This window comes from Megascapheus bottae, chromosome 10 (genome assembly GCF_031878675.1).
Source record: "Megascapheus bottae isolate mThoBot1 chromosome 10, mThoBot2.hap1, whole genome shotgun sequence".
Taxonomy (NCBI): Eukaryota; Metazoa; Chordata; class Mammalia; order Rodentia; family Geomyidae; genus Megascapheus; species Megascapheus bottae.
Genome location: NC_143518.1, coordinates 36690633 through 36833633, shown reverse-complemented (window position 1 = coordinate 36833633; position 143001 = coordinate 36690633). Strand labels below are relative to the sequence as shown.

At 47.6% G+C, this 143001-nt stretch overlaps 1 protein-coding gene across 2 annotated transcripts; it reads left to right on the top strand.

The window, feature by feature from the left end:
- Positions 1–34708: 34708 nt before the first annotated feature.
- On the top strand, positions 34709–132850 carry Kirrel1 (kirre like nephrin family adhesion molecule 1). 2 transcript variants are annotated; one of them, XM_090340689.1, is made up of 15 exons: positions 34709–34881; positions 115364–115513; positions 117541–117690; positions 122803–122960; positions 125087–125237; positions 126123–126228; positions 126400–126548; positions 126750–126877; positions 127789–127915; positions 127997–128097; positions 129770–129968; positions 130455–130562; positions 130728–130867; positions 131423–131500; positions 131664–132850. In XM_090340689.1, exons 1-15 carry the CDS (start codon positions 34830–34832, stop codon positions 132138–132140), a joined length of 2274 nt encoding a protein of 757 aa, XP_090196815.1. In that variant the 5' UTR covers positions 34709–34829; the 3' UTR covers positions 132141–132850. The 2 variants fall into 2 exon arrangements, with proteins under 2 accessions (XP_090196815.1, XP_090196814.1); XM_090340688.1 differs by having other exon boundaries at positions 127741–127915.
- Positions 132851–143001: the final 10151 nt, after the last annotated feature.

Sequence of the window (143001 nt, the reverse complement as noted above, 5' to 3'; positions counted from 1 at the left end):
ATCCCAGTGCTGGGAGGGCTGAGGCTGGAGGAGGAGGAAGAGTTCCAGATCAGCCTGGAATACACGATGAAATCCTGTCTCAAAACAAAAGCAAGCTGGGGGAGGAGGATGGAAGGCATGACTTTGATCAAGATGAAAGTGCCCTCATGACCTGACTTCTAGAACTGAAACTCCATTGTACAACTACTTAATTTAAAAAAAAAAAAAAAGGAGCTGGGTGCTGGTGGCCCACGCCTGTAATCCTAGCTACTCAGGAGACTGAGATTTGAGGATCACAGTTCAAAGCCAACCTGGCTGTGAACGTCTGTGAGACTCTTCTCTCCCATTAACCACCAAAAAGCCGGATGTGGCTCTGTGGCTGGATGAGGTAGAGCACTAACCTTGCGCTGAAGAGCTCAGGGGTAGCACCTAGGCCTAGAGTTCAAGCCTCACAGCCAGGAGGGGGAGAGGGGGGAAAGATGCGTTGTACTCATAAACTGACATATTGAATTAAAAACCCCTTTGTACAACTATTTAAACTAAGGCTGACGGAATGGCTCCATGATAGCCCAATGAGAACAATTCTAAGGTCAAATGCCAGGACTGCCAAAAAGGGATACATCAAAAAATAAAAACTTTTTTTAAAAAGCAAAAAAAAAAAACCCAAACCCACAAAATGCCACAACCTTGAGAACTGGAAGGAAGACGCTAAGACATGTTCCCACGCGTCCCCAAAGTCCCAGTCCCAATTCCAGACTCCAGGATGCTCCAAATCGTTGCGTTGGATGTGCTTCTAACTCATTTACAGCAGGATTTGGAGGAAGGGTCCTATGAGAGTGTCTGCCAGATGGGCTGAGAAAGCTGGGAGATGAGGATGTGTGACAGCCGGGGACAAGTTGCCTTTACTAATTATACTCGATTGTGTAAAGCAATGAAAAATGTTATTGTTTGGAATTCCCAAACATGCAGATGGTTGTAACAAAATGGCTATAGTGTTTGTGATGAGGGAGGATGCACTACCACTGCCAAGGGAACAGAGCACAACAAAGAAAAACAGAGCACTGGTTTGGTGGTGGTGGTGTGTGTGTGTGTTGATGATCAGCAAGAAGAAATCCCACAAGATGACAGGATAGAGATATCAGGGGTCAAGAAAGCTGAGTAGATGGGGAAGGGGGAATATGGTTGGGTTTGGTTTGACTTGTGCCCACACTGGAGATTGAATTCAGAGCTTCATGATCTTGCTTCACTTTCTTTTTTTCCTCAAGGCTACTGCTCTACCACCTGAACTATATCTCCAAGTTTGGCTTTTTGCCACTTAATGAAAGGTAAGAAACTCATGGGATTTTCTGTCCAGGCTGGCTTTCACACTGTGATCCTCAGATCTGAGCTTACAGGTTTGAGCCACTAGCGCTCGGCTAGGGAAGGAGAATTTGTGAAAAACAGAGAGAAAGGGAGGCAAAGGCTTGATCAAGGTCCTTTTCCTGGTAGAGGAGAGGCTAAAATCTCTTTAAATGTGACTCCTGGTAGGAATTGGCTTTAAAAAGCCCTGTCCTGGTCATGTTTTGTGTGGCTATTGTGTACCTTGTGCCCTGAGGCCAGGCCTGGACTGGCCAGGTGTGCTGAACTGTGAAGATCTAGCTCAGTGAACAGGAGGATGTTGAAAGCAAGCCCAATTTACAAGTTACAACTAAGTCATTCTGACTGAGCTGTAATTATGTGTACAACTATTCCTGGGTGGCTGCCATTTAAAAGGGTGGTTAACATGCTTCAGGCTAAACAAACATTTATTGAGTACCTGCTGAATGCCAGATCCTGGGTGCTTAATTCCATATGTCTTGTTCAGACCCCAGATCAATGGCCCTGGTCTAAACTGAGAGGCTACCATATGCTACTCTAGAGGAATTCCTGCTGAAAAGGAAGGTTAGCAGGGGTGCCAGAAAACAAAAGTCCTTTCCAGAACCTCTCTAGTTCTATGATTTCTCTCTCTCTCTCTCTCTCTCTCTCTCTCTCTCTCTCTCTCTCTCTCTCTCTCTCTCTCTCTCTCTCTCTCTCTCTCTCTGCCTTCTGACAATATAGTCAAAAATAAAAAAGCATTCTAGGGGAAAAGGATCTGCTTTTTTTTTCCTTATGTAAACACCAACAGGTAAGGGCATGGGAGACTCACACCTGTAATCCTAGCTACTCAGGAAGTTAAGGGCTGAGGATCCTGATTTGAAGCAAGCCAAGGCAGGAAAATCTATGAGAATCTTATTTCCAATTTAGTTAACCAGCAAAACATTGGAAGTGGAGATGTTGTTCAAGTGGTAAAGCACTAGCCTTAAGCACAAAATAAAACATCAAGTGACAGCATGAGACTCTGATTTCAAGTCCTGGAACTGCCACCAAAAAAAAATTGTCAGTTGGGCTCCGTGGCTCATGCCTGAAATCCTAGCTATTCAGGAGGCTGAGATCTGAGGATCAAGGTTCAAAGCCAGCTGGACAACAAAAGGACCTGAGACTCATTTCCAATTAACCTCTAGAAAACTGAAAGTGGGGCTTAGCTCAAGGATAGGGAGGTAGCCTTGAGCTGAAGAGCTCAGGGACAGCACCCAGGCTGAGTTCAAGCTCCATGACCAATAAATAAATAAATATTGTTTTTCAGCCAGGCACAGCGGTTCATGCTGCTCAGGAGGCTGAGAGCTGAGGATTGCAGATTAAAGCCAGCCCAGGCACTAAAACCCATGAGATTCTTACCTCCAATTAATCACCAGAAAACTGGAAGTGGCACTGTGGTTCAAGGGGTAAGGTGGTACCCTTGAGCTAAAGAGCTCAGGGACAATGCCCAGACCCTGAGTCAAGCCCCAGGACCAACCAAAAAAAAAAGTGTCCTTGGACACTTTTTGCTCAAGGCTAGCCCTGTGCCATTTGAGCCATAGTGCCACTTCCAGCCTTTCTGTTAGTACCAAGGAATCAAACCCAGAGCTTTGTGCATGCGGGGCAAGCTCTCTGCCACTAAGCTATGCTCTCCTCCCCTCCCCGCCCAATTTTATTTTGAGTTAAAAAGAAAAAAGTTATTTTTTTTTTGCCAGGAGCCAGTGGCTCATACTGGTAATCAGCTACTCAGGAAGCTGAGATCTGAGGATAACAGTTGGATGGCACCCTGGGCAGGAAAGTCCGTGAGACCCTTACCTTCAATAAACCACCAGAAAACCAGAAGTAGTGCTGTGGCTCAAAGTAGAGTGTTAGCCTTAAGTCAAAATGCTCAGCAATGGCACCCATGCCCTGAGTTTAAGCTCCATGACCAACCAAAAAAAGAAAGAAAAAGAAAGAAAGATAGAAATAAAGAAAGAAAGAAAGAAAGAAAGAAAGAAAGAAGGAAAGAAAGATGTACTGCTGCCATTAGATATGCCAAGAAGGTTCTAATTCCCTGAGAGCCCAGTGTGTGCTAAGGAAGACGAGCACCCTTGAGTCATTTTGGAAAGATTTGTATTAAAGAAGGCTGCCTGCTTGGGGGATGGGACTTCACCACCAACTATCAGTAGATTGCACCTGTGGAAAAAGGACTTGAATGAGGGTCACAAGCTACCAGCCATCAGGAAACAGCCGTAAGGAGACCATCCATGCCAGACCTCCCAGTGGCTCACTGATGTACTAGAAGGGGCACAGGTCAACTACCTGAGCCAAGAGAGAGCTACAAAGAACAGCCACTAAATTAAAAGGACTTGATCCATCTCCCTCCCTCCGCCCCTGGGGAAGGAGAGGGAAGGAGAATGAGTGATCTCTTTCTCACTACAGGTTTCTGAGACACAGGTCAGACCTAAGATTGGGGGATGAGAGGAGCTTTGAACTAGATGTAAGATTTAAGTTTTAAATTGAAGTAGACTGAACTATTTTTTTTTCAATGCCTAGAAGTGACCAGAAAGCTATTGTACCTGCGCAAGGCAGTCTTCAGAGGGATTCTATATAACAGAATGAATCGCAGTAACAGAAGTAAGAGGAAAATGAAGCTGTTTCTTGTTTCAAGTTCAGCCCATTCAATAATGTGTTATATATATATATATGCTATTTTTCTCTATCCACAAAGACTTCTGCAGGGACACAAAAGAAAATAAGAGCAGATATCTCTAAGCCAGATGTTGGTAGCTCATGCCTATAATTCTAGCTACTCAAGAGGCTGAAAGATCTGCAGATCAACGTTCAAAGCCAGCCTGGGAGTGGGGGAGGTATCCGTGTGTGACTCTTATCTTCAATCAACCAACAAAACACAGAAGTGGAGCTGTGGTTCAAGTGAAGAACATCAGCCTTGAGTGGAAAAGCCAAGTGAGGATGCAAATCCTAAGTTCAAAGCCTCAGTACCAACACACACACACACACACACACACACACACACTGGAATAAACAGTGGCTATCTCTGCAGCCGGAAAGAATAAATGAAGAAAGACTATTTTTTAGTACCCCATTTTTATCTATTTCCTAACAAGCTGGTATTACTCATAATTGAAATAATTCATTCTCTAAATACGTGCCTGCTAACCACATGTCAGGCTGGTCTTAGCTAGTGAGTCTGAAGAGAAGAATTTGCCTAGTAATGTCTTGGATGCTGGGTAAAAACAAAGCCCTAACTTGTCATATTTGCTGATGCCTATACTATAAACAGTCCTACCACATCTAGTTTAAAGCGACTGAAAGACAGTTTGCTCACCACATTCCTGGATACTTAACAGTTTACCAACTACCTGGTCAAATTCCTAGCCATTTCCCCAGCTGCTTAATCTGTGTCCATCACCATAGAAAAGCACCATTTGGGAGGAGTGGCCAGCAGCCCTCGGCTGGCATCTAGGGACCATCCCGGCCTCACTGGGGAGAAATGGAGGGGCTCTGGGCTCAAGAGAAGAATGTCAAGCAAGCATTTTGCTGGCCCTAAGAAACAGTTCATCTGGGTCTAGTAGGAAGGCCTGGGACAGAAACAGGCGGAAATGTCTCAGAATGAAGCAGAGGAATGAAGCAAAACCAAACCGTGGGCCTCAGTGAGCTTCTGCAGCAAAAATAAGAATGCAGAGAGTCACCAAGTAGAATATAGTATGCCACCACTTTCCAATAATCATAGTTGCAATTGCAAGGTAGCAATTCATTGATTGTCCCACAGTGGGAGGGCCTTTTATTTCCTCCTCACAGCAATCATAACAGGCAAGCACTTTTATTATTTCTAGGTCTTAGCAGAAACTGAGTAGACAGGTGAAATGACAAGATCCTCAGGCTAGATGCTGGCCAAACCAGGATTCAACCTAGTACGTGTGTGTGTGTGTGTGTGTGTGTGTGTGTGTGCGCGCGCACACACACACGCCATTACTGGGAGGTTGAACTCAGGGCCTCACACTCTTGCTTGGCATTTTCCTCAAGGCTGGGGCTCTACTCTTTGAGCTACACCTCCATTCCACTTCTGGCTTTGTGGTAGTTAATTGGAGAAAAGAGTTAGTGTCTGTACTGGCTTTGAATGACGATCCTCATCTTTCAGCCTCCCGAGTAGCTAGGATTACAGATATGAGCTACCAGTTTCTGGCTTCAACTTGATATTTATTCCAAAATAAAACTAGATCTCATCATGATTTTACTTAATCCCACCTGAGAATGAGACAAAGCTCCTAACGGTAGATCAAGATTCTGCCGCTGGGTGTTGCAAACAGACCTGGATGTCAAGTTGATGCCTTCCTGTCTCCTCATGAAGGGACTATATGACTTGTCTACCTCTGATACCTAGGGCAGAGTGGAGTAGAGGCTCATTCTGTCTTAGCAATAAGCTTTGGACATATCATTCGATCTCTCCTGGTCTTGGCTCTCACTTGCAAAGACAGGAAATTACATCAAATAATCCTTAAGAAAGACATGCCAGGTACTGTAGAGGTAGATCTGTTTTCTCTATCAGTGCACATATCTACCCAGCCAGGGGAATGAGAATCATCTTCATCATCCCAGAAATGTGAAATACGAGGTGCCAGACACTAGTCCAAAAGCTGCAGGAGTTGTTTATGCATTCCATAGAAAATGCTGAGTTCTGTCGTGCAAGTGGCTCACACCTGTAGTCCTTGCTACTTGGGAGGCTGAGATCTGAGGATTTGCCATACATGCTGGCCTGATTTAAAAACAAAAAAATAAGGTAAAGCCAGTGGCTCATGCCTGTAATCCTAGCTACTTAGGAAGCTGAGATCTGAGGATCCAGGTTCAAAGCCAGCCTGGGCACTAAAGTCCATGAGACTTATCTCCAGTTAACCACCAGAAAACTGGAAGTGGTGCTGTGGCTCAGGTGTAGGGTGTAGCCTTGAGATGAAGAGCTCAGGGACAGAGCCCACCCCCAGAGTTCAAGTCCCACAATTGACAAAATAAAAAATGAAATAAATAAAAGTAAGGTAAGAAACGTATCTCCAATTAACTAGAAAAAAGCTGGAAGTAGAGATGTACCTCAAAGTAGAGTGCTAGCCTTGAGCAAAAAAGAAAAACAAAAACAAGAGAAGAGTCCCCAAAGCATCAGTTCCAATACCAGCACAAAACAAAAACAAAAAGCACTAATACTAAAGGGAAGAAGAGGCTTGCCCATGATAACACAGGTAGTAACCAAAGCAAACCTGGATCAGAGAGTCCAGACTCCTAATTTTAATAATTCTAGGCTCTTTAAGCCATATTTGCACATCCATGAGAATGTATGGTCCTTCCCAGGAAACAAAATTATCAAAATTACTGCCTTCCAGTTGAACCACTGACCCCCTGCCTTTCCTAATTACTACCTGTTTCTTTCTGGTGCATGTAAATTTTTGCTTCTGCCATGCTGAAGCACTGAGAACAAAGAGCCAAGGCATCTGCAGAGAGCAAAGCTGGAGAGAGTAAGCCCACCTCTGGACTTCCACAATGAATGACAAGGCCAGCGCAGTAGCTCCCAGTCTGTAGTGTTGTGGGGCTTGGTAATAAGCAGTTCCTAGGCAAAGAAAATGCAGGACATGAGGGTACTTACCCATCAACCTTCTGCTTTTCTTGGTTTCAATGAACCCTTATTGGAAGCTGACTGTTATGGAGGCCCATGGAAATAGTCCCATGAGATCCCACAGTTACATCGTGTCCATTTCCTGGATTGAAATGCCTTCCTGAGAGACACAGCGCTTGATGATGGTAGACTCAGTGCTCTGTCTTCTGGCTCTCATTTCCATGTTTCTTCCTTTCCGGGTGACCTCGTCTTTCTTCCTTTCCGGGTGACCTCGTCTTTTATGCTCCCTCTCCCCGGCCATTCCTCCTCTCTGGACCCTCCTTCTAGCTCCAGTTTTGCCATCTGCTTTCCTCCCCGCCCCATGAGTGTTGGGTGAGCACAGAAAGCAGCTGCTATCTGTGGCTATTCTGTGGTGTATGCCTCTTAGCTGAATAAAGCCAACTCTGGGTCACTTTGTGGAGGGGCAAGAGTCAGGGGTTGGTGTGGAGAGAAGACAGTGAGACCTTTCAAAGCACTGACTTGAATGCTTCACACCCTCCCTTGGATGTGTTGGCCTATTTAATACCACTGAGGCATATTTCAGGCTCAGAAGCCATTTCCCTGAAGTACTAAAGCATGTACCCCCATGACAGGGTGATTGCTCACCCTTTCTATGCCTCAATTTCCTTATCTGTCAAAGGGGGGGCCACTATGGGAGAATGCCTAGCCAACTCCAGCCATGATATCCTCCTGCTTCCCAGAAGGCCTGCCCACCTCCATAGGACACATCAGGAGGCTTCAGTTCTCTTATTTGGGATCAGGGAAGTCTCAGACATACCCAAAAGTCTGGCCTAGTCTTACGCTTCACCATTTGAAAATCCATCACCTACTCCTGTTTTGGAATCCTTTTCCTCCTTGAACTACTCTGTAATCTGCTTTCTTTAATTCTGGTTTGTTGTTGTTTCTGTTTATTTTTTTCCATGGACCTATCATATTGTGATACAACTGAAGGACAGAGTAGAGAGAATTGGAAGTGGGACAGTGAGGTGGTTGGTGTATGAGGGTGAAACAACCCAGTATATAAAGCCTCACCCTGTCTTGGTAGCTGGAGCAATGGTTGGATGTAGCCAGCAGATGGCAGCACTGCACCACAGTGGATATGCACTTGGGTGGAGGGGCGCCACCCAGGGAAGATGGGTTGGGGCCAAGAACTGTGTTAGGAGCACAGAGGAAGAGGTCAGTGGGCATATCTTTAAGATATGCAAGGAATACATTCTAGGATCCCATTCCCAGGATGGTATCTGCAGCATCTGGTACATCCAGTGGGATCCAGTTCTAATTTCAAGCTCCATCACCTAACATTGGGTGTCTTTCCACAGAGCTTTTCACACCTGTGAAGCTTTATGTCCTCACCTGTCCAGTCAGCTTGGGCTGCCTTAATAACACAATAGGCCAGGTGGCTTAAACAGCATATATTTGTTTCTCACAGCTCTGGAAGCTGGGAGTCTGAGATCAGGATTCCATCATGGCTGGTCTCTGGAAAGGCCTCTCTTCCTGCTTTGCAAGACACCTTTTTTTGTGTGCCCTTATATGACTTCTTTTGTGTGCATGAAAAAGAAGATGGAGAATGGGAAGAGAGATGTAGACAAGAGATATCTGGTATAACTTTCTCTTTGCATAAAGCCACCAATCCTATAGGGTTAAAACCCCATTCTATGACCTTCTATATAATGGTCAGCTGTCTTTTACTATAACAAGCACTTGAGACAACTTATAAAGGGAAAGATCTGTTTTGGCTCACAGATGTCAGGTGTCAGTCCATGGTCAATTGGTCCATAGCCTTGAGTCTCTGCTATGGCATCAGGCCCTGCAAAAAACCATCCACTTTGTGGCCTGGAAGAGCAACAGAAAAAGGAGTCCAGAGGCCCACAGGCCACTTCAAGTTCATTGAAGACTTCCCTCTAGGCCCTACTCTTAAAGATCCCATCACCTCCCAGTAGTAACATGAGCTGGGGAACCAAGGCTTTATCACATGGACCTTTAAGGAATTGTCCTGGTCCAAGCTGCAGGATTGTGTAAAGTCAATTACCTCCATAATGGCACAGTCTCCAAATATGAGGATTCTGCATCCCAGACATTAGTTTTCAGTCTAACCAGCAACGGATGGGAAACATAATGATATTGCTGGCATTCCAAACATGTATAGACCTTTTTCTTTCATTATTTCCTGAGCAACCCAGCATAACCACTACTTCCTCATATAGCATTGGCATTCTGTTAAGGTGTTTAAGTCATGAGATGACTCAAATTATAATGGAGCATGCCTGTAGATCACATGCAAACACTGCACCATTTTCTATAAAGTACTTAGGTATCTACAAAGAATCCTGGAACAACTTCTCCAGGATAGAGATGGGTGACTACATAGTCACACTAGGAGTTAGGCTTCAGCATATGAATTTGAGCAGATAATTATGATCATAATAGAAGTTTACTAAAAATACCTACTCAATACACTTGTTATAAAGAACACACAAAGGACTCTGGACACTCAGGGAGGTCCTTACAGGAGCCAGTCATGGTGGTATATGTCTGTAATCTTAGCTACTCAGGAGGCTGAAATTAATCTGCAAAATTCTGGCTTGGAGGTATGGCTCAAGTGGTAGAGTACCAGCCATGAAGAAGCAAATTGTGTGAGAGTGTAAGGCACTGAGTTCAGGCCTGAGCATTGGAAAAACAAATTTTAAAAACTCCCTTAAGGAGCTTGGCATGGCAGTGTACACCTGTAATCCTCAAGAGGCTGAAGCAGGGAGGCTGAGAGTTTTTTATTTGCCTGGGCTGCATAGCAGGACCCTGTCTCCAAGCCTTAGTTAGGATTACAGGTATGTGCCACCAATGCCTCACTTTCCAATTTCTTTTTTACCAACACAGCATGAGTGTTTGATATTATACTTTAGGAAGGACTGGATGGTAGGCAAGAGGCATCAGATGGAAAGTGGGAGGTGATAAATGATCTCCTTGCTTAGTTAAGTCTTTCTACTATCCAGGCTGCAATTGGTATTGGTATGAAGGCAGGTGACCTTATATGACTGGTCTTAAGTTCAGGAAGGAGCACATCTCAATGCCAGGGCTCTAAGGAATCATGTATACATGTTGCTTACAGGTCTTCCTGGATGGTTGTGGATGGAGTAAATATGGCTTGGGAAAGGTCTTCAGGGAGACTATTTGAACTGGCTCTTGCACTTATATTCCCCAGCTTCCCTCAAACCCCTCTACTTGATTCATCCTTAAGGAATCTGCTCTCTTCCTCCATTCCAACATGAGCTTCTCTGTCCACCTACAGGGTCATCTAGATTCTCCAAAAACATAATCCTAGCTACTCAGAAGGCTAAGATGTGAAGATTACAGTTTGAAACCAGCTTATGTAGGAAAGTGTTCCTGAGACTCTTATCTCTAATTAACCAGCAATTTGCTGGAAGTGGAGCTATGACTCAAGTTGTAGAGTCTTGACTTAGTCAAAAAAGCTAAGGGACAGCACCAGATAGTGCATTTAAGCTGCACTATGGCAGACACACACATACACACCCAAACACACACACACACACACACACACACACACACACACACTTATACATATACACAGAATCTCAGAAACCTTTAAAAATGCCACCAATGTGACTACATGGAAAGATATAGAATTGAGAGGAAAAGCCATGGTGGGATGTGAGAAGTCAATCTGGCATTATCATCATCATAAATTATCATCATCACTACCAATGGCAGTTTATTTAACTACTATGAGCCAGGGTCTGGGTTGGCTACAGTGGGAACAATATTCAATAAGGTTTTAATCCTGAGAGGTCATCTGGTCTACCTGAGGAGACAGGAATTAATGGCATGTATGATATGCTAATTGTGTGCCTGGCATTTTTTTTTTTTTGCCAGTCCTGAGGCTTGAACTCAGGGCACTGTTCCTGAGTTTTCTCAAAGCTAGTGCTCTAGCCTTGAGCCACAGCACCACTTCCAGCTTTTTCTGTGTATGTGGTAACAAGGAATCAAAGCAGGGATTTGTGCATATTAGGTAAGCGCTCTTTTACTAGGCCACGCTCCTGACCCATTCCCAGCATATTTTATGTTTTCCAAAACTTTATAGATAGACAGTATGGGAGGGTACTGTGCAGGAGGTGAAAATTGAATATTAAGTAGCAGGTAGACAAGAAAAGAGAAAGACAATGCAGACAGGAGGAAAGCAGGAAGCAACTGACTGGGGAGAGAGAGCGATATATGCAATGCCCAGAGCTCTAGATGCCTGGTACTGAGATTAGTAATGTGCAGTAAGAGTAGCCAGGCAGCAGAGGCTCACATCTGTAATCCTAGCTACTTAAAAGGCTGAGATATGAGTATCCTAGTTCAAATCCAACCCTGGCAGAAAAATGCCTAAGACCCTTAGTTTGAGCCTCAGTTCTGGCACAAAATAATAATCATAATCATAATAGTAATAGCAGCTTAGGACAATCCTTGGAGGGTCTTGAAGGACAAGCTGACATGAATATTTCCTCATTAGGCCCTGGGGAGCTCTTGAATATGGGGTTTTTCTTCCCTCTCTGCCTGGTCCTACAACTTAACAATTTTAGAGTAGTGTCCAAGCACTCACTCCATCTCCTCACCATGTAACCAAAAATTAGACCAGGGATTAAATCCTCCCAGTATAGCATCAGTCTGATGTGGCACAGAGGACTCTTTTCTCAGTGCCCAGACACCTGCCTCGGGCACATACAAGCCCTGTGCTCCCCCTTCCTTCCCTGGCCTTCACATTCCAGTTCCCTAGCTACGTCCTCATGTGAGATCATAAGTCATAGTACCATAAACCACTCCAGAGTGTGTAATAAGTGAATTATTTACCAATGACCCTGGCTAAATGTTCACAGGGATAAATGATTAAACCGCAGATCTGTCAAAAAGTTCCCATAAATAAGTAATTCTGTGCTGCCTTAATGGGCTTTGTAAATTACTCATTCATGCCATTGCCAGATCACTCTCTGGGGCAAATTCTCAGACCTGCTGATTTACTGCTGAGACCTGCACTGGGTGAGACAAATTCTGCTGGCCAGCTGGGCAGACTCCCCAGGTGCCAGGCTATCTGGCAGAACCCCGAGGGGTGAGGTTACTGGAAACCAATTACTCTGCTATGTCATCCCATAAGAACATGGGGTCAGACATGAGCTAACCCCCTGGGCCCCTGTAGTCTGCTCTGCAAGATAACCCTGCAGTGTCCAGAGCTCTAAGTATGAGCACAGTACCCCAGGTCCCAGGCTTTGTCATCCCTATGGCCTAGAGAAGAAGACAAAAACAGAAATGCAACAAGGCCAATGTCACACTAGAGTGTATGCTATTTTCTCTGTGTGTGTGTGTGTGTGTGTGTGTTGAAGTTTGAACTCAGGTTCCCATATTGGTCAAAGCTATTGCTCTACAACTTGAGCCACATCTCCATTTCCAGCCTTTTCCTGGTTAATTGGAGATAGGAACCTCACAGACGTTTCTGCCTGAGCTGGCTTCATGAAAACCTTGATCCTCAGATCTCAGCCTCCTGAGTAGGAAGGATTCCAGGCCTGAGCCACCAGCGCCCACCAGGCTCAGAGTGCTATCCTAGTCCATTAGGGGCATATCTAACTCAGCAAAGCACCCCTGACTCCTAGAATTTCTGGCTTCATTTCTTATACCAGCCACAGCAGGCCCCCTAGTGAGAAAGAGAGAGGGGGGGGAGGGAGAGAGAAAGAGAGAGAACAAGAGTTTGAGTTCATAGAAGGCAGAAAATTCTAACCTAGGGGCCAGGGAAGAAATATATGTGAGCAGGGCTAATGGTGACTCGACATGCAAATTCTAGGACTCTGAACTTTCCAACCACTAATGGACTGAAAATCTTTGTGCCCCCAAATTCATAGGTTGCCTTTATCCCCAATGAGATGGTATGGATGGTATTGGAAGCTTTAGAGATGATTGGGTCAAGAAGGTGGAGTCCTAGTGCATCAGATTAATGTCTAGGAAAACACACGAAACAGATCATCTTAGCTCATCCATGAGAAGACAGATACAGACCAAGGGCGGCCAAGAAGAACCAAATCTGCTTGATCTATGTTGCCCACTACGGCAGCTCCCACTCACCAAGACACTAGCTATGTGTCTGTCCTCAGATTCCCAACTGTTTTCCCGTTCTTTGATTTGACAGGGAGGTAATAACCGTCATGACTATTTTCAGAGGATGAAATGAGACGATCTGTAGAATAACCCTATGCACAGTGCCTGGCACATGGGAACTGCTCAGTGGCTTTGTCAACCTTTGCTTTTTGGATATTAACCCTTATCAGTCCTGTTAGTGGTGCAGCGGAAGTGGAAATTGGAGGTGGTCACACCCACAAGCATTCACACACACACACACACACACACACACACACACTCACGCCCTCTCATGGGCCAGCATGGCCTAAATTAACCTCATCCCCAGCATTCTCTTGGCATGGACATTCCAACACCTTCAGCCAAGAAGCAGGTTATGGTGTCAGGTAAGCCAGCCCCAGACTCAACCATTTTCTGCCACCTCTGCACACACGGAGGGAATCACTCACCCACCATGGCTTCAATTACCAATTTCACTGCAAACACAAGAACGATACCCAATACAAAGGCTAAAATGCAAATCCAGGGAATCCTTTAAATTTTCCATTGTCTTTGATTTTCCTTCCAACCTGCCCTCCCTTCCAGTTTGCAGCTCTCCTGGCCCATCTAGAACTGGTCTTTCGTGACCAGTGGTCCGGGATCCAAGGAAGGAGGGAAAAGCCTCATCAGATGGGGCCTGGAGATCCTCTGCCTTGCCAGTGCCCAGAGACATCTCTGTGTTCCTGTCACATCAGCACAAAATACTGGTCAAGGGAACCGCTGACGTGACCCCTTTGCAGGGTGGAGACGGTTGAAACTGCTTGAGCCCAGAGGCTCTCTGCCTCCTACATTACTTTGCATGGGGGAGCAGTGAGACCTAATGAGCTAATTGTCAAGGGCACAATTGTGGGCCCACAGGTTAGAGGCCTGCCTGCTCTGCCTGAGCCAGCCTGAGGCTGCTGGGAGCCTTTATGTGTGTTCCACTGTGAAAAAAAAAAAAGAGAAGATATGATTTCCCATCTTTCATAATCGAACCAACTCACACTTATTCACAGCTTGGCAGGCTTTCAGCACTGCATGAGCATTCGTCAACTCTTCATTCAGTTCATTCTATAGCGAGCCTCTGCCGTGAGCAAGGCTTGTGGCAGGTACTCAGGCATATTTACTGTGCAGTTTGTGCCTTCTGGAAATGCGCAGATGATTAGAGGAGATAAGACAGAGGTGCTGCAAAACCGTAATGTGAAGCAAGAGGCTCTCACCCTGGCAAGAGTAACCAAGGAAAACAGCCTTCTGATGCGAAGCAGCCAGGAAAAGAAAGTCTTGTGATGTGACAGGCTTTTCTATCCACTCTCCACCCCATTTTAGAAGGTCTTCAATATGGGTGAACTGCAGCATGGAGGTCAGAAAGAGCAGGGGAGGAGACAGTAAGAACAGACCCTTCCCCCAACCTGTCTGTTCCTAGCATGTAAGGGAGAGCTGGCCTGGTGGGACAGGTCACAAAAATGAAGAAAATGGAAAGGATTTTTCCTCATCTTATGTCAGACTTCCGGCCTCAAAATCTATACATATATTCATATATGTGTGTGTATGTATGTATGTATGTATGTATGAATGTATGTATGCATGCATGCATTTTGGCCCTATCATGTGTCTTACAATGCATTAAGGGACTTTCGTTCCCTCCTGGTCATGTGTTGTGCAATTCCGACTTCTCAAATGAGCAGAGGCTTGAAGAAGGAACTGACTCACGCACTGATACATGTTCAGCTAGAATACATGACCCACCCCCTCCTCTGAAATCTCCACTTCCTCCTCTAATCATCTTCCCTCAGGGTGCCATAGCAAAACTCTAAATGACCCATGTTTTCAGCTCATTCTTGACTATAACAAGGGCTCCCAAAATACAGTCCGATTCTCAGTTTGACATGCAAGCCCCTCCACGTCTGGTTAATTGTGTCTTCAATCTCCTGTTCCACTAACCCCTTTCTCTATTGTCTATACCCAGTAATTAGACCAGTTAGCGTTTATTGAGCATCTACTATTTCCAGACACTGTTTGCTTGCTGGTTGAGGAAACTGACTCATGGACTGGTTTAGTAATTAGCCTAAGGTCACATATGTTGCAGAGTCTGCGAGTCACACTCAGGCAGTCAGGCTCTGAAAGAGTTCTTTGTGATGCCCCCACACAGCAAGCTGTTACCAGCTTCTATGGGTTGATTCATGGTCTTCCTTCTACCTGAAATACCATTTCTTTCTTGCTTTCCTGGATAAAAACCACTTCGCTCTCAACACTTGGTAGAAGACATGTTTATTCCAAGGATTTTTACCCTTCTAAATTAGTGGAGGGTTTAAATCTTACTGTCTGTGCCTATCTCTGTGTTGTCACTTCTGTGTATGTGTCCCACTTCCTCATAGACTTCAAGTGACTTGAGGGCAGATGATATCACCCAAGTCTGCATTTTCCCAGGCCTGACCTCAGAATAAGGTTGACCCACTTGTCACTGCCTCTGCCACCCTTGTGGTCCTTCCTTCTTTATATAACTTTGCAAATGGGGCCAGGAGTTTGGCCTGGTGGTAGAGTGCTTGCCTAGCATGCATGAAGACTCGGGTTCAATTCCTTGGTACCAAATACATAGAGGAAAAAAAAGCCAGAAGTGGTGCTGAGGCTCAAGTGGTAGAGCTCTAGCCTTGAGAAAGTCAAGGACAGTGCTCAGATCTGAGCTCAGCCCAGGACTGGCAAAAAAAAAGAAAAAAGTAACTTTGCAAATGTTTGTGGTCAATACTCACCAGTCCTTATCCTCACTTTTTTTTTTTTTTTTTGGTGAGTCACATGGCTTGAACTCAGGGCCTGGGCACTGTCCCCAAGCTCATTTGCACAAAGCTAGCATTCCACCACTTTGACCCACAGTACCACTTTTGGTTTTCTGGTAGTTAATTGGAGATAAGAGTCTCATGGATTTCCCTACCCAGGCTGGCTTAGAACTGCAATCCTCAGATCTTAGGCCTTCTGAATAGCTAGGATTATGGTGTGAGCCCTGATGACCAGCTCTCACGTTCTTTGTTAAGTCCACTTAGCCAATGCTTCACCCTCTCTGCTTCACCAGGGAGTTTACGTCCAGGTCACCCCATGACCTCTACTTTGGTTTTCAAGATGCCATTTTCCCTGGCTTTTTCTTTACTCTCCTTCAAAGTCTCCTCTTCCCCATTCCCTGACCTCGGAACAGAAGAATGCCTTCCAACTCCAGTCCACAGGCCTCCTATCATTTCTTATCTACATTCAGGCCTTAGGTGATCTCATCCAGGCTCTGGCTTGAAACACCATCTATATGTTAATGGCTCCCAGTTTTAAGTCTTTTGCTCAGGACATTCTTTTTTAAATTCTAGATTCTGTGATGCAAACAACTTGCTGTCTTCATCCACTTGAATGTCTAAGACCTTACACTTAATATGTCCCAAACCAAGTTCCTTATAGCTTGAACACTCACTCCCCAGAGCTGCTCCTGTGTGCTTTCCTGTCCTGCTAGAGCCTCCAACTCCCTGCTGCTCAGGCCACGATCTCGGGAGCAATCCTTGATGCTACTCTTTTTCTCACATCAATCCATCAACAAATCATGCTCTTGCTAGCTTTTAAGCAAGTCCAGAATCCATCTTCTTTTTTTTTAATTGTTAGTCCTGGAGCTTAAACTTAGGGCCTGAGTGCTGTCCTTAGGCTTACTCAAGGCTAGAGCTCTAACACTTGAGCCACAGCACCACTTCCAGCTTTTTCTATGTATGTGATACTGAGGAATTGAACCCTGGTCTTCATGCATGCTAGGTAGGCACTCTACCACTAGGCCAAACTCCCAGCGCCAGAATCCATCTTTTTACCTCCCTCCAAGTTCTCACCTTGATCAAGTCCCTCTTAACTTATGATTAGCAGTCTCCTTGAAGCAAGCAAGACAGATGAGGAGATAGGAAATTAAAATGAAAAATGAGGAGTTGAGAGTGTGGCTTAGGGGTAAAGTGCTTAGCTAGCATGCATGAAGCCCCAGGTTTGATTCCCTCAGTGGCTCAAGTGGTATAATACTCGTCTTGATTAAACAAAGCGCAAGGACAGTGCCCTGAGTTCAAACCCCACAAAAAAAAAAAGAGTTAGACTCAGATATTAAAACCAGAACTAAAATCCAGCTCCCTTCCCACCACACCTACTTTTAGAAGTTAGGAAGACAGGAGATTTTTTTTTTTTTTTTAAAAAGGAGTTCTCTAACACCTGCCTTCTCCTTTGCAAAATTAAAAAACTGTAAAGTCTTTGTAACTGGTGAAAAGACAGAAAACTGGATGGAATGGAGTACTAGCATCCCCTATTGTCTCTGTGTGCTGGGTGGCTTCTATTCTGGTTTCAATATAGCAAAAGCACCCATCTCTCCCACACAGCAAGGCGTATCCTACAAAATTAAGAAAATCGAGGGTAAAGGAAGGGGCAGGATCAATGAGGGTGGCGTATTCATAAACTGCTTTGTTGAAAGGCAACTCATTTTTTACAACTAATTAGAAGATAACTAAATATGTATTTAAAAAGTAATAAAATAACAAAGATTAGGAAGTATTTCCCCAGCTCAGAAGGTATAAAGGCCATAGATAAAAAGCACCATTTTGAGTCTTGGCTCCCATTTCCTCTTTGGGGAGCCAAAAGTGTTTCTCTCTGTCTCTTTTTTTCTTTCATTTCTTATTTTATCCTGTTATACTAAAAAAAAAAGTAAGTCCTTGCTAAAACTTCTGCCTTGTGATCATCTCCTTATTGTGAAATACCTGGAAATTCTTCTCACATGTGGATCTCAAGTACCTGTGATTTCTTTGCATGGGAACTGGGAAGCTGAGGGAATCCCTTCCCCTCTAATCTGGAAATAGCCTCATTGGCCTCTCTGCTTCTGCCTCCCTCCCTTCTCTTAACTTGGCAGAACATTGCTGCCATTTAAAACCTTTCACTGGGGGCTGGGAATGTGGCTAAGTGGAAGAGTGTTTGACTAGCATGCTTGAAGCCCTGGGTTCAATTCATCAGTACCACATAAACAGAAAAGGCCAAAAGTGGTACTGTGGCTCAAGTGATAGAGTACTAGACGAGAAAAAAGAAGCTCAAGGGCAGTGCCCAGGCCCTGAGTTCAAGCCCCAGGACTGGCAAAAAGAAAAAGAAAAAAGCCTTCCACTAATAACACAATTAATGATCGTCAAAGACCAAAATCAGATGGGCGCCCTTAGCTCACACTTGTAATCCTAGCTGCTTGGCAGGCTGTGATCTGAAGGTCATGGTTCAAAGCTCCTAGTTAGTCAGAAGGCTGAGATCTGAGGATCATGGTTCAAAGCCAGCCCAAGTAGAAACAGAAGTGGAGGTTTGGCTCAAATGATACAGCGTTAACCTTAGGAGAAAAAGCCTGTAAGGCTTTGAGATTCCACCTCACTCCAGTTAGAATGGCCATTATTAAGAAATCTAATTACAACAGATGCTGGTGGGATGTGGCCAGGAGGGATCACTACTACACTGTTGTGGGGAGTGTAAACTCATTCAACCACTATGGAAAGCAGTATGGTGATTCTTCAAAAGATTAAACATAGAGCTCCCCTGTGATCCAGCATTTCCACTCCTTGGCATTTACTCAAATGTCTAGAAACAAGGACATACTAAAGCCACTAGCACAATGATGTTCATTGCAGCACTATTTACCATAGCAAAGATATGGAATCAACCCAGATGCCCCTCAGTAGATGATTGGATCAAAAAGATGTGGTACTTATACACAATGGAATTCTATGCTGCCATCAGAAAGAATGATATGATGTCATAATTAATACACATCTAGGACTCTCCTAGTAGAGGATTACAATAGCACAAAACCTAGGTACATAAGCTACATAACCTAGGATGAGACTAACTGAAAGAATCTCTAGGATATGGAAACAAGAGCTTTATCTTGTGTGATTGTTGTTCTTAAGATACTATGTTATTTCTCTTCTCTTTTTTTTTTTGCCCTTTGGTTAATCTCATATTGTATCTGACTTTGTTACCTGGTATCTTTTATTTAGGTTTATTTGTTTATTTTAAATAGGAAAGGGAAGGAGGGAAAACAAGATGATTGGAAGGGGGTGAGGTAGGGAAATGGGGACAAAAACATGAGAAGGGGTATCAATGTGTGAGAAGTAATGCACCTACTACTTGCCGAATATAACTATAACCCCTGTATACATTTCCCCAATAATAAAAAGAAAAAGAAAAAGCCTGTAAGGCCTTGAGTTCAAGTCCCAGTACCAAAAACAAAAACAATAGCAATCACTCCAAGTCTATAATGACCTTGGAAGGCCCAAAGTTCCCTTTCTGGAACTTTTTCACTCCTGTTTGCTGTTCTTTATTGCACTAAGTACATTAAGCGTGGATTTACCTCACAATTTTTTTTTTGTTTTTTTGAGGAGGAGGGGTGCTGGTCCTGGCTCTTGAATTCAAGCCCTGAGTGTTGCCCCTGAGCCTTTTTGCTCAAAGCTAGAACTCTGCCTCTTAAGCCAGTTGAAAATTAAGAGAACTGTGGACTTTCCTCCTTGCTGAACTGTGATTCTCAGATTTCAACCTCCCGAATAGCTAGGATTATAGGCATGAGCTATCCATGCCTGGCCACCAACTCACAGCTTTTACACTGTAGTACCCACTCTAGAAAAGCTTCTCCCACATTACTGCATATCCAACTTCTTCATATCCTTCAGGGATTTTTTAAGCATCCTGTTTTTATTGAGTCTATCTCTGCAAACCCATCCTTCCTACCAACGTCTTCCATCCTCCTTTTTTCTATTTTATGTCCTTCAGACTTATAATCCGATACATTATATGCATTTATTTCTTCTTCATTATATCAATTATCTATCTCTTTTTACAAAGTGAGGGATTTTCTTTTTGGTATCTGTTCCAATACCTAGGCTTGAACTCAGAACCTTAGGCTCCTACTTGCCTTTTTTTTTTTTCCACTCCAGTCTTAGTGCTTTGCCACTTGAGATATACTACTGGCTTTTTGTGGGTTCACTGGCCTTTTCTGTACCTCTCTGACTTTTCTGCCCAGCTGGTTTTCCATCTCAATCCTCAGATCTCAGCTTCCTAAGTAGCTAGGATTATGGTCATGAGCCACCAGTGCCTGGCTATGATGTTACTTTTTTCTTACAGTCATTTATCCCTGCTATTTCTCCAACGTCTTGCTCCCTACTGACACACAGTAGGCATTCAGTGAACGCTGGCTAAAGAAATGAATGAAGGAATGAATAGAGTTCTAGCACTTCCACAGTGGGTAAGTATTTGTTGGAACTGAGTTAGTGCTGTCCAGGTCCACTGCAGGGTGGAATTTCCTCATTGGCAACAAACCCTGCAAATTTCCAAAGCATCAGATGCTACTCCATTCACATGTAAATACAGAAACAGCCCTGAGCCAAAGAGAAATTACTTTTGTGTTCTCCCTTATATGTGGATTGATTGTCTAGGCCTCTGCTCTTCTCTCAGAAAGTGGGGGACAGACAGGCCCATTGTGTGGCAATGTAGTTCACTTACAAATAGAAGAAATGACTTGCAAACCAGCTACTTTATGAGCGAAGTTCTGGAAAATGCTCTCTTCAGAAGCAAAGAGGCAGTTTCTTGCTCACCTGGGAGGAAATTTCTGGTTTATTGTGTTTCTCTCCAAAGTTATGGCTTTCCAATCCTGCCAGAAGCCACCCAGGGAGCACTGCCTTTCAGAGTGGGGCTTCCAATTCTGAAAAATTAATTTTAAATAGAGACACATTACACCTCCCCACAGAGTACTTAGCAAGAAAGTGCTACTTAGACTCAGCGAGGCTGCCAGGTCTGCTCAAGCTTGGGTACTGATGGTGGAGGGTTCTTCATCCCCAGTGCATTCTCACTGGCCTAGTGGGATTCCTAACTCTTTCTTCAGACTCCAGACATGGTCCTGCCTTCTCTTCTGCTCTTCATCAGCCATTGAAACCCCACACATATTTATTGGATGTCTGCTTTGCGGAGTTGGCATGGTGCTAGGTATAAGGGGAGGGTATGGAGACAGAATGAACATTTCTACATGCCATTCATTAGAATTGGGGAGGATATATTATAGGATTCTTCAAGGAACATAATCTTCATGTAACTCACGTTTGTGGAATACAGGCACCGAACCAAACACGGTGACAGGTAAGTAGACAAAATGTATAGACACACACATGCTCACGCATGCGCGCGCGCACGCGCGCGCGCACACACACACACACACACACACACACACACAGAATACCAAAAGCGGGCTTCAGATACAGAATGAGGTGAGGCACTATCCTCAATGACAACCCCATGTCACTGGGATTCTGACAAGCTAGCTTCAAGGCCCACGGTGGTGTGGAGGCTGAGTGTGCCAGGCTGAGGATGCTGTTCCAGACCCTGTTGGAGATGGGTGCAACAAGGTCTTAACAAACAGAGATGGGTCTGAGTGCCTGACCTGAGTGGAGAAAGGGTTCTGGACAAGAGGTTTGGCTAGTATGGGGTGGGAGTTGATAAGACAGTGATGAAGGTTAGATACAAACTTGGCAAAGATACCATGCAAATGTGAAGAAAGTTGATTTTGATTGAGTTCCATCAAAAGGAAAGTCACAACCAGATACCAGTAGCTGATGCCTATAATTCTAGCTCCTCAAAAGCCTGAGATCTGAGGATCACAGCTCAAAGCCCAGCCAGGCAGACAAATCCAAGAGACTCATCTCCAAGAATCTCAGAGCTGGAAGTGAAAGTGTGGCTCAAGTGGTGGAGTACCAGCCTTGAGCACAAACAGCTAAGCATAAAGTTCTGAGTTCAAGCCTCAGTACTGGAACCCAATACAGAAATAAATACTTTTGAATCTATCTAAAATAAATTATTTAAAGGCACTGAAATATCTGAGGAAGGAAGCGAAGCGATTCCTCTAGGAGCAGAGGAACTGAAGAGCAATGATGCCCTGATAGGCAGCCTGAAAAACATACAGAGAAGCCAGAAGCCAACTTGGCCCTGGGGACTCCATCATTGATTTTCTTATGTGCTAGGTTCTATTTGCCTCAAGTGACATGAACATGGGGTGGCCAGGCACTTCTGAGAGGTCCTGAATGTGTGAGAGGAAAGCAAGAGATGTGTTCTTAGGCTGTTTGTGGGCGATACAGCGACCAGTCCAATATTATCCTCCTACCTGCAGGACCTTGTAGCAGGCCAGTCTGAACATTGAATGTGTGCCCCCTTCTCCCCTCCCCCATCTGTATATGAAAATCCTAACCCTAACCTCAGATTAGGCTGTGTTTAGAGGTAGGGTCTTTGAAGAGAGATGTAAGTAAGGTTATTACAATGGTTCTTAAGTAAGATTATTACACCCTAAGTAGTATAAAAAAGAGGAAATGGGAATGCAGAAACCTACAGAGGGATGACCAAGGGACCCACAAGCCAAGGAGTGGGATTTAGAACAAGCCAACCTTGTCCATGCCTACATGTGGGGCTCCAGCCTCTGGGTGGGTGTGCCCACTGTTCAGACCACCAAGTCTGGGCATTTTCTGGTAGACTCCAGAAGAAGTCTGGAATGCAGAGGAAGGCTTCTGGGGAAGGGGTGCACTGGGGCAGGGCATGTTAAAATAACCATGCTACCCAGGCTCACATATCACTCTGATTTGCCTAGGAGCACAGGTTTGACTGAGAAATGCCTCTGCTCCTCCCACCATCTGACTACCCACTGTGCCCGCAGGGCTAGGTGTGTGTGTGTTGGGGGGGGGGGAATTCTCTCCTCCCAGAGAAGTTCTGTTGTGCAAAAGGAGGGGGTCTCCCAGAATAGGGAGGCTGGGAAGCCAGAACTGGCTGTGGGGGACAGGAGAGTCCCTCCCTCCTTCCTTCCCTCCCTCCTTCTCCCTCTTTCTTGGGGCAGCTGGGCTCCCAGCCCTCCCCTTCCCAACCCTTTGTGGCTCCAGTTTATTTTCTAGTTAATGGAATGAGAGAGGCCAAGTCACAGCCGCTGCCCCTGGAGACGGAGTTCTAAAGGCATAAAGGCATCTCTTGCCCGAGCTACCAGCCATTGCCTCCTTCTCTTCCTTTGCCCTGGCCCCAGGCTGTTGTGGGGTGACACCTGCCTAGCATTCTCTCTGTCTGCCCCGCCTGGGAATGACTGCCAAGGGGTCTGGGTCCAGGCCAGTGCGGGGTGGTGTGTGAGGGGAAACCCTGAGGCCTGCCAGTCTAATCCTGCCTCAGCCATCTGCCAGCTGTGCCTATTCCAGCACCTCACTGGTCTGTCTGAGTCTGTAGTACACCCTCTGTAAGACAAGCCCTGGGAAGTCTGGGGATTTTGCCCTTGGCTCTGGATCCAGGGACTGTGCAGGAAACAGAGCCAGAAACAGGCTTCTGTGAGCCAGGCCCTGCAGGCCCCCACCTGACCCCATTGGAGCTTCAGATATTTGAGGCAGAGGAAAGAACCCAGCATGGGTAGCTCACGTAATCCTAGCTACTCAGGGGCTGAGACCTGAGGATCCTGTTCAAAGCCAGCTAGGGCAGAGAAGTCTTTAAGATTTTTACCTCCAATTAGCCACCAAAATGCCAAAAGCAGAGCTGTGGCTCAAGTGGTAGAGTGCTACTCCTGAGTACAGAAGCACAGGGGACAGCGCCAGGCCCTGCATTCAAGCCCCAGAACTGGCAAAAAAAAAAAAAAAAAAAAAAAAAAAGGAAGGTATTTCACATGAAAGAGAAAGCAGAGACAAAGGCATAAGGGGCAGAAACCTGGGCAAACATTTCAGGGAGTAGTGACCAAGACCATGTAGTGTGAAGCCAGTGACAGAGCTGTTTATGCAGCTAGCAGGTAAATAGAATCCAGAGGCTTTACATGCCATGATTATCTAGAGTGCCTAGAATTCAGCAGGAACTAAAACAATGACAGGGTTTTTGAATGTGCGGTTTTGGGGCGAAGTAGGCAAATAGCCCAGAGCAGGGATGTAGCTATCCAGCTCTCTCAGAAAAGCAAGGAGTACAACCACCCCTGAGCAGCAAGGGCGGTGTGTGTGTGTGTGTGTGTGTGTGTGTGTGTGTGTGTGTGGTAGGCATGCACAGAGACCTACTAGTGAGTTACACCGTTATAAATACGCTTTAGGGTCCTGTGACGTGGCCATAAATTGCTGCACTGGGCTCAGGTGATGTCACCCGACTCTCGGTTGTATTTATAGCTTTGTTCACTGATCCTTGCATATTTTTTACACAGTGGGTAATATGTATCTTCTATACACACACACACACATACACAGAGTGAACAATATAAGATAAGCTTCTTACAGGTTTTGCTTTTCTTGCTTTAGTTTGTTGGAAGGATGATTTTCCTGGAATTTACCAAATGTCTACTTAGTCTTGCAGTCTAATTACTAGTTCTTTGGTTTTATACTTCCATATAATGGACCCCAGCTCCTTCAGTACTCCAAGAAAATCCATTATAGAACTCAGACTGGAAAGCATCTCTTGTTTTTTTTGTTTCTTTGGTTGTTTTGTTTTGTTTTGGGGGGAGGGGTCATGGGGCTTGAACTCGGGGGCTGGGCGCTGTCCCTGAGCTCTTCAGCTCAAGGCTACCACCCTACCCTGTTTCTACCTACCCCACTTCCTGTTTCTAGAGATGAAATGGAGATAAGAGTCTCATGACTTTGTAGTGCTGGGGCTGGCTTTGAACCTCGATCCTCAGATCTCAGCCTCCTGAGTAGCTAGGATTATAGGTGTGAGCCACTGGCCCTGCTGTTTCTTTGATAGTCATGGAGGTTGAACTCAGAGCCTGGGCTCTGTCCCTGAGCTTTTCGGCTCTACCACTTTGAGCCACAGCACTGCTTCCAGTTTTCTGGTGTTTAATTGGAAGTTAAGAGTCTCACAGATTTTCCTGCCTGGGCTGGATTTGAACCATGTTACTCCTCAGTAGCTAGGATGGCAGGTGTGAGCAGCTGCATCTCTTGCTTTTATCACATCCTATAAGGCTACTAGATGCCAGGCTCTGGTGTCAGCTTGGTCTCAGGCTGACCTGCTCCCCACCTTTTGAGAATCAGCAGAGGAAACAGACATAGCACACCTGCTCACAAGTGTACTACCGGGTCTAGTGAACACAGAGGGCATATGAAGGCAGAAGCAAAGTGATCTAACCTGTCTGGAGAAACTCGAGAGGCTTCTCCCAACAAGTGTGAGGTCTGAGGGATGACAGGACTCAGCTCAGGCAGAGGTGGATGAAGGGCTACTGTGATAAGCTGATGGTAACTGGGAAGAAGGGGAGTGATACCAAATCTGACCTTGACAAAGACCTGCAGGGAGTAGAGAGCCAGTGAGGAAGAGGCGTGAGCAGACATGAGAGGCTTTTGCTAGTGGTCAAGGCAGGAGACTGAGCATGGACCAGGTGGAAGGAAGTGGATCATTATCTGGGATAAAACTATCAGCAGATGTATATAGCCTTCGTTCTGGATATTAAGTCCTTGAGGGCTAGAACTTCCTTGCAAATATATCCTTGCCTATAAGTACCCAATATACATTCAAATAAATTAATAAATGACTACAATTAAAAAAAAAACTATCAGCAGAGCCTGGTGCTGGTGGCTCCTATGTAATCCTAGCTACTCAGGAGGCTGAGAGCTGAAGTTCATGGTTCAAAACTAGCCCAGGCAATCAGATCTGAGAGACTCCAGTTAACCAGTAGAAAGATGGAAGTGGAGCTGTGGCTCAAGTGGTAGAGCACCAACCTTGAATGAAGAAAAAGCCAGATGAGAGCACAAGGCCCTGAGTTCAAGCCCCAGTCAGGCACAAGCAATCAATTATCAATCAATATAAACTACAAGCAAAAATCAGAGACTAGATATGAGAAGTAGGGAGAAGAGTCCAGGACAAATTAGACAATAGGGTACTGGATGGGGTTGTCCTTGAGAAAGACAGCTGATAGAGCAGCCAGGTTTTCTGCTATTGGTTTGGTTTGATCTGGTTTGGGTAGAATGGCATTGTCTTCCTCTGGATTTGCTTTCCCTAGGATCTAGGGCTGGGCATGGGGAGGGTGGAGGGATGGGAGCTGGAAGAAAGTTGAAGCCCGTGGCTAAAGGTGGGTGGTAAAAGGATAACTGCCATGGCCTGGAAGCTGAGGCCTTGGTGCCAAGGCCTTTATTGCTGGCTGTGTCTTGGAGGCTGGAAGAGAAGCATTGGAGAGACATTAAACCAACATTCTCCATCTGTCCATTTAGGAAGCTCCACCTGAGCCAGCAGCCAGACCCTGCCTGGCAAGGCACTGCTGGGCCTGTTCCCTGGCGTGGAAGCAAGGAAGCCAGCAGAAGACAGGAGAGTAGCACTGGCTGCATGGGGCTGCTGGATGGATGCTCACCGAGTCACATTCAGGGAGCAGGAGGGAGGAACTAGGTCCCGGATCACACCTGGCTGAAAGACCCGGGGAAGAAATGGGCTCCAGGAATTTCACTGAACAGTTCTCACACTGGGAGCACTTGCAGAATTTTCCATGGCCATCGTAGAATCCCTCATTGGGCATCTCCAGAAAATGGTCTCTCACTCCATATTGCAGGTAGATTACAGCACTATCACAGTACCACAGGAACATGTGAGGTGCAGAGAGGGGCCTAATTCTTAGCTCTCAACTCTAGAGCTCTTTTTTGATGACTCTAAGGTGGTCTCAATAATTCCTGATCTGTACTCTTACAAAAAAATACCTATATCATTTTTTCATCTCTGTGCTTCTCAGCTCTGTGGTCTTATACATTCATTTTTCCATGGACTGTGAGTTCCTGGAGAATGAGTGGTTGATCTGGAGGAAGCTTGTTAATACATTTCTTGAGGATAAATAAGTGGCTGGATGGGTGAACAAACTGATTAAATCACTGCTCACACCTTTAACAAGTTTCTTTGGGGTGGGGGGGATTATGAGGACTGGAGTGACTTTGTTAAAGTTGTTTAAGTCAGTGTCCTCTCATAACTAGGTTTAAGTAAACCTAACCCCTATGTTTCCACAAACCTTATTCAACTCATCCTTCAGTCTACCATGGTGTTCAGTGTCTTTAATACAAGTTTAGGTCATAAATAACCCTAACTGCTTAATCTCATCTCTAGCTCAGATGGATACAAACATAAACCACAATCTTGTAGTCTTTTCCTGATATTAAATGAATCTAACAATGTGTGGTTTTAGATTTTTCAAGGTAAGAGCTAGAAAGTGCTGCATGTCAAAACTGTGGTCTTGAGGCAGGAATCAAAGAAATGAAAACCAAGGGCCAAAGAATATGCTAGATCTCCTGAATGACACCCCCGCCCCGTTCCTGTTCATTTCATCCTCTGATTTTCAGAGACCTTCAGGAGACCAGAGCTATATAATACTGGTCAGAATGTTTTGGATATAAAGACAAGTTTACTTGTAAGAGAATTTGAAATACTGGGCGCTGGTGGCTCAAGCCTGTAATCCTACTTATTCAGGAAGCTGAGATCTGAAGATCCAAAACTGGGTAGAAAAGTCTGTGAGACCCTTAGCCGGGGCGTGGTGGCACACACCTGTAATCTTAGCTATTCAGGAGGCTGAGATCTGAGGTTCATTGTTCAGAGCCAGCCTGGACACTAAAGACTGTGAAACTCTTATTCCAATTAACCACCAGAAAAGTGGAAGTAGTACTGTGGCTCAAGGGATAGGGCAGTAGCCTTGAGCTGAAGAGCTCAGGGACAGTGTCCAGGCCCAGAGTTCAAGTCCCACAACTGACAAAAAGAAAAAGAAAAAGTCTGAGACTCTTATCTTCAATTAACCAGCATAAAGATTGAGCTGTGGCTCAAGTGATGTCCTTGAGCAATCAAAGCTAAGGGACAATACCCAGGCCCTGAGTTCAAAAAACAAGTGTTGGCATGCATGTGTGTATTCGCACATATGTGTATACACACACACACTCACATATGCACACAACATATTTGAGGTGAGTCTGGAATACAGGACTGGGTCACATGGAAGACAGGAAGTTTGGGTTCTGATCCTGGCTGTTCTAGAACTTGCTTTGTAACCTCTGGCCAGGATCGTCTCACCCTTTCAAAGGGGAAAGGACTTCATGGTGTCTGAAATCTTGGTGTTTGAATCATTAACCCATTTTATTTTCTCCATGTTTCCCCCCTAATTAAGTCTATTTCCTCCTGCCACCTCAGTACCTCTGTCTAGGATCCTTGAATACTAACCCTTTTTATCTCCCCTATGAACCACTCATTGGATATGAGAGCTTCCAATCCCTGTGAGCACAGACAATGAAATCCTCATTAAACCTAATAAGAGATAACTGGTTCATTTAGCACAAATTGTCTCCCCAGGTTGGAGCTGGAATGTGAAGCGCTGAGAATGGGTGGAAAGCAATGGATGGCAGTTGCTCACTGGTATTGCTGGTGCCTGGTAAAGACACGTGGGGTATATGTCTTTGCCAAGCACATCCTCTCTAAGCCCTTGCCCAACAGCAGCTTCAACTTTATCAAACAATTTCTTCCTAAACATTTGGGACGGCTCTTCCCAGCAGTCTGTGAGGGGATTTGGCCATCAGCGGAATAGCAGGACTGCTTCCTAACACAGGCTCCAGCACCCAAGCCCCAGCCATGGCGCCTGACCTCCCCTGGTGTACCTTCAACTGCTTCAGGAGGCCAAGAATGCCCATCTAATACCCCTTGGCTGCCAAGGACACCAGAGAGCTGCGTTTCCTAAGAATATGTTCTTTACACTATCCACAGGTGCCAGGCGGTGGGGAGGAGAGGAAGGAGATGATACCGTCTCAATTACTAAAGCCATTGATCCTTGGTAGATATTAAGCATAGTTGGCAAATAGGAGGACCCACCAGCTTTCAGGCCCAGAATTATTCTTCTGATTTATTTCAGAGACAAGTTCTCTCTCTCTCTCTCTCTCTCTCTCTCTCTCTCTCTCTCTCTCTCTCTCTCTCTCTCTCTCTCTCTCTGTCTGTCTCTCTGTACGTGTGCATAATGATATTGGGCTTGAACTCAAGCCTGGTGCTGTCCTTTAGCTTTTTTTTTTTTTTGGTCTCTCATGGGACATGGACTCTGGCCTGTCCCTGAGCTCTTCTGCTCAAGGCTACCCCTCTATCCCTTGAGCCACAGCGCCACTTCCAGTGGCTAATTGGAGATGAGTCTCACGTCCTTTAGTGCCTGGGCTGGCTTTGAACCACAGTCCTCAGCTCTTAGCCTCCTGAGTAGCTAGGATTACAGGAGTGAGTCACCATTCCTGGATGCCCTTTAGCTATTTTGCTAAAGGTGAGTGCTCTATTATTTGAGTCACAGCTCCACTTCCGACCTTGTGAAGAATACTTGATGGTAAGCCTCACAGATTGCACTGGCTAGGCTGACTATGAACTTGAATCCTCCGATCTCAGTCTCCTGAGTACTTACAATTACAGGCATGAGCCACAGGGCCTGGCAACATTTTTGGTTTTGTGATGGTTAATTGGATAAAAGAGTCTCATAGACTTTCTTGCCTGGGTTTGTTTCCAAACTGTAATTCTCAGATCTCAGCCTCCTGAGTAGCTAAGATTTCGTATGAGCCATCAGCACTCTGATATGGGTCAGATAGTATACTCTTTACACAGAGACCAGGCCTAGTATGGACCCAGGCTGAGGGCCAACTGGTTACTAAGGAATGATCTATATGCTTCATGGATGTCTCTTCTTTCTCCTGCCTTCCAGCTTCATCCCAGTGCAGGCTGGAGTATCTCCTCAGAACCATTTAGGCCACTCCTTGCCCCCAATCCTATTGCACTATGATCTCAGACACTGCATTCTTAAGGAAAAGGAAAATATGGGGGAAGGCGGGCAGAAGCTCAAGTCTTGATAGATAGAAGGGCTTACACATAGTCTTGTACTATGCAGAATTGGAGAAGAAATGGGAGTCTTCCCTATCCCCCACCTCCAACCTCCCGGGAGGAATATAGAGGAGTAATCTGCCAGGTTTCAGGCTACCGCCTTCGCAGCAGGGAAGAGAGGCCAGGACCCCTCCCTCCCCCCATGAGAGACTTGAGGTTTTCTTTAGGGTCAAGATTATTTTCCAGACTGAAAAATCAAGATCTTGGCCTTTCTCTCCTTGGTCTCTTGGAAGTAGCAGGGACACAATCCCCCACCTCCTCTGGGGGAAGGGGGGCAGAGGACAATTTATAGAATTGGTTTGCTGTTCTCAGTCCTCATTGAGCCAAAGAATTCATTTCAGTCTTTCAAGGTGGCTTCTCCTGCTGATGGTCATAAATGGCCTTCCTACTCACTCCCTGACCTCTTGATCCCTTTGCCTTTGTGCTCAAGAAATTATTAATATTTCTCTTAACTCCATGTATAATCTTCGACTGCTTCTTTCCTTTTTTTTTCCGGGTGAAGTGGCATCCTTGGGGATGACTATCTCTGTTCCCACTCCTGAATGCTTTCTGTCTGGGCAGGGCTCGGTGTGTGCAATAGAGATTGAGACTGATCCACCCAACAAGCATCCAAGAGGTCCTGGTCAGGGGACTCTAAAATCAGAAACAATAACAGCTAGCATTTATTGGCTGCTTGCTCTGTGCCTAGCACTGTTCTGAGTCCTGTGTGGACAGTGACTTAGCCCTCCCAAATCCCCCCATGGATTATTAACCTTGGGTTTGGACTCTGGTGAGAGTGGCTGATGGTGTTGTGTCATGGTAAGAGTGTATTTGGGGACCAAAGATCACACAAAGAGAGCTGGGTATGGCCAAGTCTCACTCCTTTTGTAACAACCTTCTGATAAGAACCAAGGGAAAATAGTGAGGTGCTGGTGGCTTGTGCTTGGAATTCTAGCTACTCAAGAAGCTGAGGTTTGAGGATCAGTTTGAAGCCAGCAGAGGCAAGAAAGTCTCTCTCATCTCCAGTTAACTACTGAAATGCCAGAAGTACAAGTGTGACTCAAGTGGTAGAGTGCCAGTCTTGAGTGCAAAAGCTAAGGGTCAATGGTCAGGCATTGAGTTCAAGCCCTAATACTGGCGCGCACACACACACACACACACACACACACACACACTGAGAGTCAAGAGAACTAAGCAAGGTCTCACAAGTTCTAATTTCTTCCATTAGGGTCTACCTTTTAAAGTTCCCAGGCATGACACTGTCACCCTGGGAACCAAGCTCATCTCATCTGCCCTCAGCAAGGCATCCATAGCTCCCCACAAAGTCAGTTCGGGTGTCATCTCTGTGTTCAGATGAAGAAACGAAGAAACCAAGGATCAGAGAACTTAAATAAATATACCAACTGTCCAAGGTCACATAGCAAGTGTAGAGCAGAACCTGGACTCACTTTCCTTCTCTCTGGTTTCGGGCTCTGTGTTTCTTACTTTTAACCACTGTTTCCTGGCTGATGAGGAAAGGGTGACCCACCCTCTTCTTTACCTCCAGGAAGCTCTAGACTAGAGAACAGAAACAGTTCTGACCTCCTGGGAACCCCACGTTTACAGGAGGAATCCTAGGGAGGTATGTCTGGCCTGATGGCAAAGACAGAAGCTTTGTCTTTAGCAGCACTGTCCTCAGCCCCAGGATGGCCCCCTCCCATCCAGGGAGAGATTAGACTCCAGAAAACTGTTAATCAATTGACCTAGAATTGTGAATGTTAGTGCTGAAGAGATGAGAATGGAGAGATGTTGGGGGAGCATCATGGAGGTTATCTCAGATGGAGGGAGGTGGCACAGGATTGGACACTGGCAGAAGAATACTATCGAAGAGGTGTGGGTGGGTGCCCTGGTCACAACTAGACCCCAGTCAACTCCTCTACCCTGGCTACTCACTGGAATTTCATGGGGGCATGTTTATAATGACTTCAGAACAATTCACTTTTCAGGATAAGTCCAGCCTTTGTTTTTAAAATCTGCTTAGGGTGTCTAGTGCATAGCTGGTGTTTTGGACCTCTTGGTGGGGTGGGATGGGGTGGGAGATGGAGAGGCTGTAGAATCTGGGATGCTGAAGGTTCTGGAGAAGTGAGTTTGGTGGGGTTGGTGGGAATTTTGGATTAAAAGAAGAGGAAGAACAGAGAGGTGTTTTTTTTTTCTCCTTTGTTGCCTTTCTTTTTTCTTTTTGTCTTGTTAGTTTATCTCTTTGGGATGGTAAGGGGGACATAGAAATGGGGGGGACAAAGGATGAATAAATGCAGCAATGGTACTCACTAGACACTACATGGAAATGAACTATACAACTTGTAGGTGGGGATAGGAGGGAAAAACAGAGATTCAGGGAGGGGGTGACACTGTCTAAAAAAGAATGCACTCTTTACTTGACTTATGTGACTATAACCCCTCTGTATATCACCTTTATAGTAACAATTTAAAAAAATGTAAAAAGAAGAGAGAGGAGAAAAGCTAAAGCATCGGAGGAAACAGGGAAGATTGCTGCTGCTTTGGATGTTATGGGACTGGAAATACAAATATTTGCTTCTTCTGTTGCAAGGATGTTGATATGAGACAGAGGTCAAGGAAAACCAAAAGTATTTGGTGAGTGTGTGTGTGTGTGTGTGTGTGTGTGTGTGTGTGTGTGCCAGTACTACAGCTTGAACTCAGGGCCTGGGATCAGTCCTTTTGCTTTTGAGGTCATGGTTGGCACTCTACCACTTGAGCCACATCCCCACTAAGGGCCTTTTACCTGGCTAACTGGAGGTAAGAGTCTCACAGTCATTCCTGCCCAGTCTGGCATTGAACCATGATCTTAGGATCTCAGCTTCTTGAGCAGCTAGGATTACAGGTGTGAGCCATTATTGTCTGGCTATACATCACCTTTATAATAACAATTTAAAAATTCAAAACAAAACAACAAAAAAGCTGTTCCTCTCTCCTTTCCTTCTCTCCCTAGTCCATTCATTCTGCTTCATCTGTCTCCCACAGCATTTTATATAACCTAGTATATTTTTTCACTTTTGTAGGGCCACTCTCTCTTTTTTCCCAGAATGGAACACTATTCATTGTTTTACTCGCCAATGTCTTGGATGGTGGCTGCCACTCAGCAGGCCCTGAAGAAGGTTCTGGGAGTGTGAATGTCTGTTGGTGTATCTGAGTGGGGTTGCATTCGTGTATCTCTGGGTTTGGTTAATGTCCTGTGTTCGTCATGTGTGGCTCCTGGCGATGCGTTTGTAGTTTTCTGCCTGTGTTTCTGAGTTCTCCCGCTCTGTGTGCGCAGGGCTTGTGTCTTGGATCACTTGTCTAGGTGTCCGAATACTTGGAGGAAGGAAACGTTGTATCAATGTAACATCAGCAGAGGGCCCCAGAGAGCTACGGCTCTTCAGCTCTGGGACGGAAATGGGGGTGGTGGGAGGGGGGGCGGAGATCTTGGCGGGGAATGCAGAGGACCCGGGAGACATAGGGTCTGGGAGAAAGAGGTGGAGATCTCTCTAGGCCAGCATTACTGTAAAGTTGTGCAATTCCAGTGACTCCTTGGTTACTTCTCCCACATTCCTCCCCAGGGCCTAGACCTCCGGGCGCCCCCAGCAACCCGGTTTAGCAGAAGGACTTAGTGAGGAATGGGGAGAGGAGCTGGTGACCACACTGGGCACTCTGAGAGGTGGCGGGGAGAGCCTTTCCACAATGCCCTCACTACTACTCGCTAGGAATCCATACCTTCTCCAGTCCTTCCATCTATCAAACCTTAAACATCTCAAACTCCCCCTGCAGTGCTTAGAGATCTCCCGTCTGGTCTAAGGAGAGGGACCCCCCAGCCCCCAACCGTCGAGTTGGCTGGCTCTTCCTCTGGGTGGCTAGAGACTCCCGACTTGAACAAAGGAAGCATCCACTGCGCCTCTCACTTAGCCCAGCACTCAGCTGGGCCCCTCCGTGGCCGGCCCCGAGGGCTCCCAGAAACATCCCCAGTCTGGGATTTGTAGATGGGGGGTTGTTGACTCTTCCCGTACCCCTCCAGCCCTCACTCATCGACTGATAATTATTAATTGGGGGGGTGGGCAGAGCTAACTAGGGTTAGATTCTGGGTGTGATTTTTTTTTTAAGGAAAGAGGCTCGCGGTTAGAGAGGCTCGACCTCAACCCAGCCTCTCCCCCCCCCCCAACCCCATCCACTTCTCAGTTCTGCGGCCCGGGGGTCCGGATCGTGTCTCTAAGCGAGAGGGGCGCGCGGGTGGGCCGGGGCCGGGCCCGGGCCGTCGGGGGCCCCCGGGAGCTCGCGAGCGCGGCGTTGTGTGCCCTCAATTCTTTTCTCTCCAGCTCTCTCCATCTCGGTTCCAGCGAGGGGAGGGCATGCGCGCGCGTTGGGGGGACAGGGGGAGGGGAGAGGAGGGAGGGCTGGTGGAGGGAGGCGCCGTCGGAGGGAGAGTAGACGTCAGGAGGGAGGGAGGGAAGGAGAGAGAGAAGAGAGAGAGAGAGAGAGAGAGAGAGAGAGAGAGAGAGAGAGAGAGAGAGAGAGAGAGAGAGAGAGAGAGAGAGAGAGAGAGAGAGAGAGAGAGAGAGAGAGAGAGAGAGGAGAAGGCGGGCGAGGGAGGGAGGGAGGGAAGCGGGGAAGGAAGGGAAGGGGAGAGAAAGGGAGAGCGGCCCGGCGAGCGGGCGCGAGGCAGCTGGGGGAAGCCGAACTAAGTCGGGAGGGGCGCGCAGGGCGGCCGGGCGGCCGGGAAGTGAGTTTGTGCGGGGCGCGCGCGGGTGCGGCGGTGCGGCGGCGCGGCGGGGGCGGCGCGGCTCCCTCCTCCCGGCCCGCGCGCGGCTCGCGCCTCCACGCCAACTCCGGGCCCCAGCCGCGGGCGGGCGGGCGCGCGGCGGGCGCACGGCGGGCGGACAGCATGCTGAGCCTCCTCGTCTGGATCCTCACTCTCTCCGACACTTTCTCCCAAGGTAGGGGGGCCGGGGGCCGCGCCTTCGCCGCGGGGGAGGGGCGGTGGTGGTGGCGGGGAGGGAGGCGGGGGGGGGCAGCCGGATGGTTCCCCCCCCCCGCCGCCGCCCGCCGCAGCCACGCCAAGCCGGGCCGGGCCGGGCCCGCCGGGGTCCACATGCCTCCAAGCGTGGGGCTCAGTCCGGGCGCGGAGTCACCCAGCTGGCGACGAGGAGTTTTCCGTTGATTTGCCCAAGTTGTTTCCTCCGGCTGCGCGGGAGAGCACAGAATTGGGGCCGCGGAGGCAGGGGTTCGAGTGAACTGAGGTCCGGAACGCTCTAAGTCCTTTTTCCGGAGACCTTGGGGAGTCCCCACCCGCACCCCCCTTCCTCTGGGGCCCGGGCTGGGGGGGGCGGGGGCGACGCCTGAGTTCTGGCTAAAGGGAAGCTGCGATTTCAAATTTGGGGAGTGGGAATGCGGGGAAAGCTGGAGACCTAGGCTGGGATTCCCCAACTCAGCTCCTGGGGCCCCCCCCTCAGTTCCAGCTCGGCTTCAAACTGCCTGGACCTGCCCCCTTCCAGAGGAAGCTGGGGGGCGCGCCAGCACCCCTGCCCGGGAGGCTTTGGGTGCGGGAGGTGGCGTTCTGAAGACTGCTTCTGTTGGGATTGATCTGGAAGGGGGCACTTGGGGAGGGGGCACCCCACTTGGGGATAGGAAAGTGTGAATGCTGCGAAGTGAGGGAGGTCGTGGAGACAGATGGGGGGGTACTGCCGGAGGAGCCTCGGGGAGGGGGGCTGGGGCAGCGGGCGGGGGGTGAGGTAACGCAGGGGCCAGACTCCAGCCACAGCTGGGGTATGGGAATGGATTCTTGCCTGCGGGTTCTGACTCCAAGGAAGATTTAATCCTTTTGAGCTCCTCCCCACACACATACAAAAAAAAATGGAGCTGACACACGTAATAGACACACAAACACCATAAAACAGTCACAGACACTGAGCCAGCCTACTCACCTACTGAGACATAGACAGAGCCACAAACATCCCCCACACCAGACAGACACAGCCACGGAGACGTTGACACCTCTCAGGAAGACAGATTCCTCACTGTATCCACACCCCCTGCATCAACTCACACACACATGCTCTCTCTCACACACACACACACAGAGGACATGCGTGCAGAGAGGCATCCACAAGGACACGACTCCCACTTACACAGACAACCCCTGAGCAAACAAAGAAACTTGAACAGACACTCACATAGGCAGACACCTTATGGAGATGTGCAGTCTACAAGATGGAGGAGGTGGTCTTTTTTGGGGGGGGGTTGAAAGGATGGAGTGGTGGGGAGACTGAAGGAAGAGGATCAGTCAGTTTGGTTAGAAGAGCCTCAGGCATTTACCAGGTTCTCAAATCCCTTCCTGGATTGTGGGTGTGTGTTTGGAGATGGGGTGTTTCACTGAACCCTGCCAGTCCTGGTCAGGCCCCCCCTCCTCCAGCTCTAAGGGCAAAAACCCTGCTGAGTTGGTGGGGGCGGGGTCTTGATTCATCTTTCCTCCCTGGGCCGGGGTGCCAGCCCAGCACACCCTTAAGGACATACATCAGAGGTGTGGTGTGACAGAGTGTGGGGGGGTGTTTGAGGGGGTTGAGGGGCTGTAAGGCCTGGCTCTGGGGTTGGCAAGCCAGGCCAGCCACTTGGCAGAAAGTTGGGAAGATGACTTAAGTTCTGACTTTGTTCAGCTAGGCTGCTGGAAAGGGAGGAGGGGGAGGGTGCTAGGTGGGGAAGGGAAGCTGGGTCAGTGTTAGTTAGTAATGGGGGGTGGCAGCTTATGTCTGGCCCCCTCTCCTGCTGTCCTCACAAGTCAGCAACATGGATACGAATGAGCTTTAAGGAACAAAAGCTTCAGTTAGCAAACAGGAGAGACAGACATGTGGATTGAATCGGGGACAGGAACAGCCAGGAAGAAATGTATGCCGGGTGCCTTTTGGTCTCTGGAAAGGGGGGTGGGGTGGGCGGGAGGCATGAAGGGAGTAGCAAGCTCCTCCTTCCCTTGCTTCTGCTGTGGGGGAAAGCAGGACCTCATGAAAGTACGAACATATTTTGGGATGGAAGGAGAAGATACCAAAGAAAAGGCAAGGGAGAGAAGGAGTTAGGAAGGAGGGAAATCTCTCCTGAGCGCTGGGGGGGCCTCTCAAGAGGCCAGGAAGAAGACTGGAGGGAAGGAATGAGGATTTGGAGGAAGAGTTTGGTATCACAGAGAGTGTGGGGGGGAGGGACTGGCAGGCCTTCGGCCTTAGCTTTCCTTAGCCTGTACCCCAGGCAGGAGTTGTAGGCCAGTGACAAGGTTGGGAGAGAGCACACCGGAGATTGGCAGGTGGTTGAGAGATGGTGGGGGTGGGGAAGGGTGTAGGGGAAGGTGGTCAGACTAGAACTGAGGGAAGCAGAAAGGAACTGGGAAGAGGAGATTCAGCCTTGGCTGAGAAATAAAAATCGTGTTTTAAAGAATTTCAATGGGCTTCATCAATCTTCATTTTTCACTAAATAATTTTCTGTATCTTATCTAAATGAAAACCATTATCCTTCCCCCCGTTTCCATCATGCGCCGGCTCCTCAGACTGATTGCGCCGAAAATTGAAATATTTATTCATTTTCTGGGAGATTTTCTCGCTCCCTAGTCTCTGGGAGGAGAAATTGAAAAAGAAAGATTATAGCTAATCAGAGCAATGTGGGATGACAGGCCGGCTGGGGTGGGAGCTGTCTCTTAGAGGGGGAGTAGCTGTGGGGAGGGGGAGGAAAAAAAATTGTCCCTCTGCTCCCCCCCCCCACGAGCTCCCCTTGGCACTCCTGCCACTGGTTTTAAGGGAGTAAGAGGTATAAGGAAGAGACCCAAGGGCCTCCTAAATTCCTAGCATTTAGCTCTCGGAGCACAGTTACATCCTGGCAGAGAACAGTGAGTCTGGATGAGGAGTTGGGAAAGGCTCCCCTCCCCATTTGCACACTCACACAAACACACAGGCTCCAGATGGCCTATTTTTGCCCTGAACAGGGCATTGGAGTTAGGGAGCAAGGCAGGGGGAGGTTGGCAGAAATATTGGGTTCTCCCTTCTCTTTTCCCCCCACCTCTGACCTTGATTGGATTTTACCTACCTTCTGCTTTTTACTCAGACCCAAAGGGAGATGCCAAACACGTGAATTCATGCTATAGTCCTAGATCCAGAACACCCAGGTAGCAGTGGAGAAGTGGGGCTAGGCGCCTTTCTGGTTCCTTACCAAGAATCAGGCGCCTTCCTAGCTGGGTCCTTGGTTCTCCTGGCTTTGCAGCAATGGGGCAGAGGAGAAATATCTACCCCTAAACCCATAGCCTTTATCCTCCATCTCCCCCTTCTCAGGCCCCAAGAGAACTGCAAGCTCTGAGGAAGCTCCTTTAGGAACTCTTGCTGCCCTTGGGGCCTCAAGTCTCCATTTTTCTCTACATAGTTCTGACACAGTGCTGAGCCCTGTGGTAAGTGGCCCTTACAGATCTAATCCATTGATTGTTCTGTGATGGGAGAGAGGCAAGCAGTAAATGCTGACCAAATCACAGGCACACAGCCAGCTAGCTTCCCTCTCACCCCTGGTAGTCAGGCCAGCTGGAACAGGATAGGTGCTCTCTGTGTGCCTCAGTTTATTCATCTGTAATGATGTAATGATGGTGTTCCCTCGCAGAGAGAGTCCACCTGGGGCAGACTTCAAAAGAGCAAAACCTTTCTCCTCTGGCTGGAGAGGTCTGAGGAAGAGACTGGAGGGAAGAGTGAAGCTGAAGAGATTGGGGTTGAGTGAGAAGGAGCTCAGAGTGTGTGTGAAATGAGGAAAGATGATAGACCCCGAGGTGGCAACATTTAAGAGATTGGAAATAATACGGATCATTTATTGAGCCTTTGTGCTAATTGCATTATATGAAGTAGCTAATGTAATCTGTACAACCAACCCCTGAGCTAAGTTCTGTAATTTACCCCCATTTCATGGATGAGAAACTGAGGTTTAGACACATTAAGTATCTTGTCTGTGGTTTTAAGAACCGGTTGATCCAAAGCCTGTGCACCCTTCCCCTTTTCCAGAGATCCCCATAGGCCAATCGTTGCAGGTGTTGGGGTGTTTCTGGTGGTGGGATGAGAACTAGGGAGAAAAGGATTCTTTCATAGAGGAAAATTCAAAGTTTTCAAACAATCCTTTTTTATTTTTTTTCTCCCTTGAGATTCTTTCTGCTCTACATTTTTTGGGGTGTTAAATTGTTTTCTTTTGATGATATGACAGTGCTACTAAGTGATTTTTTTTTTAAGGTTTACTTGGCTGTGTTTGTTTCTATATTAAACACAGCCTTACAGGTCTAATTGGAAACTTCCTTTATTATCCTGTTCTCCAGAGGCTCAAACAGAGAGGCAGGGGTGAGCACTGTGCACGAGTCCAGGGTGTCTTAGGACAAGATACTAGCACGTGTCACTTTCTAAATTAGCCCTGTCTCTGGCACACTTAGAAATCTGGAGACTGAGGGGGCTGTGTGTGTGAGTGTGTATGTGTGTACGCGCGTGCGTGCGCGCACAAAAACAGAAGCATAAACAGGGTCTCCTGCTCCAGCTTGGTTCTTTTTTCTTTTTTCTGTTTTTTTCTTCTCAAGTCTGGCTTGCTACTACTTGAGCCACACCTCCACTTCCAGCTTTTTGCTGATTAATTGGAGATAAGAATCTCTGAAGACTTTTCTGCCCCGGCTGGTTTCAATCCTTAGATCTCAGCCTCCTGAGTTTCAGCATTATGGGTGTGAGCCACCCTGGAGGCTGAAGTCTTGGATGCCTTTGTTCCAGCCTGACTAGGCAGACCTCAGCCATACTCCTGTGTCCTGTGACCCGCCTGGCCTAGAACAGAAGTGGACTGATTTATGGGCCTTCAGGTCTGTGCCAGAGCATGGAAGTTACCTTTCACGGAATTCCTAGTAGGTGCTTCAAAGCCTATAGAAATCTGCTGCCCCCTGTAGGATAGGAAGGGAAGACGGGTGTCTTCCTTTCTTCCTCTACTGTCTTTTTTTTTTTTTTTGACACTATTTTGAGGGCTTTTTGGTTTGTTTTGTTTTGCCAGTTGTGGGGCTTGAACTCAGGGCCTGAGCACTGTACTTGGACTTTTCTCAAGGCTCCACCACCTGAGCCACAGCACCACTTCCAGGTTTATTTCTAGGTATGTGGTACCAAGGAATTGAACCTGGGTCTTCATGCATGCTAGGCAAGCAATCTACCACTAGGCCAAACTCCTGGCTCCTCCCCTACTGTCTTGCTTAGACCTCTCCCATCTTTTTAGCACAGGAATGTTTATCTACCTCCATCTCCTCTTGCTTTCATGATCATCTGTGAGGAAAGATGTGTTAGTCAATGGGGGTGGAAATAAACACTGCCCCTTGTCAGAAAAAGAGTTTTTAATGTCTTTCTCCCAGTCTTTCAGGAATTTTTATTTTATTTTAGGTCCTGGGGATAGAAGCCTGGGTCTCAGGCATCCCTGGCAAGGGCTCTTACACATAGACCACCCTTCTTTGTATCTCTTCACTTTGTTGTGTGTATAGTGTTTTCAAATACTAGCAATCTTGTCATATTGCATCATTTCATTCGATAGGTCTTCCTAGGATGTAGGCAGGGTAGTTATTCTTTCTCCATTTGCTAGATGAGAACATCACATTCTAGACAAGTGGATGGCTGGCTAAGGGGTAGAAGTTGGGTCCTAAGAAGGGGCCAGGAGGTAAGTTCTTAAACAACTCAGGTCTCCCCAATTTCTGGAGCTCTTTCCGTTCTGAGGGCATGCCCCTCCTGACCTGCTCGAGTTCCTATCTGGTTTCTTCCCAGGGCTGTGGGCCAGTGGACTTGGCAGTCTCTTAGAGGGGACTCTGACCTGGAAAAGGCTGGGGTGTGGCTGTGGGTCTTTAAGTGGAGAAGAAAGAGGCTGCTGTATCTTTGATCCTCCTAAAATGAGAGGCAAAGGGGAGACATAGGAGTCAGGGCAATCCTGAGACTCAGAGTCTCTCCCAGTGAAGGTCTGTCCCATGTGTGGTAGGACTACTTGGTGTTTGGTACAGGTTATCAACAGTATACTGACAATAATTGATGAATAGTAGGTATTATTATTCTCATGTTACAGATGTGCAAACAGGAGCCCAACTAAGTTAGTTAAACAGATTGCCTAAGATGCTAGAACTAGTAACTTGACAGCAACTTACAGCTAACCAATCTGATAGAACCAGATATGAGCTTAAATCTAAGCCTGGAAGTGGGGTGGTGGATAGAGACAAAACCTAGACGATTCTATCCCCACAATTCCAAGGCTGCAAATGTACTTCTTTGGTATAACTGTTGCATGCAAGCCTGGAGACACAGACTCATTTTGTGTGCGTGTGTGTGTGTGTGTGTGTGTGTGTGTAAATATTCACACATGCCTGGCTATGCTTGGAGGCAACCATTTCTCAACCCCAAGCACACCTGGACAGATAGCCTATCTCTGCTCTAGCCTTTGTATTTGTGGGAACATTGATGTGCAACAGCATTCCATTCTTCTGTACCCATTCTCCTCCTGGTTGTATCAGCCTTCCTGTCCTGGAAGACACTGATTTTTGCCTTGTCTTGTATACTCTGCATCTTTGACTGATGCTCATGCTGCCAAGTTGAGAAAGAGCCCTTAAGTTCCCTGTTCCCTGTCCCCTGACTCTGCTTTTCCGGTGTCCTGCAGTCTCAGCTTCTAATCCATCCCAGCCCTGAGTCTCAGACAAGGCAAGCCCTACTAGGTTCAGGATGAAAGCTTCTTTAACTCCCTGGCACACTGAAGAAGATTCATTGTTTTCTTTCTTCTCTCCACCCTACTTTTGTTCCCCACTATCCATCAACCTTTTCCAACATGGAAGGAGCTCCCAATTTTCCAATTTCTCTTCCTTCCATGTTTAATTTCTTCAGCGACTTTTATTAGCCTTTGTTGTCTCCAAGGGCAGCAGTCCTCATCCTTCTCTGCCCTTCTTGAGCCCATTTAACAAAATTGGGATTGTATTGAAATAATGGGCCTTGCAGCCAGCCAGCCTCAGGATGGAGGATTTCAAATCTAGGGTTGGGAATCTCTAGCCCTCTAGCAGATTCTATTAGCAGATAGTGCCACTGCTTTGGCCCTCCCAGGGCCCTCCAGGGCCAAAACAAGGGAAGACAATGGGGAATGTCCCAGAAGGCTGTTGGCCTAGTTTAGAGGCACAGAAGGTTCATCAGGAGTTTCTGAGTCTCTGAGGTGGTGACCTGGACCCAGCAGGACTGTCTCAGGAAGATGACCCATCCCAGGCTGGCTTAGGAATCAGATTATTCTTCAGGACAGAATCACTGCTTGTTCTGTCTGCCCTGCATTTCCTTCTGAGCAGTGAGGGGAGTATACCTTGATTGGAAGATGGGTAGAGAAAGTACAGGATCTATTCCTTTCCTGCTGAAATGTACAGTCATGTGCCCCTTACTGATTCTGAGAGATGTCATCTACTAAATACTTTCCGTGGACACACAGTGGACTTGTGCCAACCAAGTTTATATCATCAGGTAACATATACAGGTGCCTATCATTGACAGAAGTGTCCTAGGGATGCAACTCGGGAGTAGAGCACTTGTCTAATGGGTGTGAAGCCCTGGGTTCAATGGCTGTTACCACAAAAGAAACAAACAAACAAAAACAAAGAAACAAAGGAAAACACTGCTACATGGCAAATGACTATAATTGTATGTTACTAAGTGCCAGGCAGTGTACCAGTGTTGCAAGATGAGTGAAACACTATCGTTGTTCTTGGAGACTTTTACTTCTTAGTGCAAAGGGTCCAACTTTGCATGGCCTGTTTCTTCTACAAAATGGAAACAACTTAAAGACAAAAACCAAAACACATTGCCTTGTGCAAAACATACTGTTAAGAATTATGTGACAGGGCTGGGAGTTTGGCCTAGTGGTAGAGTCTTTGCCTAACACGCACAAAGATCCAGGTTCAATTCCTCGGTACCACATACATAGAAAAAAGCCGGAAATGGTGCTGAGGATCAAGTGGTAGAGTTCTAGTCTTGAGAAAATCCAAGGACAATGCTCAGGCCCTGATCAGGCACAAGCCCAGGACTAGCAAAAAAAAAAAAAAAGAAAAAGAAAAGAATTATGTGGCATTGGGGCTGGCTGGGAGTTTGACCCAGTGGTTGAGTGCTTGCCTAGCATGCACAAAGACCCGGTTTCGATTCCTTGGTACCACATACACAGAAAAAGCTGGAAGTGGTGCTGTGGCTCAAGTGATAGAGCACTAGCCTTGAGAAAGCCCAAGGACAATGCTCATATCCTAAGTTCAAGCCCAGGACTGGCAATGGCATAAAAATTCTGTCCTGTGTGTGACCTCCCCTCTGAAGTGGTCATACACATATGAACATGCACACTCACATGCATAATTTCTGGTAATGCTGGGCAGGGACCAGTTGGTTCTGTCATGACAGATCAGAGCTAGATGGGTCAGTGTTTGCCATGGGCTGAACTGATGAGAAAAAATTTCCGATAGAGGAGGTAGAATTAAGGCAAAGGGCGAGGAGCACCAGGTAAATGAAACTTTTGGTGCCTGCTGAACAGGTATGTTGAAGCTGACTGGAAATAAGGACATAGACTGGGGAGGTGATGGAGGGCAGGACGTGGAGCCTGGAAGGCTGGATAGGCCAAACTAAAGACTGTCCATGGAACTCTGGATTACTTCTCCTTTTTCCTTGTGCCAGTCCTGGGACTTGAACTCCGGGCCTGGGAACCATCTCTGAGTTTTTGTGTTCAAGGCTAGCACTTTATCACAGCTCCACTAATAAACTTTTGGTGGTTAATTGGAAATAAGAGTATCATGGAATTTCCAGCCTGAGCTGGCTTTCAACCATGACCCTCAGATCTCAGGCTCCTGAGTAGCTAGGATTGCAGGTGATACCTGGCTGGACTTTTTTTTTTTTTTTTTTAAAGCAAAGTGTATATTAAAAACTATGGATGGGTGCTAGTGGCTCGCATCTGTCATATCAGCTACTCAAGAACCTGAGGTCTGAGGGTCACTGCTCAGAAAAAGTCTGTGAAACTCTTATCTGTAGTTAGCCTGCATATGTAGAGTTGTGGCTTCCATGGTAATGTGCCAGCCTTGAGCAGAAAAGGCCAAGCAAGAGTTCAGGGTCCTGAGTTTGGGTTTCATACGTGCATGTAGGTGTGCGCACGTGCATGTGCACATGTACACACATGTATAGACACGCATACACACACACACACCAAAAAAGGACAGGCTTCTCATTTCATTTTTTACCCAACCCTTCCCTTCCTTCAAACTTTATTTGCCTGAGCTGCTATAGAAATTTGCCATCCCTTCAGTGTGAACAACAAGAACAAAGATGAAATGGACAATCAGGGTTTAGCCAGGCAGCAGAAAACTTTAAAGGGAGGTCAGTTCTACTGTGGAAGTGGCTAGGCGGCCTGGGATCTGTGACCTGAGCTGAGCTGGAGAGGTTTTCTCTGAGAATTCTTGGCTGAAAGATTCAGATGGCTGGGGAAAGAGCTCGATAGGGCTAGGGGGAAGCTGAGTCTTGAGTCTAGGCCCTTTGTCATCGGCCCCCTCTAATCCCAGGCCAGGTCTGTAGAAACCTAGAAGCAGGAGAAGCATCTGGTTTCATTAGAGGGGAGAAAAGCAGAGTGAAATTCCCTGGAGGAGAGGGAAAAGGGGAGGGGACAGGTCAGTCTGGGGCTCTTTCCACTCTGTAGACTTAGGGGCTGAGCTAAAGATTATTAGACCTTCTGTAAGGAAGTGAGCTTCTATTTTTCCTAATGGAAACGTTTGAAGAGGGGGCCTCCCAGGGAAGCTAGGGCCTATATTCAGTAAACAAGCTTTCCATGGTTTTTTTTTTTTTTGTCTTGAGCTAGTCCTAGGCCTGGGGATAAAAAGGTAAGTGAGATTTACTCCTGTCCTTGAGGCACTCAGCACAGTGTGGGAGATGGATGTATAAACACATATTGACAATCCTATAAGATAAAGATTGTAAGAGAGGTATGTGAAAAATGCTGGAGTCTTAATGTCCAAGTGAGGGGGAGTAGAGGAGAGAGCTGGCCTGTGGTGGGGAGGGGTAGAGGGAGACAGCCACAAATGTGAGAGGCTCAAGGGCTGCCTGGCCACTGGAATGCTGGCCCTTAAAGATAACCCAGGTCTAGACAATCCCTGGTTGTCTCCGGCTTTGCTCCGGATGGAAGGAGCTGAGGAATCTAAAGGAGTGAGCTCTGATCTCTCTCCCGAGGATGGGGATTTCCAGGAACAAAGGCAGTTTATATAAAGCACACTTTCCCTAAATCTCCCAACCTCTTCTCTGCCCCTTAACCCCCAACTCCCACCCAAGAGGGCTGATTTCTAAATTAACTTTGTCCTTGTAACCAGCTTAGCACTGGTTTTATTATTATTATTTTATTATTATTTCCCTCTCCCTCCCCCATCCTTTCCTGAGTTCTCCCCAGAGCAGCCCAAGGCCCCGCTTGCTCCATTACCCAGCATTGTCAAGCCAGGAGGCGCTTTTAACTGCTGCTTCCATTCAATTCGCTTAACTGGGAGGTTATTAAAAGGAAAGGAGTAGAGATGGGCCGGCCAGGGCAGGAAAGAGAACACACAGGAACCAAAGAAGGCATTTTTTTTTTTCTTCAAGGAACTTTAGGCTGGGCAGGCAGGCAGGTGAAGTCAGTCTGGGAGAGATTTTCTTCATCTCATTTCCTGTTACTGAGACTTTCCCTTCCTCCCTGGACAATAAGACTCCTGGGCTTTAATCCCAAATCCTTAGCAATTGATGGGCAGTTGGTATGTGCCAACACAAAGGCTTGAACTCAGGGCTTGGGCACAGTTCCTTAGTTTTATTGGTTAATTGGAAGAAAGAGTCTCATGGGCTTTCCTGCCTGGGATTAGTTTTGAATGAAAGCCCTAAGATCTCAGCCTCCTGAGTAGCTAGGAGTCCAGGCATGAGTCACCGGTGTCATAGTCTCTTGCATCCCCCAGAAGAATTCCAGCTTCACTGTACTGGGGGCTGGGGTAGAGCATCTCAGGCCCCAAATTGACTGCTTATCCTCTTTGCCTGACTCTCAGCCCACACTCATGGCTAGATATGCTGCCACTGTTAGATCCCCAGCATGTACCTTGCCTCAGCTGCTTGGTTAATGATGTAGAGGCCTGGCTGACATTGACCAACACACATCTGAGTCTTCCCTCACCAGTCAGTGGGTGAGTGAGAATGCAAACTCATTTTAATGTCAGTGCCAGCCAAATATAATTAGAAAGGAAAATCTGACTTCGAAAAAGAAAGAGAGAGAAAGAGGAAATCTAATGCAAAGCCAAGTTAAAATGACTTCTGGATTATCAACACTACTGCTGCTCTCCATTTATGCAGAAAATTGAGAGGAGAGCCTGTAAAGTCTCTCCAAGGGATTTAGTTTGCACACATTGCCTTTGGTTTCATACCAAAGACATGACACAAGATAGAACATAGTCCCTAGAAAATGGGCAACCCAAGAGTGACCTGGGACCCCTTAGCCAGGAGTCTGCAGGAGGGTCAGCCTCTTTGCTAGTGTGGCCACTGTGTATCACTTATTTGGAGCCTCACTTTTATAAAATGCACCGCAGCTGGGTGTGCCCGTGGTTCACACCTCTAATCTTAGCTACTCAGGAGGCCAAGATTTGAGGACCCTGTTTCAAAGCCAGTGTAGGCAGACAAAACTAAGAGACTATCTCCAGCTAACCACCACAAAGCTGGGAGTGGAGGTGTGGTTCAAGTGGTAAAGTACCAGCTTTGAGTGGAAGAAGAGCCAAGTGAGAATGTGAGGCCCTGAGTTCAAACCCCAGGACCAGCACAAAGTGAAAAAAAAATATGCAGACCAAACTCACAGGGTTTGTTGTGGGGATTGAATGAAGGACAATATTAAGAAGCAGTATCTGGTACTCAATATAGCAGTTCCCAATAGTGCATAGTGCTTGCTTTTCACAGTTCATAGGGCAAGACTGATGTGAGGAGGGAGACAATAGCATGAGAGACTAGCAAATAATAGGCCAAATGTATACACATCTGTGCCAGGGGAGGTGAATGGCCATGCAGGTAATCCTTGGATTTGGTGTCTAGAGCTGGGGGGAGGGGGCGCGGAAGACAGCACAGCAGGGTGTAATGCAAAAGCACCTGGTAAGAATTGGGTCCTCCAGCCTTTGTGAGTCTCAGTATTCTGATCTGAGAAACCGAGTGACAGTACCCCCTCTCTTATGTCCTACAAAAGCCTTCCCATGCCAGCACACCGAATAAGCTTGACCATCATTTTAACTCCTCTCTCTCCAGAAGGCTTAGACTCCTTTGTGTGTATTTTAGAATGAAGATTTCTTCAACTTTTCAGATGCTTACACAATATCTGGAGACTGTTAAAACCTGAAGGGCTGGGGTCAGGTAGAGGCTGTTCTTTCTGCCCCAGCCTTCCAGGGGATGCTGAGTGGTTTGTTCTCCTACCACATGCTAAGGTGTGAGAGGAAGCTCTGCTCTGGGGAATCAGATTTTCCATGTTCTAATGGGAATCAAGAGAGAATAGAATTCATTAACAGAATTCGCTTTTCAGCCAGCTCAGTTGTATAACACAGCCTTGATGCATCATTGATTCGGGAGCATTGATATGTTTGTTTTAGAGAAGCTGGTTGTGGGACCAGAGGGCGAATGGGGAGATTGTCGGCGGGCCTGTTTTCAGCCTTGGGACTGACTGACCCGTCCAGCTTCCCTGCCATCTCCCAAGCTCCCAGTGGCTCCCCTCCCTGCCCAGACTTCTCCTACTGCCAGCTGCCAGCTGCAGACTTGAAAAGCAACCAGCCAGTGTGTTGGTGGAAACTCTTCTATGCCTGAGCCAGTCATTTCCACTCGTTTTGTTTTGTTTTGTTTTTGTTTTTAATGAAAAGTCTTCATCATTTGTCTTGATGGGAGATTTCGGGGTGGGGGAATCATTTTGACAGATCTTCTAGCCATGGCCTTGGCCCTGTTGGTTTTGGTTTGAAAATTGGGTCATGAGCAAATTGCGTGATTTGGGAAGAAATGGAGGTCCTAGCGTAATGAGAGTGTACAATTTGTGGAGGGTGGGGGAGAAGTAGGAAACAGACTCTGCTCAGGTCAGCTTCTCCCTTTTATATAGACCTAAGAGTTGTTGAGCCAATACAATGTGCTAGTAACTCAGTTGCAGTCTTGAGCCCCAGGGTTTTCTGGTTGTGGACAGAAGCTGGTCCTAGGTAAGTGTCCTGTCCACTGGGGTAACCAGGATTCCCATTGATCCCTCCTCATCCTCTCTGGCCTCCTGGGAAAGTGAGGAAAGTTCATCCACATCTGCAAGTGCAAATGAGAACCAACCCACAGAAGCTTTAGTCCCCAGAGGTTGCTGAATAAATAAGGAAAGGGTGGATTCATCAGATTGGGGCTTCCTGGGAGAAAGAACCTAAGGTCAGAAATGAAACTGGAGCCTTGATTCCTGAAGAATCTCAGAATTTTTAGTCTTCTTCTACCTAGACTAACTGGAGATCATTTGAGACCTCAGTGTTTGGCTTTCATCTGAAGAGAAAGGAATTTCATTAGCGCGTGTTCCCTGCTTACTCACTCTCAGATCTGATACTCCCTGCACGTAGGAAGTTCTTCTTTGTGTCTAACCTCAACCTTTCCAGCTCAAGCTATCTTAATTAGGGACTGCCTTTGAATAAGTCTCCAGTCTTCTGTATATTTGGATAAATAACATGTTCCCCCAATAGCTTGGTTTGTTTTCTCACACTTGAAGGCAAAAATCTGCTTTTATTAAGAAGCAAGCTGGGAGAGGTCATAGGTGAAGCGGCCTCTCAGGCCCTGCAGGAACCAAATAAGGTCTCCTTAAGGGTCAGATTTGCTTTCTAGCAAAAACCACTCTCCTGCAGTGTCACCTGACAGTGACCTGAAGGATGGAGTTCATAGGAACCTGGCTGAGTGTGTCCTTACCTGTCCAGTTTCTCCTTCTGTGTAGCTCAGAGCAGGTGGGGGATGGAGGGGACTCTGGTGGCCTTCCACCATCTCTAGCAATGGCCTGAGCATCCCCTGTCCTCTTCCTTGAGGGGTGGGGATGCGGAGGAAGAGGAGCAAGCAGAGAGGTGCTGACATGTGCTGCTGGAGCCAACTAGATAGGAAAGTACACCTGAGGTGGGGTGGGGGTAGGGAGGCTGCTCCTTGGTCTTTTTGGTTTGGAACAAAAGATTTTCTTCTTAGAGTCCCCCTCTTAGCTTTATCTGGGTGATGGCATTATGATAGAGAAGGAGAAGATGGGGTGTCTGTGGCGAGGTACCATAATCTGATGAACAGATGTGTGCATTTCTCTGGGATACTGGACCTAGTCAGAGAAGTCCAAACCTTTAGCCTTAAACTTGAACTTGAGGGAGGAAACTTGGATTCCCTCAGATTGCTCACTATTTATAATAGGGAAGGAAGGTGAGCTCCCCATCTTCAGAGCACACCAACACACACCCAGTTCATCTAAGGGGGGTGAGGGGAGGGAGGCAGGGAGTCCCAGTGCCTCTACATGGAAGAGGATGGAAAGAGGCCCTGGAGCCTGGTGGATAGTCTGTTTCGGCAGGTACCCTGGGAGGAATGGAGGGCAAGGGTGAGAATAATAATGGAAGCAGGTGGGAAGGAGTGGAGGGCTCAGGGCATGGGAGGCAAGAGAAGTCCCTTCAGGGGGACTTGGTTGAAGAATATGTGGGGTAGAGAGGCTGTCTGTCCAGCTGAGGCCACACAGGCTGGAGGCTGTGGAGCTGAGACCTATGGTGACACCTTATCAAGTGTGTCACCCCCAGCATTCACACCAGCTGCCTGCATGACAAGCTCCCTCTCCCCATGCCGGCACACTGCAGCCCTGCACCTCCAAAGAGAGATGTTCAGGCAGCTCCTTTGCGGGCAAATGGAATGCTGGTGCTCCAAGAGGGAGCACTCAGGCCTCTATGGAAGAGGGCATGTGGGCCTAGAGAGGCAGACACAGGGTGACCATGAGTGGACTCTGACCCTCAGCCTGCCTGTCAGGCACAGCCTCTCTTTGTTGCAGAGTGATAGGCACTGTTTCAAGGATAGGAGGAGAGGACAGCCATGGCCCCAGGTTCTGAAATCACAGCCTGTGGCCTGGCATGGGACAATCTGTACAGGCTGCCTTATGGCTGTCTACCACCCCTCTTCCTCTGGCCTTCTCCTTGACCTCTACCCCCACCCCCAAACAGACGCTCCCTGGACCCTGCTGTCCTTCCCTGTCCGTTGGTCTGTCACTAGGCAAGAGAGTAGCATGCCTGCTCCTAAGCATTTGGTGCTTGATAATTTGTGGATTATAGCTAACTCTCGATAAAGATTCCCCTAATTGCTTGCCTCACCTCAGGTTCTATCATCAAAGCAAAGCCGTGAGGCCCCCCTCTCGCCCTCCTTTTCTTTTTATTATCTCTTAATTAATCACTCTGGCTTTCACACTTAGCAGATAATTACAGTCTCCTGGGCACGCAGCTCATTTTCATAACCTCCTGCTCCAAGCCTGCAGCAGAGGGGGTGGGGAGGAAGAGGGAGAGAAGGGGAGAGTGGGCCCTGCTGGACCAAGGTGGAGCGGCGGGCGACCAGAGGGTTAGGCCCATAGAGGAAGAAAGGGACATCGCGGGGACGGACTTGGGGACATGTAGCATGGAGTGGTGATGGGAGCATAGGAATCAGGGCCTGGGGTCTACCCAGCAGGCCTGGGGAGGCCCTGCCAGTGGTGGCCCCATGGGGAGAGGGGAAGCAGGCACAATCTTTGTCTCTGCTGTGTAATCTAGCTTCTCTTACCTGCTCTGACTCACAGCAGGAGGTGTGCCGCCAGCCTGAAAGCTTAGGGGAAAGATTGGAGGAGGGTCCCACGTGAAGTTCACTCATGGGGTGCCAGATGAAGTGGGAGGGGCTGGGACAAGGAATCTACAGCAGCCTGGGCATGAAGGAATTAGGACCCAGACTTGGGAACCCTTCTGATTTGGAAGAAGCAGAGATACAGACTCATGGAAATGAACAAACAGCCAATAACCACAGAGGGGAAGAGCAGACATTTGCTTAGCCAACTTCCACGTATGGGGGCCATGCTAAGAGGCTCACTGTATGTTCATCATTCACATTTTAGAGGCCAAAATCCGCAGATCACGGTTCAAAGCCAGCCCAGGCAAGAAAGTTCATGAGACTCTTAACCTCCAGTTAATTACCAAAAAGGTGGAAGTTGAGTGTGGCTCAGGTGGTAGGTGCACAGCCTTGAACAAGAAAAAAGTTAAGGGACAGCACTAATGCCCTGCATGAGAAAGAGAGGTGGGGGGTAGAGGTGGGGGGCATGGAGAAAGAGAAAGCTAACAGGAAGTAATTTGCCTATGTAAGGTTGCCTATGTCTGTCTGATTGACTATGAAGATTATGTTCTTACCCTGAATCAGCCTAGCTCTGGACCGGATATAGGAGGAAAGGGGCAGGAAGATGCTGGCCCTGCTGGCCCCAGCCCTTTGGACCTGACTGCCAGCAGCCTGCCATTAGAGCTTTCTTTGAGCTTCCAACCCAGAGATAAGTGGAGAGGATACATGCCCCGATGATGGACTGGAGAGGCTCAAGAGAGAAAACTTTAGCCAGCAAGTTTTTAGACACAGTTTGATTGGACCCTAAACTTATCAAGTGTTCCTTATCTGTCCCTCATGCTTATTTCTGGCCTGGGCTTCTAGAGGTCCCAAAGGAGGAGTCTGGGGGTGAGCAATACCCCTGGAAAATTCCTCCCCCCCACACTTGGAATTTTCCTTTATGACTGTTGCGTTCGGTCTGTACAATGAAATCAGTGGGTTTCTGTTACTTCCTTTTGCCCATTAACTAGTATTGAAGGCCTAGAATATCACTTCTCTGAGTCTTGTCTTGATTTTTTGAAAAAAGGAGAATCTTGAGCCAATCACTGGCAGTGTAGAACAAATTCTCTGGTATGGGATAGGTGCTCCCGTCACCACCATAGGTGAAAGTACCTAGCCAGGGCCTAAGAGCAGGCAAGATACAAATGTTTCTTATAAAGCTGGCAAAGAGAAGAAAGCCCTTCCCCACTGCCCCCCTCCTTGTGAGGGAGGGAGACACAATTTCCTCCCTGCTTCTGGTTGTGTTGCCAAGCAGAGCCCTAACAGCCGGACCACTGACCCAGCACATTTTTTCTCTTGTGTCCTTCCAGCTGGGGGCTGCCACCAGCTCAAAGTGTATTTATTATTGGCACCAAACTTCAAGCAGGGTTGAGGTTCTCTTTTGCCTATCAGGGGCTTGTGTGTGTGCCAGAGAGTTGACCACATTCGAATCTCAAGACTTAAAGGTTCTGATTCACCTTCCGGACAGTACAATAGGAAAATCAACCATTGGAGGGCAGAATATAGAGAGAGCGCTGGATTGTGAGTCTGGACACAGCTTTGTGTCTCTTCAAGGAATGACTGGGCTTTCTGGCTGCATAGGTTTCTGGTTCTCTGCCATCCTATGTTGAGTTCATCAGGATGACTCTCCCTAGATAGATAGATAGATAGACAGACAGACAGACAGACAGACAGACAGACAGATTCTCTTCTCCTATTTTTGTGAGCTGTGGCTGGAAGTACTGATTTCAGAGGGCCAAAGTGGGTGCCCCAGGAGAAGCAACTTTTGCTCAGGAACCAGAGAGTGGTTTTTTGTATTGTTTTGTTTTTGTTTTTGTTTGTTTTTCAGATCTGATCTGGATTTGGGATAAGGAGAATGAGGAATCTCTCCTCACCCCGTATATTGCTGCCTGGAGGGGCCGAACCTGACCAGCGGCGTGGGTGCTTGTGTATGCATGTTGATGATTTTTTTTTTCCTCCCTGAAGAAACATGCTCAAGCTTTGCCCTGAACTTTAGCTTTGGTCTATGAAAAGGTTTTGCAGAGTCTTGTGGGAACATAAACATTCGGCAGATTTCTTTCCCTGAAAGCTATTTCTTCTCTTTTCCTTTTTCTGGGAACTTTAGCCAGCCAGATCAAGGCCCCTCTTTCTACCCTTCCCTCCTCCCTCTCCTTTGCCTGAGACACCCAACCCTGGCTCCACACCCCGCCCCCCAATGAAAACAAAGTTAACTGGTGTGTACAGGGGCCAGAAGAAAGGAGTGAAGCAAACAGATAGCTCTCCCAAGAGGAGAAATTACACGGGAGGGGAGAGGGAGAGAAAATAAGCAAATGGCATCAGTGGTGAAAAGTGAATTCCAGACATTTAAAATTCTTTTGGTTTTAATCATCTCAGAGGCCAACCAGAGCTTAGCTTGTGGGGGCAGGGAAGAAATGAAAACCAGGGCCCTTGACTCCTAGGAATCTCCTGTCTGTAAAAGACCCAAGATTTCCCCTTGGAAGCCTCTTGCTGCTTCTCCACATCTGACCGCCCAGGACCCAGGAAGGTTTGCCTCCTCCAGAAGGGCCCTTGCTGACTAACCCGCCCTTTTATCTCCGTTTACAGGCTCAGTTTACACTCAGCTTTAAAGCATTGACCTTTCAGTTTTCTAGCCAGATTGCAAGTTCCCCAAGGCCCTGGATTATGTTTTGTTCAAAACAAAACCAAACCAACAAACAACAAAACCCAACCTCTTTCATAAGCCTTGGCCAGGCCTCTATGTGGGCTGGGGCCCCTCAAACTGGGTCACTTTTCTTATCTGTAAAGTGGGGGCCTTTAAAAGTATCTGAGGAGTTGAGCAAAGCCGTGAAGAGACTCTAGAAAGAATGGGGTGCTGTGCAGGTCAGCACCTCAGAATTCCCTCCAGCATAGTCCTGGGGGAGAAATGGTGGAGGTGAAACATGGCTGAAGCCTGGGGAATGTGGAGGTTCTGCTTGTAGCTTCTTCCTACCCCTTTAACTGATGGCTGTAGGTGGAGGAGGAGCCTGAATTCCAGGTTCTTCCTTTCCCCTAGCACATGCTACATGGTAAAGAGGTGAAATGGGACATTTTGTCAGGCAGTGCCCACAGGGAAGCAGAGGCCAGGGCGGTTCCAGGATGAGGATGTGCAGAAACCCCAGGTTCCTTCTTCCTGTGCTCAGCATCCTTCTTCCTGCCGAGCCTTTCCTCCTTCCTCTGTCAGCCCTTCTTCCCCACCAGCAAGTTCTCCATTTGTCTTTTTTCATCTGAAGGCAGCCCTTCTATTCTCACGACCTCCAGCTGTTTCTCTCTCTCAATATGCCCCCTCCCCCACCACCACACACTTTGATTCTTAGGCCTTTGGTCTGTTTTTGTTTGGTTGTTGTTGTTATTTAATAGTGAATATCCACCATTCCCTGCTCCCACTTCCCCAGGGTAGCTTAGAATTGATCATAAAATGAGAGTGTTGCAGCCTGAGAGCTGTACTGAGGGCTCCGGCCTGTAATTCTAGCTACTCAAGAGGCTGAGATCTGAGGATCATGGTTTGAAACCAGTCCAAGAAAAAACGTCTGAAAGCCTCCCAACCTGCATTAACCAGCAAAAGGCTGGAAGTGGAGTGGTAGCTCATGTGATAGAGGGCCAGCCTTGAGCAAGAAAGCCAAATGAGAACATGAGGCTGAAAATGAGAACATGAGGCTACAGAAAAAAAAAAGGAGGGGAGGGGGGAGTAATGTGACCATGATGTTACCTCTTCTTGAACTGCTTCTTCCTGAGCAAGTCATATGCTTTCAGGGCCTCCTTGGGTTTCAGCCATAAAACAAAGCGCTTGCTACCGTGACCATGTGTACGTTAGTTTCTAGGTAAAAAGGCAATATCTGGAGTTCCGATCCTACCTCCTACCACTATGACCTTGTATGAGTCACTTCCTTTCCTTATACAAGAATGGCACTGTCCACATAGAATGAAGGAAGGGCTGCCTAGTAATAATCCTTGCAGAACCCTTGACATGTTTTCTGAGATGCATTATGTTATGCAAACGCCGTATATGTCAGCTTTTACTCCTAACATTTATGGTGCAGAGGAATAAAAAGAGTTCTGAATCTAAAGTCTGGAAACCTGGGTTCAAATAGTATCTGCATTCTGACTTTGTGACCTTGTGTGCAGGCCCCTTTCTCTATTAACTAAAACATGAATCCCACTCTGCCCTGACCCTCATTTGGGAGTGATGAGTGTGCTTGAAGGTGTCGTCCTTGGGGCCTTTCTTTGCCTCGGCATTCAGGAAATGCACGTTAAATGAGTGACTGAATAGGATGTGATCATCTATGAATGGGGAAACAGTTTTAGAATGTCACAAAGACTTAAGTTTGGTATAGTTAGGCCTTCATACTGGAAGCTGGTAGCACCCCCTTCTCCAGGTGTGGTGGCATACAATCCCTCAGACATTTCCAGATGTGACCTAGGAAGCAAAATCACCTCCTCTGAAAACCACCAAGCTGATACTGGAAATCAAGTCTTTCCTACCCATAGGTTCTAAAATACCACATGTTGCCCATTTCTCCTGTTACCCAAATATTCACTCTTCACTTGTATCTCAAAAAATCCACAGAGAGGATTAGGTGGTTGAGAAAGAAGTATTTTGTCCTCTAGCTGATTGTAATGTTTTGGTATAAGCTGTGATTGAACCTGTCTGTCTCACCAAAGTTGAGAGAGGTGACAGAGTCACGTGGGTAACCTATTGTGTGGGGTGGGTGGGGGCCTGACTTTCTGGGGGGGGGCACTGAAGCTTGGGATGAAGATTATGGAAAGATCCATTATCACTCAGGACAGAGTGACTCCTGGTGGTATTGGTGACAGCATTTCTGGTAGCTGCTGCTCTTCCTGCCTTCTCACCTGGCATGCCCCTCCCACCCCAGTGTTAGGTGCTGAGACTTCTGAAAGATCTAGTACTCTGAGGAATATAGAAAACTGTGATTTCATCCAACCCCTGAATGTTAGGAGCCAAAACCAAGACCTAGAGGGTACGTGACTCACTACCTCAGAGCAGGCACTAGAACTGAAAGTGTAGCCTTAGCCTCTCTCTCCCCCAAAGCAACTCATGCTGATAAACTGTCCACAAACATCCCTGCCTCTTCCCATCGCACAGATCAGAAAGTTCTGTGGGAGGTTGGAGGTAGTGATGGAGGAATCTGTTAGAAGACTTGAGGCCTAGAGAGGAAAGGGGAAGTCCTAGGGACTGCACTCCCAAGACTGTCTTCACATCCCCCCTTCCTCCCCATATGCCCTTATCTTTCAACCTCTGCCCCCATCTCTCCTAAGGGCCCACCTCTTGCTGTCATGGCAACCAGGGGATTAGAACCAGGTTTGGAAGCCCAAAGGAGAGGGCTTAGAGAGAGGAGTCAGGTAGAAGGAGGAAATGAGAGAAGGAGATGATAAGGAAACAGCTGAGGAGAGGGAGCCAAGGGCAGAGTGGAAGGTGGGGGGGGACGGTGAGAGAAGGATGAGAGAGCAACCTCATCCCTAGTAAGAGAAAAAAAAAAGGAGATTGGGGGGGTGAGAAGAGAGAAACCTCAACTTTTATTTAAAATCAGAGAGCAGTTGTAAGCCTGGAGTTGTTGCCATGGCAACGGCAAAGAAAAGGAGATAGAGAGCTTGTGAAGCCGTGAAAACCCAATAGGGGTAAATGTTTAAAGCCAGGAACAAAAACCATTCAGAGATAATTAAGTAACAGGCTGCAGGTTCCATACTCCTGCCCATTGTCTGGGGACTCAGGGCCTGAAATTCTGGCCTGCTTCTGCCTCTCACCATCTCCCACCCTTTACTCCTTACCCTCACACATCCCAAGGACTTCAAAGAAGCAGCTAGGACACAGTAGCCCTCCCTCCGCTCTTCTATCCACCTCCCTGCAGCCTAGTTCCTCAGACCAAGGTAGACAATTTTCTCTTTCTCACTATTAAGAAGAATCCAGTCTTTGGTCAGGGGAAAGGAAGAACTTGTGGACACTGGTACTAGGTGGATAATTGAGCTGTGGACTCTCCTCCTTGGCTCTTCTCCAGAGTAAGGATGTGCATGCCATGGACAGGAACAGACAGACTCTACATTGACAGCCACCCTCGGGCCTCTGGATGGTGGGGTCATTTGTGTCCCTCCAAGACCGTAGCACTGGCTTGGCTGGGAGCTCTGTTGGGGCTACTTAACTGTGTTTAATGCCACCTCTAATTCCTCTGTGAATGCTTCTTAACGATTTTTTTCCCAGGCTAAGCTTCCCAGACTTAAAGATAGCCAGAAGTTAAGCTGATATTTTGGGGGTTAGGTATATTCTGTAGATTTTTTTTTTTGTCATAGTGCTTTGTTCTTTTTCAAATGAGTCTCAGCATCTTAGTTCAACTCCAGACATCATAACCACTGGCTGCTGCCGCGCCCTTCCCCCCCACCTCCCCAATTTCCTCTGGGAAATAATCCTTTGTGTTCTGTCTCTCTCTGCCTTCATATGCCTCCCAAGAAATCACAAATATCACAGAGGGCTCTGATGTGCTTTTCTTCTTCTCATCTTGGAATGCAGGACCGAGCTGGGGCTAAAATAGCTGAGTGTGAACAGTCCTGTTTTATGTCTGCAGCCCTCCCTCTCCGCTTATCATCCACCTCCAGTCCATTCCTGCAGATACTCTCAGTTTTATCCCTAGCCTAAGCCAGACAGTTGGGGACTTGTGAACCGAGACCAAATGGCTTTGGCCCCTCCAGGAACTGCTTTGACTGAACAGAGCATTTGGCATGATGCCACCAGCCGATTCTAAGGAGCACAGAGGTCGGTTCTAAGGAGCAGCAAACCTTAGGAGACTCCTCATAGTCTTGATGGCAGGTATATTGTTCTGGATGCGGTCAGCACATCACAGTGTCCTTTCATGAGGATCTATTGGTGAACATTCTGTAGTGCTACTTTTCTTAAGCCGTTGGTTAGTTGGTGTTTGGTTTTGTTTTTCATTTATTGTCTTCAAATTGTGTCACCAAATAGGAAGTTTTCCTCTTGCCTTGGCCACATGGAAGCTCAAGATGAATCTTTTGAAGTACAGCTCTCCTGAGACATTCGATATTATATAGCATACACTTAGAATATTCCCTTTATCTCAACTCCTGTCCTTACCTTATTCTCTCCCCACCGCCCCCCTGACACTCCCATTTTATTTAATCCCCATCCTCATCAATATGAGTATTCTCATAGTGTCTTTGTGTGTGTGTGTGTGTGTGTGTGTGTGTGTGTGTACTTGAACTCAGCACCAGGACACCCTCCTTTAGCTGTTTTTGCTCAAGGCTGGTGTTCTACCACTTGAGCCACAGTTCCACTTGGGCTTTTTGCTGCTAATTAGAGATAGGAGTGTCATGGACTTAACTGCCTGGGCTTACTTGAACCTTGATCCTGAGATCTCAGCCTCCTGAGTAGCTGGGGATTCTCAGCCTGTGCCTTTTACTTTGCTTTTGCTGTTTTTTTTGTAGTACTAGGGATCGAACCAAGAGCCTCATGCATGCTAAGCAAATAAAAGCTCTACCACTTAAGCCATGAACCCAGTCGCCCCCACACCTTTTTTTGTTGTTCATTTGTTAGTTTTGTGTATGTCTGCTAATTTTCTCTGAGCTCACCTTGAATTTATGATCTTCCTTCCTCTACCTCCCAACTAGCTGGACTTACAGGCACATATCACCATGCTTGGCTCAGTTGTTAGCTTTGTTCTTTTATGTTGCTGACCAGTGTGTCTGTATATGTTGCCTCAAATCTTTTATGGGACAAGTAAACAAATTAAATAAGTTAAGCTGTATAAAACATGTAGATAGTGCCTGGCAAATAATAAGCCATGAAAATGTCAGCCACTGGTTTAAGTAAACAAAATAATACAAATTGTTTCTAATCTTCCTTTAGAGGTGGTTGTAAAAATGGACCAGCCAGCGGCTGCATGGAACTGTATAGATTAAAAGCCCTCTGTAAATATAGTTAACACTCAGTTGACCCAGTAGGAAAGGGAGCCTCTACTTGAATAACACGCAGCCTGATTTTGTTTTAAACTCCCCCCCTCTCACCAAATATTGGAATGCATCATGATGATAATCGTGATGATAATAATCAGATTTGCCTTGCTTATTAGAGTTGACTTGGGCTGCTAGTTAAATGAGTTTCTAATTCCCTGCTCACACCAAGATTGACAACCGAAACATTCTGGGTGGCAAAGGGAATCAATGTGCCTGGGATTAAGATTTTTCCATGGGTAATCTCCAAAGTGAGGAAGCTAGGTGTGAGTAATTGAGAGCTGACAGCATTTCACTAGGTCCATTTTGCCTAGCTAGCCAAGGGAGAGACTCGAGCCTTGGGAGGACAGAAGGTAAGACAAGAAAAGATTGTCACAGTGGAACCCCTGTGCCTTGTTGGGTCTTGTACCACCTGCCCTAGCTCAGGGGAGGCTGGACCTGAAGTCTGTCCTGTTGGACTTCCAACCAAACTTTCATTTGGTCCTGGGAGAAGAGGAAAAGGAAGAAATGAATGACCATGGTAGCCTCGTTTTGTTTCACACCTCACATTCACTGAGCACTTACTGTCTGTTCAGGGATGTCAGGCCATGGTCTCTGTGAGCTCTCCTTGGTTTTCCCTGCTTCTAAATTGGAGAAGGATAAACTGCCCAGGTAATGGACTCTCTTGGTAACCCTTTCCTTCCCTTTAGGGATTTTCTGTTAACCTTTTGCCCCTTTGCCTTTCTGTCTCTTTCAAAGACCTGTCTTCTTTTTCTTTCATACTTTCTTTCAAGGCCTTTTTCTTTGCTTACTTAAATAAAATTTTGAGAAAGAACATAGTTTCATATTTTTTCTCTTTCTATCCTTTCTTTTCTCCTTTTAAATAAACTTCCAATGACTTACAAGGGTACAGGACAGGGGGGGGGACGGGGGGAGCAGTTCTTCCATTCTCTCTAGTTCTTTTGCTTAGGAGACAAAAGATCCTTCAGAATTAGAGAGGAAGGAGGGGGAGAGGGAGGGGGGAGGGAAGATTCCAGTTAAAAATCTTCATCAGGGTCAAAAACCTGACAGAAAAGCTTTGTTTGAAGGGAATGTGGGAAGGGGGGGTGGGGTGGGGAGGAAACGGGCAAGTCTAACCTCAGAAAGCAGATATCTTGAGAGCTAGAGGAAATCTGCAGATAGTGAACATACATTCCCATTGAAGCATGGAAGAACTTTGATTTCCTTTTTAACCGGTCTGGGTTCTTCTGAGACTGGTGGTTTGTGTTGAGAGGAAGGACTGGGGGTGGAAGGAAGGGGAAGCAGGAAGCTTTGCCATTTCAGTTTTACCCTGGGTCAGAATCGCCCAGAGTGGGATGACTGGAAGGAAGGAGGTGGGGGTTCAGTCACATACTACCCACTTCCCCCCATCCTATTGCGTGTGGAGATTGGCCAGAGTGAGCTGACCTGAGTTGTGACACTGCTGTTGGCTCTAGCCGTTGAGGGCCACTGGCTAGGATGGCTGAGACAGGGCTCCCCTGGGAATGAAGTGTGAGAGATACCGTGCATGGGAGCCAGGTTCCAACCTATCAGCTTCTCTGGGACTGGGACACTTTCTCCTGGCTTGAGGAAGAGTGATAACTAAGACTGGCAAGGCAGTTAGACGATTAGAATGAGGAAGTAGACACTAGGTTGGACGCCAGCCATTCAGGGAGCATTGGAGTACAGAGAGGAGGGATGAAAAGGGATCAAGACCCCCTGCCCCCCAATCTTCACCCCTCCTCCAGTCCATGCAGATATTGCCTGCTCTTTAGAAGCCCTCCCTGCTGGTATTGTGTCTTGGCCTGCTTGTGAACTATTTGTGGCTTTTCCCTCTGATACCTGGTATCCAGCCATTGATAGATAGATCATGAAAGCATATGAACCGATTTTAATATTAGCATGAATAAAACATAATTAAGGGAGAGAAATTTGCTGCTGTGGCTGCCGTAGCAGCAGCATTATATAAGGTTCTTTCAGATGACTTGGATCCATCTTCCCCCAACCCTGTGGCCATATCTTTGTCTTGAGGCAAAGAACTAGAGGTTCCAGATCCTCCAACTGGACTTGTAGAATTCCATTTCAGACATGCTACCAGGGGGCAGACCTACAACCCCAGGCCTGAAATAGACATGGAACACAGGCACAAATCAAAGAAGACAGGGCATGGTAAGCATGCGGTGGGTAAAGGAGGACAGAGGGAGAAGGGGCAAAAGAGAACAGACTGGCAGGGCCTAAATAGAGTTGAGGTATCGCCTTCCATGGTGCTGGAAGGTGGTTAAAGAAGGGGAAAAAAAGGGGCACTGAGGTCTCCTGAGACACTTGCAGAAGGACAAGATAGATGCATGAAGGAATGAGCTGTGTGTACGTCTTGCCTTATTTTTATCAGTATCATTACACTCTTAGTTGGGCAAAGGAAAGATTTGGAGCATTTTGGCAGAGCTTGTTTGGGTGATTGGTGGTGGGAGGGGGTCAGTTTGTGGGGTGACATTCATGCTGAATTTAATAGCCACAGGCATTTCCAGACAGAGCTCCAGGCTGGCTCCCTCCACCCAACTTTTCACTCTGGGCCCTTAACTTGGGTGGAGGGAAGCTGGAGTGGAAACTCCAGGCCTAATTGCTACGTCTCTCTCAGCTCTTCCAGGGAGCACTGGCAGGAAATTCCTCAAATTCCAGGCTTGTAGGATCATTGCTGAGCACCAACCGCAGAGCTAGGGAAAGAGGCAGGGAGGCGGAGAGAGGGAGAGAGGCAGAGAGGGAGAGAACAGGGAGGAGCAGAGACAGGGAGACAGGGAGAAGTCTGCCTCCTCTCTGTCTTCTTTTCCCTTCACTTTTTAAAACAGCAGCAAATTTTAGGATTTAGAAGGGCTGCTAAGGACAAAGACAGAGGTTCCAAATGTAACAATCCTTTAGTAGAGAAAAATCCCACGTCTGGGAATTCCAGAAAAAATTAGCTCAGAATTGAGTAAGTTTGACATTGAAAATAAACTGATGAGGACAGGGACAGAAATTATTCCCCGGCCCCTCAGGGTGAACCTTTTTTTTTCAGCTCTCAGGAATAGCAAGTGGGAAGGAACTGACTTCAGGATAATGCAGGCAAGAACTATCTTGTTGAGATAAAAGGATGTTTGAGCAGGAACCACACATTTGCCTTTAGTCTAGGAGAGAGACAGATCTTTTTAAGTTTTCTAAGGACACCTGGTTAAGGTGCTGTTCTGCATATCTCTGAGCTAGTCCCTGTGCAAGCCCTCATGTTTACTTCGATCTGCCATTCAGAAAACTGATACTTCATGAACTATTCTCTATTTTTAGAGATCCCCAGATCTCAGCCTCCCGAGAAGCTACAATTTGCAGGCTCAAGCTACTGGCAACCAGCACACATTATTCTCTTAAGAGAGTCTCTTCAAGTCCCCTGAAGAATTAACTGCTCCTTCCTCTGGGCTTCCAGAGCAAATTGCTTGTACTTGGGCAGGTTATATGCCCTCTTCATCATACTGAGTTGTTTACCACCACCTCCTACACAAGACTGTAATGCCCATTAGTACAGGGAGTTAGGCTAGGGAATAAGACTTCTTGTTTATATTTATCACTTCCCTCTGTGGCTTTTCTTTAGCGCATAGCAGAATGACTGCCACACTGCAAATCTGCCCTGTCCATCTCCCCCAAAATGCTTGCTGAGTGAACACCACAGTAGTTTGAGTGTGGATTAGCCACTGGGTAGTTGCCTAGAATGAATGTTTAATTCGTAGTCTGGTTCCTCTTCCAGCGCAGCTCCTTACCCTATCACTTAATATGTGCTCAGAGAATGCAAACACTTTTTTAATATTATCTTCCCTAGAACGTAATTAGGTGCTGCTAAAAATTCATTATCATGCGTTGCAATGCCAAAAAGAAATGACTTTTGCATTATCCACGCCACTGCTTTTCTTCAGTGGAGTGGATTCAGACTGAGATGTGAGCAGTCTCAGTGTGACTGGTGATGGGATCACCATCAGAGGCAGGTAGACAGGTTCTGATGGCTCGTGCCTGTAATCCTAGTTACACAGGAGGCTGAGATCTGAGGAGTGTGGTTTGAAGCCAGCTTGAGGAGAAGAGTCAGTGAAACTCTTACTCCAGTTAAACAGCAGAAAGCAGAAAGCGGCATTATTTAGCTCATGTGGTAGAATACCAACCTTGAGTGGAACAGCAAAGTGGGAGGATAAAGGCCCCGGGTTCAAGTCCCAATACTTGTGTGTGCGCACACACATCCAAAGAGCAGTTGAGTGGTTGATGGTGACTGAGGAGGAAGTGGCCTCTCCATCATTCTTCTGGGTTGCTAAGTGTCCTGCAGCTTGCACAGAACACATAGCTTTGGGAGCCCACCCTCAGTGGCCAGTGTGGGCTGGCATCAAGGGAGGATAGCAAATAAAACCTCAACATTTTAGTCAGAAAGGTTAATCCCAGGGCTATTATTATCATCATCATCATCATCATTATTATTTTCAGTGGGGTTATGGAATTCTTTCTGTTCTTCAGACTTTTTTTTTTTTTTTTTTTTTTTTTTTTTGCCAGTCCTGGGCTTGAGCTCAGGGCCTGAGCACTGTCCTTGGACTTTCTCAAGGCTAGCACTCTACCACTTGAGCCTCAGCACCACTTCTGGCTTTTTGCTATGTATGTGGGGTACTGAGGAATTGAACCCTGGTCTTTGTGCATGCTAGGCAAGCACTCTACCACTAGGCCAAACTCCCGGCCCCCTGTTCTTCAGACTTTTATGTCCTACCTTCTGTCTCCTGGATACTTTTTTAAGGAGTGACTGGAACTTGTTTTTACATTGTGCCATAATGGAGCTCCTCTACCCCAAAGAGCAGCTGCATTTGGCTGGCTGTCTGAGGCTGCCGTCCTTGCTCTGCCTGCTTCAGTCCACTGGTGGAAGGCTCTGGCTCTGGGTGTTGTGGCTAGGATACTGTTGGAGGAGTTTCCTTCCTGACTCTGCTCTGTATGAATTGGGTGATTTTTGGAACCACTGTTCCCTAGGCTATGGTAACTCCTGGCATGGGAAGTTTGGGTTAGGCAGATGCTCTTTTTAGCTGTTACTTTTTTCATAATGTATAATTGAGGTTGAAAAGAAATGCACATACACATGATGTTTAAATGAATACTATTGGCTCCCTATGATAGGTTATAGGATATATCTATATCTCTATATATTTCAATTCTCTTTCCTCTTCCTTCCTGAGAAATACTACTGGGTTCCCAGAAGTTCTGTGAACATAGCCACTCTGGTATATGCAGTGCAAAGGGTTTTCCTTAGACCCTTCTTGTTGGTTGCAGAGGCAGATTATGTCTATTGTTCCCAGGATATCTATATAAGCAATTGTGGATAAATATAATGCAATCTGAGGCACTAAGTAGTGATGGGACAGGAAATGGTACTGGGTGTGGTGTGTGTGGCTGCTGTTGGTTTGGCCAGGCTTCCTTAAAGAAGTAAGCTTGGAGCAGCCACAGCAGGGCTCAGAGGAACAGATCGCGCCTGGGGAGGGGGGTAGGGGGTGGAGTGGGTGCTACACTCCAGATGTGTGGGTGGGGATGTTTAGCGGTAGGGATTTAGGTAGTCATTCCTAAGTCTTCTGCACCTGGATCTTAGACCCCCTTTGTGGGTTCTTGAGAAGTAGGTCAGCATACTGCAGTTGAAGAGGCTGCATTCTAGTTTCTGGGCACAGGGAAGTGAGGAAAGAAGATGCTAGAAGGATTATAGAGGGGCTGTGTTTCATCAAAATGAGACTAGTGGGGATGGGAGGGGTGTGGAGGACATAAATATCCCTGGGAAGGGAGTCTCAGGCAGAAATTCCTGTGCTGAACATACTGTGTTCTGGTGCGTCACTTGGAAGGGACTTTAAAGGTGATCTAATCTCTGAACTAAGATCTGAAGACCTGCTCAATCTATACAGCTGACTTGAGCCTGCCTAGCTAGAAGCCCTCAGGGAAAATCACCATTCCAGAGCTCTTTCCGGAATGGCTCAGTGCCACCCTGGCTTGAACCTCAGTTTGCCTACTGACTTTGTTTTTGCCTGAGGTGCTACACTGGGTAGTATGACCTTCACACACCCAAGGTCACTAGAAAGGCTCACTCCAGATTTTTTCCAGCTGCCAATGTCCCAGTCCCTGAGATTAAGCCCCCTGTTGCCACCCCTGGAAGAGATGAGATGACACAAGAACTTAGTGGCCAGGAGGGGAACAGAATCTAGGTGTTGGAGGCATGGTTCCTTGGTTAGTATATCCATATCCTCTTGGCCCAAGGTGAGGATGTCTGGAGGCTGCTAAAGTGTCCCAGGGACTCAGATCTGCAAATGTTCACCATGCATGCAAGTGCAAAGAGACCTTGGATCAGGCCCAAGAGAAGTAGGGGAGAGCCAGTCATAACCATTCTAGGGGATGTGAAAATCCACAGGTGTTTCTGAGATGCTTCTTTGGGGAAATCAGTATGGTCCTTGCTCTTCTCTACAGGTTGGGCCTGCAGCTATGAAGTAGGAAACCCAAATACAAAGTTCCTGGCCTGGAAACATGCCTTTCTTCCCATTAGCCAGTGGTCTTTGTTAGGAATTCATTCCTTTTGGGAGTGCTGGGAGAGGACTAGCTCTCCACGGACAGGGCCCTGCTTTGTCATCCTCATTCAGGAAGAACCACCCTCACTGTCTTGTTGATGGTGGAGACTCTAGTTTTAGTCAGCTTGTATGTTTTCATTTCATTTGGCTTTCTTTTGGCAAGTATTCATGGAATACCAAGCACTGTTAGGTGCTGGGGAAACAGAGGTGACCACAACGTGGCTACTTGCCTTCCAGGAGCTTGCAGTTAAGTAAATTTGTATTTAAGACTAACAACATTGTGTCAAATACACTACATAGAGCAGACATATTTCCTTTGGAACACATGACAAGAGACACATTAGTGGGGATATCCTGATCATCAAGTCTCCCTTCTCTGGTTAGCAGATAGGTTGGCACCATGGGAAGAACACAAGAAGAGGAATTAGGAGGCTTGGGTGTCTTCTTCCAGTTTGGCCATTAATAATCTATGTGTTCTGAGAAAACCATGCAACTACCTTCGTCTTTAGTGTCCTAACTAAACTGAGGAGAGGATTAAATCATTTCATAGATTTCTTCTGGCTTTCAGGTGGAGTTGCTCGGGGAGTCTTCCTTTGAAGCAGTACAGTTTTAGTTAGAAAATCAGAAGGAAGCATTAAATAATTGTGTTGGGAAAGACATTTTGCTTCTACTATCATTGTGGAAACCCGGAAATAGGAAGTAAAGAGGAGGAGAAAATGGAGATAAGGGTTTAGAACCTACTTAGAGAACCTAAGTCCCTTGAGGATAGGGAGAAACTACCACTTAGCCTGAGGCTCCAGCTGCAGAAAACATAATTGGAAACACACATTTTTCCAAAGGGGTCAGCATACTTACAGACATCTGGGAGGATGAGCCACCATGAAGTTGGAAAAAGCATGCATTTTAAAGTCAGGTATATGTGATTATGATCACTTCCCAGTTCTGGAAGTTCTACCTGTGGTAAATGTCCTCTCTTTAGCTCCACCCGTCTCACCCAGACCTCAGAACTTGAATGCACCTCACCACTTTGGCTGCATTTTTAGAAGGAGAGGGTGTGGTATAGCATAACCTAATTCAGTAACTCCTTGAAGGTTAGAACTGCTTGCCTTAGACTGTGGCCACCAGATCCAAGAAAAGAAGTTCCCTTTTCAGACTTCCTCAGCCGCAGCTGTGGGCAGTCCAGGTGTGGCTGGAGAGCACTTGTCACCAAATTGACTGTGGTGACTCCTACGCAAAGCCTTTGTTCCTGCCCCTCTATGTGAAGACTGCATCTTTGAGAGCCTTCTCCTTGGCCTTGACCTCTCAAACTGGTACTTGTCCTTGGGTTTCCTATGTGGGACTAACTAGTGGAGTTTGAATGTCACAGGCACTCAGGCTGAGACAAGTCAGGTGTGTCTTCCCTGTGTGTCCCACTCTCTTTTCTCACCAGGAAAGGGAAAGCAGGCATGCAAATGGTGAGGTTGGGAGCCTGGTGTTAGTGGATCTTATCTATAATCTTGGCTACTCAGAAGGCTGAAATCTGAGCAAAAAAGCTGAGATAAAGTGACCAAGCCTTGAGTGCACGCGTGCGTGTGCGCACACACACACACACACACACACACACACACACAGAGGTGAAGCTGGAGAAAGAATGAGATGGGAGGAAGAGGATAATGGTAGAAATGAACAGTAAGAAAGGAACAAACAATTGATGAAAGAAGATGAGTTAGAAGAAAAGACAGCAGAAGGGAGGGTTGGAGGCAAGGACAGACTGAGCCAGATAGGGATAAAGAGCAAGTAGCCTGCAGACCCTTGAGAGGGAAAACAAAGGATTGGAGTGGGATTTGAATAGGTGATCTGGGCTGAAGGCAGGAAAACCTGGAGGACAGTTCAAGGGATAAACACAGCAAGGTGGACAGCAGAGCCAAGCAAGAAAAAGAGTCCAGAGGGTGAGATGGAAGAGAGCAGTGAGCAAAGGAAATAGAGAGCAGAGAGTAGAAAGAGATACAAGAGGCGTGCGTGGCTGGCTTAATGAGCCTCTCTGCTCTCCCACTGCCCAGGAGAAGCCGCTGCTAATTGAGGTGAGAAGGGCCCAACATACGCTCTGTCCATGCAGAATGGCAGCGGGGAGTGGATGGGAACAGGGTGAGGTATAATGGGGGCTGTAAGGGATGCTGAGCAGGTAGGACAGAGACAGGTAGGACACAGAAGGGGCCCTGCCCGGTATCACTCAGGGCTCTTCTGAGGCTGGGGCTTTACTGCCATCTAAGTAGGTAGGAGTTGGGTATGGACCTTTGTTCGGTGCTCAGGCATTGTTCTCCTCTTGGGTAAATCCTGGGAAGATCAGAGGCTGCCTGAGAAGTAGGACAGAGAGTTTTGGGCAAGGTTTTCTTTCCCCCAAGCATTTTGTTGGGCATTTCCCTTTCTCAGGGTCTAGTACTGAGACTTTGCCTTTGTTTTTGCATCTCAGAGACACAGACAAGCAAGATGGCAGTAGAAACCCCTAGCTTCGCCTGTGTAGTCTCTGTCCTTTTTGTGTTCTGCTCTCCCATGACGGGTTTAGAACCCACTGCGTGCTGTGGGTTGTGGAGGGTTGGTATATTAAAGAAAAATATGAGAGTATGTGACACTGAAATCAGAAAGGACATGGTTGTTGTTCTTTCCTTTCTTTTTTTCTTCCCTTTAGTGCCATAGTGAGGCTTGAACTCAGAACCAGTGCTCTTTTTTTCTTTTTTGATAGGTTATAGGAATTGAACTCTGGGCCTGGACCCTGTCCCTGAGCTCTTCAGCTCAAGGCTACCACCCTGCCCCTTAAGCCACAGTGCCACTTCATGGTTTTCTGGTGATTAATTGGAGATAAGAGTCTTACAGACTTTTTAGTGCCCAGGCTGACTTTGAACCACAATCCTCAGATCTCAGCCTCCTGAGTAGCTAGGATTACAGGCATGAGCCACCATGCCCAGCTAGAACCTTGTATTCTTAACTTGGCTTTTTCTGCCCAAGGTTGGCACTCTACTATTTGAGCCACACCTCTAATTCTGGCTTTTTTCTGGTTAATAGGAGGTAAGAGGATCTCAGATTTATATCCCCAAGCTGGCTTCAAACCTCTAACCTTGAACTCTGACTCCTAAATAGCTAGGATTATATATATGAGCCACCAGTGCCTAGGAATGAGCATTCGTTTTTGAAATGAAACATACTTGGTTATACTCACTCACTAGGATCTTAGACAGATTTCTGAACTTTAGTTTTCTTAGGCACTAACCATGTACCTGCATCCTTTCTAAGTGATACCTCTGCGTTTAGACCGTTACAGTGATCCTGGGAGATGCACAGTTCACATTTGTTATTCCCATTTTATGGAGGAGGAGTCTGCAGCACAGAGAAGTTAAATAATTTTTCCAAAGTCACCTGGTTAAGAAGCTAGCGAATAGCTGGGATGGAGTCAGAAAGACTGGCCTAGAGACCAGGTCTCTAATCCCAGTGCCCCAACATCTGTCTCAAAATGGGAATATTGTAATTAAATACGAAGTTATGGAGAGAATTAGAACAACTGAAAGCACTCGGCACATAGTAGGCCTTCAATATGTCTACATTTTCTCCTCCTCCTCCTTCTCCTCCTTCTCTTCCTCCTCCTCCTCCTCTTCCTTCTTTCTTTGCCAGTCCTGGGGCTTGAACTCAGGGCCTGGGCACCATCCCTGAGCTTCTTTTGCTCAAAGCTAGCACTCTACCACTTCAGCTACAGCACTGCTTCCACCTTTTTCTCTTTGTGTGGTACTGAGGAATCAAACCCAGGGCTTCATGAATGCTAGGCAAGCACTCTACCAAAGCCACATTCCCATCTGTCTATATTCTCTCTAAGGAAATAAGTAATGAATTGGCAAGTTAATAGCATAGCCAGGAAGCTCAAAGCAAGGTCAGATTACTTTTTATTAGGGTAGCTAGAGAAACCTTCAAGGAGAATGCCCAGGGAATCAATGATAATGTAGAGAGATCACTTTACCCCATCCCTCTGCCCTCTGTCCCCTCTCCTCCTATGAGGATTTTATTGATGGTGTTCTACTATTCCTCCTCCCACCATCAACCCCTCATTCTTAGCCTAGGATCTGATCATCTCTGCCTCTAGACTCATGTAGGCTATTCTCTCTCTCTATCACCAATCCTTGACTGTCACCTCCTATACAACCAGTCACAAAGCTCCTGCAGAGCCATGACTTAATTGGCCTTTTCTACCTACTTAGGGTGTCCTCAGTGCAGAGTCCTCAGACCGAACTCTTGCATGAGCTGGTCTGTTACTGTGTGTGTGTGGGGGGGGGGGTGATTAATAAGAGATAAGAGTCTTATGGCCTGGACTGGCTTTGAAGCAGGATCCTCAGAACTCAGCTTCCTGAATAGCTAGGATTATAGATGTGAGCCACTGTGCCTGGCTCCTTTTTTCTCTAGTTGTTTCTGTAACTGGGTGAAAAATCCTACTTTTACTTGTAGTGAGCAGTGTTTTAAGGATTTCTAGAGTATTCATCCCATTTGCTGCCAGGCCTTATTCCAGGCACCAAGGCTATCCTGAGCAAGACAGTTCCTATTGGGATGGAAAGCCAGGAGGCATTTTGCTGGTGATAAGGTTTGGGATACTGCCGCACTGAGGGGTTTACCAAGTTGTTACTTTTTTTTTTTTTGCCAGTCCTGGGCCTTGAACTCAGGGCCTGAGCACTGCCCTTGGGTTTTCTCAGGGCTAGAGGTCTACCATTTGAGCTACAGCACCGCTTCTGGCTTTTTTCTATGTATTATGGTACCGAGGACTCAAATCCGGGTCTTCGTACATGCTAGCCAAGCACTCTACCACTAGGCCAAACTCCTGGCTCCCCAAGTCATTACTTTTTAAATGAATTTTTCTCCAGTGGGAGTGGGGTGGGGAGGATTGAAGATAGAGACCCTGGGTCTTACACATGCTATATCTTTGAGCTCCACCCTGGGCCCTGCTGTTGTTATTTCTCCTTTTAAGACTAATTGATATATAATACTTTTCCACTTACTAAGAATTTCACAGGCTCATTGTTTAATTTTTCACTACAGTCCAGTGAAGTAGATATCACCTCCACCTTGGAGGCCAGCAAACCAATCGTTACCAATTCTCTTGCTTTAGATCTAGATAGAGCCAGGTAAAGCCAGGATGCAGACCCTGACCTTTCTCCCATGGTAGTGTGTGTTCTACTGTAATAACACTGATGGAAATTACCCTACCCGCAGGTCTTGTTTCTCTTAAGTTGAAATAAATGACCTTTATCTTGATGATCATCAGCTGAGTCTTTGTTAAGCACCTAATTGTGTCTGACTTGGTGTGGGGGCACCGTGGGGGGAGTTTGTATGGCCCAGACCTTGCCCTCTTGGACTGTGTATAGTCCATGTCAGAGGCATAGACATGGACCTACTTGTGCAGGGCAGGTAGGCAACAAAATAAAAAATAGTAACTTAACAAAAATGGACAGCAAAGGATTGGCAAGACTGTGCCAGGCCAGGAGATGTACATTCTAGAGGTAGAGCAGAATGTACAACCGTGGCTAAGCTGCCTGAGAGACCTCCACAGTGCCAGACCCCACGAATACATTTGTGATAACTATTCTAATTTCTCTCTCCCTCTAGCTATAACTAAAGTTTGTGTGTGCGTGTACATGTGCACATGTGTGTGTAATATATATATATATATATATATATTACACACACTTCTTTTTTAATAGTTTTCTTCAGCAGCCAGTGCACAATTGGGGTGGTTGTAAGACAAGTAGTTATGAGAGCCCTATATTTAGATAATGATGGTGAAACTTTTAGTCCTCCTGTAGCAATATACTGGAATTTATTCTCCTCCAATATACATCAAATTTACCTCCTTAACACTGGGCTTTTATGAGGTAAAATGAGCACCTGGAATATAGGAGAGAGACAAAGTACCAAATAGCAACTTCACTATCAGAAAGATAGAAAGTTTAATCCTAGACCTGCTAAGTCATTTCCTGACATCGGAGGACTTTACCTGAGCTTTCTGAGCTCCACTTGCCTCCTATGCAATTGGGGAAATTATCTCTACCTTGCAGGGCTGTTCAGAGAATTAAGTGAGATTGCATTCGTAAAGCACTCTGTAACCTGATGGCTTAATGTAGTTTTTGTTGAATTTAAAAAAAAATTTTTTTAAGAAAGTAACGCAAATGGTATAAAATTCGAATAATGCCAAAGGGTGAGCAGTGAAGATAACTCTTTATTATTGCTGTCTTCTAACCATATTTCTTTTACATGTATGTAGTTTGGACTTTACAAAATCCCAGTGTTCTAGGCAAGGCAGAATGATAATCCTTGCCTTCCAAGCATGAAAATTAAAGCCCAGAGATGGTAAATGGGTTCCCCTAAGTTTACCCACTTGAGTAGATGAGCCTGGTGAGATTAGAAACCAAGTCCTTCTATAGATACCTCAGCCTCTTCTATTCCACATTTCACAGCAGAAGGCAGAAAGATAGGCCCCAAGTTGCTGAATCTCATGACTTTGAGGCCTTAGACTCTTGAATTTGTTCAAAGTTATGGATTCTCTATATTTTCTTCACTCCCCCATATATATGTTGTTCAGACTCTTGCACAGAATCTTAGATGATTTTTTTTTTTTTTTATGGCTAGAAGCCTGGGTCTGAACCTTCCCAGTATATTTCTTATATCTTCAGTGGGGTTTTAGCTCCATGGGACTTCTCTAGGGAGCAAAAGAATGTGCTCAATGATCCACAAACCCACACCTGCTCCCTAAGAAGCTCTGGGTTCTGAGTCAGATCTGGAAACTGGACACTGGTGGCACACATCTGTAATCCTAGATACTCAGGAGGCTGAGATCTAAGGATGGGTGTTTGAAGCCAGCCTGGGGCAGGAAGGTCTTGAGATTCATTGCTCTTGATTAACAAGCAAAAAAGCCAGATATGGAGCTGCGGTTCAAGTAGTAGAGTGCCATTCTTTAGTGAAATTGCTAAGACACAGCTCACAGGCCTTGAGTTCGAGTTGCATTACTGGTACTGCGGGGGGGGGGGAGGGGAAATCTGGGTTCTACCCTTGGGCATGGCATGGCTTAGCTTTATAACCTTGGCTGAGTACTTGAATTTCTCTGAGCTTTACCTTCTTTGGCTATTCAACAGGGTTTGTGTTCTCTGTCCTCAAAAGAGTTATGAACTCACATTCAGAAAGTCATTTTAGAAAGCAAACAGTGAAAGTATAAACAAATCTATGGTATTATTTCTCTCCATGAGGCCTTGTGGGAGAGATGGGGGGTTGGGGAGAAGTCCAGAAACAAGTAGACTCATACTTGGAATTTCTTGTAGAAGCTAGGAGAGTACGACCTTGCCCTACTTGAAGCAAGCTATCCAGGTCCACACCCTTTCTCTGGATTTGACATCCACAATGAAGATCTTCGGCTCTGGGTGTGAGTGCTGACTCATGTACCACTGAGCCTCCCGTCCCGTCTCAGCTCCATCTGCTTATTCTAGTCCATAGTGAGCAGTAATTCCATGATTAAGACATCTCTAAGATGGAGCCAGCAAACAACCTGGTAGACTGGAGGCTGCTGCCTGAGAAAGCTTCCTATCCCCTCCCCCATTAATTAATGATTATGGGAGGTTTTATTCCCCCCAACAAAAGTGTTAATTAGACATCATTCTGAACAGGGATATTACACAAATGAATTAAGCTCGAGCCAATCAGAGAGCCAGCTCTGTGCTTCAGGTCTCCTGAACAAGAAGGGAATTGAAGGCTGTAATGGGAAACAAATGGTGGGATGTCTTCCCTAATATAGAATAATAAGTAGGAAAGTTCCCTTCAGTTTCTTCAGTTCCCTTTGTTTCTTTGATGGCATACCTGTATCCTCTGCTTGTTCTGCCTTCTTTCTGTCTTCCTTTACTCTGTCTGTCTGTCTGTCTGTCTCTCTTTCTCTCTCTCTTTTAAATTTGTGCTAGTCCTGTGCCTTGAACTTAGGGGCTGGGTGCTGTCCCTGAGCTTTTTCTCTGTCACTTGAGCCACAGTGCCACTTCCACTATTTTTGTAGTTATAGTTAATTGGACATAAGACTCTCATGGACTTCTGCCTGGGCTGACTTTGAATCTCAGATTATAGCCTCCTGAGTAGCTAGAAGCCCAGCAGATTCTTTTTTTTTTTTTTTTTTTTTAAATTGCAGTGGACTTGTACCTTCCTGTGATATTTTCTGATACTGAACAGTGACCTCTTCAGCCTCAGGGGTAATATCAAAATAGAATAAGAGTATATCATGTCAGAAGACCCCCAAAGGACCCCACAGTCAATTGCTATTTGTCCCTCATCATCACCTTTTAGATCCATTTGTTTTCCCATCAGAAAACCTGAAGGTACATGGATGGCACTTGTCGGTTAAGTTTGTGAGTGCCTGGGAGACTTCTGGGAATCTTGGTGGCCTGGCAGAGCACTCCTGGTACTGATAACCAACCTTCTGTGGGGTTGACTTGGGGAGAGATTGTGTATTGAAAGGCATTTTGTTTGTTTTTGTTTTTAAGTAAGCACAAATAAGCTGGGTGTGGTAGTAAGTATGTGTCTGTAATTCTAGCACTCAGGAGGCGGAGGCAGCCCTTAGAATGCTGGCTGGGACTACATAGTGAGGTCTTATCACAAGATAGGACAAAGTTAATATTTAAGGACTTGGGATGTGATAGTAACAGAGAAGAGTAAGTCTGTTGAGGCTATAACAGAGTTAAAAAATCAGCAAGACATGCACAGAGAAAATAAATAAAGGAAAGGAAAGATTTGTTTTGACTCACAATTTTGGAGGTTTTAGGTCTGGTTGGTTGGTGCCATTGCTTGTGGGCCTATGGTAAGGCAATCCATTATGGCAGGAGTCCATTGGAAAGGAAGCTGGCTGACTCTTGGCATCTGGAAAGTAACCCCTTCAAAGACAGCCCTAATGACCTAAACTTCCTCCCACTACATCCCATCTTGACATTCTAGCACTTCCTAGTAGCACCACAAACTAGGACAAAACTTTTAACAAAGGGATTTTGAGGGACATTTTTTCCCCTTTTTTGCCAGTCCTGGGCTTGAACTCAGGGCCTGAGCACTGTCCTTGGGCTTTCTCAAGGCTAGAGCTCTACCACTTGAGCCACAGTTCAGTTCTAGTTTTTTCTGTGTATGTAGTACTGAAGAATTAAATCCCGGGTCTTTGTGCATGCTAGGCAAGCACTCTACCACTAAGCCAAACTCTGGCCCAAGAGTGAAAATGTTTGGGGATTTGGAGCCTAAATAAATGAGTAGCACTTTTTTTTTTTCTATTAAAGAAATTGAAGCATGCTAAGGGGAGCTAGCACTTAGAATTCTATATATTAGACTGATTGTGTATATCCATGTGAGAATGTGTGTGTGCTTTAATTTTTTTTAAACACCATTTTGTTTTTCTTGCCTTTCTTTCTTCTACTTCTTTGGGTATATCAGATTTTGGGATCTAAGAAGTGAAGCAGGAGTGGGTTGGAGTCATCCCTCATCTTAGAGATGTCTTCATCATGGAATAATTGCTAGTTATTGAGGTGCCCTCCTGGCCTCTTACCATCCGTTTCCTTTTTTCTTTTTTTCCATATAGAAAGGAACTCCTTAGGACTGGTGTCCCAGGCAGTATCAGTAAGAAATGAGGTCCTGGTGTTGTATGGTGATGTACAGTCACAACTGAACTGGCAGTAAGAATGGCAGGGCTTCCTGCCCTCTTCTCCGGCATCCTTCTTCCCTTGTGTGGAGGAGCAAGGGCATTGAGACTGAGACAAGACTCTGCCCTGCATACCAGGAGGGGCTGATACAGAGACAGGAGAGAAATTGGGGGAGAGAATGAATATGTAATAAGTATCTATGCTGCTAGTTATTCAATTCTACTTACTTACTGTTGACCCACTTAAACTTAATTCTCCTAGAGCCCTGTTAAATAACAATTACTAATTCCATTTTCTGGGTGTGGTCTTAAGGACCAGAGAAATGAAAAGTAGAGCTGAGATCCAAACCTAGGCTTCTGACCTTAAAGTCCTGGTTTGTTCTTTCCTTCTTCCTTCCTTCCTTCCTTCCTTTTCTTTCTTTCTCTCTCTCTCTCTCTCTCTCTCTCTCTCTCTCTCTCTCTCTCTCTTCTTTCTTTCTTTCTTTCACAGCTAATGATCTCTCACGATTGAGACAGGCCATGTCCCTGCTACAAACTGACCCCATGGCTAGTGATACCTTGCAGTTTAAGCCACGGTACATGTTGAAATAGCAGTAATGCCAATAATTTGGAAGAAATGTGTTTCTGGTCCCTTAAAAAGACAGTTTACCATTCCAATGTCCCAGAAACACCTTATAGAAACACACGGAGCCAAGGCACAGATTTATGCATGGGAGTCCTCAGATCTCAGGCAATACTGATAACCAATGTGTGAACAGATATTGTCCTAAGCCAGCCACCAGACCCAGAGATACTAGGAATAATCCTAAAGCTTTGTGGTTTGTTTGGTTTTTGATATGGAAGGGATCTTGGGCCTTGTCACTGCAAATCAAGGGCCAAGAGTCATGTAGACTACAGTGCAAATGGCGCCCCCTGGAGCACAGAGTCGAATGAGGAATTTCAGATTGTGTTATTTATTCATTCCATTTGTTTATTATTGTTTCACACTTAGGTTCCCCTTGTGACTCATTCGGATGGATACTATGATAAACTTGCAGCACCCAGCAAGCAGATCAGCTGGCGTTCTGTGGTCATAGTCGACAATTTAGGGGGTTTGACAGCCATTTAGGATGAAGCTTCTTCAGAGACAGACACGTGTGATGCTCTGGTGATAACAGGAAGCCCATGGGCCGGGAGTTTGGCCTAGTTGTAGAGTGCTTGCCTAGTATGCACGAAGACCCGGGTTTGATTCCTCGGTACCACATACCTAGAAAAAGGCTGGAAATGGTGCTGAGGCTCAAGTGGTAGAGCTCTAGCCTTGAGAAAGTCCAAGGACAGTGCTCAGACCCTGAGCTCAAGCCCAGGACTTGGTGGGGGGTGGGGGGGGGGAGGAAGCCCATTGGGTAGCTTGTCTTTACTCTGATGGCTGCAAGGCATGGAGAGTGGCACAATCAAGGAGGGATTCTGAATAGCCTACAGGAAGGAGAGAGACTGAGTCATGGAGGGGATCCAGGTGTGTGGAGACGAGACCAGTCTGTGAAGAGGGAGGAGGCTTGATGGAGGGGGGATGGACTCTACTGACTGGGGGATCCTGTGCAGTCTTGGTCAGCCCACTAGGACTGAGTGCTTTCATTCTCAAAGGAGGGTTTGGGCCTGGTGGTGTCTGAGACCTTCTGACCAGCTGATAGCGTTCTGGATTCCCTGGCTTTTGAGAGAGCCAGAGAGGATGAGCTGGATGGATAGCTAGTTGTCGGGAGGGAGGAAAATAAAAAAGATGGTGAGGGCAAGGAGACCGAGTGAGGACAGTCAAACCGGAGTGAGGGTGATGGCATCTGGGCTGTGTGGCTTTGATGGAGCTCAGACGCCCTAGCACATAGGCCTTGAACTTCAGTGAGGCCTCAGCCGTGTCCTTGAAAGTTTCCCTTATCTTACTTCATCATTGTGGATAAATTCCAGAGGATGTCATGGGGCCTGTGGGTATGATGCAGTGGCAAGCTCAGAACCAGAGTCCTGAATACCTAGATCCAAGTCCTACTGATTGCTGCTGACTAGGACTGGACCTTCTCTACTTCCTTTTCCTTCGTGGAAGGGCTTCATGGTTTGACATCTCAGGAGTTTGTGAGCAGGAAGTAAGCTGATACTCATAGAGTAATGAGCAGAGTGTCATAAAGGACCCTCAGCTTTCATATCCCACTTCTCCTTCTAAACCACATGCAGCCATCGCCTGGGAGCACCTTCCGGTGAACCTCACAGTGCTCCAGGTGCTCCCCACACTCCGCTAAGCTCTCCTCATTTCACCTCGTGGTTCCCAGGGAGCCATTGCCTCTGTCATCATAAATGTGTGAGGAATAGGTTGGCTTCTCTGCTCAAAGAGATGACTGAGCAAATGACTGGCTACAGAGCCTGGGTGACTTCACTGATTGGCCCCTACCACTCATGCCCATTTCTTTATAAGGGAGCAGTCTCTGACTATCAGCTAAACAGGGGAAAGAACTGGTGTGCCAGCTGCTGGTGGCTATATAGTTGAGTTAGATGAATCTGTGTTCACAAACCTTCCCAGAAAGCGCTCCTTGGGCCAATCACCCATTTGTGTAGTTGATGAGGGGAGAAGGGCAGTAAACCATTTCTGTGCAGAAGGCTGATCCTTTCTCTTCAGTGTGAGCTGAGTCCTGTATAGTCATCTGTTTAGTTCTCAACTCAACATGTCATGTAGTCTTCGACTATGTACCCTGCATTGCTGTAGTCTTCGATATTCCAGCTAGGATGGAGGTAGAGAGCTTTGTCTTCATGTACCTGGAAAGGGCCAGGTTGTGTGATAGAAGTGGACAGGGGACAATTTTGGGTGAATAATTTGTAATTAGATGCTTTTGTTTTATTTTCATTTTGGTGGCAGAACTAGTCTTTGAACTCGGCTACTGTCCTACCCTTGAGCCAAGCCCCACTTCCCATTTTCTAGAGGTTAATTGGAGATAAGAGTCTCAGGTCCTTTTGTGCCTGGGCTGGCTTTGAACCTTGATCCTCAGATCTCAGCCACCTGAGTAGCTAGGATTATAAGCATGAGCCACCGCGCCTGACTTGTCTTCTTGTATAATAGAAGTTATTCCAAATTTTCAATAGTCTCACAAACTGAAAATTGAATACACAGAGAATGTTCAAGGGTATGGGCAGAAGTGAGACATCTGGGGATTTCTCCTAGCTTCAGCGTCTATGATGGACTCTAGAAGAGCAGTGCATAGTAAGATCTCAATAAATATTCCCTAGCTTCATGGCCTGACCTGGGCTGAATAGATGCAGCATTATGGAGACACAGATCCCAGAGACTCTAATATCAGAGCTGTCAGTGAATGACAAGTGCTGCTTCATGAAGCAGGAAGTCCTGTCGCCCCCGAGGTTCAGTAAGAGCCTGCAGGGCCCACATGCTGGGCACAGTGGACAGGGCCTTCTGATTGAGAGGGAAGGGTGGACAAGGTGACCTCCATTTTCCCTTCCAACACTGAGACTATGCCATTCCGTCACCAACCCTCCCCAGGCCCAGCTTGCCTGGTCTTGCATCATAAATGCCCGGACTTTGCTGACAGTGCCTGCGTCTGGCTCGCTGTAGAATTGTCCATGAAGAGGAGCCCTGACGGCTCAGCAGTAAAAAAGGAAAATCGCTTGGAAATACACTTCCCTTTACTGACCCTGCAGCTCTGTCCTCATTTTATTTTTCTGTATCAAATTGCCAACAGTAAAATTGCTGGATGCACAGCATGTGCTGTTCGCTTCCTTTATGGCCCCTGGTTCCCACCAGTTGGCCAGTGGAGAAAACAATTAGCAACATTGGCTCGAGACTCGGGGCAGGAGGACATGAGAGCAGCTAGGGCTGAGCGAGGTGTGGGAGCTCAGCGGGCTTAGAGGCCCGGGCCAGGACGCACATGGCATGCCCGCATGTCGTCCTGTGCCCCCACATGCAACCAGGTCATCCAGCTGGGTTTTCCTCCAGGTTCTCCAGTCGTCCCCACATTGTCTGAGCGGGGGTTGTTCCCTGATCCTCCCCACCCCTTCCTGTGTCCTCTTGGACCGCTGATGTGAATACAGTCTGGCCCTGGGCTGTGTCAGTGTCTATTTCGAGACCTTCTCTTCAAATGGTCTGCATGTTGCTACCTATGTTAGTGTGTTGGTCTCAGAGGAAGATCCCAGAAGGCGGCACATGTGTCTGTCTTGTTCTGTGCAGGGAACTGTGCTTGTCACCTGTGGGTGTTGTTGTTAGGTTTATTTGGTTTGTTTTGATGTGTTTGCCTTTCTGTTTTTTGGCAACCATGCCATCGCCTTGTGGCTGTTGATGCGCTTCTAAAGCAGAGCTCCAAAGAGAGGCGATAGTTGGTGCACAGAGGGTTCTCCTGCTGAGACTATGGGACTAGGCCTCCCTGGGGTATTTTCCCTCTGGACAGTTCCCCCATTCCTGCTCAGATCTGGAGGAGTGATGTCATCCTTGATCGGTTCATTCATTCACTTGCTCTTTCGTGGGTTCCACTAACCACATTTACTGAGACCCCATTATCCTGTCTTTGGGTTGGGCCTCTGGGAATGCAGACACAAAGAAACATCTCAATCCTACACCTGACAGGGGAGACAGACTGACAAACTCTGTGTGGCCTAACACAAACCTCCTAGCTGAGGTAAAAAGCTGTGGAATAGAGCAGATGAAAGACAGGCATCGATTTTACAGTTAGGCAGTAAGTTCAAATCCCAGCTCTATCTTTTACTCTTTTTTTCTTTTTTGGTTGATTGGTTGTGGGGCTTGAACTCAGGGCCTGAGCACTATACTCAAGCTCTTTTGCTTACAGGTAGTCCTCTGTCCCTTTGAGCAATAGCACCACTTCTGCTTTTTTGTTTTGTTTTGTTTTGTTTGTTTTAGGGTTTTGTTGTTGTTGTTGTTGTTGATTCATTGTAGATATGAGTATCACAGGGAATTTTGAGCCCAGGCTAGAGTAGCTAGAATCACAGACTTGAGCCACTGGTGTGGTGCCTTTTACTAGTTTTATGGATAATACTATACAAAGCTTAGTGGAATGATAATATCCATTATTGTGGAGGGAGCACTAAATTAGGTAATAGTGGGCCCTCTGTAGATGGGCTCCCTCTTACTGTTTGTCTGGAGACTATGAAGAGTCACTGTGCCTGAGTCAGTCAGAAGAGCTTCCGAGAACACGTGGTTCCTGCAGTTGATCTTAACAAGATAGGGAGCGCATTTTTTCCTGGTACAGTTGGGAGAAGAAATATTCCAGAAATTAGGAGCACATACTTTTTTTTTTTTTTTTTTTTTTTTTTGCCAGTCCTGGGCCTGAGCTCAGGGCCTGAGCATTTTCCTTGGATTTTTCTCAAGGCTACAACTCTACCACTTGAGCCTCAGCGCCATTTCCAGCCTTTTTTTTTTTTCTGTGTATATGGTACCAAGGAGTTGAACCCAAGTCTTCGTGCATGCTAGGCAAGCACTCTACCACTAGGCCAAACTCCCGGCCCTGAGCACATACTTTTGAACATTAACTTTCAGGAAGAAAAGGCCTGGCCTGTGGCAAAAGTAAGGTAAATAGGAAGTTAGGAGCTAGAGCTCTACCACCAGCTTTTTTTCTATGCATGTGGTACTGAGGAATCGAACCCGAGTCTTCGTGCATGCTAGGCAAGCACTCCACCACTAGGCTAAACTCCCGGCCCGCAGTGGAAGTTTTGAAGCAGTGAATTGATTTTGTTTTTTAGGACAATCTCTAAGTAGGAGTCAAACAGGAAAGGCAGCAAGAGTTGGATGTTAGTTGAGGAGAGACTATATGCCATCATCCCACGTATGTTTATTGAGAAGCTACTACACAGAAATACAAAGATGAAGTCAGGAGAATCCCTGGGGAAGACAGATGACTAGAGATCACTGTGGAAGGAAGCACAGGTCCTAGAGGCCTCGGGAAGGATGTGAGAAAGGCTACTGGTACATGGATGTGCATACAACTCCTGGGGGTGTCATTCACAGACATAGATATGTAAGGTAGTCCCAGTGTTAAAATGGTGCAGGAGAAGAACTATGGGTGCAAGGAGAATATATCCAGGAGAGGAAAGTGTTCAATTAAAAAACATGTTCCGCAGTGAGACAGTAGATTTGGAGGTATGCTTTGAAGGAGAGAAAGGGTCCCAAGGTCTCTTGGGAACAGGCCTTCCAGGGGTGTGGGGGGCTTCCAGAGCACAGGGAAGGGCATGCTGGCAGATCAACCCCCGGGAGTGCTTTCCCTGCCCCCTGAGCCTCACTTTTATCTTAGAATCCATAGGGGTGGTTTTCTTTGCAACCTCCAGAGTTTCCTCACTCCCTCTCTTTGAGTTCTCTCTCTGTCTCCTTCTGTCTCTCTGTCTCCATCTCTCCTCTCCCCTTTTCTCTGTGTATATATTTTGGTATTGGGGCTTGAACATGGGGCCTAGTGCTTTTTTTTTTTTTAAGCTACACCTCCATTTTCAGGTTTTTGCTGGTTAATTGGTGATAAGAGTCTCACTGATTTACTGCCCTGGCTGGTTTTGAACCACAATCCTCAAATCTCAACCTCATGAGGAGCTAGGGATTACAGTCCTAAACCACCAGCACCTGGGTGCAGTTTTCTTGTTCGAACTTGATCCAAGTCTCAGTTCCTCACACACAGCAGTGGTCTCCCTCTAGTTTGGGGGGTGGTGGTGGCAGGGGGTGCATTGTGCGCTGGTTACCCTAGACTGCTAGTAGAGTGTCAGCTGCTCTCTTTGTGGGTAGCTGACTGGTGTGCATAGACTGGGAGGGAATCCATGAGCTGGGCATAGGAGGCAGGTTTAGATAATCTGGGTTTCTGAGCTTCTTTCTGGGAAATACGGTAAGAACAAAAGGGATCTCAAAAGTTCAAGGACCTTTGCAGAGCTTTGAGCCCTTGCTGCAGTATCCAGAGTCTGTGATGTTAGGGGAAGATGTGACGTGAGGACCAGAGAGACCAGAACAGACCCATCCCCAACTCCTGAGAACAGAGGTCCAAGACTGTGAGGTGGCTCTTCACTTGGGGACCCAGTGTGTGTTAATTTGGTGAATTAATTAGTTTGGAGAATTGGTTAGCCTGCAGGGGAGACCCCTCCCCTGCTTGGGAGTTTAAGGCTTGGAGGTGTGAGTAACCTTTGTTCGCTTTCATCACTGTTTCTTTGGAAGGAGAATACGGGGTGGGGGCAACTCTCCCTCTCCTAGGTCCCTAAGCATTTGCATCTTTGGCTACACTAACACTTCACTGTGCTACCTGAGCCCTAGCACCCGTAGGGGGAATCCCTCCCCCACAGGGCTGTTAGGAGACCTGGTGAGATTTGAGAACTGAACATTCTTGACAATCTGCATGTCTCCCCTGGGATCTTAGGACACCTAATGTTTATTGAGTCTTAAGTGCTAGGTGCTGTTTATATGCTCCATAAGTGACATTAAACCTGTGTGGCCTATGCCAATACTGGGGCTTGAACTCCAGGCCTGGGCACTGTCCCTGAACTTTTTAGCACTTTATCTGTTGAGACATGACTCTACTTCTGTGCCCCTCTCTTCCCCCTTCCCACGGACTATTTGGATATGAGGCATACACAGACTTTCCTGCGTAGACTAGTTTCAAATAGAGATCCTTAGATCTCAGCCTACTGAGTAGCTAGGTTCATAAGCATGAGCCACCCAACTACTACCTCATTAAATCTGCACAATCACGGGGCTGGGGTGGTGGTGGATTCCCCCAGCTTTTAAAAAAAGAAATGAATACAGTCAGGTTGTGGCACTCTGTTCTTAGATACCTGCCATACTGTACGGAGCATTCTAACTTGCAGGTCAAGAAATTTTAGTCATCTGGACAGAGCAGCACCCCAACCCAACCCCTCCTGTAAAGAAGCACACTAGAGAGAGTGGGTGAAGCTGCATTCTGAAAGGCCAGGAGCTTTACCTCTTGCTGAGGCTAAAGCAGAGAAAAGACAATGGATAAGAAACTTCTTAGGAATAAAAATGGTGACCCCAGCCTAGTCTCTTCTCTGATATTTCCCCTCCTTTGTTATGGAGGGAGAGGAAAGCATACTCCTCTCCCTCCCGCATTCCTGCTCTGCGGGCCCCGCCACCGGCCCTTTTCTGCATGCCTCCCTTCCCCCAACCTGTGGCCTCCACCCCAGCTAGGATCAGATATGGCTTTTGTCTTTCTGCCTGGCTGCTCCCTTTCAGGGGATAAAGGCCTCTGTGTCTGTGAATGCTGATAGTCCAGGAGAGCCTGGAGGCAGCTTAGGGACCTTGCCTCTGAGCTCTGTGCCCTTTTCTATCACCTTCCCCTAGCCCAGGGCTCACTGCCTTGACTCCTTTGGCAGTGGAGAAGGAAGGTCCCTGCTCAGGGGAAAGAAAGAAGCCTAGAAGAAAAATATGCCCCCCAGAGAGGCAAGAAGACATGAGATGAGTCCCCTTCTCCCTTCAAACTTCAACTAAGACCAGATATAGCGTATAGCCATGTATTTTTTTTTTGGTGGTGCGGGGGAGGCCCAGGGGGCCATATTGGGGCTTGAACTCAGAGTTTAGTGATCTCTTGGATTTTTTTCCTTAAAGGCTGCTCTACCACTTGAGCCACAGTTCCACCTCTGTGTGTTTGGTTTGGTGTTTTGTTTTGTTTTTTTTTTTTTGATGGTTAATTGAAGAGTCTCACTGGCTTTTCTGCCCCAGTTGGCTTCACTGTGATCCTCAAATATCAGACTCCTGAGAAGCTGAGCTACTGGCTGCCAGTTTCTAGCCAGTCTCCCCTCTTGAGTGAGGGAGACATGTGCCATGTTAGGTGGTAGTTATTTCTTTGAGCTATAGATGACAAAAAGGCACATGCAGGGTTGTATCACTTTATAGTCAGGATGAGCCCTAATAACTACCATTTACATAGCAGTGCACATATATATATATATGTAGATATATATGATATATGTAGATCCAGTCATGGTTTATAGATGAGGAAACTGAGGTTCACAGGCATTACTTCACCTGTCCCATGATCACCGGGACTGGGAGCTTTCTCTCAATGGTAGAAAGACCTTCCATTTCATCATGTTTTTCCATCCTGCAACATAGGTAGAATTACTTAACAGTCTTTTTGTATGAGTGTCTATCAGTACAATGGGATTAATAATGTGTATCTTAATAGTGGAGAGCTAGAATTCATTCAGACAATTCCCTGAAACAATGAGCTTAATATCTTGATCATTCATTCATTCGTTCATTCAGGTATGAATGGGATGCCAGGGACTGTGTTGCATGCTAAGCATATAAAAGTGAGCAAGGTGGACAGGGTCCCTGCCTTGATGCAAACAAGCCATGTCTCCACATCTGCAAGGCATAGTCAGTGCCATATGTAGGATCTGGCCTTGTATAAAAGGCAGAAGTGAGACTGCTCTGTGTGTGTGTGTGTGTGTGTGTGTGTGTGTGTGTGTGTGTGTGTGTCTATAGTGTGACTTGAACTCAGGTCCTGGCATTGTCTTGAAGGCTTTTTTGCTCAAGGCCAGCACTCTACCTCTTTGAGCCACGGCTCTAATTCCAGTTTTCTGGGGGTTAATTGGAGGTAAGAGTCTCAAGGACTTTCCTGCCTAGGCTGACTTTGAACCTCAATCTTGAGAGCTTTCTGAGTAGCTAGGATTACAGGCATGAGCCACTGATCCCTGGCTTGTGAGCCTGCTTTATCCTGCCTCCAAACTAGAGCTGGGCTTATTAGCATGTTAATCATACCTAGAGGGAGGAATGGTGTGCTCAGACCTAGGGAAGAGCTCCCACCCTTTCTGGACGATCTGCTTTCATGGGAAGTGAACCAACTGGAATTTCCTATTAGAAGATAATGGGAAATGTAGAAATCACAGCATTAATTTATTCATTCAATGTTTTTAAGTAACTTGTTCTTTTTTTTTTTTAATGCTGACGTTACAGTAATGAACAAAATGAAAACACAGGATAAAGCACTTCTCCCCTCTTGGTCCAATCTTTTTCTAACCTATCCTCCCAAGTACATACTGACTTCAGGCAAAACCCCAGGTATGCAAGGACTTGGAAGCAGGCTGAGCAATTCTACCTTAGTTTGATCTAAACATTGCAGGCATAACCTTGTGGGCCTAACTGGAAGTCCTCACCTTTCCAGCCCCCAGACCTTATAAAAGCCTAACTCCAACCCCACCTCCTTGGACAACCTTCACTCCTCTGGGAAGGTTGCTTGCCCCTTGCTGCTGTCCTCTCCTGTTGAATTTGGCCTGTTCATTTCTCCTGCAGTTTCCTAACACAGGACTCGTACCTTATAGCCTTATAGGAAGGGAGAGAATCAGTAGCAAATTAATAAGTTGGTTAAACATCAATGCTTTAGAGAATAATAAAGCAAGAAAAAGAGAATCCAGAATGTGGGAAGTGGGGATTTTAGTAAGGAAAGTGCTTGTCAGATTTCTGTCTTCAGAAATACCCTAGATAAACAATTTAAAGGAAGGAAAAGATTTATTTTGGCTCCTGGTTTCAAAGGTTCTGGTCCATGATCCATTGTTCCTGGACCTGTGGTGAGGCAGAATATCATGTCAGAGAACATGTGACAGAACCATGCTGCTTACCTAGTAGCTACTGGAAAACAGTGAAGCCAGGATCCCAATATTTTCTTCAAGAGGATATCCTCCAGGAAGTAACAGCCTTCCACTAGTCCCCACTTTCTCATATGTCCACCACCTCCCACCTTGTGTTAGAGACCAAGCTTTTAGTATACATATGGGCCTATGGCAGACATTTAAGATCCAAACCATATCAAAGAGCTTACTTAAATGATAAATTCGAAGAGAACTGAAGGAGATAATAGAGCAGGCATTTATTAATTGGGAAGACATTACAGGGAGAGGAAATAGCAAACACAAAGGTCCTGAGTTGGGGATGTATGTGGTATGGTATATTGAGGAAAAGCCAATAGGTATGTAGTAAAGGGAAGTACAAGGGAACAGCAAGAGAAGTGTGTGTGTGTGTGTGTGTGTGTGTGTGTGTGTGTGTGTGTTCCATATTCATGTGTAGACATGACACAACTCATGAAATTCCACTTCTAACACTAATAATCACCTAGAGTTCACAGTCCCCAGCAAGACTGCCCCTCCTCCTTCAGATGCCAGCCTGAAGTTTGAGAGGCACACTTCTGACCAGTAGATCAAATTCAGACGCTCCCACGACCTTCTTAGATTTGATTATTTCATACAGTAATTCAAAGAACTCAAAAAGGTGCTATTTTTAGTTCAGTTTTATTATAAAGAATGCAAATCAGGACCGGTCAGATGAAGGAGACGAGGTGTGGAAGGTGAGATCTGAACGGGTCTAGAATGTGGAGCTTTTATGCCCCTTTACCTGTGGAATCAAGATGATTACAACTGCACACTGGTACATTCACCAACCTGGATGCCTCCATGATCCTGGGGACCCTGGATTTTTATTGGGATTTCACTATTACTTCCTCAGCCACGTAATTGAATTCGGCCTCCAGCCTTCTCTGTCCAGACAGCAGCAGGTCAGGCTGACATTGACTCCAAACAAATACTCCAGCATTGCCAGACCCATCCTGTGCCCCTTAAGCATAAACCCAAGGTGTGGTTCTTTCAAGACCTTAGAACCTCTCTATTCCTGAAAGTAGACATTGACCATGGCCTTGAAGGAATCCTATCATTTTACTTCAGATGATATCAGCAGTCATTGGTAGGTTTTGTGCCAAAGAGGACATGGTGTAATTTCTGGTTAAATAGAAATTACTTCTGGCTGCTATGTGAGGAGAGTGCAGGGGCAGGGAGACCCATTAAGGCAGCTTATTGCCCTTGTCTAGACACAAGATGATAAGATGGTGGCGCCAGGGGGCACACTACAGTCCAGGCAAAGTGATCCTTCTCTGGAGTTAAACTTACATTAGAACCAATGGGAATTATGGGTGGATAGGTTGCAGGGTGAAAGCAAAAAAAGAAATCAAAGATGATGCTGAAGTTTGGTCTTAAGATCCTGGAAAATGGTGGTCATTTATGGTGAGGTTTAAGGTGGAAGATTAGGAGCTCAATTTTGCTTTATTTTTAGTTTTTATTTTTATCTGATGCTTGGGATCAAACCCAGGGTCTCATGTGTGCAAGCATGTACTCTATTATTGAACTACACCTCCAACCTAGGAGCTTAGTTTGGGGTATATGAAGTAGAAGGTATCAGTTAAACACCTAAGTGGAGACAGTAAATAAGCAGTTTGACAGCTGCAACTTGGTTTGGAAGGAAGGAGTTGAGTTGGGATAGATCAGTAAAGAAGGTGTTTGAAACTGTGTGGTTGGATGAATTCACCTCAGAAGCAAATGGAGAGAGGGGACCGAGACAAAGCAAGACTCTAGAAGCATAGGGTACTCCAGCAGGAAGAAGGGAAGGAACAATCAAAGGAAGCTGTGGATGGGGAAGGGCTGGAGAATGGGAGGAAACCCAGAAGAGCCTGGGGTCCTACAAGACCGGCGAGGAAAGTCCTTGCAGAGGCAGTGGTCAGCTATAAGCCTAAGCCTTGAGCAAGGGCTGGGGAGTAGAGCTCAGTGGTAGAGTGCTTGTCTAGTGTATGTGATACTCTGGGCCCAATTTGCATAAGAACACAAGAGTAAGCAAATACAAACTTAGGGCAGGGCACAAGTGGTGCACACACCTATGATCCTAGCTACTTAGAGGCTGAGATCTGCGGATCTGGGTTTGAAGCCAGCCTAGACTGACAAATCTGAGCTCCAATTAGTTCTTAGCTCCAAATAGCCAGCAGAAACACTGGACATGGAGGTGTGATTCAAGTGGTAAAAGTGCTAGCCTTGAGTTCAAGCCCTAGTACTGGCACCTGTGGGTGCATACACATAGTAGAACTATTTATATACATATATATTTACGCACACACACACACACATATATATATAACTGACATAACAACATATATATTTCTATAATTATACATGAACTATGAAGACTAAAAGACCTTGGAGGCCCTCCTGTGACCTAGGTAAGAAAAGCGGTGGTGTGAGTTCACTAGAGACTAGAATGATTGTATATACTCCTCTGCTTAAGCATTTTGCTTTAAAGAGAGCAGAAATTGGAGGGTGGGGCCTCAGAATATGGGACCTCAGATGCCTTGAAAGTAACAGTATAAGAAACCAGGGCTGTTTGTTTGTGAGTAGAGGAGACTGGAGGCATGTCATAACTTTCCTCACATGCTTAAAGGACTGTCATGTTGGAAAAGAGTTAGATTCATTTTATGTGACTCTGGAGAAAAGATGAGGGCCAGCCAGTGGTAAAGCAGCTACAAAGAGAAGGACTGTAGTGCAGTTTAAACAAGAATTCCCGAATACCCATTATTCATCTCATTCAAGACCTCAGGGGTGCGTGCCAACTGTGCACCCAGCACCAGCCTAGGCTCTGCAGAAACCAGGGTGCAAACACCGCCTCTTCTGACAAGTGGAAACACAAATATACAGTCAAGCGGTGTAATTCAATGTGCAAAGTGCTGACTTGACCAGGGTGGGAAATGGGGGTTCAAGAAGAGGTCAGGCTGAGGGAAGGTACATAATTGTTGGCTGAGACCATTCTACTTTCTGATAACCGAGAGCCTCTTTAGCTCAAATAAACGAGGCTTAAAAAAAAAAAAAGCACTTGAACTTCAGTTATCAGGTACATTTTCTGGATGACTACACCATATAGATATATTCTTCATAAAAATGATGCCTGATCTGGTGGTAAATTGCTTGCCTAGCATGCACGAAGACCTGGGTTCAATTCCTCTGTACCACATACATAGAAAAAAAGCTGGAAGTGGTGCTGTGGCTCAGGGTAGAGCTCTAGCCTTGAGAAAACCCAAGGACAGTGCTTAGGCCCTGAGCTTAAGCCCAGGACTGGCAAAAAAAAATGATGCCTGATCGATGGAGGGTACTTTATCATTTATTCCTCACCACGGCCCTGCCAGATTCATTCTTCTGTCCCTACCTTATAATTGGGTTAACTGAGGCTCAGCGTGATGACGCTTGCCTCAAGTCACATCATTAGGATCAAGATAGTGCTAGGACTAGAACCAAATCCACAAGGTCCTATTCCAGTAGACACAGTCCTTGTCCTCCAACTGTAGGGAGAGAAAAATTGTAAGGATAGGAATTGGTACGACACTGAGCAAAAGAGGGCAGAGCAATTAATAGGCTTGAGAAATCATGAGTGGTCCAGTTTGCTAGGAATTGAGAGCTCATCCCTGAGAAGGGATTGGAAGGTAAGATGGAGATGCTAGAGAACTTAGCACCAGTTGAGCTTAGGCATTCCAAGAGGAGGAAGTAGGAAGAGCTTACCTTAAGAGGCTTCCTAGAAGAAGAGGCGATTTGTATTTAGGAAAAAGAAAATTTTGGATTTCCAAGGAAATAGAAATAATTAGACACTTGTAGGAGGAAGTGGAAGTAGAGGAAGAGATTGATATTTGGATCCTATTGAGTTGAACAGATATTAGTTTGTTAGCAAGGCATCCATGAGTGGCTCATGCCTATAATCCTAGTTACTTAGGGAGGCCAAGACCTGAGGATCAAGGTCCAAAGCCATCTCAAGTAGGGTAGCCCATGAGACTCTTATCTCTGATTAACTGTCAAGAAGCTGGAAATGGAGCTGTGGCTCAAGTGATAGAGCACCATCGTTCATTGAAGAATCTAAGGGACAGCACCCAGGTCCTGAATTCAGGCCCCAGTACTGTCACACACACATACAAAAATTGGTTACTGACCTAGTCAAAGTGAGATTTCCTGGAAATGTGTGTGTGTGTGTGTGTGTGTGTGTGTGTGTGTGTGTGTGTGTGTGTGTGAATTTAAAACAGTGCCTGTCATCAGGGAGCATCATAAGGGTTGACAGGGTGTACAAAGGCCTTGGTAGTTCCATTTAGGGCTTGGTCCAGGCTAAGGTTTAGAAGGGCTCCTGGTACCAAGCTCTTGAAGGATGCAAAAAAAAAAATTCTTCACAAGCAAGAGATGGGCCAGGAGCCGTCTAAGGAAGCGCATTGGGGTAGGATGCAACTGTGCATGGGTGGAACAGAGCAGAATTTCCCAAAGTCAAAGTACATCTTTATGTTGGAGAGAGCAGAGGAGGATGCTAAAGAGGTAAACATCAGCTAGTTTGGGCAGGACATAACCTAATTTGTACTTTGTCTGAAGTCAGTGGGGAGCCATTGAAGAGTTTTACACTGGGCGGTGATATCATTAGATTTGTGCTTTAGAAAGATCATTCTGGCTACGGTGTGGAGAACGGATTTTAGAGGAGCAGGCTGGAGGCAGGGGAACCAATTAGGAGGTTATTGCAACAATCCTGGGGAGAGATGAAGACTTCCACAGTGCAGGGATGAAAATCAGGACTTCTTTGGGAAGGATATTCAGTGGTACCTGCTAGGAGGTAAGAGAGGAATAAAGTGTGGGCGGAGTCCAGGTTTAAATGAAGGTGAGAAGGTAGCACTGCTGTTGAGCTGAAAGACTAAAGAACTAAAGCCAAGCATCCACCTATCACCTCGGCCACAGCCCCTGAGTCAACTAGGGAGGCTAGCCATTGGAGCCAGGCCTACAACTTGTATGGACTGAGTCCAAGTTCACGGGATGGTGAGAAATTCCTGGGATTTCCTGGCTGGGGACCAACAGCTTGGCAGTTCTTCAGATTTAAAGCCCAAATCTTTTTTCAGAGGTGGGAGCTGGAGAGGATGTGTGCATGTGTGTATATGGTGCGGTGCTATGCTGTGCCATGCTGCGGGGTGTGTGTGTGAAGTCACAGCCTTCTATTGATACTACACTGCAGCCTTCTATTGATAAAGGATCAAGCCAATTGCCTTGGCGCTAGAGTTCTACAAGATGTCAAAGAAATCCGATAAAGGGCTTGGAGGCTAACAGGAATACTGGGCAATATTGCCCATTAAAGCAAGAAATGACTTGCTTGAGAGATCACTGAGCACTGCCGTACATGGCGCTCACTGTTCACCCCCGTGCTGACATGGAACAAGAATAATGGGCGTGTGTGTTTGTGTGGAGGTATGGTGATGGCCCCTGATTAGGAGGAGTCCAGAGAGACCAAGTTACAATTCTGGCTTTGCTGTTGACCAACTCTGTGACTGTAGGAGATTCACATCTGGTTTATTATATGCGGTTAAAAAGAATTGAATTATATCACAGATGTATGTGTTTCTCTACCTCTAAAATATGATGATTTGGAAGAATCTAGTCAGATATCTGCTCAAAGTTTCATCTAGTTGGTCCTTCTCTGGTTGGATCTTGCCTGTTCTGGATTCTTAATAACTTTAGAGCAGTAGGTTTTCTCCCTTTATGTCCTGCTTCAGTATAGATGTTGTTGGAGAAAAAGAATATCTGCCTGTGCCTAAGCAAATACTGTTTCCTCTACTTGGAATGGCTGAGCTTCCTGTGGTCTGTCTTGAAACAAGAGGAGACTAAAGAACCCCAATCTTCACTTCTACCTCCAGCCTTTACTATCTACAAGGACAGCTGATAAACAAATCTTTTTAATGATTCATGGTCACCTAACAGATATCCAAGAATGGCAGAGTTGACGTCAAATTAATGGAAGAGAAACTGGCCAATCTTTTAAACTACTATTTACAATCTCATTTAATCCTCACAACTACCAGTACTACCAACACAACTGTTGACATTAATGGAAGAGAAACTGGCCAATCTTTTAAACTACTATATACAATCTCATTTAATCCTCACAACTACCAGTACTACCAACACACCCATGGGTTCAATACCATCAACACTAGAGTTCCTGCTCTCAAATTCCAGTTGTCTTTGGGGAGGGACACAGTAAATGGATATCCATCCTTCTTTTCCTAATCCATGTCCTTTCTTGCTAATTTTTTTCCTGGAAAAAGTATGAGTTAAATTAAAGGTAGGGGAGGGAAAGTGGGAGAAATATGGGAAGGTGTAACAATGTTCAAGAAGTAATGTACCTACTACCTGATGAATGTAACTGTAACCCCTCCGTACATCACCTCAACAATAAAATAAAATTGAAACAAAAAAAGAATTAAAAAAAAACCCCAAAATATACAAAACTATCCTTCACTGGCACCCTGTCATTTTCAGGGTAAAGTTCTAGCCATTAGGATGATCTTTGGTGCTTTCCAGGAAACTTGTCACTCACCACTGCCTGTCCACCACCATGCAGTTAGATTCCAGTAGCTCCTTCACCTACTATCTGGTTACCTGAGCCAAAGCCACCTTCCCACTCCCCGCCTTTTCCCTTAGCTTCTACATTCTTCCAACATTAAATCCTGCTGCTCTGTCTCATTCACGTATTTCATATCCCTTGCATTTCTCTTCATCCTCTGTCTTAGTTTTATATCCTTGTAATTTCTCTCCAGAGGCCATACAGACACTCCTCGCTGTACCCAGTCTCCCGTCTGTCTAACTGCCATGATAAAAATCCAAACTCCTGAGCCAGAATGTGAGACAATGTGAGATCTGGTCCCAGCACCCTCCTTTGCTCCTTTTCTCTCAGTCTCTTGAACTCTAGCTCACCAGAACTACTTGATTCCACACAGTCCACCAAACACCCTTCCACAGTGCCTTTCCTCACCTTGCTCTTCTGCTTGGAGGAGCTTACCCTGTGCACTCCCTGGTCAGCTCGCTCCTTCCTATCTCCCACGTTTCTAATCTCAGTCTGTGCGGTCTGCCTGGCTACTAGCCTCTCAAACTTTTGTTCTGGCACCTAGAATCCCATACTGCATTTATATGTAGAAATCTATCACTTCCTTGAGATCCTAAGACATAGGACCTTCCCCTCCCTCTTCACCTCCTGCACAGTACCTGACACAATAAACCTAGGAGGATACATGTACATTACAGATTTTGTGGAGAAGCTGGGTGTTATCCTGACTACTTAGGAGGCTGAGATCGGAGGATTAGGGTTTGAAGCCAGCCTGGAAAGGAAAGGCTGTAAGACTCTATCTCCAATTTAACCATCACAAAGCGAGAAGTGGAGCTGTCGTTCAAGTGGTGGAGTGGTAGCCTGGAGCACAAAAGCTCAAGGACAGAGCCCAAGCCCAGAACATTCTACTTGCCACCCCCCCCCACATGGATTATATGGATGAATTCAAAAGGGGCCATGGCTACCATCTGATCCCAAGCTATTGGTGCTTTCTTATCTTCCATAAACAATGCAAACGCAACTTCCTATAATTGCCAGCTACAAGTAGTTTGCAAGTGTATTTAAGGGGATTATCATTTTTAATCCTTACAGTCTTGACCTGCAAATACCCGGTGCCCCAGCCACGCTAGACACACCACACACATCTCTGCCTGTACCCTCCCTGTTCCTTATGTCCAAAAGGAACATGTCTGCTTGACTCCCACATCTGCTGGCTCAAGGCTTCACTTCACCCCGTGCAAAATTTTCAGATTCATCTTTCCTCTTGCCACCATAGAAATTAACCATTTTTCCTTGCACATCAGAACTGATGGTTGCCTTGAGCATTCTGTTTGACTGATTGCTGATTATTAGAATATTAATACCTCAGGGGAAAGGTTATGCCTCGTCTTCTTGTTTCATGAAGCCTGCACATAGTAGGTCTCTAGTGCTTGGTGTGCTGATTGGAGTAGAACAGAATTGAACTGAACCAGCTGTTTAGGTTTTCAAGTTCCTCCAGTGTTTGCTGGAACTACAGGCTACAGGGAATGGAGCAGGTGTTGGGGATTATGTTAGGATGAGGGAGAGAGTGACTGAAGGTAAGGCCAGAGGGGTGATGGCATAAAGTTGACAGCAATTCAGAGAACTTCTACAAAAGATGTCATTATTGTCAGCGGATATTATGGAAGCACCATCGTTATTATCATTCTGATGATTTTAAATGGCCTACCGAGTTCTTAGTGGTGTGCCCTTGGCAACCTAAGCCCAGACCAGGAGCTCATCATGACACCTGGTCGCAGTGGTTTTCAGAGCCCCTCCCTGACCTCAAACCTGTCCATCTCCAGAGTTTAAAGCCCTTTTCCAGATCTCTCCAGCTTTGCAGAAGAGTCTCCCTCATAGTAAGTGACAAAGTGTAAGTTCAACCCAGGTCTTCTGATTCCAATAGATGTGGTTACTGTTTTGTTTTGTTTGCAGTGCTAGGGATTGAATTCGGGGATTTACACATACTAAAGCTGCTTGCTTAGCCAGCAAGCTACAGCCACAGCTCCCAATGGACTTTTTTTTTTTTTAACTGTACTAGAGTCTGGGGGTTCTTCTGGTGCACTCACAGGAGTGAGAACACAGGGCCCAGCATCTTCAGGCTTATTTCTGTTTCTTACTACCTCTTTCTTGAGTGACCCCTCAGCTCTGCTGTAGCCAGTCTGTAGTTGGGCTTCAGAGAAGCTGAGCCCACAAAAGCCCAATCTGAAAGGAGGGGAATGAAAAAGAAACCCAGGTTGGCCTACCTGTAGAAGATGGCAGCTAGGAAAGACATTACGCCAAGGAAAGGGAGGGGAGTGGGCTCTCCTAAGCTCCTGGAGCCTGACATTTGCTGTCACCACCAACAGCTGTTCACAGCTCAGCAACTCCACTCGACTTGGTCCCCTCAGGCCCCTTCTACTTTCTTCTGGAAGAAACACATCTTAAATCTTTTACTTTTGCAGCTCTAATGGATCTGGGAATCTAAGAGAGATAAGCTAGCATGTCTGAGTTTAGGGTGCCTTTTTTTCAAAGCGGAGAACTGTGCATGGGTTATGTTGATTTCCGCTCCCCCCCCCCCCCCCCCCCCCCGCCCAGAGGTAAGAGCAGCTCCCCACTCCCCATGCCCTGGCCATCCAAGCACTGTCTCAGGAATGCCAACCCGCTGTTAATTTGTGTGCCTTGCAAATACTTTATTGGCATCTCATGGTGTTGAAAGTCATGTAATTATGAGCAGAATTTATATGTCGCCAGGGCCGCCTGGGCGCCCTCCCTATGTCTCCTTCCAGGCACTGCAAATATTGAAGGCTGACTTAGAAAAGAATCAAACCTACCCGCCTTTATCTGTGCACCCTGTAGATAAGGTTTTAATTGAAAATTGGGTTGTCTGTTTCCTGTGCCTAATTACAGGCTGCCTGAACTACCAACAGAACACAGGGACAGGAGCCCAACACCCTTAAGGAAGACCTGAGTTTGGAGTCCCAGATGGGATGGCTGTGACTTTGGCAGCTTTCCTTCTTCTGCATCCTCCACCTGAGGCCTTCTGGCTTCTTACCCATGAGCAGGCAGTGGTGTTTGCAGACAAGGGTTCTTCCCCCCCTCCTCCCCGGCCCCCCACCTCCATTGCTGGGCCTTCTCCAGTAAGGACAGGATGCAGCTCACTGCCTGCTTCCTCTCTCTGTCTGCTTGGGATGCAACTCCTCCTACCCCATCCTGCCCACTCCTTCCCTTACAGTCCAAATGGGCACAGGGTATTTGTCAACACCTTTCCCTTCACACCTCTGGGCTTGGCCTAGAAACTCCTTGCTCCCTTCCAGCTCTGGGTCCACCTCCAAAAAGCCCCCTGGAATAGCCATGGCAAGTCTGCACTCTGTCTCCCTCCTGAGAACGTGTCTGGCCCACCAGCCTGGAACATCCTCTGCCCTCTACAGCAGCTCCTCCCAGGCCAGGACCAGACTCTGTCTGCATCTGGGAGGTACTTAACAGTGCCTGGAGATGAGGTGGTGGTTGGCCAGCCCAGAGCTCTTCTTTTTGCCATGGACCCATAAAGGTTGATCACCATGAGGAGAAGAAATAGGGTCATGTTGGCTGCAGGGCCTACATTCATTCAGGCAGAAGAGGATCCCCTAGGACTCACCCTGGTTGGGTGTTCATGGCTGCCATTCCCAACTGCTTTCTCTCTCTCTGTCTCTATCTCTGTCTCTCCATCTCCCTCCTCCCCTCTTCCCCCCTTTTTCTCTCCCCTCCCACCCATGGTCTCCGTCTCTGTCTCTTGGCCCTAGTCACATGTCACTGCTGCCACATTTGGCTCCAACAGTAATTCCCCTATCAGAGAGCAGGAGGAATTCATTTTCCAGCTCCAGCCGGGCGGCTGTGAAATATGATTTCTAAAGTGTTAATAATGCATCACGTTTAGATAGCACTTTACATCTTCCAGAGCAGCTGGCTGGGCTGGGGGCTGACAGCTGGGGCTGGGCTTGGGGTGGGTTCCATCTCTAGATTTCTTCACCGGGATATGGGCCTACACCTTAATGCTTCAGTTTCTCAAGTAGAGAGGCAACCAACCATTCAGTCTTGGCTAGGGTATGGAGGGATGCTTCTGTTTACCAACCCTAATCCCTTACTACCAAACTTGTACTTCTCCTTAATTCATCTTCTAGAAAGCTCCCGGCATTCCTTCCTTTGAGTAAGTGTCTGTTGTATGCCAGTGCTTGGAATATAAGTGCTCTTATTGTTGTGTGGTTAGAGAAGATAGAGGTGTGAGGTTCCTACCTCCAGCATTGTTACATAAAGTGAAGACATCTCCATTCTGCTTTCTTAGGCTGGGATGTGGGGGAGATGGTGGGTGAGATATTCTCTCTGCAGGGTACCAGGGCTCCCAGCAGAGCCCAGCCAGTTTACATCTGTGAGTCCAGATAGGAAGTCCTGCTGTGTCGTGGTATTCTGCTTAGAGCCTTCAAGTCTTTATAGCCTTTGACTTCCTGAGTCCTGGGTCAGCACTCTTACCACACACGGCCCCTGTGCCTCTCTCACGTGTGTAAATAAACATCCTCCATCTTCCATTACTCTTCCTCTTAGGTCCAGAATTTTCCCCTCATTTAGGCCACTGGATCCCAGCATTTCCCAGCTCACAGCTCTCCTCTCTAGAGTATGCTGGGGGGAGAAAGAAGATGTGTCAATGGCTATAGATGCCCCAGCTTTCCTTGATTCTCCCCACCCAAATCACAGCTGCCCTGATATGCCATAGTTTCCTGGGTTCCACCCTCTTTGCCGCAGAATATATGTTTATGTAAGTAAAATCACATTAGTTTTTAGATGACCTGGATTTCTAGTTTCTACCAGTCCTGCCTGTGCCTCTAACAGTCAGAAACATCTTTAGACCTCGATGTCCTCATCTGAAAAGCAGGCTTTTGAAAAGGTAGTCACCAGGGCTTTCTCTGATGACACTGCCACTTCAAACAAATTCCATGGTGAATTATTAGGTAAAGAGAAGAAGTCCCTTGATAAGCATGTAATTGCCTTCCAGTTGATTTATTTCACAGGGCAAGTTGGGGGCGTGGTTGTGCACTGGAGAGGTATCTTCATAGATTGCCTGTGGGTCTTCAGCCTCATCCAGAGCTGCTGTGTCTGGCGTCCTGAGTGGCATCTCCCTGAGGGCCAGGCCTGGGGCTCTGTAATTCTGTTTGCACTCTGTGCTGTCCCTCCAGCCAGATGCTAACTGGAAGCTTTGTGATGCCTGCACAAGGATGATTCCTTTCTGCCCTCAGCCCTCTGACTCCTTTCACTTCCCTGGAAGACAATCCCTCACCAAGTTTTCCCAATGGATTGCATTGCCACTGCTGTTCAGCTGACACCATAGCTGACGAGTTATTAAAAATCCTTCATTATTATTCTGTACTATCCCTCTCCCTCCTCCCTCCCTGCCCTGCCCCAGGCTTCCAAGGCCCATGGCTGTCACTGAGAAATGCCTGGAGGCCCCTTACCAAAAGCAGAGCTAGATTTTTCCACCACTACCCCTCCCCTTCCTTTCAAAGTGGCCCCTACAGATATTGGCATTTGGTCAGAGGCAGTGGGTCCCACCTGGGGCTGGAGATTCTGACTCTAGGATTCCTCGATAACTTGGGGAGCTAGTTCAGGTGTGCAAGGCGCAGTGGCTTTTATATCAAGAAGCAGTTGGAAGCCAGGAGGGATTTTCAGTCTCCCTGGGATCTTGGTTACGGAGACATCTCTCAGGTATTCAGGTGCCAGACATCTGGGACCCAGTGCTTCATCCCCTGGGGAAAGAATGACAGCCTAACTCCATCATTCCACTCCCTGAGCTGGGGGTCCAAACCAACTCATCCATCACACGTCTTGATAATCAGATTTGGCTGCAGCAAGAGCAGAACATAATACTCAGCTCCTCTCCCAACTGCTTCCAGGACAAGACCTGAGAGATGTGGAAAGCCTTGCCTCCCTGGAGATGCCTGAGGGGGAGGCAGCTACCTTCTCCCTAGGGAGAGCCACTTCCCCCACATATGTCAGAGTCATATGACATATAGGAAGAGCAAGCAGTGTGGCAACTAGCCCAGCAGCCTCTACCACCTTCTCAGGAAAGGGTATGAAACACTCGGGATCAGGGCTGTGGGTAGAAATGCCTGCCTCACAACCTGGAATCCATCCACTGCCTCCATCGGATTTCTTTCTGCTCTAGTTCATCAGCACATACCTACCTCATTTTTACTACTGTATCTCTCAAGCATCAGGCTGTTTTGTCCTGATTTTCAGAGCCTTAGATCAAGCCTGAGCTCCATTTCAAGTTCTAGGACCCAGTAACTGTGACAGGAAGTGAGGCAACAAGACTGAAATCGTGGGTGGCTGGATTAGAAACAATGGGGGTGGGGTGGGGTGGGCATATCTACAATTAGCTTGAGAGTCCAGGGGTCTGAATTTCCACCTTGATGTGGCCTCCAGTTGAGTTGGCACCTCTTGTTTGTCTTTACTGTTAATTAATTCTGAAGATTCCATTTACCTAGAGGTTGCGGGGGAGCGGGAAGGGGAAGCAGAAAACAAAACCCAACAGATGATGTAGTTGGGTAACATGAAATGAGTTAGGTGCTGTGGTCTCCAGGACTCCAATGGAGAAGAATGAGAGCTGAGATTTGAGACTTACTAGAGCTCAAGTGTTGGCATGAGGGTAGCCAGGTAGGGTCTGGCCTTCCTAGGCTGGAGTTACTGGCCCAGGTTAATGGCCTAGCTTCTTCCTTCTTCACTGAACATCTGTTGTTCCAGGCACCCAGGGGACTGGTGATGCTTTGTCTTTAAGATGTTCATCTTAAGATTTTTTGGTTACAGTGGGATTTGTTGTTGTTATTGGGTTATTGGAATTAGTGTTGGGTTTTAGGGTCTGCTGTATTGATTTAGGATTGGAGTGCAAATAAAAGTAGGCAAAAGGTTTGGTCTGAGGGTTCTGTGTTAGTTACTTCTTCTAAGGCTCTGATCCTTAATTCTCTCCTCCCAGCACTTACCTAAGCTTGTCCGTGCTGTCTAAGGCTTCCTGGACTTACTGGAATCCTTTTAATGATAGTGGCCATCTGCCACCCCTCCTACTGATCAGCCCCTCCCCTGGGAAGCTCCAGGCGCCTCCTCTGCCTTTCACAGCGGGGAGTCTGCGTCCTGCGTTCCTTAGACTGCTTGCTGAGGTGTCTAGGCTACCCTCCTGGGGCTTTCTGACCTTTATCCCTCTGCCATCTCTGCCTTTAGTCACTAGGGTAAATGGTTTGCCCCTACTCCTGCCCTCCTTATCTTTGTACCACCATTCAAAGCCCACTTCCCACTCCCATAATTGTGTTTCACATTGGTGAGTTTGAATTTTCACTTGACCCGAGGAGCTCTCCTAGATTCCCCTCTTGCCTTTAGGCAAGAACTTCTTATCAACTCGCTCCCTCGTTCCCTTTTCATGTATTTTCCAGGTCTTGAAAGTTGTTCTCTGCCTGTCCTACTTCAGCATGACTGTTCTTCACTATCTACTCCCTGAAGACAGCCCTCTCACCCCAGTACTCCTCTGCTGACTCTGGGTCTGGGGAAATTGTCTATCACCTCACACAACATCTCTGTGAGGCAGAGCCCATGTTGAATGCCTGCCCACTCAGCCAGGAGCAAGTAATCATATAAACAACAGTCATTGCCAAGGGATACTATGTGGGAGAGAAATAGCCAGCACCAGTGGCTTATGGCTGTAATCCTAGCTATTCGGGAGCTGAGGATGGGTTCAGAGCCAGACCAGGCAGGAAAGTCTCTGAGACTTATCTCCAAGTGATTGTCAAAAAGTCAAAAGTGGGGCCGGGAGTTTGGCCTAGTGGTACAGTGCTTGCCTAGCATGCACGATGACCCAGGTTCGATTCCTCGGTACCACATACATAGAAAAAAGCCAGAAGTGGTGCTGAGGATCAAGCGGTAGAGCTCTAGCCTTGAGAAAGTCCAAGGACAGTGCTCAGGCCCTGAGCTCAAGCCCAGGACTGGCAAAAAAAAGTCAGAAGTGGAGCTATGGCTCATGTGGTAGAGCACTACCTTGACCAAAAAAGCTGAGACAGTGCCCAGGTCCAGAAGCAAGGAAGGAAATTTGGAGGTGGGCGACATTTCTCTTCTTCTCTCATATATTTCAGGGGAAGTAGCCTAATAACAGGCTCACCTTTAAGCCCAGAGTATGGAGATAGCTGGATATTTCAGGAGTGGGAAGAAAGTTCCCGAACTCCTTAAACAAAGGTCAAACTGCTCCCATCCCCACCTTCCATTTCAGAATTCTTCACATCCACCCACTGAGAGGCTAGTTCAGAGGCTTCTCATTGCCCCGGCCCCTCCCCAACTCTCCCTTTGCTCTGAGCGACTTCCAGTGCTCCCAGGAAGACCCACCCACACCCATCCATTCAAGGACTATGAGATTGATTGACTCTGATGTCAGGAAAGGCATAGGCTGCTTGTTAGAATGCACAGCACCCTGTCCCTTACTCCAAGAGATAATCGAGGGGGAATATTGGCTCATCCAGGAAACGAGGTGCTAAATTTGTTGTGAGATTGGTGTCACAAGCAATCAAAGGGAGGCTCTCTTCATGGAGGGCTGGGCAGCTAAATGAGAAATCATTAGGTTATTGCTGAGACCAGAGACAAGAGAGGGGTGGAAAGAGAGAGGAGAGAGAGGGAGAGAAAAGAAGGTACCCTTCCATCAGTCTCCCTAGGGGACAACAGTAGGTGATCAAAAAAAGAAGCAGAGACTCGGAGGTGCCAGGATCAAGTGTGCAGGCAGAGGCAAGCTGCTTTCTCAAGGTTGTTCCTGGGTATCTGCATCCTTTTTTTTTTTTTTTTTTTTTTTTGACATGGGGGCCCATCAAGCTCCTCTCCACTCCTTTGTACGAAAACCTTTATTAGTAACATGGATTTGGCTCCTCCCACAGCATCCCCATTGCCATGGGCTTGGTTATACTGACTTGAGTTGTCTTGTCTAGATCAGCGGGGTTTTTGTGAGTAGAAAAGTTAAGAAAGGCACTATGTAGGTCCAGGCTAGAGTAACTGCTTTGGATGAGATGGAAAAGGGAAAGCAACACTTCCTTTATGAGCCGTTGAAGACTGCCTGGAGGAAAAGGATTTGAAGGATGTGTAGTGGGAACTGAAGCCACTAGGTTTGTATGGATCCAAGTGGATTGTTCTTCCTTTCTTCAAAGACTTGCCTCCTTCATAGAATTAAGGCCATTGAGCTGGCCTGGTTTTCATTTATTTTGGGGATCCCAGGAAGAGCCAGCAAGCAGGCACAAGCTCACAGAGAAAAGTGTGTGTGTGTGTGTGTGTGTGTGTGTGTGTGTGTGTGTGTGTGTGTGTCTCTCTCTCTCTCTCTCTCTCTAGGGGGCTTGAACTCAGGGCATCACTCTTGCTTGGCTTTTCCCCCCTCAAGGCTGGTACTGTGCCACTTGAGCCGTATTTCCACTTCTACCTTTTTTGCTGGTTAATTGAAAATAAGAAAGAATCTCATGGGCATTTCTGCCAAGCCTGGCTTTGAACTGTGATCCTTAGATCTCAGCATCCTGAGCAGCTAGGATTACAGGTATGAGCTACCAGTGCCCAACTCTCTATGGACTCTGGTCATGGACTTGCAGTTGGCAACTACCACCAAGTCCCCATTCATGTCCAGCAAAATGCTGCAAGTGGTAAGACAGATAGCTTGCCTTTCCTGGTCTTCCTCTGGTCTCCCATGTGACCAGCAGACTGACGAGGGTAGGGAACAAGAGAAGCAAGGTCAGGGGTATCATCAACCCTAATTCCTACCTCTGAGTCCTCCCTCTCCTGTACAGGGTTACAGCCTCTAGAATGCCACCATCTTGAGCCCCTGCTCTTGCAGCTGTTAATTACGGAGCCTCAACTTCCAGGCTCCCTTAGCTCCCTGCATGCTCCTTGCATGGATAGAATGAATCAAGTTAGAGGAATCGATTCAGCAGCTGGTTGGAGCTGCTTTTACTGTATGCGGGATTGATCCAGATGACTCCTCAACTTAGGGCTTCTAGAAATGCCTTTGCAAGAAATCTGTTTTCACAGAGATTAATTGGAAAAGCATAGAACATTCTGGTTGTAGGCAGGAAGTGCCCCGTGCTGCTGTTTGATGACTGCATGCCGATACCAGTATGTGGACGTGTGTTAACACACAAGCCTCTCTAGACAAGTGAGTGCAAATCAAGTCACGTGTACCTCCCTACATACAAACTCACACACGTACATATCCAGCCTTGGCCCTTTTGGTTCTTCTGAAATTCATGCCCAAACTTTACCAGGCAGACACACATGGCTCTTTGTAACTTGGAAATGTCTAGCGGAAAGGACTGAGAAATGCTCAGAAAGTGTGAAATCTCTAAAGATGTCTAATCTTGGTTCCAATTTCTTTATGTGCCTGAATCCCAGCCACTTCCAACTGCTCACTGGACTTTTATGTCTCCGTGTCTTGGCTCGTGCTGTTCCCTTTGTCTGCAGTGCCCCCTCCCCCCCAGTTCTCTGGCTGTTGAAACCCTTCTTCTGTTTGGGGCTCAGTGCAGTTTTCATCAGCAAACGCATATTTATGGAATATCTACTGTGTGGCAAGCAAGATCACCTGGTTATAGAAAGGGTCTAGATGAACTAATTGAAAGGGCAACTAGACGTGAGTCAGCCCAAGCTTAGAAATGAGACATGGGATAAAATGCAGTTTATCTATTCATGCGGTGGACATCCGTGAAGATGTCCATTCAATCAGCATCTAAGGCTGGAGCAACTCCATATCTTTGCTGAAGGGAATGTGTAAATGATAGAGGTAACCACGTCCTTGCCTCCTTCAAGCCTACCCTAATTTCATCTGCTCAGCAATAGCTGAGCATAACCGTGTAGCATGGCACTGGAGAGCTTTTCAGCCCTCACTCCTGATTGTTATCTTATTGGTCGCCTCTGTTAGAAAGTGGGAGCAGGAACAATTTCTTATTCATCCAGCTGGCTTGCCTATTCTAGGATCTTAAATGGCCATGCTTTCCCAACTTTATACTACTGCTTATGCCTTCTCTCTTTGAGGAACACTTGCTTCTTCCTTCCTTCTCTCCCAGAGGACCAAGATAAGACCTACTACCATCAGAGTCCAACATAAGATCACCTCCTTTAGAATCCATTCATTAACCTTCCGTACCGTGTCACCCTTTCATGGCATGTAGCACCCTGCATTGTTTGGGTACTGAGGGATGCTTATTGGGTGATGGCAGGTTTGCAGTCCATGGCTCAGGACAAGGCCTCATAATGTCGTGGGTGCTCAATAAACAGTTGTTACGTGAATGGATGGACATTGAATATTTAATTGAGTTGACTTTCTGTGTTTGATCCATTAATCATTAATGTAGATAACCAAACAACAAACCTTTATTGAGTGCCCATGGTGTGCAGGGCTGTATCCTGCCATTCATTTCAGAAGATGCACAATCAACATCACATCTATTGCCTCGAGGAGTTTACCACCTAGTTATCTGTAAAAGGAGCCAGAATGAATACAGACTAGATCCAGGCAAAAATACACCCCAAAGTCAATATGATTATGTGTATCATCACGATTGTGTTGGAAATTCTGGTAATTATTGTGAGAGGAAGCCTTTATTTCTGACTTTCCTTTTTTTTTTTTCTTTCTGCCCAGGCCAACTTTGAACCACAGTCTTTAGAGCTCAGCCTCCTGAGTAGCTAGGATTATAGGCCTCAGGTACCAGGAGACAGCTGTGACTTAGTTATTTATTTTTTACTTCCAGCCTAGACTATTTTGTTTAACCAGTTCTTTTCCCTTCAGATACCTCTGTTCCGAATTCCTTCTTTAAACTTTCAGTATACCTTAATCAAACTGTCATCAGTTGATTTTTTTTTGATGGACATGTGTCAAAAGAAGAAAATATATGAGCATAAATAGAGTCATACAGCCCTGGAGTGGAAAGGAATCTTAAATATTACCCAGAGCTCCCTGAACTTTGCCACCGGGGATCCACCCAGACTTGTGTTGGACATCACTAGTGATGAGAGCTCATTGTCATGTGCTATTATAAAGTTCTTTTTTTTTTTTTTTTTTGCCAGTCCTGGGCTTGAGCTCAGGGCCTGAGCACTGTCCTTGGACTTTCTCAAGGCTAGAGCTCTACCACTTGAGCCTCAGCACCAGTTCCGGCCTTTTTCTATGTATGTGGTACCGAGGAATCGAACCTGGGTCTTCATGCATGCTAGGCAAGCACTTTAACCACTAGGCCAAACTCCCGGCCCCTATTATAAAGTTCTTATGTGATTTTTTTTTTTTAAATCTGCTCCCAGGAGCTTGTATGGAAGTGTGGTTTTGGGTTCTGGGGCCACACCTGGGTGATGGGTGTGTTTAGTATCTGGCATGACAGCCATTTCTGAAGGCACTAGTAGGGAACCAGGTGCCTGCTCAGAGAGCTTTCATCAGAGCCCTCCCCCTCCCACCCCCGGCTTCCCATATAGGTTGTTTGTTTCATGGACTCGGACGGTCCATCTGAACATGCCAGAGAGCCTGTAAATTCATCCGTGATGCTGAGTTCTAGATTCCAGAAGGGAATATAATAGATCCCCTTATAATATGTACACTTGGATCTGCTGGTGAGGTAAGGTCCAGGGGGTAGGAACAGCAACAGAGCTCATTAAACTGCTTAGGCAAGAGAGTAAATTTGAAAGCTCCTATCTGGTGTCAGAAGACACCAGGATTTCCTTCTGGCTTTTTCATTGCAGGGATAAAGGAGAGAATGTTCTCCTTGCCGCTTGTTTCCCCGGCCCTTTCTGAAGCTGAGTTGAGGCTGTTTATTCAGGAGATTGCTCCTAAAAGTGGCATGAGATCTCTACGGAGGGGGGTCTGGGACCCAGCCTGCATTTCTTGCTGGGCTTTGAGCCTACTGGGGGGACTCAGAGGTACCATTCTGGCTCTGCTCAGGCTGTACTTTGAAGCTCTGTTCATAATAGCGGTAAGTAAGAATGTTTAAGCAAGCAGAGGGAGGCTTTCAGAGCAGAACTGGTGCTTGTCTTAATTATGGAGCTGCAGGGAGGCAGTGTGCCCATCTGCCTGAGGGAGGGGCTGGAGGGGATGGCTTCCATAGGGAGGAATGGAAAGAGCCAGGGGGAAAAAGTGTATGTCTGCCTGGGCAGAGGCAGAGAGGTTAGAGATGGGGGTAAGTGACTGACCTCCATCCTCAGAGGGCGAGGAGCAGAGCCCCTCAAGGACACTTGTGGAGATAGAAAGGGTTAGCTGATGCTCCCGCTGGCCTTCGTGGGAGAGCTAAGGACTCTGACCTCAGCTGTGTTTGAATTGCCTCACAAACAGCTACCTCATCCTCTTCTCCTTCTCTTCCTTGGCTAATCCCTTCAGAAAGCCCTCCCATTTCACCAAGAGCTCACTGCTTTTCTTTGACCTAAAAAGCTCTAGACCTTCAGATGTGGCCAGAAGCTCATCATCCACCAGACCCTCAGCCATCCACTCTCCCAGTCCCCAGGCCTAGTTTCTTGCAGTGTTATAGTGTTGGAGAGTTATATTCCTCCTCTATATTCCTTCTTGTAGTGTTGGAGAGCTTTCATTTATATTCCTCCCCTATCTTGTCCCACCATCTATGAGGGCTTTGGGTGTCACTGCCCCTTTAGTGGGTCCCCTGTTGACGACAAGGCTGGCTAAGGAGCCATCAGCAATTTGGAGACATTTCTACCCCTTTTGCTTTCCTTCCTCACTGAACTTCACTGCTTTGAAATTAAGGGGTTTAACTGGGTACCAGTGAGCTCACATCTGTAATTCAGAGGCTAAACCGGAATTGCTGGGATTGCTATTCAAATGGCTCCTGTCCATAATTCAGATTACTCAGGTGGTTGAGATCTGAGGATCCTGGTCCAAAGCCAGGCTAGGCAGAAAAATCTATGGGACTCTTCAGTTAACTAGAAAAAAAGAAAGAAAAACAAAACAAAAACCCTGGAAAGTTTGAGGTTGGTTTTTACCAAGGCTCTTTTCCAGTCCAAACCTTCCTCTCCCCATCACTTTTCACTCTGCCCTTTCTTGTCTGTTTTGTTCTCTATCTCTTTCATACCACAGTGTTACCCTTGGTCTTTCCTTTCCTCCCTCCCTCCCTCCCTCCCTTCCTCCCTCCCTCCCTCCCTCCCTCCCTCCCTCCCTCCCTCCCTCCCTCCCTTCCTTCCTTCCTTCCTTCCTTCCTTCCTTCCTTCCTTCCTTCCTTCCTTCCTTCCCTGATCTTAAAATAGTCTTTTATACTCTTCCCACTGCCAACTTTCTCTTTATCTCCTTTGCTCTTTTCTTTCTGCCTGTAGCTCATTCCTTCCTCTGTTTTCCTTTTGTCTTTACCTACGGAGGCATCACAAAGAAATGAGATTCTGTTTCTTGGGCTCCCACTCTGGAAGAGACAGACATTTGGCACCTGGTATGTTTATTTGCTTCTGTAGGTTAGAAGAGGAGGTGGAGACAGGGTGCAGAGCGGGCTGAGGTCAGAGGCTCTCTCCTTTCCTGTCTGCTCTCCTAGCCTCATGCATGTGCCTCTCTCAGCTCTTGCAGCCAGCTCTGGTTCTGTCCTACTTTTGTTCTTCCTTCTTTCTGTCTTTCCATTAGCCGCTGTCTCCCATCTGAACCCTGCCACCTGTCTCTTCTCTCCCCTACCTCCCCTTCCTTGCCCACTGAAGCCAGATGGAAATTTCAGTTTTTCAGCAGTCACATCCACCATCCCTGCCCCCTTTCTCTGCTCCCCCAGCCTGTCATACTCACTGTAGCCAGCCCCTCTTGGGCTCACCAGGCTTTTGTCCTTCGCAAGAAGCATTGTCAGGGTCCCCTGCCAGGTCGAATTTGCATAGAGCTGTCAGAGGATGCGGAGCCCAGGTGCCTCAGGGGCTGGAACCCAAATGGGGCAGGTGGGAGTGTTTCCAGCCACACCTGCTGGCCTTTTTCAGTTGGAACTTGGGAGGAGGCCTGGGCTGACAGGTGGCTCCGGGACCCAGGCTCACCGCCATCCTGCCCTCTCCATTTACTCAGGGTGCAAGGAACTCTGACAGGGACTTCCACACAGAAGCAAACAAAGAATGCCCTCCTCCCTCTCCTTCTCCCCCACCACTTCCCTGTTCAACCTGTTGTGGGGAGGGGGAATACCAGGAGGGGCCCAAAGCACCCCAGTTCTTCTCTGTCTAAAAGTGACAGGGCTTGGGACTGAGTCCTTTGGAGAATCTTCAAGGTTTCTCTGAGGCCCTGTGGGCCAGCAGGAGGCAAAGATGGGGTGTGCGGGGGGTGCTTGGGGCAAATTATTCAGTTCCTTCCTTGTATAGTTTAATCAGCCAGGATCCTGATGGATGAGGTGGTGACATGGTGCTGGTTGGTGGCAAAGCCAGGAGCCAATGTCCCCATTCCTCCTGACTCGCTCAGAGGGCCTCTACTTTCTCTGGCAAGGAGGTGCATGGTCTGTCCTCTTTGCTTTCCAGAGCTCTGTTCCTGCTTCTTTGGGTAACTAAACCACTGGCCAGGCCAGTGAACACACTTTCCTTTCACATTAAACTTCAGCCTGCCCGTGTTGTCTGTTCTAATGCCAGAATCCAGGCCAGACTGTGGCCACTTGTAAAACCCCATCTGGTCCCTGGAAAGAGTCCCCTTTGGCCGTTCTTCCTATCCCCCAGCCTTGGAGATGGACATTGGGGGGCTGTGGCCAAGCCAGATGGGGGAAGAGAGACTGGTTCCTTTGCCCATGGCTTAGACTTCCTGGGACCAGAAAGACATGAAAGGAGGAAGATAGTGAAGGAAAGGGCTGTGTCTTTTCCCAAGGGAAATGATGCCAGAATGCCTGGTGAGCAGGGCCGTGCCTGTAGTAATAGTCCTGAGCATTTGAACACTTGTCTGTGGCTGCATCTGTCATTTTGGAGTCTCTATCCTATATCCTCTAACACCTGACATCTACTCTGTACTCCTGAGAGAGTTGATGAAGTTTTCTGACCCTGCAGAGAAGGTCATTGGAGGGTGTTAACATCTCTAAAGGCAGTCCTATCAAATTTTGACAATGCAGGACTGTTGTGGGGGGGGGCGCTGGGCTATGTAATGGGAAAAACAATCAAAAGATACAAGTCTTCCTGGCCAGTCAGGTGAGGGGACACGGAGCTTCTCTCCTAGGAGTTTTGTGTCTGAGGGTCTGCGTGCGTGTCTGTAGCTGGCCTTCATTTCTGTCCATCTGTCCTCACACTGCCTAGCCCGTTCTCCGTCCCTCTCTCCTCTCTGCCCCCTCGCACTTTTTCCCTTCTCCATCAGAAGTGCCAATCACTCTCTCTTTCTCCTCTCCTTCCCCTTTGCTGCACCGAGAATTGGAATCCTCTTTTCTCCAAAAGAGTCTAATCTGAGGGACGTTCTGCTGTATTTTTCATAGAGCAGGAAGGAAGAGCTGGGGTGGGGGAGAAAGTCCAGTGGGGGTGGGGATAGTGAAGCTGTAAGAGCAAGGAGAGGAGGGAGAGTGGAGAGATTTAGTTCCATCTGAAAGCTGTCCGTGCGAATCAAAGGCTTCCCTTTGAACCAGCAGCCTGATATGCAGTGGAGAGCTTGGGGACTGCTGTGGCCCAGGGGGTTCATTACTGCACGTTTGATAAATCCAGGGAGACAGGGCCTCAGCCTCCACCATCCCCCGTTCCTGTTGCCTCCCTCCCTGGCTTCTCATGCGCTTGGCTTTAGTCCCTCTCTGGTTCTGGGCCTGGGAAACTGATGGTCAGGGACACGTGCATCAGGACACAGAGCGGACCAGTGCCCATGGGCTCAGAGACAGATGTGTGCTTGAATGCCGGGTACAGAAGGGCCGCTGTGTGGGCCAGAGCGTGTGTGTGCTCTGTGCTGCAGTACATGAGTGCTCAGAAGTGCATAGCTGCTGGCCACTGGCCACTCAGGCCTGTAATCCTAGCTACTCAGGAAGCTGACATCTAAAGATTGCAGTTCAGAGCCAGCCTGGGCAGGAAAGTCTATGAGACTTTTTATTATCTATAATTAAGCAGCGAAAAGCCAGAAGTACAGATGTGGTTCAAGTGGTAGAGGGTCAGCCTTGAACAGAAAAAACCCAGGCCCTGAGTTCAAGACACACACATACACACACCCCACGTACGGGAAGTACATCACTGTGAGACGCTCTGTTTACATCCCATGATGGATTTAGAGGTCCCTCTTTAGTTCTCAATCTGAAAGGGGATATGAGGGCTGGGAGCAGCTCAGTGGCAGAGTACTTCCTACTATGTGTGAGGTCCTAGGTTCAACTACCAGCACTGCAAAATAAACAAAAAGTAGAATTTGACCTGTCTGTCCTTGCTTGACTCATTGGAAAAGGAGAGGGTTCATATACAAAGATTGGCCTGGCTCTGGATCCCAGTGGTTCAGATGGAGGAGAGATGCAAAACAGAGCTGGAAGACTAGTGCCCCAAGAAGGCTATCCTTGAGAAGAGAAGGTGGGATGACACTGAGGAGTGCCCCAGGTAAGGGACAGCAGCAAGAGAATTCTAAGAGATGCTGGGACAGGTCTGTGTAGTGACTTAAGAATCTGAGCTAAAATCAGTGTTAATAAATTCTTTAATTAAAAAAAAAAAGAATCTGAGCTGGTGGGCCCCAGAAGACATCTGTATCTACTGAAGTTCCAAGAGGAGCTTGGTCCTTCGTTGTACTTACTGAATCTGTTCCTCATTGTGCTTATGGAGTCCCATACATCCCGGCTGAATGACTAGAAAGAAACTGCTTGATGCCTCTGAGCCATAGTTTCCTTATTAGAGTAATAATTGCTCCAACCTTATTGGGTTGTAGTATCTGTTAACTGAAATCCTATCAGTGAGGTGTTTAGTGCAGCAATGGTCACTTCATAAGTAGAAGCTGTTTACTGTTACTTCCTCTCCTGCTGGCATCCATTGGTGGCTTAAAGACAGGTACTTCATTAGTCACTGAAGCCTCCCTGGATGCCTTTGACAGCTGTCCTAGCCTCAACTAGCACTCCTCTCTCCTTGTTGGGATGTTTTACATCAAGCTTCGTCATGTTGACAGCATGCAAGGCTACAGGCCACAGGTCCTTGGCCAGCCCCAGAGGAGTCTGGCCTTCCAAGAGTCTAAGTTATAGAATAGAGGTTACAAATGGGCAGAACTTAATGGACACCAATGCTAGCTTTGGGACAGAGGTCACAAATCTAGTTCATTCAGATGACAGGATATTCTCAGAATGTAGTCTAATGCCAAGAGCGGCAAGTAGGAGCTAAAAGAATTCAGCTCAGTTCGAGTCCCTCTGCCACATGTAAGCTATACCTAGAGCATCTTAGCTTTATTTCCATTTTCTTTAAAATGAAAGCCGTGGCTGGGTGCTTGTGGCTCTCAGTTCTCAGTTGTGATCCTAGCCACTCAGAAGGCTGAAATCTGAAGATTATGGTTTGAAGCTAGCCCAGCCTCCCCCACCCCCAATAAAAAGACTTTGAGGAACTTACCTTCGATAACCTACCAAAAAACCTGAAGTGGAGTTATGGCTCCAGTAGTAGAATGCCAACCTTGAGTGAAGAAGTTTTTAAGAGACAGTGCCCTTAACTACACAAATACACAAATAATTAAATGTAAATAAAATGGTGATAATAACTGTCACTGCATAGTAGTTTATAATACTAGAAACAATATCTGCAATGCACCTATCTGGTGTACAGTCACATCTTATCATTAGGAATATTTATTTATTATTAAGTGGTATTGCTGGGGCTGAAGAGACCAGAAAGGTAAATCAAAGCATCTCCATTCTCAGGGACTCCCACAAGAGTAGGGGAGACAGAAATACACACATGAGTAACTTTTAATTCTGGGCAGGCTGTGATAAGTGCTGTCACCAGCAGCCCAAACAATGCAGTGGAGAATAGGGGAAGGAACTATTCCAAGTCGGAGGCAAAAAAGAGCTTTGTGTTGTGGGTGTTCACGGTGAGGGTGTGGGTTAACCTAAAAGGAAGGGTATCTGGAAGAGAAGTAGAGGGACCAGCTGGGAGGAGAGGATTCTCCATCTCCCACCTCTCCCCATTTCAGCAACAAGCTTGAAGCTGTGCATTTCCCCCCACGCCCCTCCCATCCCTTCCCTGCACTTCCAGTTCCCACCCAGGACCTCGCCTCTGCTCCCTGTATTCAGCTAGTAACCAGCCTGAAATCCCTGGCCCACCTCAGGGAATCTTTATTCTAGTGGGAAAGACAGAGGGTCCATCCAACTCCAGGGCAGAATCAGAGTCACAGCCCTCCATGACCCCTCCAGGCCCAAGGGTCACACTGTGGGCCTGGGTATACCCAAGTGGGCCTGGTTAGCATGGTTTGAAGAAAAGCTGAGCACGATTTGCCCCACAAAGCACATACACCTCCCTGTCTGTCTCTCTAGGGCTCTGTCTCTCTGCCCACCTTCTCGTCTGCCTTGGCCTGAATCTTTTGTACGAAGTATAAATGTACTTGTCTTGCCAGCCTTTCTTGGTGCCCTGCTGAACTTGTACCTTTTGCATCCTGAGCTGTTTCTAACCAAGAACTCCTTTTTTTCCTCTACTCTCTGTGTGGGTGTCTTGTCTTTGTCTCTAGTTCTCAGCATCATTTGTGCCTCCATCAGCCTGCAGTGTGTGTGTGTCTGTGTGTGTGTGTGTGTGTGTGTGTGTGTGTGTACCCCATGTGTATCCCTCTGCCTGACTTCACAGTAGCTGCTTAAGGGTTTGCCCCTTCTGTGTTGGTGTCTGAAGACTTGGAAGGGAGGGAGCAAGACCAGAGGAGGCGAGAATTCACTTATAAACACAGATCAGAAGTGTCTGGCTCTGGAGGTTAGGCTGCTGATTTGAGGCTACCACAGCAGCCAGGCTGTTTTCCCTTGCTGCCTGTGGCCAGGCTCTTCCTGGTTTCCTCCCACCTGACACCCAACAACCAGCAGTTTTCTTGCATTGCTGGACATGGTTGAGGTGCAGGGGTGGGACTGAGCTGTCTCTTCAATTCAGGACAGGCTTAGTTCAGCATTTTGGCAGAAGGTGAGGAACCTGGGACTTCAGAAGTGTGCTTCGATGTGTCCATATGCAGCTTGCTAGGTCACATGTTGTGGTTGTAAGTGCCTTCTTGACTCAGGACATGCCAGCACTTTCCTTGTAGCTGCCCTTCTGCTAATGAGCGGCTGTGACTTGTCTCATCTGAGACCTACGCCCCTCTAGGTGTTCTGTGCTCTTACTTCCTCCCATCACCCCCACCATAGAATCAGAACCTTCCAGAATCAGCTTTTCTTTCCCTTCCCAGCTCTGCTCCTCTCCCCTTTTTCAGGGTGATTGCCATGGCTGCCTTCATGTCTTGCTTACTCCACTGTCCCTCCTCCCACTGGAGGGGGCACGGTGTCCCCTTTACCTTCCTCCTGTTCTGTCTTTGCCTGTGCTAAGGTGATGGTGGGGTGGTGGTGGTCTGCCTTACTGGTAGGGGTTTTACAAGACAAGGCTGTTGACATAGGCATTAGTTCATTCACACTTGGTCCATCAGCAGACTGACTTGTAACATATGTGGTCAGTCTGGCGCTGTGCCAGTCTTGGGCCATGAGTGACATAGTCCAGACCTGAGGAGTTGTCCCAGACCAGGTAGGGAGGGGTGGTGTGGTCCTTATTATGGCAGAAGTGTCAGGTGAATGGATGGGCCTGTGAGGGAATGCAGGCAAGTCATGGAAGACTTCCCAGAGGAGTCTAGTCCACACTTGTCATTGTACAGGTGAGCAAGTGGAGACCCCTAAGAGGAAGTCATGCGCCCAAGGCCACCCCATTCCTCAGTCAGTCAAGATCCTGATCTCCTGACTCTCTCCAAGTGCTTCCCATCTCCCCCTTGCCACAGGGTCAGCCTGCCTCTCACTCCAAGTAGATAAGGAGCCAGCCACTTGCTGCCCCCTGGAGACTTCAGCCAGAGACCAGGGTGTCCAGGGCCCGTGCAGGAAAGCCATGAATATAAATCGCATCTCTGGGCCAGGCTCAATGGCCACTCCTCTCTCAACCCCTTAACTTGGGCCCAGAAGGCTGTGGGAAGGAGAAACGTGAGTGTGGAGGGTTTGCAGCTTGAAACTGCACTCGAGAAATGCGCAAGGATATGAATAAATTTGAATAATAATGAGGGCAATGCTTGAATTAATAATGCTGGCTGCTCACCTGACCCACCCATCCCCCCCATAGGATCTCAGCACCTGTCACATAGTCCCTAGAACTGTGGATGAGCCTTATCCTTTCCTTCTTTAGGAGATATGGATGGGGAATGAAGTCTGTAGAGTTGGAGACCCTCTCACAAGTGTGGGATTGAGAGCTTGTTTCTACATTCTCTTTCCTCCTCTACCCCTACCCCTCCCCCCCCCCCGGTACTGTACAGACTTAGGGCAAAATTGGTATAAGGCTGTGTCATGTTGTGTCATATTCTCACCGTCAGTCCACTCCTGGAAAACTTCTCAGCTCCTTTTGAATGCTAACACATATATGGATGGATGTCCAACTTACAGGAAGACTCAGAAGGAAGAGCAGCTTGGCCCCCCTTCCCAGCCCCCCAATGCACACACTGGCTGTAGGGAAAAGGTTCCCATTCCAGTGGAAAGGATAGAGCAAGCACCCTCTCCTGCAGCCTGCCTTCTGTTTCCTGACAAACAAAAATGTGGGCATAAGCTGTGGCAGCTTCAGACAGGAAGTCCCAGGGAATGTGCTGCCTTGATAGGGCTGAGTGATGGGACAAACTGTGCTTGCTTAAGGGACCTGAGATCAGTCTAAGAGGACTTCCTGGACAAGAAAAATGCAAGGTCTGGAAGAGAAAAAGGAAGGAGGGAGGGGTGAGGACTTGGATTTTGGTACTGCAGTGGAGTTCTGGGTAGACAGTGCTCGCCTGGCACAGTCTTCAGTTCCATCCCCCGTACCAGGTGAGGGAAGAGACCAGAAAGAAGCCTCTGTAGTGGTTGAGGGGGGAGAAAAGTAATTCTCTCTTACGGGTAAGGGTCAAAGACATTTTGCAGAGCTGGATTTGAGAAGAGGTTGAATTTGGAGATTGTGGTCTGCAAAGATTCAGGGAGCTGGAGATGGAAAGGAGAGTGAGGAGCTCTTGGGTTCTGGGGAGAAATGATTTTGATGATGTGGGTATGACCTCTTTGGCGCTGTGACATGGAGGCCCCAGCCCTCTCCCCTTTCCTGTCCCCTAGCCACTGCACCTCCTCCCTTCCCGTTCCCCATGGCTCAGCCAAGGCAGCTGATAACCACAGCTCCTGTGCGCTGCAGTGTCCAGGCCTGCCCCACCTCTGGGGCCGACCGGTGAAGGGGAGTGAGCGGGTGGGTGGGAGCATTGGGACAGAAGAAACCCGCAATCCAATTCCCTGCTCCATTTAGGCTCCACAATTAAAGGCAATTACACTGCAGTTCTCTAATCAAATGCTCCCGGCCAAGCTGCCAGCCGGGCAGCCATGTGTAGCTTCCCACAGCCGGAGGGAAAGTGGAACAAAGTCACGTGGCCCTTTGGTTCCCAAGGTGTAGGCGGCTGAGTGTGTGCAGGTGTGCTCCTGTGTACACACCCCACCCCCATGCCCTTAACAATTAGGTCCAGAGACAAAGCCCAGTGAGCCAGGAAGCTGCTACAGAGGCACGCGGACATGTTATTGGCCCATAGAATCCTGCTGTGTCCTGTGTTCATGATGGTGTATTTGTGTGCATCAGCCTGAGCTGCAAGGACCGGGCTCGAGGATCACCAGCCACCTTTGTTTTGAATGCATTGCCTGGGTACTGGCAGGGTCCTAGAGAAACGGAACCTGGAGGATAGGGGGGTTGGGCTGTAATCCTTGGGTAAGATCCTCTCCCCCCTGAGCCTAAGTGTGTGCCTCACAAAATGAGTGGGTTGAGCCAGGCCCTCCTCGAAAGGTCTTTACATCACCCTGAAGCATTCCTGTGATTGCTAAACACTGCAGCTCCTGAAGCCCATTCCCAGGAGCCTGGCCATGGTGGGAGAATGGGGCCAAGGGTGAGAGCAGAGCGTGTGCTGTCCTGAAGGAGAGGGTTTGGTGTTGTACTGGGGCAGGGGCTGGAAGGCCCTCTCCCCAGCCGAGGCCATACCCTTCCTATCTGTTCAGAGCATGAGGGCCTGGTGGCAGGCTCCATAGTGAGCCCCTCCTTACTCGAATTCTTACCTAATACCAGCTTTGGCTTTACCAGGCACCCAGACCCGCTTCAGCCAGGAACCAGCAGACCAGACTGTAGTGGCTGGACAGCGAGCTGTGCTTCCCTGTGTACTCCTCAACTACTCTGGGATTGTTCAGTGGACCAAGGATGGGCTGGCCCTGGGGATGGGCCAGGGCCTCAAAGGTGAGTGGAGGCTTGGGGGTGTGGCTTGGTGGTACACACACACACACACACACACACACACACACACACACACACACAAGGCAGCATGCAGATGGTCTTTTTTTTTTTTGCCAGTCCTGGGCTTGAACTCAGGGTCTGAGCACTGTCCTTGGACTTTCTCAAGGCTAGAGCTCCACCACTTGAGCCTCAGCACCACTTCTGGCTTTTTTCGATGTATGTGGTACCAAGGATTCACACCTGGGTCTTTGTGCATCCTAGGTAAGCACTCTACCACTAGGCCAAACTCCCAGCCCCATAGATGGTCCCATTTTTATACCTGATTCTTACTCCCAGTTTAAGAGATCTGGACTTGCCATGCCATCATTCCTTCGCACACCATTCTCCAGCACTCCAGCCTCCTCTTTTGTCCTGAGTTCTGTCTTTCCCACCCAGCAGCTCTGCCCTTCCACGTGACTGGAAGGGCTAAGAAAGGCTCTAGGAACCTGGTTGATCAAGGGAAACAGACCTTTGTGTAAGAGAACTGCAGATACACAAGCAAAGACACAGAGCCAGGTGCTGCAGGAAGCACTGGGACAGTGTAGCCCCCTGCAGGGTGTGGGGAACTCAGGATGCTTCATGCTGGCCTCACATTGACTGGCTCTGCTGTGTTCCACACTCTTTGCTACCCCTCCCAGGCCACATTGGCTCAAAGGCCAAAAACTCATTTCAATATTAACCTAAGCACTTGCTTCTTCAGTCAGCAAGCATTTGTTAAGCCTAGGTGATGCAGCTGGTGTTGAAGAAGACATGATGATTTTTGTCTGAAACGATCAAACAAACAAATCTAACCTCCTGTATTCCAAAGCAAGCAGAAAGACCTTGAAACAACTGCCTAGCCGGGTGGGAGAAGAATCAGGACCACCTAGCTTTTGTCTTGATTCTACCATCTGCCCACCTGGGGACAGGGGGAGAGGTACTTCCTTCTCTAGGCTTTGGTTTGTTGATCTAACAGGTGCAACACGCCTGGGCCTGCCCACCTTACAAGTAGTGGCCCTGTGGGTTCGGCACCGAAGGGGAATGTATGCTTTGTGAAAACACACGTTTGCTTTAAAAAAGCACTGGGATAATGTAGACTACAACGGGCTGTAGATTTCCAGCCTGCATATTTTTGAGGGGGTTGAGATTATTCACTATGGGGTCTGTATATTAGCCCTAGTAGGGGAAGTCTGCATAGTATAATCTGTCGAAAGGGAAGAGATGGGTCTGGTGGATCTATTGATGGAGAGAGAAAGAAACTGGGAGAGAGGGAGATCAATAGATATGGAGTGAGAAGAATCAATAGCCTCTGGACAGAGGGAGATAATGGGGAACGGGAGGGAGGAGGGCTGGGAAGTGGGCGGGAGTGGGTGGAAGCCTGGAGAAGAAGGACAGGAGAGACTGAATTGAGAAGGCTGGGGACCTACCCCCTCTGCTATCCCCGTCCTTGTGCAGGGAACTATGACTGGTTTAAGGACTTCTCTGGGGAACCAGCAGACCAGACCCTTCCTCACCCCCCTCCTGTGCTGAATGGGGGCAAGGCCTTGGCCTCCCTTGAACTCCCCCTCTCCCCTTTGAGTCCCACAGAGACGCCCCAGTGAGCTCATGTCTATGCTGAGCTGCCCTATATATTTCCCAGCGCCCACACTCTCTCCCTCTCCCTCCTTCCCCCCTCCTCTCCACCCTGCTGGCTGCCTTTTTTCCCCCTCTTCCTTTGCTATCATTATGAGAGACATTTGTCTGCAAACAGCTTCAGAGATTTCATCTGCTCCTGCTCATCTCCTGCTTCTGCCCGTCCTGTCTGCCCCTCCCACTTCACGACTCCCAGCCTTTGGCATTGTGGAGTCCGTGTCTAGGCCCTGCCTCATGGTGCCTGGGAGAGGGTAGGAGGGCAGGGGAAGGAGTGCTGGCCTGTTGTGAATGTCAGATCATGGCACAATGATGACGTGGGGCAGAGTGGCCCCAGCTCTAAGGTAAGACCCATGTAAGCCTCACCCTTTCTGTTTCTGCAGCCTGGCCGCGGTACCGGGTGGTGGGCTCCGCAGACGCGGGGCAGTACAACCTGGAGATCACTGACGCTGAACTCTCCGATGATGCTTCCTACGAGTGCCAGGCCACTGAGGCTGCCCTGCGCTCCCGACGGGCCAAACTCACCGTGCTCAGTAATGACCCAGTACCCTCCAGGGCTCCCAGGCCCTCTCTCTCTAGTTCTCCAGATCCCTCTCTGATTCCCTGGCTTGTTCCTTCTATTCCTATGGTTTTCTTTCAGCTACTCTTCCCCTAAACTAAGTGCCAAGGTAGAGAGAGCGGGGACCATGGATGGCTGTTGCGGGGTGGAATGGGGCCTGTGGGTCTGGCATCCTCTTCTCCAGCCTCTGCCAAGCTACTTCAGAGACCCAGACCCATCTCAGGACAAATAGCCGGAGGAATCTGACTCTCGGGAGTTGGGAGTGCCAGGGAGTATGGGGTGATGGCAAATTTGCCCCTCCCTTTTGCAGCACCCCATCAAACGTGTTGGTAAGGTACCATCTTCCTCTTCCTGGCTGTCCCTCTCACTGATGCCTCTGAGCTCCCAGACAGCCTTGGCTTGCACCCCCTAACCCCTTCTCCAGGCCCGGCCTTCCTGCCTGGCTGCTCCTTTCTCTCAGTGCACATCCCTCCTTCTTGCAGATTCAGGGGCCTCCTTAGGGAACAGGGTAGCAAGGCTGCAAGGAATGGGCTTGAGAGGACTGGGGCTGGGTCCTGCTGTGTGTCTGCTCCCAGCTATAGCTTGTGTCTCAGAAGCCATGCTCCCAGCAGCCCACGGGGCATAAAGCAGATGTCCCTCAGTGGTAACCTCCAGGCTGTCTACATAATGAGGGGATTCTTCTGCACACTGAAGTGAAGCCTTAGGCCTTGGGCTTTCTGTCTCTCCAGTTCTGTGCTTCCCAAGAGATTTGGATTCCTTCCCTCCCTCCCTCCCTCCCTCCCTCCCTTCCTTCTTGTACTAGGGCTTGAACTCAGGGCTTAGGCATTTTCCCATAGCGTTTTCCACTCAAGATGTAACGCTCTACTCCTTGAGCCACAGTTCCACTTCCAGCTTTCTAATGGTTAATTAGAGATAAGAGTTTCATGGCCTTTCTAACCTGGGCTCCTGGAACTACCATCCTCAGATCTCAGACTCCTGAATAGCTAGGATTACAGGCTTGAGCCACCAGCACGCAGCTTCAGTTTGTTCTTTCTCTAGCTGCCTGTAAAACCCTTTTCTCTTTTATCCTTACTCTATTTCTATCTCTTTCCTGTCTCCACTTGACCTATTGTGTTCTTTCGGTTTGCCTTTTCTCTCACCTGACCCAGGGAAGTGGAGAGTAGGAGAGAGGAGGGGAGATGTGCAAGCTTAGTTAGATTCTATGTGCTTTGCTTTTGAGCTGTAACAGAAAGAGTTGGTAGCTTCTGAGGGTCCAGAGGGTTGGGCTATGGTTGTGCCTTGGCCATTTGGGCAAGAGGTCACACCCGAGCACAAGTTTCCTCCTGGTTATGGTAAGGTGACATAATGCTGCCAGCCTTTTCTTAGCAACGGCCACCTTGTGCTCATGCACAGTGAACTGCAAACTGTGAAGATCTGGGCAAATGTGAAGTGTCAGAAGAAGTGCGAAAGGAAGGGACCCAGCAGCTGGTGTCTCTGGATGTGCAGGCCCCAAGGGGCTAAATGATTTGGGGATGATGGGGGACTTGGTTTTCCTTCTCTGAAACTACAATGGGAATGCTAGCCTGGAGCAGGACTGAGCTCAGAGAGCAAGAATTAAGAGATAGCACAGGGTGCCAGGACCCCTCTCCATCCCTCGCCTGGAGTATGAGAGCCTCCCTGCTAGGCCAGCATTGCTTTGGAGCCTCCTCCCTTTTATCTTTCCCACTGACTCTTTTGGGTGGCATTTGTATCCTGGGGAACTCCCACCCTCGCAAGATGCCCTGAGTTTCCTCCTTTCTCTCTCTGACCTCAGTAGAGAGGAAAGAGGATGTGGGAGGAAGGAGGGGATGAAAAGCTGACTCAGTGCCAAGGTGTGTCAGGAGTAAGGCCTTGCAATCCATTGGCCTGGAACTGTCAAAGAAGGCTTCTTGGAGGAGGAGATGGGAACACTGGCTAGGGAAGTGCAGTCTTTCCACAGGGTCTTCCTGCTCCATCTTGATGATTTGAATTGAGAGGAGCAGTAGAGGCCATAGAGCAGAAAGGAGGCCAGGTATGATTAGTTTAGCTGCTCCTCTCCCCTTTCTTCCTTGTCCTGGCTTTTTCCTTGAGCCCTCAGATACCCCTGCACCCGCGTCACCTGAATACCCCCTAGAGGTAATAAGAAGGCATGATAATGGCTGTACCCCTCCTGCCTACCTACCCACCCTCAATCTTGGCCCAGAGCATCCTGGGACCAAGATAACAGGATAGGACAGAAACAAGCCGTGGATCCTGGAGTCTGTCTCCCTGTGCAGGCCAGTCGCATGAACTTCCCTCCATCCCCACAGTCTTCTCCTGGCGCCCACCTCCTAGGTCAGCCATCTTTGCAGAATGGCCTCTCTCTTTCTTTTCTGTGTGGCTGGCTAAGAGAGGAGGGCCTCTGCCTCCTGCAGACCCAGGTGCAGACATAATATAGATCTGCAGGCCTGTGGCTGGTTAGTCACAGCAGTATCAAACGGGAGTGCAGCAGAAATGAGTGTGGCTTTGAGCTCAGGAGGGCCTGGTCCTCTGCATCCCAGCCCTTTGCCACTTAACATACTCTCATTGCTGGGCACATAGGCATAAACTTGCCCAGCCTTGGCCCCTGTCTGTAAACTGGGGTTAATGGCATTCCCATGAGAGGATTAGTAGATATACTTTGTGGTCAGGATGAAATGCAATCACATACCTAAGGCATTTTAGCTGACCCAGGTAAACATTAGAGGGAATGGTAAGGATGATTGGCTATCTCTGGATAGCTCACAGTTGGCTTTACCTCCTGGATCTTGCTTTTATCTCCACAATAACAGCCTTGAGGATTGTCAGTATTACTTTTGACTTTTTTTTTTTTTTGACAAACAAAACTGAGGCCACAGACAAACAGGTATATTGATGTATAGATTTAAGTCACCAATCATAAATATTTGTTCATAAACACAAAGACTCACACCCTTTAATGGTGACTGAACAAACACCTCCACCGCTTTACTTCCCTTTGGAGGGTGGGCAGAGAGTTTGGAAAATTCTAAAGAACCTTATACTCAGCCAGGCCCTAGTAGCTCATGCCTGTCATCCTAGCAGGCTAAGATCTGAAGATTGAAGTTCAGAACCAGCCTGTGGCTTAAAATGGTAGAGTATTAGCCTTGAGCCAAAGAGCTCAGGGACAGTGCCCAGGCCCTGAGTTCAAGCCCCGTGACCACCAAAACAAACAAATCAACAAACAAACAAGACAAAAAACCTTACTCTCTGGAGTGGCAGCAAGGTGTGACTTCAGAGGGGCCCAGACAGATCAGGAGATCTTAAGTGTCTCTTCTCTCAAATTTTCCTCCCCATTTGTCGCACATTGCCTCTCCATCCCCATACCTGGCCTCCTCTGGCTCTGGAACCAGATCTACCAACAAGTGAGGAGGAGGAAAAGGGATTCAGAGGGTAATTACCCAGGCAGGAGCTAGAGCCACTGCTGGTTTTCTTCAGGGAGAAAAGCTAGCAGATTTTACACTTCACAAGTGCCCGGCATGGTACAATCTATATCCAGTACTTCACTGACCTTCACAAGGGCCCAGGCAACAGGCACTGACTGTTAAGTCCCTGGTGAAGAAACATAGACTCAGTACCTATAGGGACTTACTACACATCAAAGGTGCCAGGATTTGAAACCAGGACAGCTGATTCCAAATTCCATTCTTTCCTTGCCATACCAGTCAGTGCCCTTTACCTGGACAGCTGAGGGAAGGTTGTAGGAAGCTTCTTTCTACTGGAGACCCTGGAGTAGAAATTTCTCTTCACTCAAACTCTAGGACAGGCCTATACCATTCTCTCAAGGTCATCCTGGTCGATGTCTGTCTGCCTGTATGTCTCTGGAAATTTCCCTCTGAGTCTTTCTCATCTTTATCCAAGAGAGAGAGAAGGAGAGAGAGGGAGGGAGGGAGGGAGGGAGGGAGAGAGAGAGAGAGAGAGAGAGAGAGAGAGAGAGAGAGAGAGAGAGAGAGAGAGAGAGAGAGAGAGACCCCTTTCCTCTTCTGGGTTATCCCATCAATTAATTGCTCAATTCATGGACTTGGCTACTATTCCTAGGAAGTCCTGCTCTCTGCTAATCTCTGGCTAGACCCTAGACTTCAAGAATAGCCTCTGCCCTCAGGAAACTTACAGTTGGATTCACCTCTGTGGTTGTTGTAGAACCAAGAAACTGAGTTTGTTAGCCTGAGGCATCTGATTAGTTCAATTCCTTAAGCATTTAGCATACTTGAACCACATTCTACACACTGGAAACTACATAGAAATGTTCATGAGCAAAGCACCTGGCCTGTTTTTCCAAGGATGAACAGTTGTGGTTGGGGCAGAGACAGATATCTAGCCTAAATAACCAAAGTACAGAGAGCGGTAAGCTCTCTGAGTGATGGGCGAGGGGTGGGCATGGCAGGCCTTGTGCATCACCAGGGCTATGAACCAGGATGGTGACAGTATAAGAGCCACTGTGAGAGAGAATCCTGCCACAAAGTAAGATGACGAGATACTACAGGGCTTGGCCTGAGGACTTCAGAACAGAATGCTGATGTGCTGAAGGCCCTGGACTGTGCTAGCCATGGAAGGTGTTTGAGCTGGAGAGTGGCATGGTCCTGACTGTGTGGTGGAGAAAACAACCGGTGAAGAGTGTGTGTGATGGATAGAGCTGGTGACGTGGGTGTCCCCATCCAGCTGTTGCAGGACAGTGTAGACAGAATGAGATGGATATAAGAAGGCCCGTGGAGATAAATACCTTTCCCCAGATGACTCAGACCCTGAGATAGCCAGCCATTTCCTGAGCATGAGGCTATCCCTTCTGTGTGTACCAGCACATCTCTGTACCAGCAGTTGTAGCAGGTGAAGTACCAGGATAGAAGTACTTCCCAGGTACTTGGTTACAGTACTTGGATACAGGCTGGGAAGAGACTCACAGGGCTGGAAAGCTTCTGGTGTAAGGTCCTTGGGTGAAACCACTATGGGAGTAATAGAGGTGGGGGCTGTGTAGAGAGAACGGCAGGTAGAGGGAGGCCTTCCCAGCAGGTGTTCACCACACCTCAGGCTGACTGTGTTCTGCCTTCCTTCACAGTCCCCCCAGAGGACACCAGGATTGATGGAGGCCCCGTGATTCTGCTGCAGGCAGGCACACCCCACAACCTCACATGCCGAGCCTTCAATGCCAAGCCTGCCGCCACCATCATCTGGTTCCGGGATGGGACACAGCAGGAAGGCGCTGTGGCCAGCACGGTGAGACCCTGCCTGCCCTTCTGGCTCATCTTGAGTCCAGCTGTGGGCCACCTTTCCTTTCCTTTGTCATGGAGGTCTGACCACAGACTCAAGGGGCACAGGTGCAAGAATAGCCCTTCAGAAGTAATCTGGTCCAACTCCTGATTAAACAGTTGGGAAAACTGAGGCTTAGAAGTGGGTTTCTAAGTTCTCTGTACCCTTCAGTAGTGGAGCAGAACCAAAATGAAAAAGCTGTACTATCTGGGCCCTGGTGACTCAGGCCTGTAATCCTAGCTACTCAGGAGGTTGAGATCTGAGGATCACAGTTTGAAGCCAGCCTGGGTAGGAAAGTCCATGAGACTTTTCTTTTTTTAAACCACCAAAAAGCTAGAAATAGGGAGAAAAGCCAATCTGGGGAGGAAAAGGTTAGGAATCATGCCCAGCCCCTGAGTTCAAATCTCCAGTACTGGCACAAAAAAGAAAAGGAAAAGAAAAGAAAGGGGAAAAGGAAAAGAGGAAGGGAGGGAGGTAGGAAGGAAACTAGCTACATGCATGAAAATGTTTTGGTGGCCAAACAAGTGTTGTTGTAAGACTGGTGACACTTTCACTACTGTCTCCCAAAGACTGGGGTGGGGGTGGGGGCTGTGGGGTGGCCTTCTAACTACAGGACCATACTTTGGTTCATGGTTTCTTTTAGGCTGTTTGTCATGTGGGAAGTGGCTTGAGGGTTCCTGTGATAGCTTTTGGGAATCTCAGCCTAAAGGTCACTGGGCCTATCTGAGTCCTTGAGGCTATCTGCCCAGTCCTTACCCTGGAGGAATCTGTGGTCTAACTGGAAAGGGCCCAGTGATGACACTGGTGATTTCTGTGAGCAGGGTTGGGTGAGCTTGGAAGTCAGAGGGGCAGCCTGGCTTTAAGGGACATCAGTGGGGGTTGGAAGTGTGCCCTGAAGACTGGGCTGGCCCAAGGAGGCTTCCCAGAATAGGCGGACTTGTGGACGCTGAGAATTCCAGGAATGAAGCTCAGTTCTGTCCCTTGGGGGAAAGCTGTTGTACATAGAGAGTGAAGCAAGAAGATTCCTTTGGTAGTAATAAATTAGTATGGTGCCTCTCGTATAGGAAGTTCATCCCTTTAATGGGAGAAGTTAATAAAGAAGAAAACTTGAGGTGAGGAAAAGGATACATGGAGACTTGTATTTTCTGTTCTGTTTTTCTACAGACTCAAAACTTTTCTAAAAAACTAAACTCTAGGGCCAGGAGTTTGGCCTAGTGGTAGCGTGTGTGCCTAGCATGCACGAAGACCCGGGTTCGATTCCTCGGTGCCACATACATAGAAAAGAGCCAAAAGTGGTGCTGTGGCTCAAGGGCTAGAGTTCTAGCCTTGAGAAAGCCCAACGACAATGCCCAGGCTCTGAGCTCAAGGCCCAGGACTGGCAAAAAAACAAAACAAAAGCCCCCCGAAACAACCACAACCAAAAAACCCCAAAACTAAAATCTAAGCTGGGCACCAGCAGCTGAACATCTATAATCCTAGCTACTCAAGAGGATGAGATCTGAGGATAGTGATTTGAAGGGGATCTTCAATGAACCACAAAATGCCAAAAGTGGAGCTGTGGCTCAAGTAGTAGAGTGCTGTCATCCTTGAACAAAAGAGCTCAGAGGACTGTGCTCGGCCCCCAGTACCGGCACATACACACAAAAAATGAAAATAAATAACTTCCAGCTCACTCTATTTATTTGTATTTATTTATTTTTGTGCTACTCCTGGAGATTGAACTCAGTGCCTGGGCACTGTCTCTGAGCTTCTTTGGCTCAAGACTCATGCTCTACCAAGAGCTATAGCTCCACTTCCAGCTTTTTTATTTGGTCTCTTAATTGGAGATAGTCTCACAGACTTTCTCGGGTCACGTTTAACTTCAAACTGTGATCCTCAGGCCTCAGCCTCCCGAGGAGCTAGCATTGCAGGTGTGGGGGAGCCACTGGCACCTAGCTCTAAAGTTCACTTCCAAAGAAACATGGAGGGGAGGTTGCTGAGGCTATACAATCCCCCTGTAGCCCCCGCCCCAGCCCATTCAGTCAAGTCCTCTGGAGAGAGGAGGAGATTTTTTTTTTTGCCTGACCACGTCTTCTGTCTTTGCCCTTCCCCAGGAATTGCTAAAGGATGGAAAGAGGGAGACCACGGTTAGCCAGCTGCTCATTAACCCCACAGACCTGGACATAGGGCGCGTCTTCACGTGCCGCAGCATGAACGAGGCCATCCCCAGCGGCAGGGAGACGTCTATAGAGCTCGACGTCCACCGTGAGTGGGGCCTTGGGAGGGGCAGCCGTGGTGGAAGCACAGCAGGCGTGTGTCTCCCTTCATCCCTTTCTAGTTCCTGGTTTGGACCGTGGGCACTGATGGAGGGTAGAAATGAATATTGGATGTGGAGGCAGCAAATTCCCGCACCCCACCCCGGTTCTAAACCCGGGTGTTTCTTTGGAGGATGGTTTAATCTTTTGGAGTTTCTGTTTTGAATTAGGAATAGTTGCAGAAAATAAGCCGTGGGCCTTAATGATTCTTTATCCACAATTCCAAATGGAAGTGATTGGGGGCAGCGCCTGAGCCCAGGCACTTAGTAGACTCTTTTTTTTAGTCAGACAATCATACATTCCACTATAGCTGTGTTCCTGTTGTCACTGTGTGGTTCTGCCCAGAGATTGCTGGGCAATCTCTACAGTAGGGAGGCTGTGGAAGAGTTGAAAAACTTCACGTTCTAAACTGTATCCCATTCCCTATGGTTTCAGAAGGGATTGTATACCTACTTCTTGGGGTTGTGAGCATTCAATCTAGTGTGGATGGTTCAAGCTTACCTGATAAGTGCTCAATCAATACCCTCTGCTCTGGGAACCATGGGAGGCTGAAGGCGGAGGGAATGATGGACAGCAGTTTGGGGGGTGCTCCAGCCCCCGGGGTTTTCAGTGAGTCAAGTGAGTCCACACCGACGCCTAGTGGCCATAATTGGTCACTACAGCCATTGAATAATTGGTTCCTTCTGTGTCATCCTTGGTGATTGGTCAGCTTAGAAGCTTTGCATGGAAAAGGGAAAGGAGATTATTAGACCCTGAGTGTATGTGTCGTTAGGGGAGGAAAAGGAAACTCTAGGTACTGAAAAGAATCCTGACTTCCTGTCCTTTACCTCGGCAGACCCTCCTACAGTGACCTTATCCATCGAGCCCCAGACAGTGCAGGAGGGAGAACGTGTTGTCTTTACGTGCCAGGCCACAGCCAACCCCGAGATCCTAGGCTACAGGTGAAAGGGTCGGGTTGGGCTCTCTCTGTGAATGCTACTGGAGAGTCTTTGAGAACTGGGGGACGAAGTGGGGGATGGAGGGTTGCAGAAGTCAGCATCCCTGGGCACTGTTGAGAGGGTTCTGAGCTCTGGTTCCATCTTTATGTTTCTTCCTACAACCTGCCCCCACAGATGGGCCAAAGGGGGATTCCTGATAGAAGACGCCCATGAGAGCCGGTACGAGACAAATGTGGATTATTCCTTCTTCACGGAGCCAGTGTCTTGTGAGGTCCACAACAAAGTGGGGAGCACCAACGTCAGCACTTTAGTAAATGTCCACTGTGAGTAGATGGAGGGGTAGGGAAGGAGATAGGACGGGGCCTTTGAAGGCTTCAGAGGGAAGGCTGGGGGAAAATACCATGCAGCCATTAGACTTGGAGTAGGGAGGGGGCACAATAAATATGGGGAGTTAGCAGGGCAGAAGAAGGAAGCTGGCTCTGTAGGAGCCTGGGACCCTGATGAGTTACTTCTGTCTCCTTCAGTTGCTCCCAGGATTGTAGTAGATCCCAAGCCCACCACCACAGACATTGGCTCCGATGTAACCCTCACCTGTGTCTGGGTTGGAAATCCCCCGCTCACACTCACCTGGACCAAGAAGGACTCAAACATGGTAAGCCTCTCCCTGCCTGTCCTGAGTGCTGGAAGGAAGGGGTGTGGCTGTGGGGGAGTGGAGAAGAAGGGGCCTGCCATACTGTTTTCCACATTGGACCCCGGCTGTTTCTAAGGTCTTGAGATTTGGAGAAGAAGCACACCATATGGACTCAGCCTCACCACTTTCCCCAGCCTTTGCATGGGGTGCGAGGTGGGGTGGGAGGCTAGGAAAAGGTCCAAGGGTGGTGGGTGCAGTGGCCAGAGATCTGGTAAAGTCATGTTGAACCCAAAGCTGAGGAAACTGCAGAGAAGGTTGGATTCCACAGCTCTAGAGACCCACATTAGACAGCTGGAGCTAGAATTATAGGGAAAGGAATTTCTAAACAAAACATCCGACATTCTTTGACAATAAAAACACTAGAATAGACCATCCGAAGGAACTCTATCCTCTTATTCGTGGGGGGGGGGGCGGGGGGATGCTGGTACTGGGACTTGCACTCAGCGCCTGCATGCTGACTCTTAGTTTCTTTTGCTCAAGGCTAGCAACTCCATTTCTAGCTTTTTGGTGATTAATTGGAGATAAGAGTCTCACGGACTTTTCTGTCTCTAAATGCTTCAGAACTCTGATTCTCAGACCTCAGCCTCTTGAGTAGCTAGGATTCTAATGGGACCCATCAGTCTCTGACAGCCATCACCTGTCCTCCCTGCCCCCCATATCCCTCCCCCTGCTTGTAAAGGTGGTACCTTCAAATACCCGGCTACCCAGAGATAGGGAGTGAATAAACCAGACTCGGGAACCTGCTTGCTTTCTTCTGGCAATTCACTTGTGGCCCTTCCTGCTTTCTTTCCCATGCCTCCAATGTGGGGCCCTCACGGACCTAGGGGCCCAGGCCTCCTGGCTCCCCACCCGAGGCTGCTCTCTCTGCCCAGGTCCTGAGTAACAGCAACCAGCTGCTGCTGAAGTCGGTGACCCAGGCAGATGCGGGCACCTACACCTGCCGGGCCATCGTGCCGCGGATTGGCGTGGCTGAGCGGGAAGTGCCGCTTTATGTGAACGGTGAGTGACCTGAGTGATAGGGAGCGTAGTGGACAAGGGCCGCAGCTCCTGACTGTCCTGCCTGTGTCTTCTTGTTCGCAGGGCCTCCCATTATCTCCAGCGAGGCAGTGCAGTACGCCGTAAGGGGCGACGGTGGCAAGGTGCAATGCTTCATTGGGAGCACTCCTCCCCCGGACCGCATTGTGAGTTCGGGGACGAGTCTCAGAACAGCCGGCCCCTGCTCTGCATTTGCCCAGCCTCCCTCCCAGTGCTCAGCTAATGCCATTTCCCCATCCCTTTTCTGGTGTTCTTATCTTGTGCCTTAGCTGCACCAATCACACCTTGTCCCCAATTTGTGTGCCCCTGAGCAGATTAGTGGGGTGTGTGTGTGTGCACCAGTACTAAGACTTGAATTCAGGGTCTGGATGCTGTCCCTTAGTTTTTTCCCTTTCCAAGCTTGCGCTCTACCACGTGAGCCTCAACTTTCATTGTTAGCTTTCATTGGAGACAGGAGTCTCAGGACTTCACTGAGGGGCTGGCTTGGAAGCGCAATCCTTAGATCTCAGAGTAGCTAGGATTACAGGTGTGAGCTGTGGATTGCCTGCACCTCAGTGTCCTCATCTGTGAAGTCAGAGGTCATAACCCCTATCTGGAGGATTGCCTTGAGGAGTCATGGTAGCCCTCCTCTCATTCTGCCCCTGCTTCCCTCTCCATCAAGTCTCATTCTCTCCCTGCTCTACTCTTCTCTCTCTTCACCTGCCTTTTTCCCCCCCACCAGTCCTCACCCCCACCCCATCTCCTCTCCCCGATGCTATGAGCCATTAATTCCTTCCGTGACCATTAACCGTCAAACCCCTCATCACATTTAATGACCATTTGGCTAACTCCACGGCTGTCCAGGGACATTTCATTACCAACGCTGCCCAGGCAGCAGGCGGCTGGGTTCCCGGGGGGCTTTCCCTGCAGAGCTGGGAGAATTGATCCCTGGCAAGGATCCAGTGCTGGGCTGCTACCCCTCCTTAGCCTGTGTTCTGGGTGAAGACACGCAAGGGCATGTGTTGGCCTGGAGGTCAGGGAAGGCATCCTGCGGGATGCTCCTGTCTGGCTCTTGCCCATTACAGAAGCTCTTGGATGGGTCTCCAGAGCCAGCCAGGCAGACTCATGTGGGTTTGGTTGCAGGTGAGGCTGAAGGTGGAGTTATGCATGATTAGGATAGTAGCGAGAGCTGGTGGAAACCTGGACTGTGCTCATGTGCAACCCCACTTCTCTTATTTTACTAAAGGAAAAGCCTGGGGGCCTGGGCACTGTCCTTGAGCAATTTTGCTGAAGGCTAGCGCTCTACCACTTTGAGCCACAGAGCTACTTCAAGGTTTCTGGTGGTTAATGGGAGATAAGAGTCGAGTCTTATGGACTTCCTTGCCTGGGCTGGCTTTGAACCATGACCCTAAGATCTCTAGACTCCTGAGTAGGAAGGCAGGCAGGTGTGAACCACTAGCTCCTGGCTGGATTCTGGAATCTTAATCCACAACATTCTCTACAACATATGGGGCTCCCAAATGTTTCAACCGTCCGTGGAATCACTATAAAACAGAAGCCTGGACCTCTTCCCTGGGCATTTTTTATTTAGGACATAAGCCCCAAGAAGCTAGCTTGGTGGAGTCTCTCTTTGAGAGCCACAGCTCATCGTAGCCTGGAGGTACAGTGCTGAGGGGTTGAGGTCATGGCTATGACATAGATTGTTACAGGGTGGGTCCAGGACTGGGCCAAGGGGACCCTATTGGGGATGTCTTAATGATAGTTCAGGTGACAGACACCTGGGAATGTACTTCTGCCACCTGCCCCTCCCTTATCTGCTTCCTGCCCTCCTCACCCCAGGCCTGGGCATGGAAGGAGAACTTCCTGGAGGTGGGGACCCTGGAGCGCTATACGGTGGAGAGGACCAACTCAGGCAGCGGGGTGCTGTCCACGCTTACCATCAACAATGTCATGGAAGCCGACTTCCAGACCCACTACAACTGCACTGCCTGGAACAGCTTTGGCCCCGGCACGGCCATCATCCAGCTGGAGGAACGAGGTGACTGGGCCAGCAGGCCCGGCACAAAAATAGAAGAGTCGGGGAGGGAGAAGAGGGGACGAGGGGGAGTGCTGGAGTTCTAGGAGCACAGTTCAGAGGGAGCAGGTCCAGTAGTATAAAGGAAGCTAGAGAATTTGAAGGCAGCAAACTTAAAACCAAGTGCTCAGCCCAAGAAGGAAAGAGCCAAATCTTATGGCAGGTGGGGCAGAAGACACCTGACCAACAGCAGGTCAGGGTCAGGCTGGTGCCCAGCGCAGTAGGGATGGGGTCTCATCGTGATCTCACCTCTGGCCAGATTGAAACACAAACTTAATCCAACCCCAGTCTAACCTGGACTGAAACGTCACGTGGTTCACAAGTCGGGCCAAAACTTAGCCTTGTGCATAGCCCAGGGTTGCCATTGTAGCTTGTGGGGACCCATCAGGCAACTAAGAGCCTAGTGTGGCCTCCTCCTCACCCTTCTTCTTTTCCTCCCCCCATCCGAAGAGGTGTTACCAGTGGGCATCATTGCTGGGGCCACCATTGGCGCGGGCATCCTGCTCATCTTCTTCTTCATCGCCTTGGTGTTCTTCCTCTACCGGCGCCGGAAAGGCAGTAAGTTTGGGAGCTGTGCAAGTACAGTTTCCTGTCCGCCTCCTCCCACACCCCCAACCCCAGCTCGGGAGGGCTTCCTGGAAGCAAGCACTGTAAGAGGCCAGCAAAGAAAGAAAACAAACACTGAAAACATCTGGCCCAGCTGCATCTCTCTCCCTGCCCCAGGTCGTAAGGACGTAACCTTGAGGAAGCTGGACATCAAGGTGGAGACGGTGAACCGGGAGCCGCTGACCATGCACTCGGACCGCGAGGACGACACTGCCAGCGTCTCCACAGCAACCCGGGTCATGAAAGCCATCTACTCAGTGAGGGTCCTGCTCTCTCCAGCCGAGTGCTCACCCCACACTCCTAGAACTGGCCCCGTCTGCTCTCACAGCTGCAGTCCTCCCTGCTCCCTCAGCTCATCTGCCCCGGTCCTCTGCGTGCGCACACACACACACACACACACACACACACACACACACTCCCTTGCCAAGCTGACTTCCCTCTAGCAGAAGACAGGGAAGGGGAATTCTCCTTAGGCTTCCTCTGCCCCATCTTTCTTCCCCACAAGGGCAGAACTGGAAGCCCTTAGCTCTTTTCTGACCTAAGTTCCCACCCCCCCCCCCCCCGCTCCACCCCCCCCCCCTTAGTCACATAGCCATGGGTCACATTCATGTTCACAACAAAATGAGTGCCGGAACCCGGGCCTTTGGCTTCCTCCCAGCACATCCCAGAGCCTGTGCAGGAAGACAGTATAGACTCAAGTCTGCCCTGACCCCAGACCCTTCCCCTAGCAGGGGCCTTGGGGCATGGGACATGGGGGGGTGGGAAGAGGACAAAAGCCAAGTGTTCATCTCATGCCTCTTCCTGCTCTGCAGCCCTTTAAGGATGATGTGGACCTGAAGCAGGACCTGCGGTGTGACACCATCGACACGCGGGAGGAGTATGAGATGAAGGTGGGGAGGCGAGGGCTGGCTGGGATGCGGGGAGGTGACCGCAGGCTGGGGGAGGCGGGGCTAAAGGAACAGGAGGCTGAGCGGCACTGAGTGGAAGCCGCTGGGGAGGGCTCAGAAAGTGGTGAGGAATCTTAAGTCTCCATCCTCTTCTGCTGTCTCCCAGGACCCCACCAACGGTTACTACAACGTGCGAGCCCATGAAGACCGGCCGGCCTCCAGGGCGGTGCTCTATGCTGACTACCGTGCCCCCGGCCCCACCCGGTTCGATGGCCGCCCCTCTTCCCGGCTCTCTCACTCCAGTGGCTATGCCCAGCTCAACACTTACAGCCGGGCACCTGCCTCGGACTATGTCCCTGAGCCCACACCCTCTGGTCCTGCTGCCCCAGCCGGCACCGACACAACCAGCCAGCTGTCCTATGAGAACTATGAAAAGTTCAACTCCCACCCCTTTCCCGGGCCCACTGGGTACCCCACCTACCGACTGGGCTACCCCCAGGCCCCACCCTCTGGCCTCGAGCGGACCTCATACGAGGCATATGATCCCATCGGCAAGTATGCCACAGCCACCCGGTTCTCCTACACTTCTCAGCACTCGGACTATGGCCAGCGGTTCCAGCAGCGCATGCAGACTCACGTGTAGGGGCCAGTGCCGGGCTGGGGGCATCTCTGCGGGCCAGAGGAGAAGGCTTTCATAGCAGTTCCCTGATATTCAGGGGCATTGCTCGTTGCTCCCTTCTCGGACCAGCCTTCCTCCTCCCACTATGGCAGGTGGGGAGCAGGTCTCCCAGAAACAACCCCCCCACACACATTCCCGAGAATGGTGCTCTGTGCATGCCCCAGTGTCTTGGGCCTGCCCTTTCCTCTTCTTCGGGAGGAGATGTCTCTTCTGACCTGTGTGCTTGGGTGACCCCAGCATGGGGACAGGGAAAGTGAAGGTGGGGAGGGCAGAGGGGGCAGTTTTTAGCATTCCCTTTCCATCCCACCCCCTCTGGTCTCCCACGAGTAGACGGAGCGGTGGGGTACATGGGCTGGGCAGGCTTTGCTCTGGGGACCATGAAGTGTGGGGGAGTTGGTGGCTCTGGCGCTGACAGCCCTTTGGTCTGTTTTTACATCCTGGATGCTTCTCTTCCCTCTTGGGGGGACTGCGGATGGGAACTTGGATTCATTTTAGTTGTTGTTTTCAGAACAGCCCTGACACTATAGAGTTCACATCTAGCCCCTGTTCTGCTGAAATCAAAATGCCAGTCATCTTGGCTGCTGCTGTGGACACGGGTCTGTCAGCTTACAGAGGGATCCAGAAGTTACCTGCCTTTCCTTCTCCTCTGCTGAGCCACCCAGATAAGTTCAGATTATGGTAGAGAAAGGATGGTCAGGACCTTAACTTTAATTGACCAGAGACCACTGTGCCCTACATGGCACTTCCCAGATCCAACACTAGAGGGAGCCATTAAGCCCTCTTTCCCTTTACCTGCCCCACTTCTTGGCTTTGGGGAGTAGTAGGGTGGGGTCAGAGTACTGCAGCCTAGTTTTTTCAAAGGCAACAAGAACAACCAAAACAATGAAAACATTTGGAAAGGAAGTTTGCCGGGGTTCCCCCACCCAAATATAAGTGTTAGTAGAAAGAAAAGGGGTGCCTGTTCTTGGTCAGATTCCCAACATCCACCATTACCTTTCAGTCTCCGAGCACTTTGAATCCATATTTACACATCCAGGTAGTGAGACCTGTCACACATGCAGGGCTCTGATGGCTCCCATACTGCTGTCCTACCCTAAACCCTACCAGCTGGTCAGAGGTCACTTTCCAGGAGACCTGGGAGATGTTCTCTCCAAGTTTTAGTTTAGCCTTTTCTTTTTTTAAGTCGGTTGTGGGGCTTGAACTCTGGGCCTGGGCATTGTCCCTGACCTCTTTGGCTCAAGGCTATATCTCTACCACTTTGAGCCACAGTGCCATGTCTAGTTTTCTGATGGTTAATTGAAGATAAGAGTGTTAGGACTTTCCTGTCTGGGCTGGCTTTGAACTGTGATCCTTAGATGTCAGCCTCCTGCGTAGCTAGGATTGCAGATGTGAGCCACCAGAGGCAAGCCTAGTTTTGTTTTGTTTTTCTTGGACCAATCATATTCTTTCACCTTTTAGTGCCTTGAGTGTTGAGCTTTGGGTGACTATTCCAGTGTGTGTGGTTTGTGTACAAAGCACAGGGACTGTGAGCCTTGGGCAGGCTGTCTAGTGATAGCAGCATGAGAGACAGGTAAGGGGCAGCGGGCTTGGAAATGGCCCTGAAGGAGAGCTCATGCTGATCCAAAGGAGAAAACAGTTGCATGGAAGGGCACTGCAAGCATTCCATGGCACGTGCTTTCTCACCCTCTACCCGGTACGTGCATGCCCCCACCCCTCCATATATATTACATACCACTTCCCAGCTTCCACCTTCTGACCAAAGAGAATAGGCACTCCAAAGAGTCTGTACCTCCATCCAGGCCTCCTCACGAAGCCACATCTGGAATTGGCTGCTCTCCACCTGCCCATCACAGCCAGCCTGATGGAAGCACACCCTCCCCCCACCATACAATTCTCAGAATACTCCTTGCCCTTTCTCGGTGGTCATCATCAGCCACATTCGCTTTAATGAGTTACATGCTCATCAGCCACGGGCCATCACCACCTTCACAGATGGGCCTGTAGGGTGACATTCCCAGCCGTCCCCTTGCTGGGAAAGACCAGATAACGTCCAGGAAAGTGAGTAGCTTCAGATTAGACTTGGCAGACAGCCTCTGTGACCTCTTGCACTTGAGACTTAGGGCAGTTTCTGCAAAGTGGTCCCTACCTGGGGCATTTACAAGTTTCCAGCTGTATTCTGTCCTGGAGGGTCCCACCTTCGCTGCAGAGGCCTTCTCCTGATAGCTGTGAGATGATCTGTTAAGAATGTAGGTTCCAGTGCAGATTGATTCATACAGATTTGTATTTTCATAGACGCCAGAAGCCATGGGTGAATCAAACATTTTAAATACAGTGGCTTTTTAGACAGAAGTAGTTTTAACTCATTTTTGGTTTGAGTTTGGCCAAATTCTCATTTCCCCCTTGTTTTGTTTCAGTACTAGGTCCCCTTGTGTTGAAATGGTGGGAACGCTGAGGCCACAGCACTGCTGGGAAATGGCCCCATGGCATCATGCACCATGGAAAACACTGACAACCAAAGCAGTCTCTGTTCTCTGCAACTCAGACTCCATCTGATCAGAATCAAAGTTGAGGACCTTTCTGTTAAGGCCTCTGGAAAGTTGAAGATGCCCTTGATCACAGGCCTTGCTTGGCTGGGGCAGTGCTTCAGCATGGTAACTCCCCAGGACACAGTGATCCTGATCACCCGTGATGTTATTGTTTAGTAAGAGCAAGGGGCGGAGGGTCAGGAGATCCAGGACCCTGTTCTGTAGCTGCCATTTACTCAGTGACCTTGGCTTAGCCTCACTGCCTCCAATTTTCTAGCTTGTGAAATGCAGAGAAAAGGTTGCACAAATCTAGAGCCATTGTTCTGTTTATACTGTGTTCATTTGGGGAGGTGGGGGGGGGCGGTTACTTTCCTTCCCTAGCAAGGAGCGAGGAGCAGTAAACAATCAAGGAAAGGGACAGGGAGCAGGCAGGTTCTCCTGTTGTAAGAAGTCTTCCCCTTGGCCTTCTGGATTTCTGTTAGCCACTCTCCTCCCCCCAAATCCAAGTCAGGCTGTGCAACTACTTGATTCTGACAGGTCCACAAAGGTGTTTCTGGATGGGACAGGACATGATGAATGTGTCATGTGCCTGGATGACTTCTGTGTGGAAATTGTGCAGTGTTCCTCCATCTGCTCCTAAGGAATGTTCACCTGCCCTAGGGACAGCTCCACTTCTTGCCGAGCTAAGTGATGTCTGCAGGCAAGGGACAAGTTGGAGGGTGGGAGTAAGTACAGTTGATCTCTTCTTCAGCAAGGAGAAAGATCAGAAGCTCTGCATCTCAGAGATTCTCAAGGCTCTGTGTGACTTCATAGTCTCTGTTAGTGGAGCGTCTGGCCTGCATGCTCAGTCTGGCCATCCATAGAGTTTACATGAAGCAAAACTTACTATTAGTGAGAAAGGAGGAGGCGAGGGTAGAGCAGGGCTGGGCTGACAAGGAAATGTTGGCTCCCCCATGCCTCCTCTGGATGATGGGTCATCTCCTAACCCAGCAGTCTGCTTTCTGAAAGGCCATCTTCCTGCCCTGTGGATGGACCATGTGGGGAGTCTGCCCTCATGTCCTATTGTTAACTTGAGGACCACACATCCTCTATAATGGAATTGGATGGTCTCCCTGTACCCTTAACCCTCAAACATAGCAAGGTCAGGCTATTAGGGTTTAAAGAAATCCCTGTTAAAGCCAAGACCCCATTGACTCAGACACTGCCTCACTGCTGTATGGACTCTGTTCCTACAGGAGAACTCCAGGACCTCCGAAGACCACTCCAAGCTCAGGAACCCTGGCCTCTTACCATTTCAGTCTATGATCTGAGTTCAGGCACCGCTCTGAGCCTGTATGGGTCATTCTGCTTGTGAAGGGAATTGCCAGGATTAATGAGGCCCCTGACCCGGAGGAGCACATGGAAATGCATAGACCAGATGTCTGTGGAGAGGCATTTATTTTGTGAAGAGGCTATAAAACTAGCATCAAAATATTCCATTTCCTTCTCCTATATCATCTCCCTACTCCTGTGGTCTTTCTCCTCTCGAGGCCAGACTGTTTCCGAACTGTCCGTGGGTCACATTTGACAGCCTGGATCTGAAATTCCACCTCTAGGGGAGAGGACTGGGATGTAGGGCTCCAGAGGTTTTTATTTCTGGGGTTGGAAGAAGGAGGGAAGAACCCTGTTTTCTTGCATCACTGTGAGGGAGCTCCAGGCCCTGTCCCTGGAGAAATCATTGCTGCACAGAAGTCACAGGCCATACTGGGCAGTTCTGGTACAAGCCTGCCCTTAAAGAGATAACTATGATGTGCATAGAACTATCGTTCTTGCCAGTCTGCTGTTTCTGTGTCTCGCCCCCCCCCATCCCCACACATATTCCAATTCCTGTTTATTTGGGAACCCTTACCACTGGCCTATGAGAATTAATGGCCAGAGCTCCTGTTGACTTCTAGAGCTCTTTAGATACAGTCTTTGGGACCACCTGAACTATGGAGAAAGAGTCAGTTTTGCCAATACAAACTCGACAACATGTCTAGCAATAGTAACCTGGAAGGTTTTGCTGCCTCTTATTTCACCAGGAAGAGGCCCTGGGGTTGTGAGCACATTTTTTCTGTCCCCAGCTGTTCTTGGGATTACAGCCTCTATTTCTGGCTCCAGTTTTCTCCAATTCCAAATTCTGATAAATGGATCCATGATAATTAAGAGAAAAATTATATATATTATTTTTATTAGGACAAACCATCGTAGATTTTTAGCAATGTGTATCTGTGTCCACACTTTTTCCTATTCTGCCTTTTTTCTTTTTTTTAAATATTATGTACTATATTTTTAGTCTCAAACACACTATATATTATATATATTTAATTTTTTATATATATAAATATAAATGTTTTAAAAATTGCAATGTTTCGTGTTGTTTCATGAATGAGTAACTACTACCTGAAAGCCTGCCTAATTTGGGTGAAATGGTCTGTCTAGTTTTGGAACAAAAGGAGCTTGGAACTGAGATTGCATAAGTTATGTTTGTGTCACCTCCTGGCTATATGACACATTCACTCATTTGTGATTGTTACAGAAACATTAGGCCAATTACAACAGTTCAGGGTCACATAGTCACAAGGTTCATGTGTGTGTGCCAACTATGGGAGGTTTTTGGTTTGCTTTTACTCTCCCCCCCCCACCAATTTCACTGTATTGTTGTTTTAGAGGTGTTATACAGCAGTGGTTACCTTTACATACACCTAGAAATAAGTACATTTTCTTTTATACGGTGTCATCTGTTCCTTCATTCTCTACCATTCCCTCCCTCCCATCTCCAACCACCAGGTACATAGTTCACTTTTTATCAATGAAAGCACAATGAAGCTCCAGCACACTGGAACTCGAATGTGATCCACGACTACACTTTTTCACTCTTTTTCCTCGTGTACCATTCCTCAGATGTGGGTATGAATAGATGACATATAAGGTAAAGAATACAGAGTCAGGGCCGGAAATGTGGCCTAGTGGTAGAGTGCTTGCCTAGTATGCACGAAGCCCTGGGTTTGATTCTTCAGTACCATCTACACAGAAAAGGCTAGAAATGGCACTGTGGCACAAGTGGCAGGGCACTAGCCTTCAGCAAAAAGTGGCTAAGGATAATGCCCAGGCCCTGAGTTCAAGCCCCAGGACTGGCAAATAAATAAATAAATAAATAAATAAATAAATAAATAGAATACAGAGTCAATCAAAAAAGAAAAATAAGCAAAAAGTTTTTTGTTCAAGTAGGAACTCCCCCACTCTAGCTTTGTGGTAGATAATTGTCTCAGGAACTAGCCTGCCCTAGCCTGAAATCTCAGCCTCTTGTGAAGCTAGGATTACAATTGTGAGCACCAGCTCCCATCTAGGAGCTCTGTGCTTTGGAACACAGCACCCACTGGCTGTGGGGACGGGGAAGGGCTTTGAGACTGGTATCCAGACTCCCGAGGAGCTGGGAATCACATATGCAGGCATATTGGTTTCATTGCCTGAAATGCTGCACTTTGAGTAGAGCTAAGACAAGTGACGAGGTCTCCAACCATTTGAACTGGCGGAACCGATGAAGAAGCAGAGTACACACCCAGAACACCCTGCCCTGAAAGCCTAAACCATCCTGTTTAGTCAAGTTTGCTGGGGTTTCACATTGCTCATTTCATAGGAATGTTTGAGGATTCCCGGACTTGTTTTCAGATAATGATGTTGAAGCTATAAATCATTAGAGAAATACAAGGGCTCACTGTTCGCCTCATCCAGTTAATGACCAAGCAAGCTCAAAGATTGTACACAAGGGACACAGAACACAGAGCCAGAGAGGACATGGAACTGAAAGAAAATACAGATGACACAAGCCAGGGCTGAGATGATGCAGCTGAGGAGAGTGGAGTGGCAGCTGGAGGCAGGGGTCCAGGGCCTGTAAGTCACCTGAGATAATCATGAACCTGATAATGGGAGGCCTAGGGGCAGGGTGGTGTTGGTTGGGGGGCGGGGTCCTTTCTGTATTGTGTGGTTGTGTGGTCCACCCTCCATGTGTGCAATCACTTAGGACACATTCAGTACTAGGGCTTGAACTCAGGTCCTTAGCTCTCTTGCTCAAGGCTAGCTGGTGCTCTACTACTTGAAACATACTTTCCTTTATTAAAAAAAAAAAATTGCCAGTTTTGGAGTTTGAACTCAGAGCCTGAGCACTGTCCTGGGGCTTTTTCAAGGCTAGTGCTCTACCCCTTGAGACAGCATGACTTCCAGCTTTGTATATGTACGTGGTACCAAGGAATCAAACTTGGGTCTTTGTGCATGCTAGGCAAGCACTGTACCACTAGGCCAAATTCCTGGCCCTAAGACATACACTTTTAATGCCTTTTTTTTTGCTAGTCAGCTGGAAATAAGTATGTCATAGACTTTGCTGGCTGGGCTGGTTTCAGACCTTCAGCCTCAGATCTCAGCCTCCCGAGTAGCTAGGATTATAGGTATGAGCCACTGGTGCCAGCAAGATAGTGTAGTTACTGTCTGGGTCCTTCATTCCCAGTCCCTCTTGAGGAGGGATGGGAAAAGTACACCCCAACCAGTCCAAGCCGCAAGAGGAGAGGGCCCACTGTCCTCCCGCACTCAGCCTTGCTTCTCCGGAGCACGAACAGAAATGCCACGCAGCTTCATCAAGGCAGGAATCTCTCTCTCTCTCTAAAACTCCTCTCCTTATATTGGGTGTGGGAGCCCATCAGCACAACAGGTGGGCAGGATAAAGAGGTCCACTTATTTACCCCTACTACAGGTCTCAGCAGAAAGTTATTAGAATGGCGTTACTCGGCCCCCAATAGTTACAATATTAACTTGAGTCCTTGAGTGACTACATAAAGCAGTCTCTTTCCCAACTCGTGAAATTTGAGAGAGAAATTAGTATTTGGCTTGCTAATTTATTGAAAAAGGGGCATTGGGAAGCAAACCAAAGGTCTAGTACCTGCTAAACAGTTACTGAATCACTGAACTACACTTCTAGCTCCCAAGGTACTGATTCTGTGTGTGTGTGTGTGTGTGTGTGTGTGTGTGTGTGTGTGTGTGTGTGCGTGTGTGCGTGTGTGCGTGTGGTGTGTGCGTGCATGCTCCAGTCTTGGGCTTGAACTCTGGGTATTGTCCCTGAACTTGTAGCTCAAGGCTAGCTCTTTATCACTTGAGCCACAGTTCCACTTTCGGCTTTTTGCTTATTAGTTGTTAGTCTTTCCTGCCCTGGGTGGCTTTGAACCACAATCCTCAGATCTCAGCTTCCTGAGAGCTAAGATTAAAGGCACATGCCACTGGTTCTCAGCATGGGTTTTTGTTTGTAATGATGCTGGTACTGGGGTTTGAACTCCAGGCCTGAGTGCTGTTCCTTAGATAGTTTTACCCAAGGCTGGCATTTAACTCTTTGAGCAATAGCTCTACAGCTCTTCTTTTGATACTGAAATTTTGTTCATTATTGTATCAAAGTGTTCCCTATCCAGATTAACAAAGAAAGTGGTAAATTTCAGGCTTCACTCTTTGCTTCTTGAGAAAATTAAATCTTTGAATCTCTCTCCCCAACCCCCTCTCTCCCCATCTGTGAAACAGACTGATAAGAATGCTGATTCTACCAAAAGTGCTTAGCCCAGTTGCAGCACCTGAATTCTCAGTTAAATTAAGCTAGCTTTGTCAGTCTGGAGGAAGGAGAATAGAGAAAATCTGTCTCTTCCTTTGTCCCTGTCCTTAGAGACATTAGAAAAGATGGCAACAAGCTGGTGGGTGGCTCATACCTGTAATTCTAACTACTCAGGAGGCTGAGATCTGAGGATCATGCTTCTTAGCCAGCCCAGGCACTACAAGGCCTGTGAGACTTTTATCTCCAATTAATTACCGGAAAATCGGAAGTAGTGCTTGGCTCAAGGGGTAGGGTGGTAGCCTTGATCTGAAGAGCTCAAGGACAATGCCCAGGCCCAGAGTTCAAGCCCCACAACTGACAAAAAGGAAAAGAAAAGATATCAACAGCCACAAAAAGTTATTAAGGAGGGACTGGGAGTTTGGCCCAGTGAAAGAGTGCTTGCCTAGCATGCACGAAGACCCAGGTTCGATACCTCAGTAGCACATACATAGAAAAAGCCGGAAGTGGTGCTGTGGTTCAAGTGGTAGAGCTCCAGCCTTGAACGCCCAAGGACAGTGCTCAGGCCCTGAGTTCAAGCCCCAGGACTGGCAAAAAAAAAGAAAAAGAACAGAAAAGAAAAATGGAGTTTGGAAACAAGATTTAGGTTAGGTTAAAATTACAGCAATCAGTGCTTGCCTAGCATGTATGAAGACTGAGGTTCGATTCCTTGGTACCACATATACTGAAAAAGCTGGAAGTGGTGCTGTGGTTGAAGTGGTAGAGCTCTAGCCTTGAAAAAGCCCAAGGACAGTGCCCAGGCCCGGAGTTCAAAGCCCAGGACTGGCAAAAAAAATTACAGCAATTGCTGGTCATTGGTGGTTCATATCTGCAATCTTTAGCTACTCAGGAGGCTGAGATCTGCAGATCCTGCATGGAAGACAATCCAGGCAGAGAAAGACTGTTATGGCCAATTAACCAGAACAAAGCTGGAATAGAGCTGTGGCTCAAGTGGTAGACCACTAGTATTGGGTGGGTAAAAGCCAAGAGACAGTGTCTAGGCCATGAGTTCAAACCCCAGTACACACACACACACACACACACACACACACACACACACACACTTCAGCAATATTGCTTGTAACTGTATGATAGACTGGCAGGTCAGCACACCTTTCTGAGATCCTGTATCTCAAGTATGCAAGTACCACTGCATCTCCACTCATCCCAGGCTGTACCCACAGCACAAACACTGCTCTAGCTATGACCTGATAGTAGTAGATTGTGGCCTTCCAGCTGGACCTGATCAGGTCCATTTTGCCAGCATCCATGTTTCTAAACCCCAAAGACCAGATCTCTGCAAAGCTGGAACCTGGGGGAGGAGAAAGATTGGTTCATCAGCACTTGTTTTACCATTTTCTTTGCTCATTGTAATTAGCTACAGAGAGGCAACCTCCCGGGGAGAGCAGAGCCATCAGCTCCCAGAGCTGAACCAAGAAGCTTTGTCTTTTTTGTTCTTCTCCACATAATACAGCTCTCTTGGTGGTCGCTAGGCAAACACATCCTGCATTCATTTGCAAACTGGGGAATATCTCATACTTTGAAGCACAGATTAATGTTCCACCTCCCCCAAAGAGACACTAGTTGGAAACCTCTTTTTAAACTAGCATGTCAACACGCTTAAGCCAGGGGGCTCCCCAGAATCCTGTCACACAGCCTGAGGGACGATCAGGACTCTCACCAAATAGATGTTTACCTGTGGACAACAAGGGCTCAATACGGAAAGTCCCTCTGGGACCATCTGATCCTGCCATGGGTCCCAAGCATTCTATGCATTCTTGGAGAAAAGCGGGTTCTTCAGATCATCTTCACCAGGCAAAAGGAAGCTGAGAAGCTTTTTGGGATCTGATATTTGGGTTTCTCTCAGCTCCCCTATATTCCAGCTCTGCCTTTGAGGAGGTCCTTTAACTTCTAAGAGCTTTGGTTTCCTTTTGGAGAAAAACAAAATCATTCATTTATGCCAGAAATATTTATTGAACATTTACCACATGTTTGACACAGTTCCAACCCCAGGGGATAAAGCAGAGAACTACTGCTCTCTTGAAATTATTCTGAAATGATGGGAGACAGACAATAAACAAACAAATGGCCAGGCCCTGGTGGCTCATGCTGTAATCCTAGATACTCAGGAGGCTGTGATCTAAGGATCAGGGTTCTAGCCCAGGCAGAAAAGTTGGTGATACACTCATCTCCAATTAACTATCAAAAAGCCAAACGTGGAGGTATGGCTCAAGTGATAGTATGCCAATCATGAGTGAAAAAACTAAGCAAGAGCATGAAGCCCTAAGTTCAGCCTTATCCAGGCATTCCACCTCCTCGCCTCCAATTTCTGGGGTTTGAATTCAGGTCTTTTCATTAGAGCCATATCTCCACACCACCTCGATTTTTAATGGCTAATTGGAGATAAGTGTCTCATGGACTTGCCTGCCTGGGCTGGCTTCCAATGTTGATTCTCAGATCTCAGCATCTTAATTAGCTAGAATTATGGATGTGAGCCACCGACACCTAGCATAAAGTCTTCTGTTATTCTGATGGATTCTTCCTTCTATTCGGCATGAATATACCTCCGTGTAATTTTTGGCCATTGGCCGTAGTTGTGTCTTTTAGGAAAGGTCATCTCAGTAGGCCACTGCCTCTCCAAACAGCCCTTTTGATTCTG

Excerpts from the sequence above, each read along its gene's own strand:
- Kirrel1 (XM_090340688.1), top strand. The coding sequence starts at position 34,830 with ATGCTGAGCCTCCTCGTCTGGATCCTCACTCTCTCCGACACTTTCTCC. Across the intron at positions 115,514-117,540 it reads GATGGGCCAGGGCCTCAAAG|CCTGGCCGCGGTACCGGGTG; the intron begins GTGAGTGGAGGC and ends CTGTTTCTGCAG. Across the intron at positions 130,563-130,727 it reads CTACCGGCGCCGGAAAGGCA|GTCGTAAGGACGTAACCTTG; the intron begins GTAAGTTTGGGA and ends TCCCTGCCCCAG.